The 123,006-nt window shown below is 40.0% G+C and overlaps 4 protein-coding genes and 1 long non-coding RNA gene across 11 annotated transcripts; 1 reads left to right on the top strand and 4 right to left on the bottom strand.

Moving 5' to 3' along the window:
• Nucleotides 1-16,376: 16,376 nt before the first annotated feature.
• On the bottom strand, nucleotides 16,377-60,736 carry LOC105354330 (uncharacterized). Of its 2 annotated transcripts, XR_013657242.1 has the most exons (5): nucleotides 59,915-60,736; nucleotides 59,698-59,768; nucleotides 47,554-47,662; nucleotides 18,167-18,457; nucleotides 16,377-18,089 (listed from the first exon to the last, which is right to left on the bottom strand). It is a non-coding gene; the product is annotated as an uncharacterized LOC105354330 (long non-coding RNA). The 2 variants fall into 2 exon arrangements; XR_002873509.2 differs by having other exon boundaries at nucleotides 16,377-18,457.
• Nucleotides 52,886-77,018, top strand: snphb (syntaphilin b). 4 transcript variants are annotated; one of them, XM_023956403.2, is made up of 7 exons: nucleotides 52,886-53,108; nucleotides 61,341-61,449; nucleotides 62,131-62,283; nucleotides 65,509-65,688; nucleotides 66,058-66,165; nucleotides 66,576-66,719; nucleotides 66,801-77,018. In XM_023956403.2, exons 2-7 carry the CDS (start codon nucleotides 61,400-61,402, stop codon nucleotides 68,743-68,745), a joined length of 2,580 nt encoding a protein of 859 aa, XP_023812171.1. In that variant the 5' UTR covers nucleotides 52,886-53,108; nucleotides 61,341-61,399; the 3' UTR covers nucleotides 68,746-77,018. The 4 variants fall into 4 exon arrangements, with proteins under 4 accessions (XP_023812171.1, XP_023812173.1, XP_078806060.1 ...); XM_023956404.2 differs by lacking the exon at nucleotides 62,131-62,283 and having other exon boundaries at nucleotides 52,887-53,108; XM_023956405.2 differs by lacking the exons at nucleotides 62,131-62,283; nucleotides 65,509-65,688.
• Nucleotides 77,019-79,778: 2,760 nt separating this feature from the next.
• sdcbp2 (syndecan binding protein (syntenin) 2) lies at nucleotides 79,779-96,096 on the bottom strand. Its single transcript, XM_004070310.5, has 9 exons — nucleotides 95,928-96,096; nucleotides 91,158-91,209; nucleotides 90,686-90,782; nucleotides 88,365-88,465; nucleotides 87,471-87,635; nucleotides 85,351-85,526; nucleotides 84,024-84,195; nucleotides 82,632-82,723; nucleotides 79,779-80,985 (listed from the first exon to the last, which is right to left on the bottom strand). Exons 2-9 carry the CDS (start codon nucleotides 91,206-91,208, stop codon nucleotides 80,931-80,933), a joined length of 909 nt encoding a protein of 302 aa, XP_004070358.1. The 5' UTR covers nucleotide 91,209; nucleotides 95,928-96,096; the 3' UTR covers nucleotides 79,779-80,930.
• A 2,002-nt stretch (nucleotides 96,097-98,098) lies between these two features.
• Nucleotides 98,099-111,968, bottom strand: fkbp1ab (FKBP prolyl isomerase 1Ab). Of its 2 annotated transcripts, none has more exons than XM_004070311.4 (5): nucleotides 111,763-111,968; nucleotides 111,634-111,681; nucleotides 104,850-104,962; nucleotides 102,841-102,994; nucleotides 98,099-99,231 (listed from the first exon to the last, which is right to left on the bottom strand). In XM_004070311.4, exons 1-4 carry the CDS (start codon nucleotides 111,797-111,799, stop codon nucleotides 102,866-102,868), a joined length of 327 nt encoding a protein of 108 aa, XP_004070359.1. In that variant the 5' UTR covers nucleotides 111,800-111,968; the 3' UTR covers nucleotides 98,099-99,231; nucleotides 102,841-102,865. The 2 variants fall into 2 exon arrangements, with proteins under 2 accessions (XP_004070359.1, XP_078806062.1); XM_078949936.1 differs by lacking the exon at nucleotides 98,099-99,231 and adding an exon at nucleotides 101,963-102,176 and having other exon boundaries at nucleotides 111,763-111,965.
• Nucleotides 111,969-113,022: 1,054 nt separating this feature from the next.
• Nucleotides 113,023-119,477, bottom strand: nsfl1c (NSFL1 (p97) cofactor (p47)). 2 transcript variants are annotated; one of them, XM_023956406.2, is made up of 9 exons: nucleotides 119,318-119,477; nucleotides 118,683-118,783; nucleotides 116,438-116,515; nucleotides 115,157-115,319; nucleotides 114,926-115,021; nucleotides 114,728-114,837; nucleotides 114,511-114,648; nucleotides 114,207-114,377; nucleotides 113,023-113,952 (listed from the first exon to the last, which is right to left on the bottom strand). In XM_023956406.2, exons 1-9 carry the CDS (start codon nucleotides 119,417-119,419, stop codon nucleotides 113,790-113,792), a joined length of 1,122 nt encoding a protein of 373 aa, XP_023812174.1. In that variant the 5' UTR covers nucleotides 119,420-119,477; the 3' UTR covers nucleotides 113,023-113,789. The 2 variants fall into 2 exon arrangements, with proteins under 2 accessions (XP_023812174.1, XP_023812175.1); XM_023956407.2 differs by having other exon boundaries at nucleotides 116,438-116,512.
• Nucleotides 119,478-123,006: the final 3,529 nt, after the last annotated feature.

The following is a 123,006-nucleotide window of genomic DNA, read 5'->3' as shown; positions in this document are numbered from 1 at the left end:
GCTAACTTTTGTTCTCCTGCCTCAGGACTTCAAACCACGAGTGTCACCTGAGTCAGATGTCTCCACGAGCAACTTCTACTTCCCTGAGAATCCTGGGAACTCAAAACCGCACCAAGACCTCCAGTCACGCCACAAATTCTGATCACGCCAAGACCTCCAGTCACGCCACGAATACTGATCACGCCAAGACCTCCAGTCATGCCACGAATACTGATCACGCCAAGACCTCCAGTCATGCCACGAATCCTGACCACGCCAAGACCTCCAGTTACGCCTCGAATCCTAGTCACACCAGGACCTTCAGCCACGCCACGACCCCAAACCACGGCAACAATAAAATCCAATTACTTACTATCTTACTTACCTGTGTTTTCCTTCCGGGTTCCAGCGTCTGGGTCTGTCTTGACATGTGCTTCTCTTAAGATGAAACCCGCTGTGCGTGTCAACCCCCTTACAGTTTCAAGTGACTATACCTTTATAGATTTTCCCTTTTGTATCTCTACCGTCTCCAGAAGTGAAGACCGTTTATGCTAATTTCTCTACTTTGTCACTCTATCTTACATATTCTACTTAAGAAACTTGGGCTATAATATAAATGAATTCTACAAAGTGTTTATCCTTATAAAAGTTACTGACAGCCTTTATGAGTGGCAGTGAACACTGCAAAACCAGCTAATTTGACTTTTGTAAAATGATTCAGAGCCACATGTGAGGGGGTTTTGCACCAGGAGAACAGTGTTTTAAAACCTTAAAACTAACCAGGTATCACCTGTTATCCACACTCGCCGTGAATTAAAGCACTGTGGCAGATTTTGTAAAGTGAAACATTTTCTCTGCTCACACTTTTACTCTCTCCACATGGTTCTTGTGAATCCTGGCCTAATGGCGTCCATTACCAACAAAAGGGCTTTTTGAGCTGGACGCTCAATCTGTTTCTTGCTCAAAAGTAATTTCTGGGAAGAGAATCAGCGCTGCTTTGCTGTTCTGCAGTTAACCTTAAAAAAAACAATATTTGCCACATATATGTAATATCTCTTTTGATATTGTTCTGCATTTTTTGCTACTAATTGTTAACTTTGATAAGTAGATCAAAAATTACAAACATAAAATCATATCCAATTTCATGATTCATTTAATATTTGATATTGTATGATGACTCTACAGCATGATTCATTTGAGCATTGCGGGAACATTTGAAAGTCAGAAGAGCCGACAATTGAAAAGCATTGGCCATTTTTGGTTTGCCAACCATTAACCTGTTAACCCAGGTGCTGGTCAGGAAATGCTTTAAATTCAGCAGATCATAGTAGCAAGTATTTAATTGCAGGTTTCAGACTTTGATAAATGATCTCAATGTTTTAGCAGTATTATTGGCGATAATAATTAAGGCTGTGTTAAGAACAAATCTGAATTGCTTCCCTACCCATATCTCTCCTCCCTATTGCATGAGTTGTAGAGGCATTTGGTTGTAACTAATGGCTTTTTGCTTTTGCATGACTTTTTAGAGTTACACAATCAATGTTAGTATGAATTTTTCGAGTGCTGGCACCTATGTCCTAATAGTTGACCAGCGACAATTTATGATGTCATCAAGTGCTAGTAACGTCCGGATTTGACGACACTATTTTTCCATAACTCTCCGCTTGGAGGGCTAAATGTAGGGGAAGATCACAAATCATTGAAGAAAAAAGGTTCAGAGCACTGTCTAGTGCAGGGGTCGGGAACCTTTTTGGCCAAGAGAGCCATAAATGCCACATATTTTGAAATGTAATTTCCAAAGAGCCATACAATAATGTAGTGTCCCTTCCCCACACTGAGGCACGGAGACTTAACCTCTTTTAAAGTTCTTTATTCCGATTACTGCAGACCGCAACAAACGCCGTTCAATTAATTCAGCAACTCCTGAATCTCTCCCGCCGAGACGAGAGCGCTTCTCCCAACTTTATATCCCCCCCCCTCCTGCTCCAGCCCTCCCATTTCCCTTATTCGGCCCATAGCTGAACCCCATTGGTCCAAACTACCTAACAACAGGCTGAGCGACAGAACTGAGAGCCAATCAGATCTCTGCTTGACGCGTTCAATGAACTCCAGAACTTTTAACGCGGCTCAACAGCCATCCAACTCAGTCCGCGACAATTTGTTTAAAACTAAATATACAAGTGAATGTGTGCATTTGATTTAATTTCAACATTTTTAAAGTACAATAAGTCTGTGGATTCTTTTTTTAATAACATTGTTATTCTGTTGCTAATAAATGATGAGTATTTCTCTTGGTAGTTTTGCTGATGGTCTAGTCTGGTTGATACGTGGTGAGTTTCTGCTTCATGCAGGCGTTGAGACTTTAAACGTGGTCGTAGGTCTGAATGTTCTGTAGATGTGAGAAAGACTGCTCACATGCAGACGGGGAGCCAAACACACACTCACACGCTGCAGTGAGTGACGGGCAGCGGGTTTTACGTTTTTACAATCCCTGCGCGGTTCACCTGCCTGTCCCCACAACACCTCAGCCCCACCCCTCTGCTTTCTCCCTCACACGTCCCGTCTCCGCGCTCTTTCTCAGAGACGGGAGCGCGCAGTTTTAGGCACGGCAATTCACAGGTTTCCAGCTGGTACAAACTCTGTGAAATAATAGATAATAGTAACTGATAGCGCTGGCGCAGATTTCTCTCTCTAAGCACCGCTACTACTGCGCGCCTCTGGCATCGCATCGCGCCCGAGAAGGACTGGTCTAATGAAAAAGAAAAAAAACTATAATTAAAGATTTGTCTGCGAGCCACATGTGACCATCAAAAGAGCCATATATGGCTCGCGAGCCATAGGTTCCCGACCCCTGGTCTAGTGGGTCTAGATGACCCAACTCCCAATGTTAAAGTGCCTAGGATAGCACAAGGGTTACACAAGTTCTTTAAACAAATTTCCTCCCCCCACTTTATATTTGATTTCTCTTTTTTTGTTCAAGGTGACGCTTTTTCTGTCTACACAGAAATGAAATGTTATGCAAGCAAGAAAGCAAAAGTCACCATGACAATGAAAGCAAAGCAGATAATTCAGCAGTTCATTTAGCTCTGTGCTGTGCAGTGTTGTTCAGGCTGTTCCTACTGTGCACAAACTGAGTGCACGTGTGCAGGTGTGTGCACGCTTTTTTTTTATGTCTTTGATAACACATTACATGGATGTGATTTTTAATATTAAAATGTAAAAGTAAGGATTTATAAAATGTGTGCTTCAGACAGAACTTTTTAAATCATCTGTGATGAAATCATGTTACATAATTTTTATCTTACGTTAAAAAATGTTGGAAATGATTTATCAAAGTCATACCAGGAAATGCAGGAACTGCAAATTTAAAGTTATAAAACAGAAAGACACTACTGTTAAAATCATGAAATGAACAAAACCAAACCCCAAAAATGCAGGATCCGGACTGGTGGCATTCCTTAAAGGTTTATTTCAATAAGCCTACATATGGAAGAAAAAAACAGATTAACTTAAATAATAAACAATTGTGAGTTATTAACAAATGAAACCAGGTAAGATTGTTACAGAAGGAACGCACAAAACAAAAAAACATCAGTAAAAAACCCACACAAACTAAACCTGATGTGTTTTTCAGAGCTTTCAATTCAGAAAACAGTCACTGCAATTTCACTGTTCGCATCCAGTTCTTCCACAAATGAGGGCATCCACCTTTAAGTTGAAGTATGCATCAGGTCAGCAATTGTAAAATACTTTGCCTTTAATCAAAGATTCATTGTTGTTTGACCAAAAAACAGGCTGTAGCAAAGGACCTTAAAAGAATAAAAGAAAAAGTTCACCGCCGTCATCAATCGGTGCATCTGCAGCAGAAATGCACTGCATAGGTTTTTCTAAAATGAGATTTGATCACCTGCTTCCAAATGCAGACTCGTGCCAAACCGTCACTTAGCAGTGTGGTGTCTGACCTTTTCACGAGTACAGTCATGACCAGTAATTGCTCCAAGCTTGACAAAAGAAATGTCACTCAAAAAGCAAACGTACGTCCTGCGTCTTTACTGGAGTCATGAAATGGTGAACTACACTTTACATAAGACTTCAGATCCAGTCAGTTTGGGTTCCTGTTTTTTTAACATTTTAGTAAATGTTACTGTTCTTTAGCGAGTTTCACGTCATTAGTGTTTTTTTTAGTGTTTACAGTAATAAAAACACATAAAAAGCTGTGCACATTGTGGAAAATGAGCTACAGCTGCATAGCTGCAAATTTGAAGAACACGTTTGTTTCCCGCCTTAACCCTGCAGGTAAATCCTTTGAGTTAAGTTGGGACGCTGTCCAAGTCTCCTTAAGCCTGGGATACGCAACTCTGGGGCCTTGAGGACCGCTGTGTCTGAAGGATTTCAAGATATCAAAGCCCTACTCAGGACTTATTACCTGGTTCAGGTGTGTCCAGCCAATTAGAAGATGCCACAGCAGGGTATGTTGGCAAGCATACAGGAATGTGGCCCCCGAGGTCTGGAGTTGCCTATCCCTGCCTTAAAATGTAAGGGAAGGGATGAGTAGCCCTTAAAATAGAGTTTAGGAAGGGTTTCTGGCTAAATTTGAATCCCAAAAATGTTCACAAGGGAGGGGACAAAATTAACGTTTAAATGAAAACATGTAACTTAACTTGCACTTAACTGTTTGTGTTAATTAAAAACTATCAAGGTATAAAATGCCTAATGCATGCATTTGATGTTCTTTCTAAACAGAACTTGAATTGTATTTAAAAAAAATTATTATTCTACATTGGCAAATAATTGACATCACACCTTTCTGTCATCTATGGCAACTCAGTGTAGAAGTCTGCAGAGGTCAGTTCAGGTCTGTAGGGTTGGTAGTATGTCCAACATCGCCAAAAATAAACAAGAAAATTGAGCAAAGAAGCAAAATATTTGCTTGAGAAGCTGATTATAAACTCTGATCTGAAGTTTCATAACTGCCTGATTTACTTCTCCCTATTTTCCGCACACCTGACTCGGCTCATCAGGTTTGCAGAGGCTCATTTTCAATCTGATCTGCTAAAACAGGAGAGAAAGTAGAAAGCAGTAAAAGTATTAACCCTTGTGCTATCCTAGTCACCTTAACATTGGGAATTGGGTCATCTAGACCCACTAGACACTGCGCTGAACCTTTTTTCTTTAATGATTTGTGATCTTCACTGGTGTCCATGATCACATGAAATCTTTCCACCTTTATCCACCTTTGTCATGGTAGGGAGAACACGTCAATGTAAGGGTGGTGTCATCTAAGATAGCACAAAGGTTAAAAAGATTTATCAAAAAAAAACTTTTGTGAGCAGACAAAAGTTAAACTCAGAACACGACTTTCTATGACGTTTTCCTGAGTTGCACTCGTGGAGCCAACAACAAAATTCTGCAGTTTGCAAGTTCTCCTGCATTTTAATAGTTGATAGAGAACAAGCAAGAAAGAAATGACCATTACAAAACCACGGAACAACGTCTGTCATTAATATTAATCTACAGTTGTTCTTGTCCATGCACACATGTCTAAGTCTCATTGTTGTTTTTTTACTTCATGATTCTGCTCAAGCAGAAAAAAATATATGTATTTTCTAAATAAGTGACCAAGGGAAGACATGACTGGATTACAAAAAAACAGAACCCAGTTTGGAACCTTGTAGAACACCATAAGTAATTCATGTAAATGAAAATGTTTATGATAAATTTGATTTAAAGTCCCACTCCAATATTTTGATCTATTGCGTTCCCAGTGGTCTTTTAAACTTAAACAAATTTTTAAAACAATTGTGTCACTTTTTAGGACATAGTTTCTGCAGAGCTTTAGAAAATTGCCTCTGATTTGTGGGCGGGACAGTTGGCCCGGAGCAATCCCGCCCCGTCTTACCCTACCATTGCTGAAACCTAACACTAGTGGTGCAACAATAATGGCTACATTGAAGCTATCCAGTCACACACACACAGCTAGTTTTCTCCGCTTCCAAATTTGTTGGAATTTTAAAAATTGCACAAAGGGTCAAAAATCAAAAGATTCCAGCTCAGACGAGGAAAGTGAAGATGTACATCTATTTGTCTGCAAGTGGATGCATCAGAACGGAGCAGAGCAGGAAGCTCGTGGCCCACCCACATTTTCTACGCCACAAATAAGATCTTTTTCAAGCAGCATTTTTTTCATCTGCTCCGGATTCACAAAAATGTGATTTAAAAAAAAATCAGAAATGTTGTTTTAAGCTTAGTTTTCTTTTTTATGTCTTTCATCCTCACAAGGCCACAAGAACATGTTAAAAACACCAAAAACAGAATTTTCACATTGTCTCTTTAACACGTTTTTATAATCGTCTTCCTTGTTTTCACAAAAACCTTATACCTTCTCTATAAAAGATTTCGTGAATGGTTATGAAGTTGTTTTTCTATTAAAGATGTCATGTGAGGAGGCCCTGCTGATGAGATTGAACTGTTTTCAGGAAAGTGTTTTCGTAAAGAAGTCTGACACCAAAAAATGATGACACGCGGCACCACAGTGCAACATATTTAAGTAAGACTGACAAGCCACGCCGTATTTTTCAATTTCCTTTTTGTTTGCTTCACCATATGAGAGAAAGAGTTGCTGCTTGTCCATCCTACAAAAGTTTTCTTACAGAAAACAGTAATATTGATGCATTATGTATGGATGGTCATGTTTTGCTAACAGATAAGATGACAGGAAGTGAACCACGCGAGCGCACTGAGTGGGGGGTGGGGGCTGTCATGGCGGTAGGTAAATCAACACAGGAGGTACCCGGATTCAGCCTGTGGGAATTTGAATGGCAAACTGTTTTTACAGTCTCCACTTTCCCACAGGTCTTCATGAGAGCGCCGTCACTCTCATTACTGCAGTCCAGCGGAGGGGGGGGGGGGGCAGTCACACAGAAAGGCTGGGGTCACTGAAGTGACAGTCCTCTCTAATCTTCTTCTCCATGATGATTTGTGCTCCAATATTTTTTTTCAAGAGGACACTGAATTTATCCACCCAAATTCCATTTTGTCAGTTTGTGTTATTTTGTCTTGTATGTAAAGTGAGTCAACATTAAACTGGTTGGTTACCTGATTCATGTGCTCCGTAAAAGGACCTTTGTTTGGCCCTCCCAATGAGAGAAAGAGTCATCTTGTAATTAAAAAGTTTTTCTTTTCTAATTAAATTGAGAGTAAATTAAAATCATTACTTTTCTGTTGAGCATTGTGTGTACTATTGCAATAACAAATACAGCATTTTTTCATTAAGCAATTAAAAGTGAAAGAAAAATAAAACTGCACCAAAGTTTTGTTTGCCCAACTCGCTTAATAAAGTTAAATGTTTTCGAGACCTGCCTGTTGTTTTACTATTTGTTTAAAGTTGGACTTTTTAGAGAACCACCCCAATAAAAATCCTGTTGTTAGTGTTTTTAACAAGAACTTGTGGCATTTTTTGCAATGATGGAGGACATAAAGAAAGAAAAATAAGATTAAACTTGTGTTTCGGGGTATTTTTTTTTTGTTCAAATCGGTAGTCAAATCGTAAATCAATGTACATTTTTGTTTTCCTCGTCTGAGCTGGTGCCTGGCTCTAAACTGTATGGCTGTATAGCTCCAACATTGCTTGCTGTTTTTGTTGAACCCATAATGTTTGGTTGGGGGTATGAGGGGCTGTAGGCTAGCGACAGAGTGTAAAAAGAAGGACATAGGGAAGGGGGCAGGCTTATTCCATCACAACTCAGAGGGGAATTTCTGATAAACTCCAGCCACTCTGCAGAAACTATGTCCTAGAAAACAACACAATTTTTATTTTTTTTTGCCTAATAACGGCATAATCATAGTTAAAAGACCACTTTGAAAATAGATCAAGAGTTGATTGGACTGGAACTTTAACATGGGAGTCAGCGGAGAGTGTCTCTCTTCTAGTGCCTGCCTCTAGTGGCCGTTTTAGGAACTGCAACTTTTGGTACTGGTTTGTGTCACATTTGGGACGAGCAGCGGAGGCTCGAGTTAAAATCCTGCAAGACAGCTGTTGCAACTGAATTTGTTTCATTTGTTTCACAGGCAGCCGTGGTGCAGCGGTAGGGCGGCATGGATTACATGAAATCTTTCCACCTTTATCCACCTTTGTCATGGTAGGGAGAACACGTCAAAGTAAGGGTGGGGTCATCTAGGATAGTAAAAGGGTTAAGTCGCAAATATTTTTTGTGAATCTCATCATCGTGTCGTGAGATTTGCAAAAAGGGATACATAAGAAAAAAATGCACCAAGGCTTTAAAGGAGAAATAATAAAATCAGTTTTATTTTTTATTTTTTCCTTTCAAAATCTTGTGTGTTGTATCATTTTTTTATGATTGTTTTAAGGGAATGAAACTAAAAAAAAAAAAAAATCGGTTCATGAGAATAGCTATTTTTCTCCACTTCCAAATTTGTTGGAATTTGAAAAATTGTATGAAGGGTAAAAGGGTTTTATGTAAATCAAAAGAACATCAATACCTGTGCTAAAACTCCAGTTTAAAGGGTTAAATATTGGGGTTCAAAAAGACCAACAAAAATTAGATTGGCAGCCTTAAAGACAAACAATCAGCGCGTTGTGATGCTCACACCTGCATCTTAATTTGAAAAATAAATACATAATAGATGTTTGACATTATCGGGAAAATCAATGATGTTATTGGGAAAGTTTAATTCTTAGTTAAGTTAAAGATGGTCCAACAAAAGTGTAATAATTCAGAGAAAATTAAATTCTAGTAATCGTCCATTGTTGTTTGGTGGCTGTTTTTCTCTTTCAAGCAGTAATTGATTGAAAAAGTTGACCTTTCACTCAAACAATATTTGTCTTACAACAATGGTTTTATTGGCTTTGATTCTATCCATGTCAAAGTAAAATGTTTTTCCATAACATTTGTGGCTTGTGTGAAATTTCCACTCGGTCTCCACCTTGATGGGCTTCCCCCCAGCCCTCAGAGAGGCAGGAATGTCACGGCTCACCATCCACAGCCTGCAGCTGCTGTAATGGAAAGTGACAGCTGGATGAATGCGCCTTTTAGACTCAGCTGCTGGCAATGAAAAATGTTTCTATTGTTGTTGGAGGAAAATAACAGGGGAGCAGACACTTTAAAATAATGTGTATGAATCAAAACATTGGTAAAGAAAAAAACAGCCTTTTTACAATGACTTTTCACCTTTTTTCGTTTGATGATTGGCAGAAACATTTCATAGCAGAAACCAAAACAGTTCAGTTTTTGTTTTGGGGATCGGAAACTATTGATCTGAATCATTGTTGGAGAGGTGCCATAAATGAGAGAGAACTATTTGGTGAAGGTCTGCATGTCGGACAAAAACCTGATGCAACAAGTTGTAAAGGCAATCTTTTTTTATTTTCTGTTAAATTCTACACTTTGGACATTAATGCAGATAGATTTGCAGTAGGAGTGCCTGCACTAATAGAACGTCTATTACTGTTTGTCCCTTTACACATATGGGGGTTGGCCCGAATGGGTGCTGCAGGTTTTTGGGTTGACTTGGCCCGTGGAGGATCGTAGAGCGGAGCGGCTGCATCTTGGAATGAGTGCAGGTGTTGCTTGCAGTTCCCTTGAGGCTCATGCGGCCTCAATCAAGAAACCAAGAAATTAGAGCATACCACTGTTGTACGTATGGGAACTGTATCATAAGTTATTTGAAAGGACCATGTAAATTGCACTGTGATGCTGTCGCACAGTGTCCTTATGCCGCACTTTTGTTGTTAGTGAGTTGCAAGTTTTGGCCTCTTGGTGACCATGTGCAAATGCCGCATGCCCGGGGTGCGCACGTGAAACACAAGTGCCCATAGAACACCCACGAAAAAGACACTCTTGTCTGTTTTCAGGCTGGCGGTCATTGTCAGGCTGCACGCACTTATCACATGAACAGCGCTAACAGGCTCCTTGAGCAGTCTGCATCATTTGATTGCATGCAGAATAAAAACATTCATAGTCCAAAACTTCCAGACCTGTCCACACTGACACTACATGATACACCAATCTGGTTAAAATAGACAAATTGTGTAAATGATCATGCAGACTAAATGGAAAAATCTCTGGCACTGTCAGTAACCGAAGAAGCCTCTCTGGACTATTTACCAACAACGGGCCACAGAATACAGCAAAACCCCTGTTCTGTTTCTATTTACCTCATCCTTGCATCCCACCTCTTCTCTCCAATAGCCAATCAAATAATCATTGCGTAGATAAAGCCCACTTTATCTTCAATAGGTTAAACAATCAAACAATTCCTGAAAAAAAAGAACAATGGGTGGTGTGAAGACATAAGACGACGATGTCTTCAAAAAAAAAAAAACTTCATGTCCCTTCTTTAAATGGACCTGTTTGCATTATCTGGCTATTTTTACGTTTTACTCCAAAAAGACACAGAAAAATAAATTATTTTGTTAAGCATATTGGATCATATATGAAAATTCTAAAAAATATCCAAAACAACTATTCGCACAGCAAAATAATTACTTTTTTTTAATTACTAACTCACTTTTTTTAAATCAATAATTAAACATTGAGTGTGTTGTTTTTTTCTCAGGACACACTGACACATTTCTTTCATGCAAGCTGAACTTAAGCAAAATTAAGTGTAATGAGCAAATCAAAAGATGAAGACTAACAATCAGGCTTTGTGATTACCATATTACTTATCAAGGCGGCCCGCCTGATCCAGTCCTCAGAGTTATTAGACGTAATTGTTGGATGTGTGACTAATCAGTGAAACTCTGCAGAAGAAATGGATCAATGAAAGTGGTTGTGGTCGAAACAAACACAAAGTCAGAACAGCATCCCAAACTTACTTTAGGGCAGGGGTCGGGAACCTATGGCTCGCAAGCCATATATGGCTCTTTTGATGGTCACATGTGGCTCGCAGACAAATCTTTAATTATAGTTTTTTTTTTCATTAGACCAGTCCTTCTCGGGCGCGATGCGATGCCAGAGGCGCGCAGTAGTAGCGGTGCTTAGAGAGAGAAATCTGCGCCAGCGCTATCAGTTACTATTATCTATTATTTCACAGAGTTTGTACCAGCTGGAAACCTGTGAATTGACGTACCTAAAACTGCGCGCTCCCGTCTCTGAGAAAGAGCGCGCAGATGCGGGGACGGGATGTGTGAGGGAGAAAGCAGAGGGTGGGGGTGGGGGGTTGTGGGGACAGCAGGTGAATCGCGCAGGGATTATAAAAACGTAAAACCCGCTGCCTGTCACTCACTGTGGCGTGTGAGTGTGTGTTTGGCTCCAGGTCTGCATGTGATCAGTCTGTCTCACATCTACAGAACATTCAGACCTACGATCACGTTTAAAGTCTCAACGCCTGAACGAAGCAGAAACTCACCACGTATCAACCAGACTAGACCATCAGCAAAACCACCACGAGAAATACTCATCATTTATTAGCAACAGAATAACAATGTTATTAAAAAAGAATCCACAGACTTATTGTACTTTAAAAATGTTGAAATTAAATCAAATGCACACATTCATTTGTATATTTAGTTTTAAACAAATTGTCGCGGACTGAGTTGGATGGCTGTTGGGCCGCGTTAAAAGTTCTGGAGTTCATTGAACGCGTCAAGCAGAGATCTGATTGGCTCTCAGTTCTGTCGCTCAGCCTGTTGTTAGGTAGTTTGGACCAATGGGGTTCAGCTATGGGCCGAATAAGGGAAATGGGAGGGCTGCAGCGGGAGCAGGGGAATATAAAGTTGGGAGAAGCGCTCTCGTCTCGGCGGGAGAGATTCAGGAGTTGCTGAATTAATTGAACGGCGTTTGTTGCGGTCTGCAGTAATCGGAATAAAGAACTTTAAAAGAGGTTAAGTCTCCGTGCCTCAGTGTGGGAAAGGGACACTACATTATTGTATGGCTCTTTCAAAATTACATTTCAAAATATGTGGCGTTTATGGCTCTCTTGGCCAAAAAGGTTCCCGACCCCTGCTTTAGGGGAACGGAGTAAATGGAAAGAAACAATACATTTGCAAGCTGACAATTGATCTGTTAGGAGAAATCAATGAGCAGTGAAACACAAGTAACTGAGCAGTTAATAGTGGTTAAGGGTTTGTATTACCTATCCACCTGAAAATGGCCGCTTTCTCTCTTTTGCTCATTCTTGCATCATTTTGTCAGGTTTCAACCTAAATCTCTTTCTTGCTGCAAAAATCCCTCTGACGCCCTTTTCTATTCGCAGGTATTATCCAGCTTGACTTTGCTGGTTTTCATCCCCAGCGCATCTCAGGCGTCACAGAGCTGCTCTTCCGTGTGGGCGGCTGGGATTACCCAAGCAGACGGGATACGAAAATGATTTCTGTTCACTTTTCGATCAAGTAAGCTTTGGTAAATGCCTGTGGGCAACAAAAAACAAGACATTTGTTGACAGTCAAATCCATCTGGCTTGTATTTTTAACTGGAGGGATTTTGTTAGATGAAGGACAGGTTTAAAGTGTTTATTCAGTGATGGATCACAGGCTAAACATCTTGATTATATTAAAATACTATTTTTTTTCAAGCTAACAGGGGTGAAAAAAAACAATCATTCCTGATCCAAATTTAAAAAAAAAACTACATGAATGTACAAATTTTAATAGGGAAGCACCAAAAAAACATCTGAACCGAAACCCAGCCACTTAAATTCACTGAGGGTAATTATTCCAAATGAAGACATTTGTAGATAATTACCGAATGAAACCAGATGAGGCTGTGACTGGTGAGAAAAACGAGCTACATGAACCAAGAAAACAACACAATCCTCACACAGAGACTCGCACAACAATGAACGCCACAAAGGCAGAGAGAAGCAAAGGCACACTTTCTCACAATCACTAAATGAACCCTACTCGGTTTGAGCAAATCAACCGGAAAAAAACATCTCTCACGCCATTTTGACAGGTGGCTCTCAGCCGTAGATGGCCCCACTGCAGACGTCAGTCTCTGCACTGCCTGTTGCTTTGGCACAACTGAAGTACGGACTTTGAATACTTTTAGAAAGAACTCATTTTCCTTAGCTCACACAGCCTATTCGTTATCTGTGTAAGCACTTCATTTATTCAGTATGGCTTTACAGAGTAACTTGGGTAATAAGTTGTCTCTCAGCTGATTCCAATGCTGCACAAATATGTACAGTGGAGGAAAACAAGTATTGGATCCCAAACTCATTTTATAGGATTGCCCACCAAAAAACAAACTGACAGTCTGTCAACTTACTGGTAGGTGCATTTGAACAGTGAGAGATAGAAAATCAAGGAACCGTCTTTAAATAATTGATATAAATGTATTTCATCGTGGGAAAGTATTTGATCCGCTGGTAAATATTAAGAGTTCTGGTTTACACAGACCAATGCCAACTCACCACGTGTGACTCATTTAATAATGTGCTACGGACAAGCAGGAAGCAGCAGGGAGCGGCTTCCTCTTCTTTTGTTTTTCTACTGTTTACTGTTACTGTTTTCTACTGTTGTCCACCACCTACAGTTGGAAAAGGCTTGATGTGTCTTTCTCCAGGCTTTTTCTTTCACAAATCTGTTCCTGAGAATGTACGTCACTGTGCTTTTTTTATTCCAGCTGGGCAGAAAAAGTGCAACCATTAATTTCTCCTTTGTTATCATATTTATAACGGTTCTCATTCTTTGTTTTGAAAAAGACGCGACCTACACATAACTACCAAATCTGAGTCCCTAATTGGTTACAGTTGAATTAAATAATGAGTTTAAGTTTAACTGATTGAACTTCCAGCACGCGATCAATGAACGGCCGTACTGTATGTAGAGCCCACGACCGGCCCTAAAAACTCGTGTAGCGGCGCGTGAAAGCGGAAGCCCAAAATTCAGGTTGACATGTATATTTTTCCGGGAAACTGGCCGTCTAAACGCGAGTAGATGCAGCAGGCGTGAATTTAGCTTCTGAGTCTCCTAATCCACATGTCACCTGAACTGAAGATGGCAACAAATTGGCTGTCACCTCGCCCTGGTTGCTCACAATATGGGCAAACTGTAAAACTACAAGTGAGTCTCTCTGTCTGACTTACTGTGACAGTGCATGGCAATAATTGGCCCCTGTTGAGTTCCGGAGTCATCCTCAAGCATTAGTTTATGCTCAGATATCGGCAACATGGCAGACTCAAAGAATGATGACATCACCTGGAAACACCCTATAGGGAATCCTGGGAAATTTTGTGAATTTATTTGTGTAGGATTTTCCCCAGAAATTATGTTAGAACTGGACTAACAGCTGAAGAATTCTAAATCGTTCTAGAATCTTTTTTTTAGCCATGTTTTAAGGTTTTTTTCTTCCTTTTGCTTTCCAGATCATATTCTTGCTCTTTGGAACCCCCATCTCAAGACAATCGTAGTTTTACCTTTGACTGCAAAATTCAAAAAAGGGTTTCTTTTTTTGAGTCCTTCTTTAGTCCATTCTCTTTTAATTATCTATAAACTTATCTAGAAACTTACTTTAGGTGAATGGAAAAAAATATATATCTTTAAAGGGCATATATCATGCTTTTCGCCTTTCAGAGTAATCTACCAGCATATCTATCTATATGAAAATATAAATGGAAACCTTTGGCACACTGAAGAACCATTTTTCCTATCCGAAAAAAGTGGGTGTGTGTTAGCCTGGGGGCGGGGCTGGCAGCGCAGACTCTTCCTGGAAGGGGCTGTTCCTCACTTTGTAGTGAGCTTTGATAATTATTCCCCCAAATTTCTATACAGTAGGGGAAATATGGTAGTATTAAGGAGCAGTAGATATCTACTGTTGTATTCTAATATATGTTTAGATTTATTTACGATTGAAATACTTTTTGAGACTTTAGTTTGTATGTGTCTGATGTGTGGCTTCCAACTTAGTTTGTCATCGAAAAAAAACCCTAAGAATTTGATTTCTGTAACACTTTCAATGAAGACATTATTTATTTCAATTGAGAGCTCTTTTTTGCGTTGTATTTTCTAAAAAAAAAAATACTTTGGTTTTATCTAGGTTCAAAGATAATTTGTTGTAATCCATCCATAATTTTATTTTGTTTAACTCTGTGTTTACCACATTGATAAGTTCCCTATGACATGATTGTGTCATCAGCAAATAATATGAGTTTCATAAGCTTTGAAACATTGAATATATCATTTATGTAAATATTGAATAGCAGCGGGCCCAGGATTGATCCTTGTGGGACACCACAACTTATCTCTTTGGTTTCTGATGTATATCAATCAATCTTGACAAATTGTTTTCTTCCCATTAAATAGCTTTTGACCCAAGTTAACGCTTGTCCTCTTATCCCATACACTTCCTGTTTTTCAAGCAGGATGTCATGATTGAGAGTGTCAAAGGCTTTTTTTTAAGTCAATGAAAATTCCAGCTGCATATTTCTTTTTGTCCAGAGCATTTGTGATTTCTTCCACAGCATCAATGATAGCCAATGAGGTTGATCTGTTTTCTCTAAAACCATATTGGTTTTAATTTATAATGTTATGTTTGTCAATAAAGAAAACTAATTTATCATTCAACATTTTTTCTAAAATTTTTGAGAATTGTGGAAGAAGACAGACAGGTCTATAGTTTGTAAATTGGTGTTTGTCTCCATTCTTATAGATAGGAATCACTTTTGCAATTTTCATTTGATTTGGGAATCTCCCAGTTTGTAATGATAAGTTACATAATGTATGTTAGAGGCTTAGATACACTATAAATGACCTTTTTCACCACCTTCATAATCGATATCCTCACAATATTTTGAGTTTTTACTTTTGAATTTATTCACAACTGATATCAGCTCATTTTCGTTCACATCAGAGAGAAATATTGAGTTTGTGATCTTTTCAATGGGTGTATTATTGTCTTTGCTGGTTTTGCATTATGGAATTTCCGCTGCCAACTCTGGACCCACGTTTACAATATAGATATTGAGACTGTTTGCTGCTGCATTGATGTTATAGCTTTGACCCTTCTCATCTGTGAAGTACTCTAAATATGCCTCTTTTTTTGTCCCATTTTTAATGGAGAGCTATTCAGACGTACAGTTTAGATCCAGATTCCAGCTCAGACGAGGAGAACAAAGACGAACATGGATCTATTATTCTGCGAGTGGATGCATCAGAACGGAGCAGAGCAGGGAGCTTGTGGCCCACTCACCGTATTTTCTACATTACAAATAAGCTCTTCTTTAAAATAATTTTTTTGCTTTTCTTCTGCTCCTGATTCACAACAATTTTAATAAAGAAATACTCAGAATTGCAATTTTGATGTCCTCCATCACCAGTAAAATACCACAAGAGCAAGTAAAATCACCATTTTCAGACTGGGTCTTCAGCATAACTGTCATTGATTAGTTTTTTGACCGTGAAATAGTTTAACTGCACAAAGCAGACGGCGCTTAGGGAAAAAAAATCTCAGTGATGTGAATGTTAAAAACATTCCTACACACACTGCAGCTCAAGTCAGCTTTGATTTGCCAGTTTCATTTCACTTCATTTGAAAGAGATTGGGAACTGATTACCCGGCACGTTTACCTGCAAAGCAACACTCTTCGGATTTTCACTCCCCCCAGTGAACTGAAGCAAACCCTGATCTCCATCTGCCTTCATTAACCTACTGAGTCAGACCTGCTTTACGAGATGTCTCTGCACTGCTGGAAGGATTGCGGTGTGGCGGCACAGTGCTGTGAACCCATTTTTAAGTCGCTCTACATTCAGAAACACGAGGCAGACCTGATTCTGACGAGCCCTTCAGTCAGATGAACACGTACTTTCAGCTGCTGATTTCCTTGGTATTGTTTCATTGATGCTTGTGTGGCTTTCATGCAAGAACTTGGATTCTCTTGGAGAGTCTGATTCTTATTTTTGTCAAACACAGCTAAATTTCAAAGCATTTAAAGAAAAAAAATGGCTGACAAGATTTTCAGAGCCCTTCAAAACAGCCTGACTGATTATTTTTAAAGAGAAATAGATCCAAATGCAAGTAACTGGTCAACAAAGGAAATTGTAAAGCCCTGCAAAAACATTAGACAAACTCCTACACAAGCACCATTTGCAATTTCCCCACAAGTCACAGTGCAACGAGATACAAATCTCTAGCTTCCTGAGTCAGCCTTTAGATGTTTTGTTTAAATTTAAAGCTTTTATTTTGCTTTGTATGTTGTAACTGACAATAAAAGAGAAAAAATGTATGTAAATCCCTACAATCAGAGCTCGGAATTTTCAGGTTTTCACCAGCTCACCCGAGTAGAAACCTACCTCTGAAAAAAGAATTTACCTTTAGAAACAGCAGCCAAACAATATTTTGAGTCACTTTTCTTCAAACAATAGGGTGTCTAAATATCAAGTGAAAAACAAAAGCTTTTAGTCCACTTCCCATTTCAATGCCGGTCAGGAGATGAGAGATAAAATTCATTTGTTCTTTCAGCTTCAGAGAGATCGGTGAGACGCAGCACTTTTTCTTCATGGTCATGAAGTTTCAATTAAAAAAATAAGTATGAAGCAATAAAATCAACACAAAATGGTATTGATTAGTTAGAGGCACAAAGAAAGAGTCTGAAATTATTCAAGGATGATGGGAGACGGAGAGGCAACAGGAATACTAACTGGGAGATGTGTGGAAAAGTGCATACAACTGGAAGACTGATGAGGAAGCAGCTCATCATCAATCACTCATTAGAAGCCATTTATGCCAAGTCCAGGCGAAGTCTTTGTTTGAAATGCTTGTTTGACCTTCACTGAAGAGCTTTCTCTCAAGTTCATGAGACACAGAGGCTGCTTCGACTTTTTCTTCTTAGTTTTAAATGACTTTTTTTTAAACAAAACTGTTTTGATAAACATTTCTAAGCATAGCAGAAAGATTGTAAACTGTGACAGGAAGCATGAAATGAGCTCAAATTATCCGCCACGACCTGCAGTGACTGTCATTTTGCAAGAGAATTGCAGCACAATCATCTCTTTTAACAAAGGAAACACAGGACTATTCTCGGTGAGAGAAAGTTCCATCTCACAAATCTTTCCAAAGGGACGCATCCACCGATTGTTACCTGTTGCTGCTGAGCGTGATGGAAGAAACTGACATGCCATTTTCAGTTGTGTGGTCGATAAATGATGCATTCTGGAACAGAATTCATGAAAAACAAGGGTTAGGGTGGTGGGTGTGAGTCTTCTCAGGCGTATGTTGGACAAACAGACCTCTGTTGGGTTTCAGGACCCCAGCTCCTCTGGAACTCACTGTTCTGTCATCTAATTACACAGAATGGTGTCACTTTGGCATCCGGCCTACTCAGAGAAACCTTTTAAGACTGGAACATTTCTTTCATTACACACCATGCATGCATTCGTATCTGCAATATTTTCAAAAAAAAAAAAAATCAGGAACATACTGTCCCAATAACCTGTACATGTGATTTTTTCTTTTACTTTTTTTTTAATATCAGACTGTTTCAAAACTTATGGTAATCCTGTTGATGCTGCATCCAAAATCTGAAAAGAAAAATTAGAAAAGAATTAGAAAAACATTGATTTTAGCTCTTATTTTAGCATTTTTCTGTTGGCTGTCTGGAAATTAGTTTTTATTTAATTTTTTTGTAATTGTGGAGACGAGGCTCCATCTGTTCAGAATTTTTCAGAAAACTTTATAGTTGTTCATTTCCTTAAACAGGCTGTATAACCCACAGGACAAGAGAAAGATGTGACAAAAAAAATGTCTTTTCAAAATTCAAAGTGTTTCCACACATCGGACTGTAATGATGGCTTGATCATTTTTGCTGTCATCATGTGTGTAGTCCACTGTGATCTTCTTTGTCATTTTTTTAACAAGAATAGGCGGACGGCTGGTTCCAAATGCAGCAGGTTTGTCATCTCAGCTAAAAGTCCAAAAGCTAAATCAGGGTCAAGCAGGCAGGAGTCAATAACAGGCCTGAGATCATCAGAGGAGAGACAGGATAGTCAGCAGTAGCGGTTCTAGGCACGGGCCGTCCGGGCGGTGGCCTGGGGCGGAAAACTGAAGGGGGGCGGCACCGGCGGCCCTTGTAAAATATTATATGCACCACTATTGGTTTACTTATTTCACAGTTTGTGAGTTTGTAACAGCCTGAACCTGGCCGCGCCGCCGGCCTCGCCCCGCAGCTGCGCTCTCCTGTCTTTGAGAAGTAGACACAAATGTGTGTGAAGAAGGAGAAGGGAGGGGGCGAGGGGGGAGCACGGAGCGCCGCCGCGTTTGCGCATGCGTAAAACCTGGCTGGCTCATCTTTCAGGGGAGGCGACGGTCGCGGGCTTGATGAAAAAAATAAAAGTTAAAACTGCGACTGCGCCGTCATGTAGCGAATCAGCGCCCCTGGCTGTAGCTGCACGCGCTCCTGCTGGAAATGTGTGAGGGGGGGGGGGGCTGCGGGGAATCAGTTCAATTGTGGGACGCTTCCAAATTAAGTGTCTAGGTGGGGACAAGGGCGGGGGTTTGAATCTACTTTATACAACCTTTTTATAAGTCAGTCATAAGGTGACATTCTATAACCTACATTTTAATAAAGGTATAGAAATATATTCTGCTTTTTTGGGTTAATTTTGTGTGAAATGCCCAAATGAAAAAATGGCAACACAAAACAATGTTGTCACTAAGGTGACAGTTGGTTCAGTCGACGGACTTGATGCCTTCTTCGTGACGTGAGGACATTTATGCCAAACAAACGCCAAAAACATCTAAAATATGGAGAAAAAAAGGTCAAAGCCATCTGGTGCCCAATTTAGAAAGAAAAGAAAAGAAGAGGAGAAAAGAGATAAAGAAAAGGGTAAATCCTCACAGCTTGATGCATGTTTTTTCTAAATTCTAATGCTACCTGCCCTACAACAACGTTGCCGATGAAAACTTTATTTTGGTCGATGACCAACACTGAAGTAGGCCCAAATGTTGCAAATAGCGTCATTTTTTATTTATTTTTTTAGATTTTATTCTTAAAAATTTGCTCTGCCTTAACTTGTAACATTAGTTATGATTCATGTGTCTGTCTGCTCTGCTGTAACACAAAGGTTTTGTTGTGTTTTGTTGTTGTATACTAGTTCATAATGTTAAAAAAGCTGTGATGGTTACACAGCATGCTGCTGCTGCCATAAGATGCTAATGGGGCAAATAATTTGAGATTGGTCATTAATTTAATAATCATTTGTGGCAGCCTAAACGTTTTCACAATGTTTTTTTGACCTTTAACTGGGGATTTAGGGGTTAATTTTGAGCCTGCATATGAAGTTTATTTTTTATTTGTTTTACAAATGTTGGGTTATATTTTTAGCCAATATAATTTCCATAAATCTGTAGGTAGTTTTAAAAATGAATATTTACCATTTACTGCAACTCTATGGGGACAAAACATAATTCAACAGGTCATAACTAAAAATGTGCCAATCAAAGGATTGAGGACGGAAAACATGAGCTAATTTTTCTTCTCTGAAGTAGAGATCATTATAGAACATGACAATTTAAATTTCCAATTCATAAATGTTTTTAAAATATTTATTTTATATTATTTATTTAATATTGATTTAATATTTCTTAGCTAACTGTATTTTTGCCATGCTTATGGTTTTTAATTTTTTGTGTTCTGATAACTATTATAATGCTGTTCAGAATTCTGACATCTTTTGTATCCACTTCTTAATTTCAATGACAATAAAACATGTCAGTTGACAAAGACAAACAAAGTTCTGTTGTGACTATGGGGGGGGGGGGGGGGGGGGGGGCGCCTGGGGAGGGTCTCGCCCGGGGATTAATTCAGGGTAGAACCGCCACTGATAGTCAGGATCCAGGCAAGAGTCCCGGCAGGTAAAAAGAGTCAGAAACAGAAGACCAGGTCCAAATACAACACTCAGTAAAGAGGACAAAGTGGCACAAACAATACTTCACACTGAGTGAGGCTCAGTGCAGTGTTTATATAGACTATGATTGATTTGGCAAATGAGAGTCAGGTGTGCAGCACTCACAAACTGCAGGCTGGGGTTGCTGGGAGATGTAGTGCAGTCAGTACTCTGAAGACTGCTCCCGCCAGTGACCAGAAGGGGAGACAGAGGCCTGACCTCTGACAGTTTTTACATTATAGTGTCAATCCAAATGGTATTTTCTAGGGATGTCCCAATCAGATTGTTTTGGGCCCAATCCGATTCCGAGTCATTTGACTTTGAGTATCTGCCGATACCAATACTTTTGGAACACATTTAAAAAATGAACAGATTTAATAAACAGATCCAGGTTATTAGTCCTATTTCTATTTTATTAATCTTCTTTTATCATTTAACATTTAAACAGAGCACTTCTGTGAAGTAACCTCAACAATCAAGTTAGAATAGTGCAACTATCGACTGTGAGTAGCTAGCTATAAACTACTAAAAATAGGTGATAATTAGTGGTGTGGAGAAAGCTTGGTGACTGAAGCTTTAGTATCTTCTATCGAAGATTTTTGATGAAATGTGATTTCCGATGACGTGGTTCTGCTGACGTCTCTCCATTGTGGCAGTTGCATTTGTGACTGTAGCACTAGATTGAACTTTGATGTCATTTTAGTTTTCCTTATTTTTAATTTAAAAGTTCTACTCGACATTCTACTCTTTGAGATTTGTTGTCTGTACTGAACTCCTAAAGTGGGTTTTTAGAACCTTTTACTGTGTATTAGATGACTTAACCTGCACTAGAACAACTTCTACCTAAAATATTTTATTTGTTTGTTTTCTCCTTCAGATGAAAGTTATTTTGTGTTGCAGCTGAAAAATTGAAAACTTGTCATCTTGAATATCTGTGAACAGCTTTTTTCAGAATTCATGTTCAGTTTTTCCCATCTGCTTCCTAATTACAGTCATGATCCGTTCTTGGTCTGACTAAAAGGAGGAGCTGCAAAACTAAAGAACACACAGAACAGCTTCCTAATCCTCAAAGTAAATGGACGTCTGGACTAGGATATTTTAGGGTGGAAAATTGAAAAGCCAGTGTTTTTATTAAACCAGAGAAGCAAAGAATCTCATTTCTGGCTTCCAGCCCAGACGAGCGTACAGCTCACCTCTCCTCTCGATAAGCCCCATTCTTTCTTTGTTTTTTGCTTCAGTCTGGTGTGATTCTTCTGATCCCCTGCTCTGTCTAATTAACAGGAACATATTTCAGCAGGAACTTTGGTCATCTGTGATGTTTAACCAACACAGCTGTTCAGCCAAAGCACAGGACAAAATGTCAGCTTTTTAATTAATACCTTCTTCTTTCACTCTTTACATCTGATATAAGCTTATCAGAAATCCCTCCTGACGCGACTTTAATATTTTTGTTTAGTAATTACGACACATAGTAACTGTTGGCTGGATTTTCCCAGACTGCTTTGCGTTTAAAAAGTCACATAAAAGTTGAACGCCACTCATAAACTTAAGGTTTCATCGAATTAAGGCAGAACAGCAAATTGACTAAAACAGTAGAAGGAAAATGGTCTCTGCTCTACATACAAGGAAAACAAAAACAAAAATTTATGTCTGAGGCTAATAAATATATGAAACAATTTTTGAGTTGCTTCAGGAAAGTAAAGTTTTTCTCATTTTTTAGGAACATTTTTTAAGCCTCTCACATTGTAAACATGGTCACAAAAATAGCAAAAGCATGTGTTTATCCAATTGTTCACATATTTAGAGAAAAACATATTTACTTGTAGCTTGTTTACAATTGTTTGTCATCTTGTCTGTCAACATTTTTGTTCTTACCTCTCCTGCTGAGAAGCCCCATTCTTGCCTTGTTTTTTTTCCAGTCAGGTGTGAATATATTATTTCAAAACTCAGATTTCAGATGACTTCAAAAAGTACTTTTTGTTTTTAAATTGTATATTAAAAGGAATTTTGCGCAACAATACCAACAACAATAGAAATCCTCCCAAAAACGTATATATGCAATCATAAAACAAATCATTTGTCGTTCGTACTATATAACAAAAAGTCCTGTTGTTTTCCTGCCTTCATTATTCTGTCTTTTCATGTCAGATCTAAAGATATGTACATTACCTATCATAGAGAAAGTGAGGATATGGAATAAAAATAGCTAGATACAACATACACTGAATAAACTAAAGGCACAATCAACCCGACTTCACTCAGGATTGCATAATGTCTCGTGCACAGAGCTCGCAGCCTGCGCTGAAATTGAACAGAAAGTACACAAAATAGTGATGTTAGGGGTAAAAAGGATTGGAATCAAACTTGTAATTTGCATTTGTGGAACATGTTAGTGGACACATCTTTATTTAATGACGGCAGGTGAGGAAGTTGACAGGTGAAGCACTGCCTGTCATCTGCTTCTCCCCTGCTTGTAACGTGTTTCAACCAGGAACTAAAAGCTCCCGGACCGATCCCAAACCCGCCCAAATTATGTCCATCCACCTAAAGTCATTTTTGCTATAAAGTCAGAAAAAAACACTCTATTGAGCTAAAAACCGCCCAATCTAACAATGCTGCGTCCGATCGCTAACTTGCAAGTCTCTGGACTTGCTGTTGACTGGAATATACCATTGCTGCAGAAGGACGGGGGAGGATCAAACACTTTTCATGCATTTCTTTTATGTTAAATTTATTTTTATGTCTTTTAATTGTTTTGTGTGCATTGTGACAAATGGACATTGATTCTGTAACACCGCTGGTTACAAAAATACTATGAAAAACCTGATCTAGCCAAACAGCAAGTCATAAAGAAATAAATGTCTGTAAAACAAGCAGAGCTGTAGCTGTGGAGGACATTTGAAGGAGCAAAGCTGTCTAAACGTGTGACATTACCAAAAACCAGATTCATAAAAAAAAAAAAAGCTTTAAAGGATGAAAGACAAAACGATTGAATGTTAGGACAGGAAGTGTTCCATTTCCACAATAAAGAGTAGGAAGTGTTTCATTTACATGATTCTAGGCAGGGCGAGAGACAGCGGCCCTGCCTTCAACATGTGTCAGAATTCATCAGTCCATAATCCTTTTTTTTTACGCTGTTTTGCAAAGCTGTAAATATGTGGTGGAAATAAAAATCCAAGTTCAGAAAGGCCCAATGGAAGCATCTTTCAAAAGCAGACGCAGCCCTCAGGATCATTACCAGGCAATGCAGATAAAAGAAGACAGAACCACTGATGGGGCGTTTGCTCCAACAGTAGACCCTTTTTTTTTATAGCCTCAAAGACGTGCATTGTTGAAATATTTTTTTTAAGAAAAAGAACAAAGTTCCAAGGGTTAATTGGTTTGACTTGCATCTGAAAGACCTTTCCGACATTCTTTCACATTCACATCTACAGTTGTACTCATTTACACACCCAGGAAGAAATTGTGATTTCTTGGCCATTTTTAATAGACCATGAATGATAACAGAAAAAAATGTCCCACTCATAGTTAGTTGGGTAGTTGGGTGAAGCCGTTTTTTGGTCAAAAATTCTGTTTATCCTTTTTAAATAATAATGGCAACAAATACTTCCCAAATGACCCTGTACATACCCCAGTTCTTAATACATTGTATTGGCTCCTTTTGCATCAGTAACAATTTGAAGTTTCCTGTGGTCATTGTGGAGGAGGTTCTTTATCATCTCTAATAGCAAAGCAGCCAATTCAGATTCCATGTTGGTTTAAGACTCCCCCGTCTGATTTCATCATCAACATGCCACAGGCCAAAGCTGAGTTCCAGATTGGTTGACGAACCACAAATTCGTTGCCCAAATTCAGATATTTGATCTCTGTAAACATTGCGTTATATCGTGATGCACCGAGATGCCCGAAACCTGCTGCTTCAAGACCGCCACTCCATGGCCAACGCTCAAAATGAGCTGCAGGGCCTCTGATCATGTCTGTACATTGACTTAACATTGAAACTTGATCCCCGGTGTGAATGTGGCTTGAGACAGACACATAAATAGGTTTATGCTGTTTATTGGGGAACTAATATGCTATTTAAACAATGCACAAACACAGGTAAATTTGAAAAAAAATGTTTAAGAAACCTGTGCATTAGATGAATAAACTACGATGGAAAGCAATTAGGCTAAATCAAACTGTAAACCGGCAACTTGGATCAGTTCGGGAAGGGGTTCTGATTTAGGAAAGAAATTCTGTTTACTTACTTTTTAATAATATTGTTTGTTGTTGACATGTTGTGTTGATGTGCTGATGTTGAAGAAGCAGAAACAATAAGAAATGAATTCTGTTGAAAGGAAGCAGGCTGAAGGTATCGCGAGGATGCTGTAGTATCGCGAGACCCAGCGAGACGAGTGTGGTGAGTCGACTTGGCGGCGCGTAAGCATTTGAACAAACATTTTCGATCTTGTTTCATTTTTCCGCCATATTAAAATATTTCCTGCTAACTAACATAACCTGTTAAGAGTATTAAGCTTCTGTCAGCCTGGAGGACCTGGAGAATTTCATTGACGAGTGTTTTAATACCTGCAACATGGTGAAGCCCAGAACCGCCACCACCACCCCCTCCGCCAAGCGTGAACGGCCTGAGGACTCTCCCGGGGCTGTGTCCTCTCCGGGCAGCGGAATGAGCGATATCCTGGATTCGATTGACAAAAAGCTCTCCAGCTTTGATGGCCGCCTCAATCTGCTGGAGATCCTCCATAGAGAATTTCAAGGTCTGCGGGAGTCTCTGGAATTCAGCCAGCAGCAGGTGCGGGAGCTCGCAGCGGAGAACCAGGCCCTCAGAGAGACCGTGAAGACCCTGAGCAATGACACCGCCCGTCTCTCCGAGGAGAACCGATCCATCAAGGAAACCCTCCTGGATCTTCAGTCGAGGAGCATGAGGGACAATCTAGTGGTCGCGGGGGTTCCAGAGGAAGCAGGAGAAGACCCCGAAGCCACCGTGAGATCCTTTTTACAGGTCCACCTGAAGCTCCCCCAGGAGGAGGTGCAGAAGATCTCTTTCCACAGGGTTCACCGCCTCGGAGGAAGAAGGTCCGACCACCAGCGCCCGCGTCCTATTGTGGCTAAATTCGAACATTTCAAACAGAAGGAGTTGGTGAAGGGCCGCGGACGGGAACTGAGAGGCACGCATTACAGCGTGAATGACCAGTTCCCGGCAGAAATCCTCCGTAGAAGGAAGATCCTGTTCCCGCTGAGGAGGAAGCATCTTGCTGCTGGTTCGAGAGCGATTGTGGCCGTTGACAAACTTTACGTGGACGGCCGGCTGTTCCGGGACCCGGAGATCACCCCCTGGCTGTGCTGAAGGCTTTCAGACCCGCGCTGAGAACATCTGCGCTGCCCAGAAGAAACCCGCTAAATTTACCTCAATGAATGGAAAACCGGATCATCAATAATCCACACCTCGATCGCAGGAAAACAGTCTTTTTTTTCTTCTTCGTCACCTCAGTCCCACTGATGTTTCTATTGTTGTTTTGTTGTTGTTTTCGTTTTCCCTTCTATCTCTTTTTTTCTTTCCTTTACTCTCCCCCCCCCCCTCTCCCCCCTCATTATATGTAAATCACCTGGAAGCAACTCATCCTCGGTAAGTATTTATTTATGCACGGAACGGGCGCGCGCACACACAAGCGCACACAGGGGCGTGCACATGCGATCCCGCACACACACGCCGACATACTGCAATCACCTCACACAGGCTCTCATAGGACGCACGCGACACGCAGCTCACATAGCCAGAAAACGTTCACGCGCACAGTGCTTCTCAATGCGGGCACGCGCACACGGAACGGTACACAAGCACTACTTAGCTTTACACCTTTTCAGTCAGAGCAGTTATGAACAGTCTTAACATCGTTAGCTGGAATGTGCGTGGACTTGGCTCTGAGCCAAAGAGACTGAAAGTGTTAAATCACCTGGATGGTCTAAAAGCAGATATAGCTCTACTGCAGGAGACCCATTTATCAAATTCTTTGAATCACCTTATGTGCTGCTTACAATTTCCAGTTATATACTCTGCCAGTTACAACTCCAAACAACGAGGAGTTGCTGTTTTAATTAATAAAAATCTTAATTTTACTCATAAGGATACAGTTACTGACCCAGAAGGCAGATTTGTAATCATTAATATATCCATTCAGAATAAGGACTATTGTATAGTGAGTATTTATGGTCCTAATGTTGACGACTCTTCCTTCTTTCACAGATTCTTCACCTCACTCTCAGTTCACTCTGACTCCACAATCATTATAGGAGGAGACTTCAACCTTGTTTTGGACCCTGAACTTGACAGACTCAGCACAGCAGCAAACCAGCGTACATGGCGATCTGCAAGTATTCTAAAGCAGTACATGAATGATCTGGGTCTCTGCGACGCGTGGCGCTCATGTCACCCAAGCACTAAAGGGTTCACCTTTTTTTTCTCCAGTTCACTATTCACACTCCCGTTTAGACTATTTATTAATCAGTAACTCTCTTTTAAAAAATATTCAAAGCTCCAATATCCATCCAATCATTATCAGTGATCATGCACCAGTCTCTGTAAACATTTCTAGGGAAAAATCCACACCCTCTGGTACAACCTGGAGGTTTAATACGTCTCTGTTAAAGGACCAGGAATTTCTTGAATTCTTTAAAAAAGAGTGGGCAACCTTCTTAGACTTCAACAATACTCCAGACATCCCACCGTGCGTTCTTTGGGAAACAGCAAAGGCAGTCATGAGAGGGAAAATCATTTCTTATTCAACGCACAAAAAACGCAAAGAGAAAGCAGATTTATTAGAATTAGAAAATAAAATCAAAACCCTGGAGACTGCTTATGCTGCTTCTGCACAGGAACACATTCTGGGAGATCTGAAAAATTTAAAGCTGCGGTTAAATGACATCATTAATAAACAAACACAATTTCAAATACAAAGGCTACGACTTGAAAGATTTGAAAACTCTAATAAATCTGGCAAATTTCTGGCTAATCAGCTTAAAATTAACAGAGAAAAATCATCAATCACCTCTATTATGGACCAAACAGGAAATGTCACCCATGACCCGGTCGAAATTAATAACGCATTTGAAAACTTTTATAAAAACCTGTACACACCGCAGATCAATCCGTCAGAGCAAAGTATTGACTCATTTCTTAATAATGTAAACCTACCCAGGCTAAATGAGGATCAAATCACAAACTTAGATTCTCCGCTCTCGCCGTCTGAACTTCATGAAGCTCTGTTACTTATGCCTAATGGTAAAGCACCAGGGCCTGACGGCTTTCCTGCTGAGTTTTATAAAGAATTCTGGGAACAACTGGCACCAACATTTTATAAAACTGTCACATCTATTAATGAGAGCCAATCAATGCCACCTAACATGAACTCAGCCAACATAATTCTTCTTCTAAAACCAGACAAAGATCCCACTAGTCCTTCAAGCTATCGCCCTATTTCTCTAATCAATGCAGATGTAAAAATTATCTGCAAAGCACTAGCACAGAGAATAGAAAAAATCACTCCTCACATAATTCACTTCGACCAGACTGGATTCATCAAAGGCAGACACTCGGATGATAATGTCCGTAGACTAGTTAATATAATAGACTTTGCCACCATTAAAAACCAGGAAATGACGGTACTATCGCTGGATGCTGAAAAAGCCTTTGACAGAGTTAATTGGAAGTTCCTTATTGCTGCCCTCCATAAGTTTGGTTTTGGAGAAGCATTCATCAATTGGATCAAAATATTATATCACAACCCCAATGCATCAGTTAGAACTAATAAACAGACTTCAAACAGTTTTTTTCTTGGAAGAGGAACCAGACAGGGCTGCCCACTCTCTCCTTCTCTTTTTGCTATATTCATTGAGCCTTTAGCTGCAGCAATAAGACAGAATGAGAGCATTATAGGAATAAAAACCAAACACAGCCATCATAAAATTAGTCTTTATGCGGATGACATATTACTGTTTTTAAGGAATTTACATTCTGTAAATGAAACAGCAATGATCATAAATGAATTCTCCTCCATATCAGACTATTCCATTAATTGGAATAAGTCTGTTTTATTACCACTCAACAGGAATATGGAACAAAGACTCACAATTCCAGTTAAAACAGGAAATATCAAATATCTGGGTATCTACTTTTCCCCCAAACTATCAGAACTGGTGCAGCTAAACCACACCCCATTACTGAAAAGCATACAGGACGATCTAACACGCTGGACCAACCTGCCTTTGTCACTTATGGGCAAGGTAGCCACGGTTAAAATGAAAATCTTACCCAAAGTTAATTATCTCTTCTCAATGATTCCCACACAACCGCCATTAAAATGGTTCAAAACATTAGACTCATCCATATCAAGCTTTTTATGGAACAACAAACCTGCAAGAATTAGTCTAAAAACTTTAAAATCTGCAAAAAGCTGTGGAGGATTAGAACTACCTAATTTCCACAAATACTTTCTTGCAAATAGATTACAATATATCTTAAAATGGTTAAAAAATAATCCAGAAACCAACTCATGGTTAGACTTGGAACAGGTGTTATGTGGAAAGATCAACCTGTCACAGCTACCATTTATTAGCCAAACAGTTAAAAAACAGGATTGTTTCAAAAGCATTAATATAAATGCCACCTTAACAGCCTGGTGGGAATTTCTCAAAATATCAAAATCATCAATTCAACCGTGCAAAATGACACCCATCTGGAACAACACGGACATCCTTATTAACAAAAAAATGATTCACTTCCCAGCTTGGCAAGCAGGGGGCATAAAACAACTAGAGCACGTAATTATTGATAGAAGATTCATAACCCCCCAGGAACTTCAAGACAAACATGGAATAAATAACTTCTTGGAATATCAGCAACTTAAATCAAGTATTACTAAAAAGTATAAAATTAAAGACGACGATTTAAAGCTACCAGATGTAGTTACCACTCTGATTAATTTTTCAATGAATAGAACTCTCTCCAAAATTTACAAACTTTTATGTAATTTAGATAACAATATTGCCCTTCCAACAAAAAAATGGGATGCAGACTTGAGCATCAGCACAGATGAAAGCTTCTGGTCAGAACTTTGTCTAAACACCTTTAAACTGACAAAAAGTCCAAATCTGCAGCTAATCCATCTCAAAACTCTTCACAGAATTTACTACACTGGACAGAGGATGTTCAAGATGGGTCTCAGTAACTCAGACATTTGCGAGCACTGTGATAATAATCTACCCGACAGCTACATGCACGCACTGTGGTTCTGCACGCCTGTCCAGGCTCTCTGGCAGCAGGTATGTGCCGATTTATCAGTCTGGCTTAAGGTTTCAATCACTGCCTCACCGTCACTTTGTGTGCTTGGTGACATGAGTGCCATCGATATAGAAGAAGGATTAGCATCTATCATTTTCATAACTCTTTGTATTGCCAAAAAAACTATTTTAATAAATTGGAAAAACAAGAAAAATATAAACATAAGTCAACACAGAAATCTGCTGTTTGATCATATCAGCTTGGAAAAAATGTCAGCCCAAAGCTCAAGTAACTTTGAAAGAATTCAGTCTCTCTGGTCTCCTGTGGTTGACTCCATGACTTAGGGGGTGGAGGGTTTGGTCGTCGCTGCTCCTTGCCCTTCTGCCGTGGTTTGGGGTGGGGGTCGGGGCTTCCGGTGCCTGGCGGGGGCGGTGGGGGGCTCCGTTGGTCGGGGGGTCGGGTCCGGTGCCTGGGTGGGGCGGGCTGGGGCGCTGCGTGGTCCTCTGGGCTTGGGTGTGGGGGTGCGTGGTGGGGGGGTGGGGTGGTGGTCTGGCTTGGCTTGGGGGGGTGGTCCCTTTGCCTGTGCTGGGGGGGGTTGGCGGGGGGCCCTGCTCGGGTGGGGGGGGCCCAGCGGCGCCGGATGGGCTGCCCATCTGCACCTGGGGCTGGGATCAGCCCTTCCGTGGCTCTGGGACGGGACGGGACAACCCTCTCGGGGCCCCCGGTCGCTCTGGGTGTCACCCGCTTCGGCTGCGGGGTCTGGGGTGGGGTGGGGTGGGGGGCTTGTCGGCCCTGTCCTGTGGGGGGGCGTTCTGGGGGGGAGGGGGGGCCCATTATTAGTACGGGTCGGGGGGGGCTAGCGGGTCAGGGTCTCCGCTGAGGCAATCAGTGGTTGCCTCGGCCGGTTGGCCTCCTCGGTCCCGTCGAGGCCTGACCAGAGCTCTTCTAGGGCCGGCGTCTGGGGGTGGGGGCCTGGGCTTGCTCCGGGGGGGGGCGACGCTTTCTGGCTCCTCTCTCTCTGTGTGGGGTGGGTGGTGCCGGGCCTGGGGTGTCGGCGCCTCCGGGGGTGGGCCCCTGGGCTGGGTGGCCCTGGCCCCTTTGCTGGGGGTGGGCTGGGGGACGGCTGTTTGACCACCGGGGGACAGTCTACCAGCTGTCCCCAACTTACCCCCTTCCTTATATAACCTCATATTAGGGTGAGGGGGTGGGGGGTCTAGCCTGCGATGCGCCTTGGGGGGGGGGCTACTTGGGAGTGGCCCCCCTCCTATGGTTGCCGTATGGAGTGGGCCCCCCCTCTTTCGGTTTTATTTGCACCTTAGACATGTAGGGTCCTTGGTAGGGGGGGTGCTTGGACATCACTGCAAGCAAGCAGCAGATGTCCTCCTGGCACCCTACCCGCCAATTTTAACCGCACCTTAGACATTTAGGGCCCCTTGGTGTGGAGGGTGAGGGGACATCACTGTGAGTAATCAGGAGATGTCCCCTTAGTGCCCTACTCGCCAATTTTAACTGCACCCCCCTTAGTACACACACCCCTCCCCCTTCAATATATACATTCAAACATAAACACACACACATGCACACAAACACCCTCTCAAACACCCATACACGCACACACATTTTACAAGGAAGGTGGGACCTGGGTCCATCTGTCCCCTACCCCTTCCCTGGTGGGGGGTGCGGGCCTCTTGGCGATGGCGGCCGTGTCCCTTGGGTGCCGGCTCCCTGGGCCCGGCGGTGCTCTCTCCGCACGGTGGGGGGGTTCATATTACACCTGAGCCGGGGGTGTTCGTGTCCCTGGGGGGTGGGTCCTGGTCCTTGCCCCTGGACGCTGGGCCCCGCTAAACTTCCAACATGGCCGAGCCTGGTCGGGCCATATTTATAACATCCCTTGTGGGCCGCCCTTTTTTCCCCGGGGTTCCCCCCTCCTGGGCGGGGGCGGCGGGCCCCTGCCTTGCTCCTACCTGGACCAACCGTGGGCCGGGTGGGTGGCTGCCTGGAGTGCGGAGCGGGTCTCCCTTGGGGGGTCCTGGCTCGTACCTGGGGTCGGGGCGGGGGGATGCCCGGAACTCCTGGGTGGTGGTGGGGTGCTCGTCTGGGGCTGTGGGCGTCCCTCTCCGGTGGGGCCCTGCGTTGGGCCCCACCGGAGAGGGACGTTGGGCTGCTTTCCTGGCTGGGCTGGGGCGGCGCTCTCTTTCCCTCTGCGCCTCCCTGCTCTCTGGCTCTGGGGGCCTCGCGGCGGTCCTGCTGGCCCTGGCCTGGGTGGCGGTCTTGGTCGCCCGGGGGGCGGTTGTTCCCTGCCTGTTCCCGTGTGGCGTTGGGGGGGCTCCGGCTGCCGCTGCTGCTGCGGCGGGGGTATGGGTGTGGGGGTGGCTGGGCGCTCTTCCTCCTTCTTTTCACATTCCACCATCCATTTTAGAAGAACATAAACACTCACCTGAGCACAGGTGTTAGCTCACCTTTGCACTAATAGTTTGCATGATTGAATGAAAGATTTCACACTAGTTGGTTTAAAGGCATAGGTATGCGTTCGTGAACACTATCTGTTTTGTGTGCATGTTGACATGTGGACATTTTTGCGGCTAGCAGGTGTGTTGATAATATTTGAGTGTGTGTGAACAGGCCCCGCCCTTTTTGTACTACATTTGAACCGTACCGTAACGATAAACAACCAGTAAACCTGCCTGCTCTATGCTGCTTCATGGTCTTACCCCCCTTCCCCTCCTATTATCACCCTCCTACCCCCCCCTCTCTCTAACGTCCCTCTCTCTTCTTCCCCTCTTTCCTTTTCCGTCCGGTCCAACACCAAAGATTTTCAAACATGATTGAAATTAATAAAGTTTGGCCTCAATTACAAAAGGGGTTTATTCAGACATACCTTTGGTTTGTCTGAAGATGAATAACCCCTCTTGTTAAAATAAAATATGTCCAACACAAGAGGCCCTCAGCTCTCATCTGTTTGCCTAGCTGTTGGACAGGACAAGTTAAAGAAAAAAAAAAAAAAAAAAAAAAAAAAAAAAAAAAAAAAAGAAATGAATTCTGTCTGACTCCTACTGTTTATACTGTTGCTTGTTTTATTTTCAAATATCTCGTATGCATAAATCACAAAATAAAACGCATGGGAGCCCACTGTTATCGTATGGGAAATGTTTAGAAACAACAAGTGCAACACTGTTTTCACTTCACTGCAACTATAAAAGAATTACCCAAATTCTTGAGAGAGAGAGAGAAAAAAGAGAAAATGACCCCTGAGTCATGAAATACATGTTTCCTCTGTTTCTATTTCATGCCTTTTAATTACGGTCGTGTTAGCCTGAATAACTTGGCAGCTCAGTTGGAGAACAAAGTCCAGCGGCTCCGACTGATGCTGTTACTGAAGGTTGTTTTGAACATCCACAGCAGCTGACGTGCAAAAAAGAGAAGAGACACATTTGGAAAAACAATAAGTAAATAAGTGAAACTGAAAATGTTTTTTGTGGCCACGTGAAGTACTAAATCTAAAATCTCCAGCGGGAATTCAGCCCATCACACCACACTCCATCTCGGCTTCTCTAATCTCATTACTCTGTCAGGGACGGGGATTAAGATTTTATCCTCTTGGCACATTGGGGATGACTGCTTGATGTTAAGATTCGCCTTCTAGTTTACTCCCTGCAGCTGAAGTTCATTCTTTGGATATCGGCTCTTATCTGAAAATCTAATCACTTCTCTCCAGCGAGCCATTTGCCTGTTTTTCTATGGATTGGAGAAAACACAAAGGTTACAGACTTTATTCAGGCTTTATTGAGGGGGAAATTTGGGGATATTTTCTAAACTCAGAGTTGATACCCTTAAGCTTTTTGTCCCTTAAAAAACACCACTATGTGCCTTCTTGCTTTACTGTTTTCAGCCACAGATGAGGACTGGGATGATTATATGTTATGATTCTAGGACTGTTTATTACTGAATAAAGAATAAAGAAGTCAACCCCTAAAAGGCCAAGTGATGCAAATATGCGTCAAACAGCTTTGGTTCCTAAATTACCTTAAAAGTAGCATTAAAAGCAGAAACACAAGGTATATTTTTTTCAAAGCTACAAATAAGGGGTTAAGCATTTACATTACTATTCAATTCAATTCAATTCAATTTTATTTGTATAGCCCAAAATCACAACAACAGTCGTCTCACTACTCAACGTCATTAAAGTTGGGAGAGTAAAACCATAAAGACATTTTTTGGATTAGCTAAAAATTGGGTCAAACCTTCATTTGAGCGATGCCTAAACGAGGACACGTAAATAATAGAGGTCAAGAACTTTGTTAAGCTATAGGCCTGTATTCTTACTAAACAAATACTGTAATTTCTGTATAATCTGATATAAGAGAAATGTATTACATATTGGAATCAAGTGATGGACAGGTGTTGCTGATTTATTGACAATTTTAAGATTAAAATATTTGAATTGCAATTGCAGAAGTATGTCTTTCTTCTGTTTTCGTGTAGCTTAAATCTTGTGAGGGCAAATCAATAAAGCACCAAAGTGGACATTTAGTGCTGATGAATATTGTGTGTGCATATATATATATATATATATATATATATATATATATATATATATATATATATATATATACACATATGTGTGCCCTGTGACAGACTGACGACCTACCCGGTATGTCCCCTGCCTTCGCCCACAATTGGCCGGGATGGGCTCCGGCTGCCCCGTGACCCCTAAAGGGACAAAACGGAAGAAGATGAATGAATGAAAATATACATGTGCCAATCATCACTTAGTGTCTTGGCATCCCTATAAATCCAGTTAGAGTGAAAATTATGATCTAATGTGATGTAGAGGTCAGAGGGTATTCAAGTAAAAGTATTACTGAAAAAATACTACTCAAGTGAATGTCACTGGTAAGTGTAAAAAGCAACTGGTAAACAAAAAGTACTGATTAACACTTTTTTTTTTTTACTAAAACTAACAAAAAAATCCTTTACAAATAGTTTATTACCAAATATTGCAATAAAAATTTAAACTAATTAAATAAACGTTTTCTTGTTTACAGTCTTTTTCCACAACACACAAGCAGCATCAGTGATGTGGTCAGCTTGTCACATTGTCAGATGGATGCAGCTTGAACTGTGCAACTGTTGCAGCCTCTGTATTGTTAAATGTGGCAATTTGTGTGTTTTTGAAGTCCTGCAGCAAAAATTTGCCTTTCCCAGCTTGTGTGCATTGTTTGCATTTGCAGGGCCTTTAGCTCTGTCGGTCGTTGCAGTAAAGAAAACCAATCTTTAGAAAAGAATGTGCTTTTGTTCAGGGCAAAGAGTGCAATTCCAGCTGTGACATTCAGCCATGAAGCAAAGACCACAGGACAAAGGGAACAAAGGAAAAACACACACAACACCCTGAACAAAACAGAAATTTTTAGCTTTCATATTCCGTTCTTTGAAAGTTGTCTTGAGATTGCTGTGAGTTTCTGTTTTGATTATTTGATAACCAACAAAGTGTTTCACCAAACTGCAGAGGGATGAGGAGAAACTTACTGACAATTAAAGACGAGTTGATGTTAAACTCCAGGTCTTTCCCACAAATCCAGTTTGCTCTTTACTCTCAGCAGTTGTCTGTTGCACGAAAAGCAGTAGTGTTGTGGTTATTGGGACTAAAACAAGGCTGAAGCAGATACCAGCAGTAGCAGGAAGTTCAACTTATTCTCGCAGGTTGAAGAAGACATAAACCAAATAAGGAATAGTGTCATCCATAATCACCTTTTCTTCAACTTTAAGCCTTGGTGATGTGCACCATACAGAGGGTTGACCCCTACATGTGCTGTAGGTTCTTGAGTTGTCTGGGCCTGTGGAGAGTCGTAGAGAGGAACTCATCTTTAGGGGAACCCAGGTGTGAATTTAAGTTCCCTCGCATGGCCACCTCAAGGGACTGGTTGTACGTAGTATTTATAAGGAAAATTAGGTAAAGGCACGTATGACATACAGGGAATGCTGTACGGAGCAGCCAGACTCTAGTACAGGGGTGGGCAATTCCAGGCCTCGAGGGCCGGTGTGTCTGCATGATTTCCAGATACTCTTGCCCTACTGATGGCTGATTACCTGGTTCAGGTGTGTCCAGCCAATAATCTTGCCCTACTCATGGCTGATTACCTGGTTCAGGTGTGTCCAGCCAATCAGAACATGCCAGAGCAGGGTATGCTGGAAAACATGCAGGACTGCGGCCCTCAGTGCCCACCTCTGCTCTAGTACAATGCGAGTACTGGCCCCTTACTGACTGCATTCAAATGTTGCAAGCACGGGGTGTACGTGCAATATTTAGTGATATTTAAGCGCCTATATGGAAGCCCACACAACCAATCCTCTTGTTGTAACATTTCCTCATGTCTGACGGCCAGGGTACAGGCAAGGAGCACTAATGGGCTCCCTACACAGTAAGTAGGTTAATTTTTTCATTTTTATTTTTTGGGGGGCTGTAAAGAAAAGAAAGTTCTGTACAATGTGCTCACGTCTCACCTACTTCAACTTTATTTGCCCTTGTGTATTGTATGTTTGCTATGACCTTTCACCCGCAGCATACCCATAGAAGAAATGTATGTTTTTTTGCTTTTTTGCTTTACAGGCTCACAGACTGGTCTACGAACTTGACATTACCTGCGGCAAAGGCTTAAGACTCATAGAAACCAAACCAATACATAACCAACGAAACTAACTTTACAAAAAAAAACTTTATTTTAAAATGACATTCAACTTCTTTTGAGCGGCATTTTATTCTGGAAAAGAAAAATTCAAGATTTAGATTCAACTCCTCAGAATGTTACTGATACCTGCATTTTTCTGAGATTTCATTAAATGTATTTATATTCCCGTCTCAACAAAGATTTTTTTATTTTTTTTTACCCCTTAACTTTTTGTTTTATCCTAATAAATCAAAAACATTTTCCCAGGCCTTGCCGATGTTTAATAAAGGGATTTTATTTAGAATTCAAAGTCTCTAAGACGTGACACATCAATAATTATAATGTCATGCTCCCCCTCTCCATCCTGCAGTGAAACATGTTTAATGAATATGGATCTTTGCAAAGTGTCAGCAAAGGGCGAGGCGGACAAAACTTCAAGCAGAAGAGCTGTTTAAAAAAGGAAAAAGTGACAGGAGAAATTATAAGAAAAAGTATTTTTGAGGTTTCGTGCAGATGGAGTGTCAGGTTTTTGTGAATAAGGGGAAAACATTTAAAAAACTTGAAGGTTTAGATTTCAGTGTTCTGCAAAGTAAACCCATGTACCACTGCTGAGCCTTGAGCTGGCTTCCCTGCAGGATTCAAAGTGGAATTAAAGCCCCTATGTCTGATCTTTTGGCCCCGGGCTGTTGAAGAAAAAGAAAACCAGAGAGCAACGGTGTTTCTGTTAGCTGTCTGCGCCTCCGCCCACAGCTTTTCGTGTGAATATAATTCACAACTCAAGATCACATGCCACGGCACAAACCTCGCACATTTATGGGCATTATTTGTGTTCAACTACAGCCGACGTTAGAGATAAAAACAAAGATGGAATGTGACAAAACAGAAAGTGAGAGGGAGAAAAGTAACCAGAAGTAACCAGATCATATTGATGCTCTCATCCAAAACCATAATTTCACAGTAATTCTAGGTAATGCGCAATTCTCAAAGATTAGTTTTTGTTTTTTATGTTGCTGTTCAATCTATCAAGATATAAGAACATTTAAACATAACTAAATAAAAAATGCATCAGAAGTTCTGGTGTGACGGTTTCTGTGGTTTTGTTCAGTGTTTCTGAGTGGCCTGACTTCAGACCACTCAGCGGAAGAAGCTGTCCTTGTGGTGAGTGGTTTTGGTGCGCATAGTCCAAAAGCGCCGCCCTGACAGGAGAAGACTGAAAAGGCAATGTCCGGGATGAGAGGTGTCCTTTTCAATTATGCAAGCCCGCTTCCTGACCCTGGACCGGTACAGGTCCTGAATGGAGGGAAGAGTGGAACCAATAATCCTCTCAGCAGATCTGATGATTCTCTGTGGTCTGTTCCTGTCGTGTGTATAGTTGCTGATGCAAACCAGACCGTGATGGATGTGGTCAGGACAGCTTGGATTAATGCCGTGTAGAAGATGGTCAGCAGCTCCTGAGGCAGGTTTAACTTCTTGAGTTGTCGCAGGAAGTACAACCTCTGCTGAGCCTTTTTCCGTAGTGAGTCAATGTGAGCGGTCCACTTAAGATCCCGTGAGATTTTGTATCATCATTCAAATAAAAATGCATTTTGCAATCTACAATTCAGTGCTGAATTTTTTCATGCATTTTTGAAATGCAGTTTAGTTCAATGATATTTTAACAAATTGTTTTGCAAAATCAACTTTTTGAGCGTTTAAGTGTATTATAATATTAATTCCTAGCAAAAAATACCCCACACCGAAAATTTTATCCATGCAAGCATTTATACGCATTCCTCTAAAAACCTGCGCTCTGAGCACCAGCCCCTCCCAATCCATGAAAACGAGCGGGTTCTCACACTCATGCGTATGAAAGTAAGGAACAGCCCCTTCCAGGAAGAGTCTGCGCTGCCAGCACCACTGTGGTTGTGATTTGATCTTTTATTGTGACAAATTGTCAAAAATTTAAAGGAAAATATCTCAAAACGAGGCTTTTCACAGAAATTATTAGGGAAAAAATAATTGTGTTTAAAATTAGATTAATTTATTACAGGTCATGATAAATTAATCGCACAAATTTTAACTGCATGACAGCACAGAAGCCCGATCATGTCCTTAGCCCAACCACCCTCACATCACTAAAAATGATAATTTTCATGATTTCCAAATTGTGATTTTTCATACTGCTATTTCATATTTATATATAGATTCGCATATACACAGTTTACTACAATATACATGTTTTGCATACTTCTTTATTTTGCTGCCAGTTTTATTCAAAGGCTTTCTCAAAAATGCCACAAGTCTCAAATGCAACTGATATTGTTGGATCCAGTAGATGTCCTACCAAAGCAAACAAAGCCTAAGCCAATTGGATGAAAGGCTTCACTGCTTCAAGAAGCTTCGTCTACCCATCCCTATGTACAATGTTAATTAGAAGAAAATTTTGGCTGTAGTTTTCCGTGTCATTTTAAGGACACACCATGAACAACAAAAAGGTGACAAAGCAGATGACTTGACACTGAAGAACTGAAAACCAGACACTTAAATACGGATCATTTCCACAAATCAAGAAAGGCGGTGGATAATTGACAGCCTGAACCTGGTGTGACCGACAGAACATGACAAGAATCAAGGAAATCAAACTCACAATCTACAACCCTCACACTTTCAACAGAAAATATACTAGTTTTTTCTCAAGAAGACCTTCTGGAGAGTCTCTTCACTTCGACCCTGATATCTGTTCTTTTTTTTCTTTGTTTTTTTTTTTGAGAGAATGTAACCCTTACAGCTTTTCAATGAGGACTTTTCTGAGCAATAACTCACAGACAGAAGACTCTTCAGTCCCCAACTGCAGGCACACTGTGAAACTGGATTAAAAAAGTATTTTCAGGTTGTAAGTTTCCATTTTCAGTCCCTTTTCACCTTTTTTTGGTCTCACTGGAGCTACGGTGCCTGAACTCCATACAACACCAAAAAACGGAATATGGACTCTTCCAGGTTCAGATTACATTATCTCAGAAGTAATCTATTTTTATCCAAAAGATTCACACTTCGAAACTTTTTACTTTGCTGTGGAGACATTTTTCATTTCTGCTTATAGAGCCAGACAGAGAGTCTGAAACTCTTTAAAATGATCCTTATAAACGTGAAGTTTATGAGTATAAAATATCTGTAGAGAAGTGACAACGCTATTAACTGCTTTAAACAAATTATATCAGCATAATTATATTTTTTGACACTTCATACAGAAGATCAAATTTTTGGCAATAAAAATATTAGGAAAAAAGTCATTTTACACTGAACAAAAATATGAACGCAACACTTTTGTTATTGCTCCCATTTTTTATGGTATGAACTCAAATATGTGAAACATTTTCCAGATACACAGAATAACCAGTTCTCTGAAATATTATTCACAAATCTGTCTAAGTCTGTGATAGTGAGCACTTCTCCTTTGCCAAGACAATCAATCCCACCTCGCAGGTGTGCCATATCAAGATGCTGATTAGACAGCATGATTATTGCACAGGTGTGCCTTAGACTGGCCACAAGAAAAGGCCACTCCGAAATCTTCAGTTTTGTTTTATTGAGTGGGTCAGGGGACCCAGACAACCAGTCAGTATCTGGTGTGAGCACCATTTGCCTCATGAAGTGCGACACATCTCCTTCGCATAGAGTTGATCAGGTTGTCTATTAGTGAAAACTAATGAAATAGGGCTGGACAAAAATGATGGTACCCATAACTTCATATTTTGTTGCACAACCTATTGAGGCAATCACTACAATTAAACGGTTTTTGTATTTGTCAATTAGCCCTCTGCACCTGTCGACAGGTATGACAGGTATTTTGGTATCTTGGGGGTTTTTGGCTGTGTGTTTTGGATCGTTGTCCTGTTGGAAGACCCATGACCTGCAACTGAGACCAAGCTTTCTGGCAGCACATTTCTATCCAGAATGCCTTGATAATCTGGAGATTTCATTTGATCTTGCACAACTTCAAGACACCCTGTGCCAGATGCAGCAAAGCAGCCCCAAAACAGAACTGAGCCTCCTCCATGTTTCACAGTAGGGAAAGTGTTCTTTTCGTTGTATGCTTCATTTTTGAGTCTACTAACATAGAGCTGATGTGCTTTACCTCCAGTTTTGTCTCATCTGTCCAAAGGACATTTTCCCAGAAGCTTTGTGGCTTGTCAACATGCATTTTTGCAAATTCCAGTCTGGCTTTTTTATGATTTCCTTTAAACAGTGGTGTCCTCCTTGGTCGTCTCCCATGAACTCTTCTCTGGCTCAAACAACGACGAATGGTGTGATCTGACACTGATGTACCTTGATCTAGGAGTTCACCTTTAATGTCTTTGGAGGTTGTTCTGGACTCTTTGGATACAGTTCCAACTATCCGTCTCCTTATCAGAGAGGCAAGATGGCGCCTGTGTTTGGCTTAGCCGCTGCCGGCAGGACACTCTCACAGAAATTTACAGTTCTGTTTCTTTCTGTGCTTATTATTTTGTTTTTTGCAAACGACGTTTTAGCTGCTTTTGTTTACGACCGCCTTACGCTGCTGTCTATTGGACTTTCGCTGATCGGGAAAGATACCTCTTCTTCCTGCGCCGGCGTTCTTCGTTCCCTGCATCTGGCGCCTCCAGCCGGTGTCCTGACTGAGGGCCTACCGGTGCCACGCGGATCTCGGTGGAGGAGGAGAGGGAAAAGAGCTGGCGTCCAGGTAAAGATCAGGCTGCGATGGAAGCGAGGAGTGTCTTGTAGACGGCGACGAGCGTTCCTGGTCAGCTGTCATCTGTCGACTTCCACCGACCCAGATGCTTTTCCCGAGTCCCTGCTTGGACACGCAGGGTCTGGATTTCTGAGGCCGTGCTACCTGAGGACCGTTCATCCAAGCTCTTCTTCGACATGGTCGCCTCTCCCTGTGGTTTCCGGATTCTCGGACTGCCTGGGTTCTAACCCTCAGCTCCTGCGGCCCCTGACGCGGGTCGCTGACAACTTGCGCAGGGCTCCCTCCCCTCTGAGCATGGCGCTCCTCAACGCCCGATCCGTGGCTAACAAATCGTTTCTGCTAAACGATCTTATCGACTCCAGGAACGTGGATCTTATGTTTCTGACTGAAACTTGGCAGCGGAATTCCGACCATTCGTCCCTCATTGAACTCTGCCCGGCCGGTTACTCCTTCATCGGACGGCCTCGGCCATCGGGTCGTGGAGGGGGAGTCGCCGCGGTCTTTCGGAATCGCCTCCTATGCCGCTCGGTGAGCGCTGTTCAATTTTCTTCATTCGAGCTCCAGGTGATCAAAGTCGGGAATAAGTACCCTCTTCACTGTGCCGTTGTCTACCGTCCACCTGGATCAAATGGTGTGTTTCTACAGGAGTTCAGCGACTTTCTTTCTTCCACTATGAAGCTGTCTAACCTGATCATAGTTGGTGATTTTAACATGCATATTAATGATGACTCTGATCTATTTGCCAGTGGTTTTATCAGCCTAATGGACTCCTTTAACTTTATTCAGCATGTGTCTGGGCCCACACATGTTAAAGGTGGCACACTCGATCTTGTTTTTAGCTTGGGTGTGCATATTGATTTTATTTTTTCTGAGGACATTTTTATTTCTGACCATCATTGCATTTTTTTTAACTTATCTTTTTCTGTATCACTTTCGCCTGTACGCAGAGAAGTCAGCTCTCGCATCCTTAACTCCTCCACAGCTGAGGTCTTTTCTAATGCTTTTAACCTGGTCCTTTCTCCGTGTACTGATGTTAATACTTTATTATGTAACTTTAACCGTTATTGTCTTTCCATCTTGGATGAAGTCTGTCCTGTTAAAACTAGACTGGCTCCTGTCACTAAGGTTTCCCCTTGGATTAACAATAGTATTCGCCGTCTGAAACAATTATGCAGAAAAGTTGAACGTTTATGGAAAAGAACTCACCTAAATGTTCATCTCCTTCATCTTAAGGATCTTTTAGTTTCTTTTAACAATGCTGTTAGAGATGCGAGGGCTGCATATTTCACTAATCTCATTTCCAAAAGCAGAGGTAATCCTAAAGTGCTGTTCAACACTATTAGTGATATTGTTATGCCCAGTCCACCTGCCGTTCCCATCCATTCAAATGATGATTGTGAAAAGTTTTTATCATTTTTTATTGAAAAGGTCAGATCTGTGAGAAGCTCTCTGTGTCACACAGCTGGTCCTGGCCCTGGTTCTTTTCCTGGTCCGCCTCGTCCTGTGATTTTAGACACTTTCTCGCCTGTTTCCCTCCCTGAGCTAGTCAGATTAGTTGGCACAATGAAGTCATCCTCTTGCTCCCTCGACACGTTGCCAACTTCTCTGCTCAAAGATGTCTTCCAGTCCATTGGTCCCTGTGTCCTGTCAATAATGAACTCGTCTCTGCTGTCTGGTCAAGTCCCTGAGCACTTTAAGGAAGCTGTTGTACTTCCTCTCCTTAAAAAACCTGGGCTTGACCCCTCCCTCTTGAGCAGTTTTAGACCCATTTCTAACCTTCCTTTCATGTCTAAAATTTTAGAAAAGGTTGTTGCCAAACAACTTACAGCTGCTCTCGACAGTCATGGGATATTTGATCATTTTCAGTCAGGTTTTCGCAGAGCTCACTCCACTGAAACAGCCCTTCTCAGAGTCACTAATGACATCCTGATGCAGGGTGATGCAGGAAAATGCTCTGTGTTACTGTTATTAGACCTGACCGCAGCCTTTGACACTGTGGACCATAACATCCTCTTGGACAGGCTGAAAAACTGGGTTGGGGTCTCCGGATCAGCCTTAAACTGGTTTTCATCATATTTGACTGGCAGATCTTTCTCTGTTGTCTTCTCCAAGTTTAAGTCTTCTTCTGCTCCTCTCACTTCTGGTGTGCCCCAAGGCTCAGTTTTGGGACCTTTATTGTTTATTTTATATCTGCTGCCTTTACAGCATATTTTAAGTTCTTTTAATTACATTTCTTATCACTTTTATGCTGACAATATTCAGCTTTATGTGTCTTTTAAACCCCAGGATGTTTTTAAAATACAGACTTTACAAAAGTGTCTGGACTCAGTTAAGAGCTGGATGAATCACAACTTTCTCCAACTCAATGAAGCCAAAACTGAGGTCCTAGTTTGTGCTCCTGACAGTTGTCTCCCCAAGATAATCCATGAGCTCGGCTCACTTGCTTCTTTTATCAAGCCCTCTGTCAGGAACCTAGGTGTAACTTTAGACCCGGCTTTATCCCTGGACTCCCATGTCGGGTCACTCGTTCGCTCTTGTTTTTATCATCTAAAAAACATTGCAAAATTGAGTCCAGTTGTGTCCCGTTCTGAGATGGAGATGCTCATTCACAGTTTTATATCCTCCCGTCTCGACTATTGCAACTCCATCTTCACATGTTTAAGTAAAAAATCTCTAGAACGGCTCCAGATTGTCCAGAACGCTGCTGCTAGGCTTTTAACCAATTCATCCAAGTTCTCACACATCACCCCGTTGTTAATGCAGCTGCACTGGCTCCCCATTCACTACAGAGTGCATTTTAAAATCCTGGTCTTAACATACAGAGCTCTTAATGACCAAGCACCAGTCTACATAAAAGACCTGGTGCAGCCATACACTCCCAGCAGGTCACTGAGGTCATGTGACCAGGGTCTGCTGGCTGTTAAGAGAACCCGTTTAAAGACTAAAGGAGACAGAGCCTTTGCCACGGTGGCCCCATCCCTCTGGAACTCTCTTCCACTCAGCCTCAGATCTGTGGACTCAGTGTTTTCTTTTAAAAAGCAGCTAAAAACATATCTTTTTAAAATAGCCTTTTCTTAATTTCTTTTTAACATGTGTTTTTACTGTGTTTTACTGTTGTTTTATCGTGTTGTACTGTGAAGCACTTTGTGATTTTTATCTGGAAAGGTGCTATACAAATAAAGTTTATTATTATTATTATTATTATTAATTTGTCATCAGTTTTCCTCTTCCGGCCACATCCAGGAAGGTTGGCTACTGTCCCATGGGTCTTAAACTTCTGAATAATATGTGCCACCGTCGTCACAGGAACTTCAAGCTGCTTAGAGATGGTTTTATAGCCTTTACCTTTACAATGTTTGTCTATCATTTTGTTTCTAATATCCTGTGACAATTCTCTCCTTTTCTATCCGTTGACCATGTTCAGTGTGGCACACACCTTTTCACCAAACAGCAACGTGACTATTTGTCTCCCTTTGAATATGCAGACTGACTGATTATGGGTTTGAAAACAGCTGTGATGTCAATTAAAGGACATACCTGCGTTCATCATGACCCCCTGGGCAATAAGTTAATCAACAACTCTAAAGTTATGGCTAATTTTCATTTTCATGCATTTCATTTTTCATTTATTTATTTGTTCCTTTCATGAAAAAGGTGAAGATGCACCATCTAAAGAGCAGCACACCCTGGAGCAACAAGTGATCCAATATATGAGAAGTAAAGACATTCATCTGGATAGTCAATACATCTCAGCATGCCACACTGCCAAGTAAGGATAAAAAAAAGAAGCCTGCGATTATTATAAGATTTGTCAACAGAAAGCACAAGGCAGAAATCCTAAAGGAGGCAAAGAAACTTTAAGGCACTGGAATTTATTTAAATGAGCACTTGACCAAGAAAAACTCAGAAATTGCTTGGACATTTCATGTCCTGAAAAAGCAACATAAAATACAAGCCACCTGGACCAGGAATGGAAAAGTGTTCATAAAACTGAATGGATCACCAGAGCAAGCTAAAGTGGTAGCAGTGAGACAAGTGAAAGACCTGGATCAGTACAAATGAAAAACTCAAAAGTTCTATTTTTGTTATTCTCTGTTGACAGAATCAGACTGTGGACTATTCTGTAGACAGTAGGACTTTATTTTCAGCACAAATGACTGACTCAGAGGTGAGTGAAAACACTTCTAAATTTCATTATACAGAACATGGACTTTATGATTTTGATAATGATGTGGATCCAGAGACATGTGTTTAATAAGTTCAAGGATACCTGCAGATATTACTGGGAGGAACAACTCAGTGAAGTTAAACTCAGGGAACATTTTCTGTTATTCATTTCAATTGTAGAAGTCTACCGAGAAATATCAATAAAATTAAATCTTTTTTGGACACATTTAAAGGAAAGTTTAAATTAATTGCTCTTTTAGAGACATGGATAATTAAAGGGAAGGAAAATAATTTGAAAGTTGAAGGTTATGATTTGTATTTCAATAGCAGAACAGATAGGATTGGAGGGGGAGTTGCCCTTTATATTGACGTTTAAAATTAAAATTAGTTTTCAATAAATTTTGATTTATTGTTACTTTTGAATGTTTCAAGTCATTTCAGTGAGCATTGTAGACTTTCTTTCTTTAACTGAGGGGTACCAACAATTTTGTCCACTACTGTATCTGTCACTCAGTCAACAACAGCTTACTTCAGCATTGCACTGAGCTGAGCTCAATCTGAAGTATTGTCTATGCCACTCTGCCTTCCTTACCGAGCGTTATATCTGGACCTGATCTTCTGTCTCCTGACTCTGACTCTGTTTGCTTCCTGCTTGCCTCGACCCTCGCCTGGATTTTGACCATCCTGTCTCTTCTCTGTTGACCTCATGCCTGTTATCAACTCCTGTCTGCTGAATCTTATTTAGCTTTGTGGACTTTTAGCTGAGCTAATAAACCTGCTGCAATTGGAATCCAGCTGTCTACCTGTTCTTGTGACACTCATAATTGATTAAAAATGTGTTCTTTAGTGTGCCAAAGGTAATATATTATCACATATATGGATATAGTTTACACGGAAAGCCTTAAGAAAAGCAGGAGACATATGATTTTTAATGGTTTGCTTCAAACGTTCTGTAGAAGTGGCTTCCTTCTTCTCTCCTTGCTAGGAGCAAAACCATGAAAAACCTTTAAGTTTTAAGCCTCAAAAGATTCAAAAGTGTACATGCAGATACATGTCCAACCACATTTTAAAAGAAACTTAAATCAATTATCCATTAGCCTTTGCTTGGCTATTAGCTTTTGATCACAGCTGTGAAGAGTGTTCTCATGGGAGAAATGTTACCATGGAAACTGATAAAGTTCACTTAAACATAAATAAACATAAATTTCTGTTGTAAAACAAAAAAAAGTAACAGAGGAAAACAGGAAGTCAAGGTTAACGCACTGATAAAACTTTTTCTGTATTATTTTTATGCTTGTGCTAAAACGTTGTATTGAATTTTCACAATAATCTTTTCTGTTTCATACCAGAAAGTTTTTTTACTGAAATTGTTTTCACTTTAATTTACTCAATAGTCTAAGTAAAAAAGGAATTGCATAAACTGGAAAAAAGGAAAGAAAGGCCTGTCAAGGTTGCATTAGACGAGGTTTTCGGTAGGAGGCAGACAGAAAGAATTCCTTCATGCATTCCTTCCTCTATGTCAGGGGTCAGCAACCTTTATGGCATGAGGCAGTTTGAAATATTCCCCGTAACAAACACCAACTAAAATGTAAACTCTAATACAAAGAAATATAAAAACATTTCCACTATACTGTATCTAAAATTGTATTGAATTCACCAAGAGCACCCAGGTCAGTTGCTTTTTCAAAACATTTTGGCATTAACCCAGAAATAGTGCTTTCATGACAGTATTGCACAAGGAATATAGGACAAAGCTGAAATAGTATTGCAACTATCTTTGTTTGACAAAGTACTGCATTTGTGGGATGTCATACCTACAGCAATAGAATTTGAAACGTCAGTACAAAATTCCATCAATTTTTACTGACTTCTTGGTTCTTTTGTTATCAGACACGGTTGTGCTTAGACATACCTGACATGCTTCGACGGACCTTTTCCGTTTTTTTCTGAGTCGTCATCAGATGGTTGTGTGTGACGAATCGACTCAGCTGATTGTGACTGAGGCGGAGTCACCTGTCAAACTTCAGAGACAAAATGAGAACAGAAATCTCTCGTAGTTGAGATACCTGTGAGGAAAATTACAGGCCTCTCTCATCTTTTCAAGTAGGAGAACTTGCAAAATTGATGGCTGACTGAAAACATTTTTGCCCCACTGTAAGTGCTTGCTACAACCTGTCACCCACAGAAAAAAGATGTGCATGAACATTTTTCTTCTATGTGCTCACAAAGAGGTCTACAACCTTGATATTTTATGTGTGTCACCTGCCTGCCCCTTATAGGTTTGCCCATTTTCCCCCCAGACACCCCTAATATCCCCCTGTGAGTGTAGTTGTAAATACAGCTTAACTTGTGTTTGTGTTTTGAATGTTCTGCTGAATTATCCTCAACCTGGTGCTGTCTTTTAAAGTGTTGTTTTTTTATAGAAGTACCTGAAGTTTCAGTGTTTGGGCCACTTCTTTCTGGTGCATAAACAGCCTTTCTGCTGTATGGATAATATTCGGCTTCATCTGTCTTCTTATTTCGCAATGAGACCACATGTTCAATCCAAGTCAAGTACAGGGACAAGAATATGCATGTTTCCCTCTTTATAAGAATATCCTACACTGCTGCCTTTTCTAATTTTGTACAAATAGGTAATTTTTTATGCAGTTTATAGCCAATACTGAAAATCCACAAGGTATACATTTCCTATCTTGAACTGCACTGAATTCATCCAAAAAGTTTATTCTAATCCTCAAACGGGCTAACTTTTTCCCCTTATTAAAAAGCACAGTTTCATAACACCTGATGATGGAATATTGACAGAATTCTTCAACCATCATTTTTCTTCTGGTAAAATAATTTCCTTTCAACATCTAATAAGATTCAAAGAAAGATCAGATTTGTGTGAAGGCCAGACTTTCTGCTGCAGAGCTCTTCAAGGTTTTCTCACTGAACTAATTTGATGCCTACATGATAGATTTTAGAGGATGAATACAAAGTGTTGACAAAACAAATTAAAATTAAGAGTTACAAAATTAAATTGAAAAGTTTTACTTTTTTCACAGCTATTGACAGCGCTAAAGACAATTTAATGGATTACAAGGGATACTCATTTCTCAGATGCTAGATCCCAATGTCAAGTGTGCTGCACTGAGTGAACAACCACAAAATGCAGCAACGTCAGAGGGTGTAAACCCCTGTAATCACAGTCGCTTTGGTAACAAAACTGTTCCTGTTTGACAGCCTTCTCTGCAGGCGGCGCAGCAGGGCAGCAGCAGCAGACAGATGTTGATTCACTTTAGACGATAATTGAACTCAATGATGCTTCAAAACTGCACAGCACATGCGTTTAACTGTCTCACATGAAAACGTCAGAGGACTAAAAACACACCCACAATGAAAAAGAGCTCAAAAGAGCCCTGTAACTAAGCTTTTATTACAAAAGCTCTCAAAGACGTTCATGTGGATCCATGGCTTTAAGAAAAATGAAGCCGCTTGAGTGATCTGTGGCCTCTTTCACACTGAACTCTGGTTCATTCTAGAATATTCATGGGATTGTCTGCTAATCTGATTCCTGATACAAACTGTTAAAGGTAATTCCCTGGTGAGTTCAATGACAGTGTCACTGCAAATAAACCTTTCTGCAAACAGAGCAGGAAAATGATTAGAATTCACATGCAGCCCCCCCCCCCCCCCCCCCCTCCATCACCCATCAGAGACATTAGCAAACACAAATGACATGTTTCCGTTTTATTTACCAATACTGATACCGGTAAATCATGCAAATAATGACCTGAGTCTTGAAATAAATCAGCCAAGTTTCAATATTACCACAGCAGCAGGAAACATTGTAAAAGTATGATTTGAAAGACAGCAGGTAATGCAGGTGCCACTACAGTTTCCACATCTCCACCTCTACCATCCATCAAAGTGACTTTGGCAAAATTCAAATTTTAGCATTTTGACATTCAGGCCTGGTGGGAAAAAAATGAAGAAAACTGGCTCTGCCTAGTGCCAAAGTTTTCACTCGGACAAAGACGCGCAAACATCTTCCTGACAAAATATTTGACCGGGCATGAAAACAAATGTAACCACACAGCCTTAATCACAATCGTTCTTATGGGTGGATACCAGCTGTCTAAAGGGCGCGTCGTTGGCCTGCACAAAATAAAAAAGTGGCAGACCAATTGGTGACCCTGTAGAGTGAAAATGTCCATGCACATTTTCTACTATGGGCACACTGTAGGCGACAGGTCATATGGAACACTCATACAACAACAAAGAGCGAGTAAGGGTGAAAAAGGTGAGACGTGGGCATGTCGTCTTGATTTTTCCTTTTTTCAACCCTCCAAATCCTGCGTACTGGCCAAAGGGGCCCGTTAGTGCTGTTCGTCTGATAAGTCTGCTTTCCTTTCACGCAGAATGACTGTTAGAAATGAGGATATTAGACATTGTGCAGTTTGCTCTGGCAATCCTACGGGTGTCCCAAGGGCACTTGCGCATACACACCCCTAAGCCTAGAGTCTCTGATGACGTCCACCCATTGACTGTACATGAGACCTGGAGTGAGTAAACCCTCCTCTCTCACATTCCAAACAGGAAGCACCTGTTGGCTCCAAGAAGTTAAAATCCTATACAACCCCATAGACAACTGTTACTCAGTCGTTCTATCTTTTTAATGTGTTTTAAATTATCTTACTTTTTTTATTATATTTTTTCTGCAGTGAAAGGTGGTAATTATAAATTGACCCGTCAGGAGCCTCCTAATAAGTATGTAGTCTCATGCTGAATGTTTAAAACGTTTGATTGACAGATTTCAGACCATTCACTGTTAATGACGACCCGTCCATATCCTAAAGAAATGACGACTTCATTGATTTGATTGGAGCTGGAAGTAAACCATTTTCTATTGGTGATGTCACACTAGTTCACTCAAGTCCTCAAACATTCAATGTATCTACTATGCTGCCCTCTGCTGACTAACTTTATGGAGATATAGACTTTACTTTCCTGCAGCTTCAATGGTGTTACTCTTTCAACCCTTGTGCTATCTTAGATGACCCCACCCTTACATTGACATGTTCTCCCTACCATGACAAAGGTGGATAAAGGTGGAAAGATTTCATGTAATCCATGGACACCAGTAAAGATCACAAATCATTGAAGAAAAAAAGATTCAGAGCACTGTCTAGTGGGTCTACATGACCCAACTCCCAATGTTAAAGTGCCTAGGATAGCACAAGGGCTAGATTGACTATAAAACTTGCCTGACCTGAACATGTTAGAACGTCTATTGTCAAGAGGAAGATGAAAGAAACCAGAGCCAACAACAATAAAAAAAAGTCTCAAAAGCAAGCCACTTGGGCTCCCCCACACCTACACAATGCCAAAGGGCTGACACTGGAATTCATGCAAAATGAGGCTCAACCATTGACGGTACCAGAGAACATGGACAGAAAAAAACAAAGTGAACTAAAATGCCACTCCAACGAAATGACTGGAAACTCAGTCACCTTTTCTTTTTTTTTTTGCAATATGGACACCGCCATGTTAGATCTAGACAAAGTCAGTAAGCAGTGATTGGTCCAAGTCAGTCTGAATCAACGTTTCTTTGGCAACTACTGTGGCCAATCAGGAGTGAGCTTGTTGGAAGTTCACACTGAAAATGGACTCAGGAGAATCTATCAATCGAGCATTCAAACTTTAAAGTAGATGGCCAGCAGACAACGCATGCTTCATGGAGCCAATCCGATTGGTCAGTTGAATAACTCACTATGTAAAGAAAAAATTTCATGAAAAAAATTAGGATTAGTAATAGCTGTTTTTTTGGAATTTTGGCTTCTTGGGTTAGGGTTAGGGTTAGGGTTAACCCTAACCCTAACCCAAACCCCAAGTTTCTTTTTGAATTGACAGACTGAATTAATTGAACTTATTCCACAATATTTTGCTTTTTTGAGAGATAATTGTAGAAAAACTATTTGAGCTGCTCCACGTGATGCTGCTTTGCTGACCTCTGCTGTTAGATTCAGGACTGTGCAGCTCCTGCCCACTCTGACTTCTGCAAAACACTTAATGGTGGGAAAAGTGAGGAAACATTAAAAATAAAGACCTTAAACTAGGCATGTCCAAAGTCCGGCTCGTAGGACAAATGCAGCCTGCATTCAATTTTCTACCAGCCTGCGGGATCCTCATTAAATCATTGATGTACGTCCTCCAGCACTTTCTAAAAACTGTGCCTATGATTTCTTGATTGTTCATTCATTCATCTTCTAATCCGTTTTGTCCCTTTCGGGGTCACGGGGCTGCCGGATTCTATCCCGGCCTCTTGTGGTCGAAGGCAGGGGACACCCTGGACAGGTCGCCAGTCTTTTGCAGGGATTTCTTGATTGCGATTGGCTAAATTCCATTATTAAGCATTGCAAACTTAGCACCGTCACACGACCCTTGGCCTCTCAGAGCCAGTGGGCTCCTTTCTAGCTCATTTTCAAAATGTCAACTGTAAACAAAATAGACGGATTTGTTTCTCTGATAAAAGGTACTTTGTACTTCTGAACAAGATTTGTGTCATTTTCCTGTTCATATGATTTACAAAGTTAACAGAGAGCATTGATTGATATTTCATGGGAACTTAGATTTACCATTGACAACGTTTTTTTTCCCCTCAGAGACAGACATTTTATTTCAGGTTTTCAAAAACGGTATTTATAATATTTTCATTTTCTAAAAAATGTATTAAGAAGCATTTCTTTACTATTTAGATAAATAAAAATATCATATTCCAAAAATATATATATTTTTACAGTTTATGTTATTAAAGGGGTTCAAACATGCAGGCCTAATGGTTTCCACTCACAGATTTTCACCTCACCAAATGTGGCAAATGTTGCAGAAAGTTTGGACAAAGACTTTGTTCATGCTGGAAAATCCTCGGATGTGTCAGAATAAAAGAAGAAATCTGCAAAAACAAGTGAAAAAATAAGTCAGATTTACTACCAAATAACTGGAGCCTGACTGCAGCTGCAGGCTGGAGTGTTAAAAGATTTAGGAAAAAAATTCCTAGTTATCTTTCTCTTTTTGCATGGATTTGATTTCAGGTATTTTCATGGTTTTGCCTCCGGATTGTTCAGAATTTTTTGTAATGGGACAGTCTAATCTGTTTAGAAACAAATCCCCTTTTCTGATTTGTAGATGTATTAATGTTTACTCATCTGTCGCCATCTAAATAAAAGGCATAGTTTCCCTTTAAATGCCAATCTGTTGCGTCATGACGCAGCTGCGTCGGTCAAAGTACCCTTGTGCGTCTCCTCACTCGGAGTCCATCACCTCCCGCAAACCTGTGGCCCAGCCCCTCCCTCCTGCCCTCCTCCTCCTCCCCGGGCATCGGATCAAAGATCCCCGCTCTAGTCAAACTGGGACGGGCGCAATGAGAGCCGAGGAGATGGGCGCGTGAGCACACCTGCAGTTGCACGAACAGGAGGCGCGCAGGTGAGCAGCGGGGTCTTTGTCAACTATATTAGGATGCGATGGAGACAGACGGGCGTGCACGCGCAGTGCCTGCAGGACATGTTGGTTCACTGAATGTTTCCAAAAGGCCCGTGCATTTTCTGTGCATCCTGCTCGGTGCGGCTGGTGTTGCGGGTGCTGATGCTGCGGGTGCTGATGCTTTTATTTATTTATTTATTTATTTATTTATTGTGAAACTGCGCACGGTGCATCCCGTCAGTCGCGCTCGAGCCTTCGGCCGGTTGTTGCGTCACAGTACCGTTAGTGTTTTACTCTCGGCGGAGGTTGAAGAAACGTCCTGTGCAGACACACACACGCAGATCACCCGCGTCTCTGTGCGCAGCTGCGTCGTGACAGGTTTCCTCGCGCTGCAGTTTGACCTTGCAGCATTTCTGCTTCTACGGAAGCCGCGTGCTCCTGACTCGAGGCAGGTGTGTGCTTCTGCCAGCCCTCATGAAACAAACACATTGAATGTTTGTTTGTTTTTTTTACATTGAGTTGCAGATCCATATAGAAGGAAGTTTAGCCCTGCGACCCTGCAGTCCCTCTTACTGACATCTTTAGGTCATGTTGAATCCTGAAGGCAAAGCTATGAAAAAGTTAACTTGATTAAGATTAACTTATAAAGTTAACTTATAAAGTTAATCTTAACTTATAAAGTTAATCTTAAAAAACTCAGATTTCAAAACGTAAACTTGGGGTTTTGTGTTGTGCTACATATTTGTTAGAGGGTTAATAGTAACTAGAAGGAGCTGCATTTCCAGAAGAAAATGCAGGGTTGAATGCTGTACTGCTGAATGAAAGCTAAATTTGCTGAAGAAATGTCTGAACTGTACTGGAAAAACCTTGAAAAGTTAAATGATCAAAAGTCCTAGTAGGAATAAGCTGAAAAAGGTGAACATTGTAATAGTAGAATGTCTAAAATAGGTCAAAATTTGTATAAGGAGTTAATCATTAAAGCTGAAATTGTTGAAAAAATGGCTGAACTGTTGAAAATTTGAAGATGTTGCTAAAATGGCTAAAAGTGCTAGCATTGGAATCAGCATCATCAACCGACTCAAAAAGACACATTGTTTGAGAGTATCATATTGGTAAAAGCTACATGTCTAAGTTGATAGAAAATCCACTTTTTTCAAAATGGCGGCTTTTCTATTAATTCTATCTCCATAGCAACCATTTTATGTTTGGGTCGCCTGGGGATGACGAACCAATCGACGTCAGTTTCAGACAAATCAGAAAAAGTAAACCTTTGGACGTCCATAGCAACGAAGTTTGTTTGCTAACCACGCCCACATTCCTTATATGTCCAGATCCAGTGAATTTCAATATGTTCAGTTCCAGCCATGGATGAAGTTAAATGCAATATTTGCTTCAGATTTGGTCAAAAAATGGCCACCAAACAGTAGGTTGTGTCGACATCCCATAATGATTTCTAAACCTATTTTATAGTCCAAAGCCTTGTGATCAATTTAACGTTTGAACGGTATCTCTAGCTAAAGGCATGTTGAAGTTACAATGGTTGAAAGAACCAAAGGTTTTCAAGGATTCTCAATGTATTTAAATGGAGCGAAAATCTTGGAAAATCCTGGAATATCTTGAAAAGTTCAAAGATTTGAAGGACCAAAAGTAATAGCTGAAAGGAATAAGCTGAAGGAGTTGAACATTGAAATAGTAGAATGATTGAAATAGGTGAAAGTTTGAAGAAGTTTAAAATTGCCTCACATTTTGGCAAAAAATGGCCGCCAAACTGTAGGTGGTGTTGCCATCCCATAATAATTTTGAGCCTTATATTGAAGTCCAAAACCTTGTGAACATTTCAATGTTTGAATAGTGTCTGTAGCCAAAAGAATGTTAAAGTTACAATTGTTTAAAGAAGCAAAGGTGTGGCCAATGGAGCAAAAATATTGGAAAATCTGGGAATAACCGGGACTATCTGGAAAAGTTCAAGGATTTGAAGGACAAAATGTCATAGCTGGAATAAGATGAAAGAGCTGAACATTTTAATAGTTGAATGGTTAAAATAGGTGAAAAATTGTAGAAGAAGTTTAACTGTGAACTTCTGCACGAAAAATTCTCCATGTATTTCAATGGAGAAAAAATCATGGAAAATCCTGGAATATCTTAAAAAGTTCAAGGATTTGAAAAACCAAAAGTCATAGCAGTAATAAGCTGAAAGAGCTGAACAGTTTAATAGTTGAATGGTTAAAATAGGTTGAAAATTGTTGAAGGAGTTAAGTGCCGAAAAACGGCGGAAGATAGCGTAAGAGGAAAACAAAGGGTTGAATGCTATACAGCATTCAACCAATAAAAGGTGAATAGTATCGAGACATTTTGAAATGGTATTACATTTGTGTACACTTACTAGAGTAAATGTGTAGTCAAGGGCTTAGAACTTACTTGGACTTCCAAAACAGGGCTTTTCTTATTTATAATCTAAATGTATTTCTATGTCATTGAATTCCTTTTATTGTAAAAACCCAAACACCCTGGAGTCTGCGAGTGGTCTAGGAGGCAGGCAACCGGCAGATTTCATAATAGAATCCTCTCAAGTCCCACTCTGATCCTTTCTTGATCTGCTTTTAAAGCATTGGCCTTTAAATTATAATTATGCTGTTTTTAGGCAAAAAAAAGAACTTGTCTCATTTTCTAGGATATCGTTTCAGCAGAGTGGCAGGAATTCATTCAGTATTTTTCTCAGAGTTGTGGGCAGGATTGTTGGCACAGAGTAAGCCCACCTCTATTTCCCAACATCAATTAGTTTACATCCTCTCCCATACTGGTGCGACAAAATGGCGAGCAATATCGGAGATGTACGAATTTATAGTTTTGAGCCAGATGCCAGCTCGGACGAGGAAAACAAAGACATCCGTGGATCTAGTCGTCTCCAAGTGGATGCATCAGAATGGAGTGGAGCAGGGAGCTTGAGCCCGTCATAGTAGCTTCTACGTCTCACTTTTCCAACAGCATTTTTTCGTCTGCCACCGATTTACAGCAATTTGAAGAAAAAAGTACGGTACTAAGAAATGCAATCTCAAGCTTCTTATGTCCGTCATGAGAAAAATGCCACAAAGACACACAGAGTGGGTATTCACATCAGATCAAACACTTCTCATAACTTTTGTCTAAAGTGTCACTGAAACTGTAGTTTGTATTTTTATCTTTATTTTCTAAATACAAAATTCAGCCAAGTCTGACTGAAAACATCACATTTCCTCATCTAAAACAGATATATTTTTGACATGCAACATACTTAGCTTTTGTAAAGCTCTTGTTATATAAAAATACCTTAAAAATGTAGAGCGTTGAGTCACAGCTGTCTCTTGAAACAAGACACAACATTCAGACAAGACCATCTTTCCCTTTGCTCACGTTCAACACAAGCATCGGACAGACCGTCGCCATGGTGACTTGGCAGTACTTTTTAAGGCATGGTGGGAAAAGCGTTTGCATTCTTTTATTGCATTTAATATTCAACCCTCTCCAGGAATAAGATGCAAATCTGCAACACCTAATTTGTGGCTTCAGACTCTATGACAGGAGAATGAATTGTTTTAACAGAAAAATAAATTGTTTTAACCTTTTATTTGTCCACATTTACGTTACTGAAGTCTCCCCATTAAACACGCCATAATACTCTGCTAAAAAAAGCTGTAAATAACACCATGTTATTTAGTCAATCGCTTTAAGCCCATTTCCCCCAGCATTATAATCTTCTTCCTAAATACGTGAAAAAACTTTCAAAACCAATCTGAATCACTGCTTTGGTATTATCTTCCTTTCTTTCAAAGTTCTGACCCATCCGGCTCTATAGCCTCTGACGATAATATGTTATTTTTTATATGTGAGTTTTTATAGTAGAGGCAATGCAAAGAAAAAAAAAAAGGTAAAAACAAATGTTCAAATCAGGATTTAGTTTTTTTTTAATAACTTGGAAGTTTCTTATGGAGCCCGTGTCCTCACATAGATACAATAAAATATATCTTGTTCACACAAAATAATATTCCGTTCCCACAAAATAATATTCCATTCCCTCGAAATAGTTAATTTGTGCAAACAAAATAATTATTCATGTGATTAGTCATTCATAAACACGGAGTTAGCAATATTTGGATTTACAGCAGATACCTTCGCATTTCTGTCTGTGTGTGTCTCATTACATTGCATGGAAGACACGGAGGATGTTTAATTATCAGATTTATTTATTTTAAAAAAGTACAAAAGCAACGGTAATCATGTCTCCATGTCTGCGTTCGTTCACATCCCGTCCTGCCGCAAAAGCCGCTTTCTGCGGCTACCTCCGTGTCTCTGTGACCCGCATTCGTTTAAGAGGGGAAAAATAAAAACAAGAATGATCTATTTATTCTTGTCTTGATGAAAATAAGAAAAATATAATATTTAGGATGCCAAAGCTTTCTGCTTCCTCGCGATTCTCCAGACATATCTCGCTCGAGCTATGAGCTACGAGCTCCGGCCCAGCGCGGAGCTCTTTTGCTTGTCATACCAGGCAGGTGGCTGGCCGGTAGACGGTCAGCCGTCTCCGGGATATTGTAGTTTAGGGTCGAATTCCTATTCAACCCTATTTAGGAATTGTCTTTTATCAACAGTCACTTAACATCCGAAGGCTACATGCTACTTATCCCATCATGCATCACACATATCCCATATTGCATCTCGACCAATCACCGTGGCCCTGTAACTGTGACCCATTCAAATACAACAGGACAAATGATAGCATGTAGCCTACTAGCCTTCGGATGTCACCCGAATGACGGCATGACAAGCAAAAGAGCTCTGCGGCGGAACTTGGAGCTATGTTCGGAGAATCGATTCGCTGCGGTATGGCAAAGCAGCAAGCTTCCTAATTCTTATATTTTTCTTATTTTAATAGAGACAATAATAAATGGACATTCTTGTTTTTATTTTCCCTTTCTTGAACAAATGTGAGTCACAGAGACACGGAAGTTACCGTTGAAAGCGGCTTATGGGGCAGGAGGGAGAGCATATCCGTGTTTATGAATGACTTATGACGTGAACAATTATTTCGTTCGCAGGAATTAATTATTGCGTGGGAATGAGATATTAATTTCTATGGGAACGATATTATTTCGTTCGCACAGCTTCATTATTTTGTGGGAACAAGATATTTTTTATTTTATCCATGTCAGGACACGGGCTCCGTAGCTTCTTGTTAAACAATCGACATAACATGGGGACTTTATGATCTAAAAACTGTAATTTACTAAGCTTTGTCTTGTCAATAGATTTGTGGAGGTGATTTAAAAATGTATCTAAATGTTCAGTTTGTTATGGACATAACAGACTTTGTAAGGTGGAGATTTTGCATCAAAATGTGATGGCAATGACTTAGTTTGAGTTTTCTTCTTTTGGTGTGGCACCTTGAGAGGATGTTTGTGTAAAAAAATGTCTATTTATAAAAGTATTAAATTAAAATAAACCCTAAAGAATAAAGTGTAGTTGGAGAAAATACTGCAGACGCTTTTCTGTTTTGTTAAACTAAAATATAATTTTCTTCTTTTGATTCAGGGATCAAATCTGACTGGAGCTTAAGCTTAAACCTTAAAAAACACAAATTTTTTTTAATCATGGAATCTAAGTTATTTGTTATGTAAATTAATAAAGGACTGCAGCTTGTTGGGAAAAGGCCTCGTTAAATAAAAAACTGTAAAGTCGGCACATAAACATAGATTTTCTGGCTCTTCTTTTTTTAAAGAGTAATATTATAAATTTGTCATTTTATGCTCAATAAAAATCTGACTGCAGTCTATCCACATGAGAGATTGAGTCACCATTTCTTTAAATGGAGATGCAGAGTGCTGCAGATGTTGTGAAAACAACAGAAGTATGTTGATATTTCATAATGACATCCATAATAATACAGACTTTTGAACCCCAAATGTAATTTATTTAAGGTGAATTAACATTTACTACAGCAATAGGAGTTTTATTTTGTCATCATTGATTAGAAACTGTTTAAACGCTCATTTCAACAGTCATGGACTTATTTTAAACAATCTTTTTTAGCCTCATCGTGCCTAAATTTATTTTTATTCTATAAAAAATATTTTTTTTAATATATTTTTGCCTTTCAAGCTGATGCTAAATTATGTGGAGTCCCTGATTAAATGGTACTATGTAAAGTGAGGACATACAGAGTCAAAAGTTTCAAATAAACTTTTTGTAGAGTTAGCATAAATACAAAAATCATCTATAAAGAGACTGTTTTAAAAAAAAAAACGGTTCTAACTTACTTTGACAAATAAACGTAAAGATGAACAACATTTGCCTGCAACTTGTGACACTTAACAGCTGCAGGCTGGAGGTTGATTCTTACTATAAACACCTTAGAATTCATGGAGGTTAGGTGATGCTTAGACTGCAGTAGGTGTAAATGACTTAAAAAGTGATTGCAGTCAAGTCACTCTTTTCTCCTCAGACTGTAGTCTTAAACAAATTTGGTTTTTTCAATACCGGCTTCTTTTCAGCTATCAAAGCAGCTGCTGCATGTGTGATACCCTCACTCAAGCAGATGGGGTTACATAACCAACCTAACCTTGGAAGTCCTGCATGATTAGACCTGACGAGCTTTGATCTGGTGACTCAGCAGCTGGAGCGCCTGACAGCCTGACAGTCAGGAAAAGAAAACGGAGAGTCAAATCAAACCAAAATCTTCAAAAGGTGCAAAGATACAACATTCAAGTGTTTTTTTGAAAAGATTTGCTTCTTTTAGACTCACTGAAGCATCTACCTGGGTCATGTTTTTGTGTTACCTTCTCTGTTGTTTTGATCTGCCCTCCGTGGCTCTGTGATGCTTGGTCCCTCTGTTTTAGGATTTCAGTTTTGTCTTTTTTCCTGTGTGCACACCTGTTTGGAGTTTGGTTAATTAGCTGCTTGATCTCCATCAAAGACCTGATATTCATCATAGAGCTTTCACCCGCCTCTTCCTTCATCCATTCTCTATTTATTTTTTTAAATTATGTCCTGATTTCCATATTGTTTTTAGTTTTTTTGTTATTTTTATTTTCTGTACCTTTACAACTGTCTGACTTGTTTTTTGCTCAAAAATGTTTAAAAGTGAAAATATTATCTGATGTGGAAGTTTTTCTGGAGCATAATTAAAAATAAAAGTCAAAACCAGAAATGCTTTTTCATTTTCAAAATGAAGCTGCATTTGACTCCCCCCTGGAAATGCTCACTGGAATTTTTGCGGGGTGAATTTGAAAACGAAAATGCAATCCCCTCTTTGCATTTTCACTTGAAATATGTCACAGAATGAGCGATGTTAAAGACGAAAATGAAAAAGAATTTTAAAAGACTGACATTTAATTTTATTTGTGAGTCATTTGATGCAGTTACATTGTGAAAATGAAAAAGCATTTCTGTTAATCCATTTTAATTGTCAAATTAGACATTTCTAAATGAATTTTGCTACACATTTACTAGAGAACTTTTTGAAAATGAAATGTCAAATTCCATTTTCTTTATCATTTTAATTAAGTGACAGAATAAGCGATGTTGAAGAAGAAAGACAAAAAGCGGTTTGCTTTTTCTTTCTAATTTTGAGTCAACAAATGCAGTTTCATTTTGAAAATGAAAAAAAATTTCTGGTATTGACTTTTATTTTTAGTTATGCTCCAGAAAAACTTCCATAATCTGAGGTATAGAGCATTAATAATCGGAAGAACAAAGAGTTTATCATAAACTGTAAATGAGAGCTAGAGATTCCACAGGATTGAGTCATAATCCGCTAACACCAAGCTGGCACTCAAGCCCCACCAAGTGTGTGTGATACATTATTGATAGTACTAATCTTCCTCCCCCCCTCACTTCTTCTTCACAAAAATAGATGCTGGCAGGATGTGTTTGCAGAGTATTTCTGAATAACCCCAGCCGGCAGCAGCATCTGGGTCTTTAAAAAGAAATGACGGACCGCTTAGCGCTGACGGATGACATGTCTGGACTACACCCGCCCACTGATCCAAACGTCCATCTCTGTGGTGCCCCCCCCTGCTACCGCAGATTAGAGCGATTGGTAACGATTGATCGCTTCTTCTCAGGCAGGGAGGTGGCTGAGTGCTGGACTGCGAGGTCCCTCCTGTGCCAGCTTGAGTCAGCATGCAGCAGCAGCAGCAGCAGTCTGCATGCTGCACACGCAGGAGCTGTGCAGCATCACTCAGCTGTTCTGTTTTCCTGCAGGCTCACAGGGAAAAGGCAAGAAGAAATCTGAGCTGACGCAGGAGAGGATTCCTGCCTCCATGTCGGCTCCTGCTCCAGCCAATCGTAGGTCTGCTGCGGGCTCTCGCCGGTAGGTTTGCTGATCGCCTTTTAGTTGAAAGATTCATAATGCAAACGTTCGATAAAGAGGCTGAACAGAAGGCACTTTTCATTTAGGAAATGTTTCCGTCTCTGCATGGTGGAAGTGAATCAGAGGGTGGAGAAACCGGGCTGACCTTGTTTGTGTTGTTTCTGGCAGCAGAAGCGATGACGAGTACAGTCATCCATCTGCAAACTCCAGACTCAGTTTTTTTGAATGATTAAGGGGTTTCCTATACGTTGTTTTTGCCGCAATGCCGGGTTGGATCCCTTTATGCTGAGCCCACCTGTCTTTGGATTGTGGTGAAACCTGGAAGCAGGAACCGAAAATGCAGGTTCTGAGCGGAAATGCAGCAAAGATCTTTTGCTCACAGATCAAGCAGCTTCCAAAGCTAACTTCTGACAACAAATAAAGGCGTGGGTTTGAACAATGTTTATTTATTTACATCTGGATTCAAAATATACATTTTTTAAAATGGTCGATTTTTCCTCGAGTTCATAAATATCTGCACTGATAATCCTCACGGACAGAAATGAAATTCATTTTTTTTTATTTTTGTCTAATAATCAGGGTTTACCATTTGACATGAGGTTAGCTGTAAAGGTTAGCATCTTGAGGCGTGCTGAGTCTGCAGCTCTTCTGCTCTCTTTCCTCATCTCTCCTCTTCTTCAGATTCAATCCCCTGAAAGTTCTGCAGCCCAAACCCCGCCTAGAGCAAACGGCGGTGTCCCCCCCCGTGCCGGTGCCCAAGCCGGCGCCGGGAGCGGGTTCAGCTGCACACGCTGCCGCTGCACCGGTGGCTATCCCTGTGCCAGCGCCTCCTACGTGAGACACTACTCAGTTACAGGAGCATGCTCAGTTGCTGTAGCTCCACCGCTGTAGCCACTAAAACCAAAACTGGACTCTCAATGAGCGCCTTCTCTTAAGTCTGTCAAGCTTTAGATTAACCACTAGTTTGCTGAGTGTTGGTCGGTATCATGCTTACTCACAAGAAAGCAATATTTCTGATTTGTTTGTGTTTTTATGAAAAAAATGTGCCTTTCTTTAACACATCCATATCAATATTTTAAATCTGAAATGCTACAAGGGAAGATCTTTTTAAAACAAAACAAAAATTAATGTTTTATGATTTAGATTTATATAATTTATCCATCCTCATCTGAAATGATTTTTAGAGTATGGGATGTATGTTGTCAACAAACAGCCAAGCCATTTTACAGAAACAACTGTTGTGTCCTTTAAACAGCCAGAACATGTGTTCTTTAAAAACTGTCGACCTTATTTATCACCGGATATTGAGCGATTTGTGAAAACCTTAACAATAGGGTTAGTTCCATCCTTTGCTTTTGTTATGTTTACAGTGTTTGTATGCTTTACGAAAAAAGATTATATAACATTTAGCCTAAATAGTCATAATGTTAATAATAATCAAATCAAAGGCTTGACAGACTTGCTTCACTTTAGTCTGTGAGAGCTTAAGCACAAGCTCCCCTTTAGTGGCTACAGTGTAAATGGTCTTCCTGTGGGAAAAACCCTCCTATCACCAACCAGCTCATGGCTCAGTCACTGACATCACCTCAAATCAGAAAGTGCTTTTTCTTGGTTTTTCTGAAGGTGATTTCATTTAGATGACCTGTACAGAAATATCTTTCGGACCTGTCACATTAAAATGATTCAGAGAATTAAACAAATAAATACAAATAATTTCATTCTTTGAGGGAAACGAACTGTTCAGACCTCAACAAGGCGACAGAATATGGATCTGCATGAACACACAGACTTAGCTCGTACTTGACAAAAACATCTGGATTATCTACGGAGCTTTTGGTCCAATATTCTGTGGACTGAGGGGACAAGAGAGGATCTTTCTGGAAAGCCTGCGTCCTGTTAGATTTGGAATCAGACTAAAACAACATTTAAAACAAAGAGCATCAAAGTAACTGTCAACATGGTGGTGGTATTGTCATGGTTTGGCGCTTCTTTCTAGATACAGGACCAGGGCAAACTTTTTATGATTTATAGATCTATAAATATATGTTATTTATGAAGAAAGTAAACTCAAGATAGTGAAGGATGCAAGCAAAATGTTTAAATGGAATAAAAACAGCTCGCAATTTGAAGAAGCTAAATTACAAATTTAAGTGTAAAGATAGGTAAGGAAGTGAATAGTGCAGACAATTTGGTCCGCTTCAGTTTTGTTTGCTTTAACCCTCCTAAGCGATATTCAAGTGATTCAGAATGTCTGTTTTCACGAAGACAAGACATGTCAGATGTCAAATGTTGTCTTGAATTGTCTTCATGCATTTATTCAATTTAGTTTGATCTGAATCCTTTAAGTGTGACAGACATGCAACAATCAAAACATTTTCTGCTAAGCACTATGAATTCCTGTTAGAAAGAACACCACCAAAATATCTCTGCACTCCACCTGCTCATGCTAACAACCCCCGACTGGCCCCACATAGGCCCGATGGGGCTCCGTCCATCCCCGCTGATGGATGAAAACAGAACAAGCGGTTTGTCTGCTGCAGCTGCTCCCTCCTGCCTGTTTCTGCTCCGCTCGTGTCTTGGCTTTGTCACATATTGATCCTAAGTCGTCAATATTTGACCATTTCCCTCACTATCATGTAGTCTCGATCTGTGTATTGAGAGACTGTATATTGGCCAAATAGCTGGGAATTGTTACCAAGCCTCCATGAAAAGCCCAAAACTTTGACTTTGTGGAACTATTTTAAAAAGTCTCATCAGGAAGCTCTTTTGAGAAAAATGCTTAAACCGCTAAATTGAGTCAACTGTTTTTGGTAGCAAGCACATGTTGGGGCTTGGCAGCTCTGCATATCCAAATGTAGTGGCACATTATGGAAGACGTGGAGTCATTTATTTTGTACGCTTTTTTTTTTTTTTTTTTAAGTTCTGAGGTGTCCTGATTTTTTTGTAACTGTACAGGGGTCAGGTTTTTTAATGTCTGGAATTTTATTGTGAAATTTAAGCCTTAGTGGTCTGAAATAATAATGCATCATAAAAAAGAGTTTACAATCAACTTTAAAGAGTGTGAAACAACTGAAAGCAGGTAAAATGCTTATGAAAGTGCATGCCCAAAAAAAACAAAGAAATAGTGAAATAAAGATATTAATACTTCTAACCTGCTTAATACCACCTAAGTGGCAAAAGAGGGAAGGAACTAAAATAAATAAAAAAAACTTGTGAGTAAGAGCATACACACCAGACAATCACTGTCATACCTAAAGATGTTTGACATTGGTTTCTTTTAGTCAGAGGGATCGCTCTCTTCCATTCTTGGACACAGTTGAGGAGATCATACCCCTCCTGGCTGTCACAGGTGGGCTAGAGCACACTTTAAGTGAAGTCTGTGTGACTCTGGTGTGATAAAGCCTTAGTCACATGACATACACCCGTACAGGGGGGTGACTTGTATGGGTGCTGCGGGTTTTGGGGTTGTCCGGGCCCATGGAGGGAGGTAGACAGGAACAATCACACCTTGAGACTAGTATAAAAAAGTCTTCCATTGAGTCTCATGCAGCCACCTCCAGGGGTGTCATTGAAATTGGAGGGTACGCCTTTCGTGTGTGTGTATGGTAAGTATATCATGAAATATCCGTGAGACTAATGTAAGTTACACGCACTTATGACGTACGGGTGATGCTGTCATAGTAAGGTGTGAGTACTGGCTCCTTACTGACCGCATGCGAATGCCGCACGCACAGACTATGTTCCCACCGTGCTGCACTCTAGTTGCACTACTGCTGTGAATCCCTGGCAGATGCAAACTCTGTGTCCTGAATGTTCCACAGCCAAAGCGAGGATCCTCAGCTACCAGCAGAGGGCTTTTTAGGGAGTTGCGTCTCCTAGGCCCCCTTAGCTGTTTAGTGCCTGATCACATCTGACATCTGCACTGCCTGCCAAAACATGCTGTTTTGCCTGACAGTTTTATTTCACATTAATGATGCAATGTGCATACTTGTGCACATGCAATGACTAAAATTGCAGCCAACGATGTCTGTTTTTACCCTCCTCTCTCTCCCTGGTCAGGTTCGACTACTGCAGGTTTATAGAGCTAGACTACGTTCCCATGGAAACGGGCTATATGGTCTCAATGCGTCCAACTAAAGGCTATGCATCAACTAAGTCGCCGACTAAAGGATACACATCGACAAAGTCTCCGGACAGACACAGTCGGCCAACAAACTCTCCCTCCACCCCTCGTTCTCGGTCTGTCCTGACTTCTTCTGATCAGTGTTGATCGTCTGAAGCATGAGAAGACCTTTGAGCTGCTCCTAACGTCTTCACTTTGTGATGTCACATTGTAGAAACATCAATGGTTTCCTTCATGTATGGCGTCTGCTGCTTGCTTTTTCTTTTTGTTCTTGTTCTGCATGTTTCCTGGAGTTGTTTGTTGGTTTTCACTTCAATTGTGTGAAACTCATTTCCACATTCCTCAGACACACATTTGTCTGCTGCTGTTTTCGTGATCTCTTTGACTTCGGTTTCTCATGGAACTTGCTCTGCTCAGTCACTCTCTGAGTATCTGGACTGTGCTGCCGTGGTGTTACCATGGCGTCTCCTTTGACTTTGCTCCAGGCGGACTCCAGCAGCTTCTAGCAATAGAGATCCCCATGGAAACCCAACCCTCAGCAGCAGCAGCAACTCAGGCTCCTGTAAAGGCAGCGACTGCAGCCCCACTAAAGGGTGAGGCGACCTCAAATGTGAAATCTGAGATGTTTCTTTCCAACCACAAATTCAAACTGTCAACTGTTGGACATGGGAGCTGAAGTCAGACCAGCACAGTAATTGTGCAAACATGAAGCTGAGGTGTTTAGCATGAAGGTATTTTAAATTACCCGGTAAAAGAGACAGGTTTGTTGGATTCAGTCCACCACCTGCCAACTCATCTGTGGAGAATTGTCTCCTATACTAAAATTGGCTGTAACCATCTCAAAAACCCCTAATTTCAGTCAACCAAAGACTTTCTGAACATAGAACTATGGGAAAAGTGTTTTACAATCTAACACAACCCAGCCTTCTGCAACTCAAGACCTACAAGTTCTTGCCTTTTCTCTGGTGTGTTTAATTGCTACCACATACTTTGTGTGTCGTAGACGACAGAAGTACACATGTTCGGACAACCACGGGATTCGTCCCCCTCCACCAGAGCAGTATCTCACGCCGCTGCAGCAGAAGGAGGTGTGCATCCGTCACCTACGAGCCAAACTCAAGGAAACCGTCAACACTTTGCAAGATAGGTAATTATCCAGACAACATTAGCTATCCAAAAAAAAGACTCTCATTCTAACCACTTCTCACTTTGAGTTTTTGCATTTCAGAGACACGGAGATCGATGAGCTGCGGGGTCAGCTGTACAGGATGCAGGAGGACTGGGTTGAGGAGGAGTGTCATCGCGTAGAAGCTCAGATGGCTCTGAAGGAGGCACGTCAGGAAATCCAACAGCTCAAACAGGCTGTGGATACGGTCCGGGCACGGCTCAGCGATGCCGGCGGCTTCAGCGGGGATGCAGGGGTCCAAAAGTACTTCCAAGATATCAACGCTCAAAACCACAAGCTGGAGAACCTTTTGATCAGCATGGAATTGGCTCAGGCTGGATTAGCCAAGGAGGGAAGCTCCATGCCAGGTTGTAGGACCCGTGTTGGGGGGTCAGCGCCAGCGTCTGTTTCTGGGGAAAGCCCAGGGGGTGCTCCCAAATTAACAGTTGGGGGTAGGGGGTCTTGCTCTTGCGATGCCTCTCCAGCCCGTTCTCTGACTCGAAGCTCCACCTACACAAAACTGAGTGATCAAGCCCTGGCGGACCGCAACAGCAACGGGGTTGACTTTCCTTGTCTGTCGGGAGATGGCACTCAGGACAGCGGCTTCGGGTGTTGCGGGGAAAACAGCATCCCTAGCCGGACTGATCTGCTGCTAGAAGCTGCCTACCTGTCGGAGGAAACAGCATCTTTACTCAACTCCTACACACAGGCCTTTTCACACACTCTACCACATTCTTCTCCCAAGTCTTTACCCAACACCATTCCCCACTCCTACTCCCATACCCTGCCTCATTCTTTTCCTCACAGTATGTCCCACTCCGTCCCCCACACCATGCCACACTCCTCCACCTATGAAAAGCTGTGCACGGGCGAGCATCTTCCACCATTTCATTGTGGCTTGGGTGGAATGAGTTGCATGAGCCACCCCTGCTTGTCCCACCACCTGTACCTGCACCCCCTGAGAGAGATGGGCATTCAGACAGAGAGCTGTCCTCTGCCCACCACAGCGGGGTGTCCGTCTGACCTGGACACGATAGCGGAGCAGCGCACTTTCCGCTCTCAGGCTTGCAGCCCCACGTCCACCTGGATGTCTGACGAAGGGGAGGAGGATCTGGACTCTATTACGACCACAGCTTCAGTCACCACAGCAACAGTTATGAGTACAGCCACAGAGCCCATTCCAGTGTCCAAAACACCTCTGATGCCTCCTTTGCCGCGGTCTGCCACTGTGGCATTTTCCGTGGAGAATCTTCATTGCATGGGAAACCACGGAGCTGAGGAAGTTGAAAAACAGGAGAAGGAAAAAAGGGAAAAGGAGGAAACTATGGCAGAAAGTCCAGTCAAAGAGTGGCAGCAAGGAGGCTCTGAAAGCATGGAGGTGGAGAGTAGGGGGAATGAAAGGAGAAAATCTCAGCCAAAACTGTGTGATTTGGAAAAGATTTTAGGCGGTGAGCTTCAGCTTGGAGTCTGCAGTGGAGAAACCAGGCAAGGTGAGACCAGCTTTGAAACCCCAAAAAAGGAGAACAGTCAACAGGAGGATGATGTCTCGCCTGAATCTACCTACGATGAGGCAGCTAAACCGATCTTAACCCACGCTGATTTATCTCCAGGCGTCAAAGAGCCTCACACGTCCCAACCAAGGAGATCGGCCTCAAAAGAGGAGGTAACTGGTGACGTGGTGGTGGAAGTGCATGATGAGGATGGTGAAGATAAGACTAAAGAACAAAGCGGGGATACAGATGAGGACGGGGATGGGTCAGGGTCGGGGAAAATACAAAAAAGCTACTGGAGTCGCCACTTCCTGGTGGATCTGCTGGCGGTGGCCATCCCTGTGGTGCCGACCGTGGCGTGGTTTTGCCGCGGCCCAGTTCGTGACGGACAGCCCATGTATCACATAGGTTCCCTGCTGAGAGGCTGCTGCACTGTGGCGCTGCACTCTCTGCGCAGAGGAGGGGGGCTAAGGCATTACCCTGCAGGCGGGGGAGACTTGGGGGCATCAAATATATAACTAGGCCTTCTTCTGTTTGGGGGGAACATGTATGGAAAAAAAAGGGGAGAAGAGCAACATCTCCCAGCCTTTTTGTCCTTCAGAAAAGAGTACTGGGACAGGAGAACATTGCTCTTTTTGGTCCTGCTTCTCATCGCCTCTCACAGTTTGTGCTGTAGCTACCAAAACGGTTTGTCAGCTGGCTCTAGCAAATGCAAGTAGCTGCTTGAAATGAATGATCGATGCCTGGATGTCTGAGGGGGACTGTTACTCCAAAGTGCAGGGAAAATGTTCGTTAAACTGTCAGCCATCGTTTTATCACATGTTGGTGAATGTGTACACAATTATAATAATATGTCTTTATTAGAGCATACGTCCAACCAAGTCACAACAAGATTCAGAGGAAAAACTCAAACCTGATTGCCAACATCCTCAACTTTAGATGTCAGAAGATCATTACAGACGCAGAACTCAGGGATGTTTTGAGGGTAGAAACACAGCCAGAGATGAAGAACCGCCCCAACGCCATAACCTTTCCTCTTAGTGTCTCAAAAATCAATCTTAATTTAATTAGGAGAATGTACAGTAAATGACTGTGGGAAACAGCTAGCTATGGCAGCTGGCTGTGCAAAAGAGGCAAATCAGATTTTTACAAATGTGCATTTGTAAACCTTTTTAGTCTGTGTAGACAATCTCAAAGCTATGAGAGGTTAAAAAGGAAATTGATTTTTAAAAGTTTACCCACAAAAACCTTTTAAAAACCTAAATTTGAGTTTCATTTTGCCTGTTTTTTTTAGCAAATCAAGAGTAGAAATTAGTTTTTCTAATAGTTTTTCAAATCTTTTCCTTAACATGTTTTATTTATGATCTGTGCTGACTGTGGCGTAGGGTCTCATTGATAAAAACATCTATAAACTAAAGTGTTTGCAAAACCTTTCACTATTCAAAGAAAAAACGTTTTGGTCTCTTTGGCTCATTTCACCCTGTCATAGAAACATGCAAGGTTTTCCAAAGCAAAATCAATTGATTTCATGACAAGAAAAAAAATATCACATTATAATGTGGTAAATGACTCACACGAATGTGTTCCTTTTTGTGGCCACCTTGATAAAATAAGAATATTTATCAATTAGGAGGCATAATCCTGCACTGCTGTACTGCAATCAGTTTTCCTGAAAAAAGCCGTGAGATCTAAAAGTCAGGTGAATGAGTGAAGAAGTTCCAGAAGATGCAGAATAAAAAAAGCTTTCAAAGAGTAAAAACACACAGATACATTCTTAAAATGTCAGGAAAACATATTGGACATGCAGTATTTCTACATGTAAATTGTTAACAGCATTTATGCTTTGTCTCGTGGCCGTCTTCAAAGTCAGTCACCCCCATGTTGTTAGCTACCATGGCTAAAGTGCTGAAAGGCACAGAATAAAGAAAAATCAGATCAATTTAGTCTTGAAAATGATAAATTAAGGAGATCAAACGCTGAGTGATTCTGTCCTTCAGCTTCTGTTTTACCATCAGTTTTTGAAAAATTTCCATTCAAGTGTTTTCCTCGATAAGACAGCCATCCTCTCATCCCCCCATCACACCTGCAGCTTCATCTGTGAGGCCTAGAATTTGCTCGACTTTTTACATTCGAGTCACATTTACTTTTTCATTCCTCATAGAGTGGAATCTGAATTGTTTCTCTAATAGAACATGTCTGAATGGTGGAGGATTGGAACGCAGAACATGCAGTTCAACTATTGACTGTTTATTAGAACTGGACTGAGTGACCCCCGGTGTTTCAATCCAGAATGGTAAAAATGGTGAGAGTGGTTGCCCCAGAAACCGACTCTGACCAATCACAACTTGCTGACAATGTCTGTTTCCAACATGGCGGCATCCATTTGGAGAAAAAAAGGTGCCTGAACACTTGAATGAATACATTTGGTTTAGGCCAGGAGTAAGCCATTTACTATGATTGCCGTCACACTCAGTAGGTCCAGTTCTCTTATATAGTCAATAGTACAACTGAAAACTGCTGTGTATTTACAATGAAAGCCAACATAGAAAAATGTGAAAGTCACAAGAGCACAGCTCATTTTGTTTCTCTCAACACATGAATCTCTGCTGTGCTATTTGGTGCTATCGCTATGTGCAACTGGCCAGGCGTTTGCTAATTTACTCTTAAGATGAAGGGGTAGCACAGGGCCACACCACCCTTTGAAAGAAATTACATTTCATCAGAAATGAAAGAAAGTAGAAATTTCTTTTCTATAAACTGTCAACTATAAACTAGTCTCACAACATTATATGAATGTTGTTCTAATATAAACATAGCGTTGAAGCGACTTTCCTGTTGAAGCTTCCTGAGGAGTCGATGGATTCAGTTTTGTGTCTGATGTGTTTCTATCTTATCAATATGCAAAAAACCAGTGGGAGAAAACATTAAGTTTGCTTTGTATAAGTTAATAAACCTCGTTAACAAAGGGCAGAAGAAGTGAATGCAAACAAAACTGTGGTGGCAATGTGGCATCAAAATAGAAGAAAAAGAAAGAAAATAAAGAGTGGTCAACTTAAATGAAAAGTCTAAGCTCCCCCCTCCTCCTCAATTGCAAGTGCAGGTGAGCAGGCGCTTATCAAACCTTTCTTCCAAGTGTTGCTAATTAACTAATGTACTAATCCAGTTACATTTGGTTTCCTTTCCTTCAACTCCAACTGTTCTACCCCTCTTGTTTGGTTCACTGTTGGCTGTGTTTCTACCCCGGGAATGTTCTCATTTGGTCTTAAACCATTTAAATATATAAGTTTATTGTTAGTCAGTAGAAAAACACATTTATTTTCATCTTTTTTTTTCATGAGCTTTAGGAGTGATATCATCGTGCTCATTTAACTTTAGCCTGTAAAGTGTCACGTATCTCAGAGCTTTTCTGCAAAGAAAGCTGGAACTGCAACTATAAATCTCGTAGAGAAGTCGAGTCATAACCACCTCGGGCACTTTAATGTGAATGAAGCCAGTCTTGCTCAGTCTGTGACCTGTGCTGTATATTTCTGCTGTTGTTGTATAGGCTTTTCCCGTCAGTCTGGTATAGAGTGTGTGTTCCACTGTGCAAGAGTCCGTCACCGAGAACAAACCGCTTTATTTAAAGAGAATCTCAGATCCTCCTGTGATCCTCATGGACTCTTCAAACAGATGTGGATCTGGTTGACAGAAAAAGAACAACTTTACCGTCCGTTGATCTTCTGCAGATGTTCAACTGTTTTTTGCTTTTCGGCGGAGATACACCACCCTCCCATCGATGTGGATCGAATCATCTCTAAGTCCTCTGTTCTGCCCTGAACATTGTTTTTGTTGTTACATTTATCGAGAAAAAAAACTGCTTCAGAATTTTGATCATCTCACTTTGAGATGTGTTCAAAGAAGCTCGAGTACAATGTTCAGAAAGGTTGTTTGGGTTTTGTCTTTCTTTAAAAAATTCCTATCTAGTTGTTCAAAAGGTAAAGTTCTAAAACAGATTTTCTCATCACATCCACATGAGTTTTCTTTTTCAAAAGAACAGACATCAACAGTGCTGTAGCCTTTGAGATGATTGCCTTTAACTGCTTTAGTGGACCTTTTTGCAGTTTTCAACAAAAGAAAATGCATTTTTTGTCCTTAAAATAGATTTTTGTTTGACTTTACTTGAATATTAGCTTCAGTTCCCACAGGTGTCCCCCAAGGCTCACCTCTAAGACTCCTTCTTTATTCTATCCCAGAATAGTGAACTTGTTTTTTTCTGCTGGGTTTGAGCAGCTGAAATGACTGTTTGCCCCAAACAGTCTGAAACAACAGCAAATAGTAAAAACTAAAAGGCCACACAAAACAAAGGAACATAATAAATAGCGTTAATGATTAGAGAAAGATCACAAATAAGATCTTTAATATCCAAAAATAACTTTTGCAGCAATTAATGGGATGGTTTAATTTCTGTAAAAAGGGAAAAAAAAGACAAGCAAAAAACAAATCCCGTCAAAACGTCCTCCAAAAATGGAGGTTTGAACTAACGTTCTCAACATTCTCCTCTCATATCCTGTTGGGACATGGATGTAGCTTTGGATCCCCTCTTTCAGAAAAGCATGTTTCCCACAAGAAAAACCTAAAATGGCGGCTATTTTTAAAGATACATTCAGGGTTTATTAAAAGATTCAATTCCTAGTTGGCCCAGTCACAACAATGTAGGCTGTTAATGCTCATAATACCATTATATTATATATATATCATATGTAATTGAAAATCTTGGATCGTCTTATGGTGAATGAGTTTTTCTGAAAGAGGGGATCCTAAAGTACCTTTATGACAGCTTTAGTGTTTGTGCCACAAAACGCACAATTATTTAGTTGAAGATTCTGCTTCAACTAATATGCTTATTAACAATGTGTGTACAAATGATCCGGCTGTTATCTCTGAGGCATTCTGTCAGCATTTCTCAAAATCACCTCCTATTGAATCTACTTCTCATTCCATTTCTCACTGTGTTAACTTGTCCAGTGACAGTATCTTTTCCTTCAGAATGGTCAATCCGACTGATGTAGAACAGGTCATAAATGAGCTCTCATCTACCAGTAGTGCTGGTCCAGATGGCATCGAAGCAAAATTTGTTAAACTTGCTTCCCATGTGCTTTGTTTTCCCTTGGCTGCTCTTTTAAATCTCTCTTTTACCACGGCTGAAGTCCCCTTGGCTTGGAAACGTGCAAAAGTTATACCTCTTCATAAAGGAGGGAAATCTAATGACATGAGCAATTATAGACCAATTTCAATCATCAACAGTATTGTCAAAGTATATGAAAAAAATATCTTTAATCAACTTTCAGAATACCTAACACTTAATAATATACTATCTCCTTTCCAATCCGGTTTTCGAAAACATTTCTCCACAACTTCAGCTTTGTTAAAATTCACCAATGATATTTTCTCTGGTTTTGATAATAACATGTTAACTGGCGCCTTATTTATTGATCTTACCAAAGCTTTTGACATGGTAGATCACTATCTGTTACTGGACAAACTTCATTCAATTGGCCTTGATAGATCCTCGCTCCTTTGGTTCAACTCATACCTTCATCATCGTCAGCAGTGCGTGCTTTTTAATGGCAGCTATTCCAACTTTCTAAGCGTAGACAAAGGCGTTCCACAAGGTTCTGCACTCGGTCCCCTCTTATTTTCTATTTTCATTAATGACCTTCCAACTAAATGCATTTACAGCAATATTCAACTTTATGCCGATGATACTGTCATTTACTCCTCTAAATCCAACATTGTTGACATTCAGCATTCAATTCAACATGATTTTAATTCTGTTCAATTGTGGTTACAATCCAATAAACTTCTACTCAACAAATCTAAATCCTATTTTATGTTGTTTCAAAAAAGACTACGTCCTGTAGCTGCAAGTGAAATACATTTAACTTACCTGGACATGTCACTTATTTCAGTAGCAGAAAAATTTAAATATCTTGGTTTGTGGCTTGACTCCTCTCTCTCTTTTAGTGCTCATATACAGTCCATTGTCCACAAATTTCGTATCGTTTAAAATTACTTTATCTATCAATCAATTGTTTTAGTCTCTCAGTCAGGAAGAAAATCATCTCACAACTGATTATCCCGACTTTAGATTATGGTGACATCATTTATCAAAACACTACTCTCACTAACCTCCGACCACTGAACGTTATATATAACAGCTTGTGTCGGTTTATTCTTCGTTGTCCATTTAGAACTCACCACTGTCTTATGTTTCAGCAACTGTCCTGGCTTCCCCTATCCTCTCGACGTCAATTTCACTGGCTATTGTTCATTTTCAAATGCATTAACCTTAGCTATCCAGACTATCTCAAACAATATTTAACTCCTTTTCAGTCTTCTTATAATTTACGTCATGCAGATCAAATTTTTTTTGCTGTTCCAAGAGTTAAAAAACAAATTGGAAAATATTCATTTAATTATAAGGCTCCCTCCGACTGGAACAATCTTCCTCTATCCATTCGCTCTTTAACCTCATTCTTTGCATTTAAAAATGCCTGTTTAGTTCATCTTCAACACTCATGTAACTGTTTTTGATTTAATTTGATTTCTTTTCTGCCTTTTATTTATTATTTTATTTCCTTACCTTAAATTAATTATTAATTACTAGTAGGTGCATTAAATGCCTATGTTTGTGTGTGTGTGTGTGGGTGTGTGCCTGTTTGTTGTCTTGTAAATTTTAAGTTCTTTTTGTCTTGTTTTGATATATGTAAAACTCAGCTGTATCTGTCGGTTATTTATTTGCTTGTTTTGTTGTATTTTGAGGACCCCCTTGAAAACGAGATGATACATCTCAAGGGGCTTATCCTCTAAACAAATAAATTGAAATTGAAATTGAAATTTTAATAACCAGTTCTACTATGTGGGTGAGAGTAGTTAGGGGTTTGTTGATTTATTTTCTACACAAACCCAGACCAACTCTGTAATCAGGAGTTAGTATCCAGAAAAATGACAATAAAAAGAAGGTTCTACTCAGAGAATCATGTTCTGACAGCAGCCGCATTCAAATACAAGTGTCTCTTCATAAACTGCATTACTTTGCACAATTACTTAAAGTAGAGATTGTATTTTTATGTACCGTGTAGTTATTTTTGTGTTGCCCTAAAGTCCAGCTTTTTTGGTTGAAAGAAAAGAAATGAATTTGATAAATGTTTGTCTCCACCCCTGAAGAACCATCCCAGTGAATCTCTCAGAATTAAATTTGTGGCACAGAAAGATTTTTTTTTTGAGAGTCCTGCTTTTTTTTGGTTATTCTATTCCCGCCCCCCATCAATGTTTTGTGTACTCCCACCACTAATAACTGTATGAAATGGAAAGTGAAATACAAAAAGAATAAGCCATAAACTGTAAGTAGAGTTCATGTTTGAGTGTGTATTAATCTGGAACGATCATCTGAAAGCCCCCGTTTATCTCCTATCCACAGCAACCACACGTTTGATCAAAACACGTGGTTACTGGGAGTGGGAGGGGCCTTTGTTCTTCTGAATGCCTGCTATATTTATATTATTTTGTTGTTTGTGCATCTGCTTTTATTTTCTCAGCTTTTGCATTCATTTGGCCAAAATTCTTTAAAAATTTCACATGAAATCAAGATGAATGTAAAAGAAAACACATATTTTGACAGATGGGTGGGATTGAGGACAGGGTAATTCTGCATTTATTCTACTAAATTTTAAAAACTGTATATATATTTTCTTTATTTATATAGTTTTAAAAATATTTTACTTTAAGCAAAGTAAGTAAATAAATAAAAAAAATTATCAATAAGGGATTTTAGTTTCCCAGTTCAGTGAAGTTGTAAAATGCCAAGAACTCTTTGAAAGGAAAAAAAATGAGGAACTAAAGCTGCAACAGTGTAATAAGAAACTTTACACTTGGTCGTCTGTAAGTAAAATGACCAAACAATCAACGTCAGAGTTGCAAAACTTTAATTTAATTCCAAACTTTAATCTTGTTTTTAAATAATGCAAGGTTGTGAGCTGGTTAAGATTTTCCTGTGATGTTTCATGCCACAAACGAAACAAAGACACTTTTTTTTAATTAATCCATTAAAAACTAAATATGTTACATTTGAACAAAATAACCTAATCTGGCCTTTAAAGCACAGTGGTGACACTGTGGTGGTTTGGCCTACATATTTTTCCGTATATTAAGATATACTCAGATTCTTGGTGTGTCACCACTGATTTACTATTTTTGCCTCTTTATTTTCTTAATATGAGGATGTAAAGCTTTTAATTGTTTCTATGCAAACCTAAAGAGTTACTTAAAGTATAACACGGTAGTAATTCCTCATCATTTGACCATTTTGTTCTTACCGGTCATAGAAAAAGTTTATTTTCACAGCTTTATAGTTTGTACTTTAACTTATGTTTGTAAAAATGGGAAGTTTCACTTTTTTTCACTTCAAATTCCATAAAAACAAGTTAAATGTTTCCAGGAAACCTTTAATTTTTAAGTGAAATCTTGCAGTTTTTGTTTCTGCATTATTGGATTATATAAAGTTGGACCTTTCGCTGAGTCTGAATGTTATAGAAATGCATTAAAGTATGGATATATGGCAGTCATTTCATGCTGTTCTTGACTATTGTATCCACAGATCCTCTTCTTGAACATTTTAACGCTGCAGACATTCAGTAACTGTAAAACAACAGTTTTAATGGCAATAGTAGAGTGTAAGATAAGATATCACTACGTTACTTCTGCCAAACACTGTATGAAGAAAGACAAACATTAAACATGAGCATGAAGGAAATCTTTGTCTTCATCTGTTTTTTCTCATCTTTGTTCATTTCAAACCCTAAAGACTTCAATTTTATTAATAATAAGTGTGAAGGGGTATTCCCATTAAAAAGTGGTCGATCATAATCAGTTTATTTAATGTCAAACTGGTGGATTAGTGCAGCGAGTTTTGGGATACTTTATTAAAATTATTTCATGGTTGTCTATTGATGTCAACATTGAGGATTTTAGCCTAACATCTGCTGTAAACTTGCTTGTTTTTTGTATTCACTTGATGTAGGAACATTCTATATATGCAGTATTCAGTCAGCCACCAATTGTGCAAGTTCTCCCACTAAAAAGATGAGAGGCCTGTAACTTTCATCATAGGTGTCATATGTTCTAATAAAACTGAAAAGAAATTCATCCATCTTCAGAACCCGCTTAATCCCTTTCAGGGTCACAAGCTAGCTGTTGTTGGGTAAAGATGGAGTACACCCTGAACAGGTCACCAGTCTGTTGCACTCACATACACACCAAGGGGCAAATTGGACACCAATTACCCTACAAAGCATGTTTTTGGACTGTGGAAGGAAACCGGTGTCCCGGTGGAGAAAACTTGGGGAGAACATGCAAACTCCACACAAAAAAGACGTAGATGGTTTTTCACACTATTATGCAAATAAACCCGCGAGTCATACAATGTGATTTCCAGGGTTCTTTTTTTTAACAGACATTTTATCTCAAAGTTAAAGTGTATCTATGACCTAACCGACCTCCCCCATTTTAACCCTTGTGCTGTCCTAGGCACTTTAACATTGGGAGTTGGGTCATCTAGACCCACTAGACAGTGCGTTAAACCTTTTTTTTTTTCAATGATTTGTGATCTTCACTGGTGTCCATGGATTACATGAACTCTTTCCACCTTTATCCACCTTTGTCATGGTAGGGAGAACACGTCAATGCAAGGGTGGGGTCATCTAAGATAGCACAAGGGTTAAGAAAGGCAACTTGCAGAATCCATGATACTTTTTTTCTCCAGTTTGTTTCCAAATACAGTACATGGTTAAGCACACAGAAAAAACTCTATAACAAGTTTTTAGCTCTTTTAACAGCCATACAATTGTTTGCATTTATTAATCTGCATATATCTAAAAAAAATACATTTAGTTTCATTTTTATTTTACCATTCCAGTGTTCCGCGGCACAGGTGTTCTGTGTGAAATTGTTCATTTTCACTGATCTAAAAACATTTATCATCGCCAAGATATCATCTCTGTGTTCTTCCAAAAAGGTCCTGATAAAACATCGAGTAGTAAGGATACAAAAGATCATAAAATACTTCTTTGTGTTTATTTGATTCTACGAAAGATATTTTGACAAGAATGAGAATAGCTGTTTTTTGGGGAAAAGGTCCCACCCCTTAAACTCCCTCCACCAATCATTCTTGTAGGTTTGAGCAATACGTCATCAATCCGACCAATCGGACGTGATCAATGTCCTCACTTCCTGGTGCCGACATGGCTCAACATTTCTCAGTTCCAACAAAAATAGCCGCTCAAGATCGTGTTTAGTTGTGTTTCTTCCCACAGGATCTGTTTCCAGACAGCATAAAAAGCATGTAAAAAAAAAAGTCAAACTTAAAGATGTTTGCACTACATCTTCCATGATGCATCGGGTTAAAGCGACAGCGTTACTTACTATTTACTACTGTTACCTGTCACGAGGCACCACAAATGGGCGGCCGTGGTGCAGCGGTAGGGCAGTCGACCCATAACCATGAGGTTGCAGGTTCGATTCCCGCCTTGCACATCCATGAGTCGAAGTGTCCTTGGGCTCTGGTGGTAGGGGGGCGGCTGTGTTTGGCAGCAAAGCGGGCACCAGTGTGTGAATGAGTGTGTGTGTGACTGTAAAAGCGCTTTGTCCTTGTAGGTAGAAAAGTGCTATGCGCCATTTACAAACGCAAACAGGGAATAAATTTAGTGACACATTTTAAGCACTTTTGAAAAATTTAAATTCAGGTTTTAATAAAAGTAATAAGAAACACTTATGTTTAAGTAAGAATCCATTTAGTTAGTTTTTTATTTAGGCATAAGAAAACCTTAAATGAACATGAATTTAATGTTGGTCTTTTTGTGTAAAATTGATCAAATATGTTGTCATATAATGTTCAAAAATTGCAGTTGCTTTGGCATAAACAAAACAACACATTTCAATAAATTAATCACTATAAAGAAAAAAAGATATTTTTGTTTATTATTTTTGTGAGGTTACATGTAATTGCATTGTACTATAAACTTAAAGGAAAAGTACCTGTGTAAACTTACTTAGTGATTGTAAACTATTACAACTTTTAGAAAAGACAGCTAGAACCTCAAGCTTCATGTGCTTCAGTTATTACAATAAGATGCATGTCAGATTGTGGAGAGTGTTCATCAATACAGACTACAGAGTTTCTATTTTATTAGAATCTTTTTTTTTTACATTTTTGTTTGTGTGCCTTAGAATTTTTGTCAAGGAAAGTGTTTAATTCAGCTCATAAAGGATAAAAAAATCACTGGCCTGGAAAACAGTTGCAACCAAGTAATAAAAACTTAAGCCACATGTTTCTAGAATACACACATTAAATGAAAATCTTCAACAGGAAACAGTTATTTTGGCCTCAAGATGAAACATTTTGCACATTTAACATTTTTTTCTTCTATAAAATATTTGTTTTTTGTTAGTTATGCTAGTCCAACTGGTCATTTTTATCAGCTTCATTCGGAGGACACGCTAAAAGAAGACAAACAAATGATGTGAACAGAAAGATTTTACTTGTTTTATAATATTATCTTGATTACATTCTTATAAACTTTTAGAATTTCCTAGCCTTTTTTGTACAGAATGACAGCGATGTTTATCTGATTGCATACCGAGAAAAGGATTACATGCATCCAAACATGAACAGCATTAAAAGGAGAAACTCTATTTAACAAGTAGAAATCTGCGCCGTGAGTTCTGCTCATGCTCACTGTGCTTGGGGGGTGGGGGGGTTGAAGAACAGCTAAAGAACAGCAGGTTCCCCGTTCTGACCCTGCAACGTTGGGTTAAAATGTGTTTTCTTCTGAGCAGATCATTTCCAGCATCAAAATGAAACCGTTTTTTTTTTTTTGTTTTTTTACATGAAGTTCATGATTTTTTTTTTCAGTCAACATGAGGCACCAAAAACACCACAAATAAACAAATACCATGGCTGTTGAAATGGGTACTCAAACCTCTCAGAAGGTAATGGAAAGTGCACTTAGCGGGTCAGAACAGACCCCTCACGACTGATTTCCTCGAGCGTTTGAAACCAGAGACCAAACGACACAAAGCGGCGCCCTGCTCACACTTCAACCCTGCCCCTCCCTCCCTTTAGTTCCAGCTGTGGGCCCTTCCCAACATTTATCCCTGGAATGTACACAAAGCGACCCTCGGGACAGAAGAACGCCAAAGGACAAGAGATGTTCATCACGGAAAAGCCAGAGCAAACAGCCGTTTGTACCGATTTATGGTACAAACTGAAAGGATATCAGACTGGCAGGTAAAAGACACGGGATGGGCCCCGGCCCCACCCGGACTCTGATTGGGGGCAGTGTGGAAAATCCCAGCTGAATGATGAACCGTCTCTTACTCACGAGGAAGCTCTGGACTCATGAGTTTAACACGTTTAAAGATAAAAGTCCTTGATCTTGGATAAAAAACTGACTACATGTCACGTTACAGAGTAAACGTATAAAAAGCACTAATGCCAAATGACGACATAGAAAAAAACATGAGAAAAAGCTTCTTAAAGAATATGTTAGACATGAGAAAAGGTGCAGAAGGTGATATGATATTGGATGGGTTTTGGTATAAACACAAAGAAATGAGGAAGGAAATGCAGACGTTTTTCTCAGCATCCGGACAGTTTGGGATCTGATCTTCACACCTCTGGGATGGAGTGATCCATGGATGAGCGCAGGAGACCTGACGACATCCTGGGAAGCCCAAACATTTGTGTCAGTTTCACAGAAAACACTTTATTCAGATTCACAAACACGTTATGAAATGATCTGTCTATACATCACTGATCTGATGACAAAAGTATGTTTCTAAGATGACTTCCAGGTTGTGTACTTATTGCAGCACAAACTATCACCGGAACCGGTCAGGAATCGCTCTTCTTTAGCAGAAATATTTTGTCTTTTGTCCTAAAGTTTGGGGAATAAATCGGATGTTTTTTGTCACATTTGAGAATGACTTTCACAGAGACCGCTGAGGCTCTCTGCCCAAGTTCTGCTTCTTCTAAGACCTCCCCAGGATGAGTTCTTGTTGTGCTTTTGGTTGGTCAGTAAACCCTGGGAGGGTCCTTCACTTTATGTTTTCCTTCATGAGAAGATAAAGGCTCTGAATGTGGTTCACCGAGTCAAAAAGCTGCAGAAATGTCCAGTTAACCCTTCCAAACTTCAAAATGCAGAGTTTATTCAGCTGCAGCATAAATAGTTTCTCAAAGATTCTTCAGATGGGTTAATGTCAGCCAGCTTCTGAAGAAAAACAGGCTCATCATTGAAAATTACATTTGGCATCAGTTCAGGTAGCTTGGCCAGTTACTTTTCTCCTAAGCATTTTAAATGTTCTCCAGTGATCTTTGTGTTCCCTCACAAATTCACGGTTCACCTTCCGCGGTCCATTTAGTTAGTTGTGTGCAATTTTGCAGGACTTTTACAAGTATTGAATTTAGATTTTTTTGCTGAGTCCTGATTGTCTGTTGACCTTATCAATCAATCAATCTCCTCCATGCTGTGTTACCTGTACAGATGTGTTCAGCTTGCCAGATTTACATAAATCATGTCCAAAGTTGGGCTCTTGGGTCAAATGCGGCCTTTATGACAAGCTCATGCCACAAAATCAATCATCTGCAGCCCCCAGCACTTTGTAAGAACAGTGTGTTTGATTGCTTGATTGTGATTGGCTGAAAACGAAGGCCGCTGCTTCCAGGACCAGTGGTAATTGCCTCGCTTTTTTCTTTTTATTGAAGCACATAACCGTTTTTTATTCTATAACATTTGACTTATTTTTCTACGAAGGTTTGAACTAAAGAAAAAGGGGTGATTTTAATATCCGTTAAAGAAAAGTGTATAAAGTGTGTTGTTCGGAAGCTTTAAAACATCTAGAAAAATTGTAAAATTTTAATTTTACGGGTTTGGTCTATCGCAGGTCATTTCTAAAACGCAACTCCTGCGACAAATGAGAGAACCTTATTTCAGTTTAGTTCTTCTAAACAAAGCATTTTAGCTCAAGAGATGGAAAAAAATAAAGAAATCCAGATGTTGACTTCTCCCAAAAACTCTTAAAAGCGTCCTGTTTTCTAAATCTGAAGCTTTAGGAAGGATAGATTTTGATAAATGCAGCGTTGACTCAACCTTTAGGCCTTTAATAGTTTATAGTTGCCCCAACTCCTGTAGAAAATTACATATCAGTAACATTTATTTTCCTGTTGTATTTTGACAAAAGACGCCTTAAAGCTGAACATCGATATTGTGGGATTTTTAATTCAAGGGCATAAAACTTCATGTTCAAACACTTGCATTAATCTAACAACCACTAAAAACAATTAAATAAAAAAGATAAAAGAAAAACTCACCTCTTAATCATGTGTTCATAGATGAACTTGGGCATTATGGTGATGGTCATGGCGGTGGGGGAGGAGTTCAGGATGTCTTTGATCTGAGAATCCTAAAATGATCAATACATGAAATCGATTTAATCACCATCCTTTTAACAGTAAAAGAGCAAAGTACAGTAATCTCCATAGCATCCTTCCCCCATTTTCAAATCCTTTCACCCATAAAAACTTCCCAGTCCTCCCAGTTTAAGTATCAGTTTAAGAAGGATTTTTCTGACCAAATAAAATGACTAAGTAACATGTTTATTTCTCAATACAAGTCTATGGGATTTTTGCTTCTTGGTGCCAGCGGGTACTTGTTTATAACGCCGGGGGGGGGGGGGGGGCGGCACTCAGTCAATGGTGTGTGGTTAAATGAAAAATGGCGAGTAAATCTACGTAAAGTAAATCAGGTAAAGTGTTTCCTGGAAATGGTCTTGGGTTGGTTAGGCTCTAAAATTTTTGGGGAAAGTGAGGGTAAACCAGTCTATCATGGCGCCAAAAACAGAACTGAACACATATGCGTGCACACATATTCAGTTCAATTCAGTTTTATTTATATACCTTCATATTACAACACACTTGTATCAAAGGGTTTCACTAATAGTACAGAATATAAATTCAGCCTGCGATGCACCGGGGGGGGGGGGGGGGGGGGGGCTACTTGGCAGTTTTTTCTGAAGATTCATAACCCCTGTTGTAAAATAAAATATGTCCAACACAAGAGGCATTCAGCTCTCATCTGTTTGCTGTTTGTTGGACAGGACAAGTTAAAAAAGAAAACAGAAGATCACATTTATTTTTTTGAGTGGGTAGTACTCCCGCCTGGGGGTGTGAATCTTTAGGCACCTCATGATTTTATTCAGATTCATGAGGAAAGGATTGAATATCAAACCATTATCTATGCATTCTGAGTCTATGACATCTTTCACCCATTCTAATATCAGATACTCTTTGCACTTTTGATTATGTCATGTTTTTTACTTTGTGATTTAGATGTGGCTGTAAAAATTGATTTGTGTATTTCATAAAAGAATTGACTTGAATTTGTGGGGACATATTAAAACAGATTCAACTGACGCTGAAACACAAACCTCACAAACCCCACAAACCTCACAGGGATCAGGAGCGATGGTCCTACGCGTTTGGAGCTGCAGTAACTAACACACCACATACTACAGACTTTAGCTGCTTTTACTCACTGAACCATGAACTGTGCTTCCTTAAAACTGCCCTTTTTTACTATTTTCTGGAGTCGTCTTCCTCGTGCAGGCTTTGGAAATAAAGTCAGCCACCACACATCAAAATGACAAATAGGGTTTTTGCTAATATTTTCCGCTATTGAAAACACAAACAGGACTTGTGTCTCACCTTGAGGCCGATGATGTTCTGTCCATTGATTTCACAGATGTAATGCTCGGTCAGCAGGCCGTTCCGGGCAGCAGAACCGTCTTTGACCAGTGAGGTGATCTTTCCAGACTTGTAGATGAAGCCCACATGTCCAGAGCTGTCCTTGTGCATGGTGACAGTTCGCTGAAAAGGCCTGGAGGAAAAAAACAGAGAACTGTGAATCAGCAGGAGAATTTGAGGGATTAAATGAATCTTTAGTGACATTATTAAGATGTCTAATCAAAAATGGCTGAAACTTTTTTGCTGAGAAGTTGTTAAAAAGTGAAGCAGTGTTCAGAGTTGTGTCTGTGCACCAAAATCAAAATTATGAAAGCAGCAACCATGTTTAAACAGTCTTACCCTGCATCATCGAGGTAAATGTCGTTTCATGCACATTAGGATTCAAATATAGCTTAGAGTTGGAGGTTCATAGCAATTACTACATCGTTTGCTTATGTGATTGATATTTGGACATTAAGCGAAGCTTGAAAGTGACTTTGCTTCAGATAAAAAGCCCTCTGCAGCATCTTTACATGCTTAGTTTGTTACTTTTCAAAGGATCGGAGTATCAGAGGTGATGATCAAACCCCATTGCAGGAATCATTGTCTAAATGTCTAAAGAAAAGTTCAAACAAATAAATTTTTCAACTCTAGATGATGCCCGAAACACTTGATAACATTCAAAAAAACATTCAAACTCTTGCCAACAAACAAGCGTGTTACTTGTAAAGTAATAACATCAATTCATTGTTCTGTAAAAAGGTTGTTCTGGCCAAGTTATGTATTTTTTGTGCCCAAATGGACCCAAAAGTCTCTTTTGGCCTTGAGAAGATAAGCAGAATTGAGCTGATGGCGTTTTATTGAAGCTCTCAAGACGACTGTGATGCACTTCCCTTCCTTTTCATGCTGCATTTTTAGTTTTTAAGAAAACTCTTCTGCTGACTGAACGCAGCAATATTAAAAAAGCTACTGTAGTGGGCATGGAAAATAAAAACTGAGGTTGCTAAGCAACACATCATTTGGTACACATTTTCCTCAGCACCTAATTTGAAAAAACATATATATTTGTTATCAACTAAATGTCTTTCAGGAGACTTTTCTGTCATTTTGGAGATTGCTTTCTAAGGAGATGGCAGAACATGTTTCCATAACTCTGACCAAAGGAGCCAAACACAATCCTTGCTGGCTGCTGTCAATCATCCCTCTAAACAATCCTTCAGCTGAGCAGTCAGCAAATTCTCAGCCAATCTCAGGACGAAGATGTCGAAGGTCTTTCCCGTTTATAACCTTCAGCACATTTACCACACACCTGTCCCTGACCACCATCTCAATGCGGGTCTCGGCCGCGGCCTTCAGAGCCTTGTGGGCTTTGTCCACGCTCCACCCGGCGCAGTTCTGCCCATTGATCTGCAGGACCTGATCGCCGAAGCGCAGCCCGGCCAGGGCGGCGGGGGAGTTGGCCTGCACCAGCTGGATGAACACCCCCTGAGGGAGAGGCAGGAGAAACGTTCAGGCTTTCTCAAGGAAATGAATCCGAGTAATCAGACATAAAAGTCATGAGATAAGTAAAGAAAATGACTAATCGGACTCTTCTTTTAGCAAAACTGTGAATACAGAGTTCCCTTGTTTATCGAGGACGTTGCATCTAAAAATAACCTGAAATGAGGGAAATCTGTGAAGCAGGACTACAGATGTTTTAAGGCTGTAAACCCCTGACTACACATTTTATACGCTTTTCTCAGACAGACATGAACATTTTAACACTTTTCTCTATTGTATAAACCCTGATAGTTCAAACTTTCATGGTAAAAAAGTCCAGAAATAAAGATGGGAAACAAAGATCGATTTAGATTTAGCAAACGGCACACAATCCGTAAAGAACACACGGCACAGAGGAGATTGATTAGGACGGTCAACAGCCAATCGGGATGCAGAACACAGTGTTCAGAATTGTTTTTTTTAAAAGCATGCAATATTGCACCGACATGTCAAATCAAATCAAACTTTATAAAGCACATTCCATATAAAAGCATAACTCAAAGTGCTTATATATTGTCTGCAAAACTTTGAAACCATAAAAAGTGAACTGAGATATAACGAAGGAACACTGTACATTTGAGATGAAAGCTTTTTAGTGTGATAAAAAAGCTTTTAAATCGGAGCTACAGCCATAACCATAAACACATTCAAATTTGACCTTTATTTGTAAAATTGTGTTTAATATGCTTTAAGACTGTTTTAAAACCAGAGAATGTTTGTTAAATCAGTGAGGAAAAAAGAAAAAAGGAAGAAGAAAAAAAAGAAAAGCTGCTCTAAAGAAAAAGAAAAAACTATTTTTTAGGTCATACTAAACTGGAGCTTGTTTTGCTTCAGCTGTAAGACGATCATCCTCCTTCACTGAACCGCATTCCCTGGTTCAAGGTGGAAGACGACACTCCCTCCATGTGACAAAGATGCTCTTTTGTTTACTTGAATCAAAACGAAAATGTTTTCACTCTTTCCGTTGATCCATAGATTGCCATCGAAGCCTCAACTTTACCTCTGCTTTACAACCAAATGCATTTGTTGCATCAAACATCAGTTTTTATAGCAGCTCAAATTGAGAAGATCTCAGAAGTTCCTTTTGGACCTTTTTAAATGTTCCTTCACGTCTTTTATGAGATGATGACAGTAGTCACCAAACTGAATGAAATCATTGCAAGTCCTGACTTTGAACTGACCCCATTTCCCTTTAGGAAGACAAACAGTGTTTCAGTAAATCAAAGGGAGGATCTCTATGGGGCAGAAAAATGTACAAAAGAGTAGAAAAAACAAGAATGCACAGAAGCAGAACAATACACCAGTCCAGTATTTTAACCCTTCGGTTAATTTTCACTTCAGGGAGGAAAGAGGATACATTCACCTCTGTTAAGAGGACAGAGGCATTTCTAGGCCAAACTAAAGAAAGGATTTCTCGTGGGTAATCCTTCAGCGTCTCCTGGTTTCCTCATCGTTTAAGCACCATTACCAAAATTAAGAACATCTCATAAAGATCTTCTCAGCTTTTTTTTAAGCAAAAGAAGGAAGGATGAGAGGACTTTTAGGCATTTTACATCCTACTGTAAACTCTAAATGAGATTTATTAAAGCTCAGTGATTCATAGAGAAGAGGAATCGCTGATGGGCAGAGCTTTAAAACATAAAAATGACCACCAAAATCTTCTGGGAACTTATAGGTAATGAAAGGTGAGCAAGTCAGAAGCGATTATCTACCGGAAATCATCTTTATCAGAGAATAATGGCGTGCCGTCAGGAGGGCAGAGTGAAGCAGGAATGGATCTACGTCAGAGAGGTGGAGGAGCTCCAGTTGGAAGCGAGAGCAGAGGAGCTGCAGTTATCTTTACTTGCTATCAGAGCAGAAGTGCGAGCCACGTCACACGAGCGGACTCACGTTGTCGATGGCCCGGAGCCGCAGCCCCACCTTCCTGTCCTGGTCCTTACAGAGGATCACCTCTCGGATCCCCGGGCGGATCTCAGCCCGCAGGATGCCGATGTCTGACCCGGTCACGGGCCGCACCATACCCCCGACCCCTGAGCTGGCGGGCACCGCCACTTGCTGGGAGGGGGGATAGAAGGAAGAAAAGGCTTTTTAGAAGGGGGCAGAAAAACTCAACAATCAATGAGATGTTTTTCTCTCCCTTCATCCATGAATGAAACACAAAATGCGTCAAGCTAATTGGAGACATGATAATTTCAGCACAGTGAGATCAGTAAATAAATGAATTAAAAAGTAATGACTGACATGAACATTTCTGCTGAATAAGTGACCGTTTTAGTTCCGCTTTAGAAATGTGGCCAGAATGACTCGGCACATTGACACGTAACCAAAGAGACAGACTTTGTGGTTGTACAGCTTGAAAGGCAGCAGTGATAATCTGTTTGATACTACAAGTTTAAAAATCCTAAAAAATAAATAAAAAAAAGGGGGATTTATGTTTCATCAAGAAAAATGCACTGATGTTGAAAATATTGATATTTTTATGTCAGCTACCAATTGAGCACATATGACATGCATATTTGTGCATCTTTGAAAAAAAAAATCATCTTTGAATTTAAGATGAAAAACAACAACAGAGCAGATCATCATACAATATATACAGAATATATAAAAATATACAGTTTCGGAACAGGCACTCCATATTCTAATTTTTCCATGTATTAAAAAAAAAGAAAAACATGAAAAATTAGAAAAAAGGTCACCCCATTTGTTCTTTCATTGAATGCAATACACTTCCAGACAAATATGCTTTCAAAGTGTAAAAAAACTACAAACTGCATTCCATACATTGTCCCCGACGGGCAGCAGAGCCAAGTTCTTCTGGACTTCGTCACTGTTGAGGGCCAGACCCATGTAGTCTCCCAGCTCCCCCAGATTTGGGTACAAACCTGAGAGGATAAAGAACAGAAGGAAACGGAAAGAATGTTGGTGAAAAAATACGAAGGATGGACTTTAAAGACAGGAAAAGACTGGAGATGAGAAAAATTTAAAACAATCCTAGATACTACTGATGAATAAATGTTGGGATTTTAATGAGGGCTATATCGGCCATGTTCACTCTGACAATGGAAAAACTCCACCCAGAAAAGGACATTAATTTAGTTCTACCACACGGGCGTGTTTATTGTAAAATCGTATTTTTGGTGATTGTAACAGGTTGTTGTAGCTTTTTTTTTTTTTAATTATGGAGGACATATAAGAAGAATATTTAAACTGTTTTTCTGAGTATTTCTTTATTCTAGTAGTTGTGATAAACAGAAGCAGATGGAAAATATTTTGTGAGAAAAAAGTTTGTTATTACGTAGAAACTACAATTGGTGGGCCACAAACTCCCTGCTCCGCTCTATTCAGATGCATCCACTTGTTTTTCTCGTCTGAGCTGGAATCTGGATCAAAACTCTACGGATGGATAGCTCCAATATTGCTCGCCATTTTTGCTACACTGGTAATGTGAGGTTGGGGTTGTGAAGGACTGTAAGCTAGCATAGAGAGCACGTAAACATGGGGATGATGGGAAATCAGTGCAGGCTTACTTCTGCGCCAAGAAGACAAATTTCTGATAAACTCTTGCTGCTCTGCAGAAACTATGTTCTAGAAAACAACACAGGTTTTTTGATTTTTACTAAAAACAACATAATCATAACTAAAAGGCCACGGGGAACGCTTTTAAAATGGATCAACATATGATTGGAGCGGGACTTTAACCAATGACAGAATATACTGTAGTCCAGTGTTTTTCAACCTTTTTTGAGCCACGGCACACTTTAACCTTGACGAAAATCCCGCGGCACACCAGCATCCAAAAATTTAAAAAAAAAGGAGAAAATCATACTAGTCTGTATTGATCTACAGTCCCTCCGTAATCTCACATGGATTTTTGTGATGATTGTGGCAAAAAAAGCTGGACGCTGCAGCTGTTTTTTCTAAAAGATGTAATAAAAGTTAAGTTAAAAGATTTAAAAACAGTTTGATGTGTGTTCATTGTGTTTTCAAGACGTTTAACAACAAAAAATCATTGTGCGCTGAGACGCTGTCACTTTAACCCAATGCATCATGGGAGATCTAGTGCAAACAGCTGCCGAATGCAGACAGACTAGCGTCTCTGAGCTTCATTGTTTTGTTCACTTGTTCCACGGTCTGATACCGGATCCTGCGGAAAGATACACCGCTAAAGACGAGCTTTAGCTGATATTTTTGTTAGAACTGAGCGATTTTATGAGCTGAATCAGAACAAGGAAGTGAAGACTTTAGGCCTCCAAGAATGATTGGTGGAGACAGTTAAAGGGGTGGGAATTTTCCGAAAACGTCTGAAACTACGGCTAGATTCTTATCAAAATGTCTTTAATAGAATCAAATAAACACAAAGAAAAAAGTGTTTTACAATCTTTCATATTCCTAACTACTCATTGTTTTATCAGGACCTGTTTGGATGAACAAAGAGCTGATATCCTGGAGACGGAAAATGTTTTTAGATCAGTTATTGAGGGCAATTTCCCACGGCACACTGGTTGAAAAACACTGCTGTAGATAAACAAACAAGAGGTTTCCAAACATTTGTCCCTTAAGCTTTAGATTTAAACCAAATCTCCAATCCCGTCCATATTTATGTTAACATCCTCTTTTCCCTTTCAGGTCACGTTTAAAACCTAGTCCCTTCCTTATGCCAACCCCCCCAACACCATATCCCCACTGCATTACTGCCTGAGCCAGTCACCATGGTGAGGAAACACAAAGAACCAAAAGCACTCAGGACTTTGCATCCAAATAGGGAAGAGAAAGTAAATGAAAGGAACAATAAGAGGGAAGATAATCAAAATGTTGTCCTTTGCAAAGCCTGGAGGTTGTCTGTTCGTATTTTCCATTTTATAGAATCATTAAGAGGCTTCCTGCAGACATCACTCCACATGTAAGACAACTCTACTCTGGAAGTGAAGCCTCTTGTTTTTCTAAACAACTTTAGCTCCGATCTTCAACACCAATCAGCTCCTTTAACAGACTTCATCCTCTGCAAAACTTTGTCCATACATTACCAGTTTACACTGCAGCTCAACAGAAGGGAAAGGGTCAATCTGGAAAGTGGTTCTGGAGTTCGAACCGGTCCCACTCACCGGATGCTGGCATGGCAACAGCAGCAAGCTCAGGCTGGGAGCTTCCCTCAGTGATGGCAGGCATGGGGGCAGCAGTCTGAGCGAACTGGACCTGAGCCTGAAAACAGCAAACACTTCAGTCAGCTCTGTTTAAATGCAATTTCAGATAAACATATATGGTCAGGACTTTCTGCGTTACTGAACCGTTTGCGCTTAGAGACATATATTCCATCGCCGACTGAAAAAATGTTGGTTAATCTGACCACATCCGAGGCCCATCAACCAGGTTACCACAGTGTGAAAACAGAATTTAGACCTCATGAAAAACCACGACAGTGGTCACTTTCCTTATTGTGTTTGGGATCATTGTTGAAAATCAATGCATTATAAGAGTTTTAGAGTTGATTCAAAATTTTGTCTGCATCACATAAACTATAAAAACTTCCTATAACCCAAAGTTAAAGTCACGTCACTGACACAAAGTTCCTCTTACCTTGATGACCTTGTCGACCTTGAGGTCCTCGAGGGATGGATACAGAGACATGCTGAGGAGAAAACACAAACATCTGGGAGTGAAGGTCAGGATCATGAAAAGCCTTTTTGTTTGATTTTTTTAACTTAGGTTGAAACATTTTTCATTTCGTGTATTAATGTTCAGTTCTATTTCCTGCATTTAGTTTTTATTAAATTTAACCTTTTTTGTTTTTTACATGCATGGTCTAATTTTTATGACTATGAGGGATTCAGTGGGTTCAGAAAAAGGAATATATAGTTAAAATTTGGATTACCATTTTTCTATTTTCATTGAATATTTAAAAGGAAATGTAATCTATATTCTTAGTTTTTTTGTTTTCTAGCAATATTTATACTTTCATCTCTATTTCTTTTTTTAAACGCTTCCTCATTCTGTTGTGATTTGATTGATTGATTGATTGATTGATTGATTGATTGGACAAATAGATGGATGTGTTTTAATTCTATAGATTTTTATTCTTTTTATATTGTGTGTGTTTTATATTTTATTGTACTTGGGTTATTTCCAAGGGTTTATTGTCATATGCACAGTGTGAAGCACTTTATGTTTACATGAAAAGTGTAACGTAAACATAAAAACAGTAGAATTACTTCCAGCTGACCTCAAATTCACGCCTGTGTTCACAATTCCTTTGGGTCACTGAACTGATGCTCTGGTACCAAAGTGCTTTGACCACAGCGGCAGAATCCATCACATAAACATCTTCAGTGGAGGAAAACTAACGATATTTTCAAGGTTTTGCATCACATCCGAGAAGGCCTCATATGCAGAGTCATGCTAAAATGGATTTATACAACGGCTTTGTTGTTTGTTAACTTTCTGTATGGTTTATTTTTACATGTATTCATTTAACAAAAGACTTTATTTCAAAGCAACTTGCATGTGAGATGCAAAACAAGCAAACACTGGGTCAATCGCACACTACTAGACACACTTCTAGTTCAGCTCAGAGAAAAATGTCCCGTTCTGTTTTTTTAGGCACAGGAAGCTGCGGAAGAGGTCACTCCAGACCATTTTTTTTTAAAAATAGGGAGTGAAGCAGCTGTGGGTGTAGAGTTGGAAAACTCACTGCACCTTTGTGGGTCGCAGAGCTGAAGAGTTTGAAACAGTTTCCTCGAAGCAGAGATATTTATTTGGATTTATAAATACCACATGAAGACATATATGTCCTAAACAAAGGAGTCTTTTTGGAGCTTAGCACCACAAACTTTAAGATCCGGACTGATCAGCTGCCATCAGAAGGAAGCTTTAAAAACGATCACATCCACGTCTACAGCTCATGTTTTCATCGTCCACACTCCATGAATAAATGGGTTTAATCTGCACTTATTCTCATAACATGGGAATGTGTTAAGGTCAAATGACAACAGGACGCAAACAGGCTTTGAGATTACGAAAACACAGAAATACCAAATTTGAAACAGTTTTTTTTTTAAACATTTCCACCCCCCAAAATGTGGAATCAGGAAATGAGTCAGCTGACTGAGGTTTCAAAACAACGCAGCAGCTCAGAAACCATCTGTAGTATGATGGCAGGCAGCTAATGAGCAAAGTATGTCTGAGAGTGGAATTTGACTATGCATGTTTAATTGATACCATTACTTTTATACACTAAACAACTCACATTCCACAAAGAGCCTTTGTGTTGAAAAGACTCGGACGCAAATCCTAAGCCTGCAAAGAAACAGCTGATCTCACCCTTGCCAGTTCTTCTTTTCACTTTTTTTTATGTTTGATAGAAAAAACTAAACTTACAAAGTAGGAATTACCTAAAATCATTTAGATTCCATTAGATCAAATTTCCTACATCACAATTAAGCCTTTTCTCAAATGGCGTTTTATCGTCCAGCTCCTGATTCACAGTCATTTGAATAAAGAAATACTCAGAAATTAATTTATTTTATATATGTCCTCCATCATGAGAAAACGCCACAATAACATGTTAAAAACACTGAAAACACAATTGTCGTCAGAGTGGGTCTTCAGGCAGGTTAGATTATTAACCCTTAAACCAGACAGGAACTGTTTCATTATCTAAGCGAACTACTGGCTCATCATGAAATGCTGTTATGAAAGACTTAATTACGTTTTTCTTATTAAAAAAAAGACAGAAGATGCAAAAATACTAAGTAAAAGGCAAGAAAAATTTAGCTTAGACAGAACACGTTGTACCCAAAGTATTCATCATGTATACAGTCTATTTACTGATATAGTCATCTCACATGGCATGTGTTTACGATCCAAGTGCCCGACTCTTAGTTCTCTTCTTCTGCATAGCTTCCCGTTTCAGACAGGAGCTCAATGGTAGGAAATGATAGGGACGTTTGTGTCTCCAAACAGGTGCTGTTAAAGTAAAGGCGGATGTGTTTTACACAATGTGAGATCACGAGAAATGCCAGGTGAAGTTTGCATTCTCTTTTTATTACCATTTGCGTCAGCAGATCTTATTAGATAGAAACGTGCAGCTGTTAGATCAAGTTAATGCTGCTTTTTAGGAACCTTTTTATTTTATGTGAAAACGTTTCAAATCCTCCAAAATCCGCAAAGGAATCTCAACTGATCAGAATCTATCCACCAGTTCACACACAGAATGACACTGAAACAGCGCGGTCTAATCAGGAAAAATCATGTGACACATAGACAGGAAAAGACGCTGGAGCAGGACTTTTAACATGTCGGTTAAGACCAAAGAGGCCACCGTGCAGCACTAAGTCAATCATTATATCGATGTGCATTAGGAGGCTGATGTAAAGTATGGTTCTGAGATCAGAGTAGCTCTTCTGTGAGGCAGACTGTCAGCTTTGAAGAGCTGCTGCTTCAAGTGTGAAGATTAGAAACATCAGAGCTACAAAAACAGGTCCTACAATCCAGTTTATGTAGAGAGCATAAATCAAGCAACAGTTGGTTTTTTAACATCACTGAGGGCTCACTCCATTCTGCTCATCTCAGTCCTCCAGGACAAGTGCATCATTGTGTGTGTGTGGACACAGAGAGGCCTTTTTGTTAACCTTCCACTGTTTACTCTTCAGCTATGTGTTTGCTTGCTTTGTATGCCTCTCTCATACAGACTCTCTGGCTGAACATGAATACGCCTGGAAACAAAACAGCAGCATTTGAGCAACCCTTCAGATGACATAACAGGATCATTGAGACGTCTGCCACTGCGACGGAAAACAAGGCGCAGATCATTTTACTGAAATATACAAGAAGGAACCCTTTCTGAAGGAGGTTAAAAAAGTTTTTTTTATGGATTGTTAAGGTAAAGATTTCTGATGACGGAAAATATATATGAAGGTCACATTAACAAGTGAAGGTTAACATGACAAAAGAATTTTCTTTTGTTTCAGACTGTTAAATATGTGTGTACTGGTTTCCTGTTAGTTTTTTTAAAACAAATGTTTCATCTAACTTGCTTGCAAAAAAAAGTCAAGAAACTCAAAGTAGTGTTATATTAGGAGGAATGCCAAAGAAAGCTTGTGCAAAGGCTCAGACACACCAGGCCTGGCATGTGTTTGCTCCCATTCAACATATTTTGGTGTGAGCAGCCCATTCAGCAGAACTCGATCTAAAGCTTCTGCTTTATTCTGAAAATCTAGCAGATTATTCATTTACTGTTTTTTTTTTTTTTTTTATAAACTTTACTTCTACTTGAGTCTATAAATATAATGTCAAACTAACAAATTCCTTTAAAAACATGAACGGAAAACAAACAAATGAAAACATGTTAAAGCAGCCCTTAACTTCTAAGAATTATATTTGGTTTGGTTTAAGATGGACTCACCACACACTTAAAATAACCAAAAATGACAGGCTTAAATAATTAAAAAGGTTTAATTTATAAGTGATAGTTCATCCCTGTTCTTACCAGTGTTGTGCCTCAGTTCTTATAACAATTAGCTTATTTTTTTTCTTATTAACCATTAGCCAAACTTTTTGAGTGATCCACTTTGATTGGAAACTTGAGATATACATTTTTTTTATAGTTAGCCACTCTGATATAATTATTTTTCCTATTTTAAATGATATAAGCTTTAAATTTAAACTCTTATCCTATCAAAATAATACATTTTCACTGATCACCATTTATTTTGATAAAGGTACAGCCGGAAGAAACGAGAAACATGACTTATTAAGACTGGAAAGGGGGAAAAAATGCTGACGTCTTCGGGAATCAAGGAAAGAAAAAGGGGAAACTAAAGCAAAAGCATTCAAATTAATTGGCCCGCGTGCTCAAAACTGAGAACAGTTGTGTTGATCAGACACTAATCTCCACAAAGGCCGCTTTGGGTGGGTTTTTAAATAAGTTAACAACCCACAACACTATAAATAAATCAGCAGAATAATCAAATTCTTTATACTCTTGTGATGATGATATTTTAAAACAGACTCTCGTTTCGAGGCGAAGCTAACTTGAGACGCGCGAGATGTTCCTGAACGTTACCCGAAACTGTACACACATATAAGAAGCAGCATTGTTGATATAGAAAACATATATTTTTCACGTTCATAAATACAATAGCATGAGACTGAAGCGAGCGCGTGGATTAAAATAGAATAAAATTTGAAGAAGAAGGAGCTCAAAGAAGCGTCTTTGTTCCGGCATAAACAGCTAGAGGGAGGTTAGCTAACGGCGTTAGCATGTAGGTAAAAACAGAAATTCACCTCAGTTACAGCTACGTACGACAGATGGCCTCGCGGCGATACTTAAAAAAATTAAACATAGCTCACCTGTAGATGTGAATTTGTTTCAAAGTCCAAAAAAAGATGAGCACTCCGTTATTTTCTGCCTCTTCGGTCTTCTCGTCGCAGACACCTTAAGGGGACTTCTAGAAAGTGACGTCACTGTTGGCTTCCTGCTCCTGTGCACCATGTCAATCACAGCTGACGTTATAAGACACGCCCAGTTTCAGTCACATGACCCCTGACTCAGGCTGGTTTTATGAAGGTCTTGTGACTGAACTTCTGTGTGATATAAGGTCATAATAAGTGATACTTATATAAATTAATGTTAGAAGAGAATTGTGTTAATTTAGCTGATAAATTAAATTCCCAAATGATCTTTGACGTGTGTGTAACTGTTCAGTGTTAGGCTTTTCAAGAATGTCTCTGGAAAAAGTTTGTAGATGTTCCAAAATCCTCCATAACCTAGGGCATTAGAAGCATTTTTTATTCTCTTTCCATTTTCTTACATTTTTATACTGTTATAAACCAACATTAGTAATATTTTTTACATCAAATTTCTCCTGGTTTTATCTCAGATGTTGATGTTTGTTTATTACAGTTGTATGACATAGTCTGATTTTGCTGGAGGTTATTTATGAGTCATTCCTTCCGACTGTCACCTCATGCAGGCTTAGTAAAAAAAAAAAAAAAAACACCTTTTATGAGTTGATAGGAGCTCAGATTTGCACACGGTCTCATGGATAAATATTCTTTTTTTTTTTTTTAGGCGGATAAATCCATTTGTCAACCAGTTGATAATTGTTCTTTCTTATTAATGAAACTACACAGTTAAAGTTGGTATGCTCCAGTCAGCTACACTTTAAGCTCCTTAACTCTCCCCTCTGCACCCTTTGGGTGACTGTAGAGATTATTTATGTCTGAAACGTAGGAATAAAATGTCTTTATTGCATTTATGTATAATCAGTAAACATAACTGTTTAAAAAAAATATGTTTACTCTGTTTTTGTGAGCAACATTAACATCATTTTGATGTTCCAAAGGTTGTGGTCGTATTAATGTCTTCAAAGACCTGTGCTCTGCTTTTTCACATATACAGTGGGGCAAAAAAGTATTTGTTACTTATCAATCCTGCAAGTTGTCCCCCTTAAAACGATGAGAGGTCTGTAATGTTCATCATAGGTAAACTTACAACAATATTGCCTCTGGTGTCCTGAGACAGCTCTTAGGTATTGGTCGCGGAGACGTGTCTTTTACACAGGTAACCAATTTAAACTCGTGCCATCAATACAGACCACTGAAGGATGGAGGAGCTTCTTACCTTATATAACCATTCATATTATGTTAGATACCTGCATTTCTGAGAACCCTACCGCATTATCAAACTTTATTTAAAACCCATTGTATAGAACCTGGTCCATGTTTTTTGTTGTGGATCATCATTTCACCTTTTTCTGTTCATTTCCAATTGGCTGCTTCCATGAAATCTCAAAAACACTTGACAGGGATAATGTTGCTAATTGAAAAAGAAAAAAAAAACATGACTCATTGTTATTCATTGAAAAATTACTACTTCTTGTATTGAAAGAATGCAACATTTGTTGACAAATTCTTCTCAATACAGTTACACCATGTTAGAAATGTGTGAATTTAAATTCAAACAGTGGGTAAAGTTGCTTTTTTCCCCAAACATGTATTTTTGCATCTTAAACTAACATCGTTGTAGGCAAAAACATATTGATACCATCTAAAAAAAACATGTTGCAATTTTGCTTTTCTAGATTTCATCAGAAGGTTTAAAAACGTCTTAATTCCAAATAATTTGAATTTAAACTAAATTCTTAGATGCAGTGGGCTTCACAGGGTTAAAGTAGTCGTAACAGGTCTGTGAAGAACAGAAACCTTGCTTGTTTATTGGAGCTAAACACCAATTTTAAGCTCCAAACCTCTCCCATCTTTTTAAGTGGGAGAACTCGGAGAATCTGCTACTGCTTTGCCGCACTGCACTCGTCTGTGCAATCCTGCTGCTGCGTACTTGAATCAGTGTTCTTCTAATATGGTGCAGCACGCCTGGGATGTCTGGAGAATAGAACAGCGGCTCACAAGTCAGACCCTCCAATGTAAAAAATAAAATAAAAAAATATCCAAATACAGCAAACACACAATAAATAAAGGGAGCAATTTTTTTTTTTTTACTACATAATGAAAAATACCAGAGATTGCATAAACAGGTGTAGAGCACCTCTTTTATTTTTTAAATACTTCATCATTGGTTTAGCCTGAATACGGTAACATATCAGCACAGAACTACACAGCACAGAGGCGCTCTGCTGCCATACCGGTCACAGCTCGGCCGATATGCGACACGGACAGTCACTATGATACAGCCAGGCCAGCAAATTCCTGCATTTAAACTCCATTTAAAACTATTTCAGATATAAAAACCATGTGGATGCCTGGATTTTAGCCTTTTATTTCTACAAAAACATTTAACTACCCAACTAAAGCTATTTAAAAGAGGAAAAAAAAATTTGCTTACTTTATTCTTGGTAGATAGATACCTGGCCTTTAAAAACTAATGATTCCAAATGTTACACAGAAAGAAAAGGACCAGGGAAGGTATGATCTCATTCCATAGCCCTCTTTTGTCAGTTTCAAGCATTTCAGAGCTTTTTAAAAAACGAAATCAGACTTCAATTAGTGTGTCAATGCAGTCCCAGCTGCGTATGGCTTTAAATGGGGTTTTAAAAAAAAAGGTGAAAAGGCAGCCGCAAAGGAAAAGTGGATGCAAGGCGATTACATGTAGATTTCCCATCAGGCGCCATTAAACCATGCAGACAGGGCAAGGGGGTAACATGTTTAGGCACAAATTATTAACAACAATGTCCTGGTCACTCTTCAGCGAGCGTTATCACGAGGAAAAACAGTTCAGAGCAGAAACGTTTAAACTGGGGAGGGACACAAATGTGTGCTTTTCATTTTCATACGTGTTTGTTTCTGATACGACGAGGTTCCTGCTATTCTAACACCAGTACAGTTCTCTGAAGAGGTGAATGTCGCTGCAAGTGGTTCATTGGTATTTTTGCTCATCTGAGCGTCATTTTGCACAAACGGCAACAACCCCCCCCTTCCACCCCCACCACCAAAAAACCACAACAACAAAAAAAAAGGTTATGCGTTTGCGTAAAAGGTTTGAGGTTATGCTTCAGCAAGAAAGATTATCATGAAGAAACATGGAAACAAAAACACAAAACAGTCTTAATTTGATTAAATGAATGGTGGAACAGTAAAGTCAAGCCTCTTAAGCAAAGACTCCAAGCTTTTTCTCCAGATTGCTGTAGTGTGACATCACCTGTGAAGAAAACAAAGACAGAGTCATGGAATTACCTTGGTTCAGACCTTTGACTGTATCTGAGAACTGGACTGAGTGATACCCTCTCCCTGGCGTTCCAAACAGGAAGTTCCTGTTGGTTCCAAAAAAAACCAACATAGTCCCATAGACTTCTATTGAGAAATAAACAGCTATAACTCAGTCTATTTATCAGAGTACCGTAATTTCCGGACTACAAGCCGCTACTTTTTTTCTGCGCTTACAGCCCTGCGGCTTATTCAGTGACGCGGCTAATTTATGGATTTAATTAGCGGCCGCCATGTACGTACTTTCGAACTCAGTGAATAGTTTGAATTCTTTACCTAACACCAAGCACAAGACATTTATATTCTACACACCTCTAAGCAGCCAAACAGCATGGACTTGACTTCAGGTCTTAGACACTTCAGTCATGGTTCAACAAAATGAAACACGCATGCCCAGCCGCATCCCAGAATCCTTTGGGGCCATTAGACCCAACGCGCACGTGATCGCCGCTACAATATGATGAAGCATCAAGTTAAAAGCAATCGTTAAAAGCAGCGTAAAAAAGTCCACCGTCACCAACGGGTTTGGAAAAGCCGGTTTGCTGCGTGACGGAGAGAACAGCGCATGGAGTGAATTTACACTCCATTTACGGTTTCTAAGGAAACCGTAAAAGCGGAATTTTGCTTTGAAAAACTCACAGCCTCCGTGTGAGCTGGAGACATCTTCTCCTGCTGATTTAGCTGCGGGGCCGATGGCAGTCTGAAGGCTCCCACACGTAACAACGCATCCGCCCCTCATACACAAAACGTACAGTATTAAGTCCGATTGCTTTGCACAGAAACGATTTGCTCCGTTCACCGGCGCAATGGGGACGAAGCGCTCCTCCTTGAAGCAGCCCTGGCCAGAAGTGTCGGAGTAGATAGGAAGGGGAGACAAGGAGCGCGCGGGGCGGGAGCGGAGCGCAGAGGCTTCTGAATTCTGACGCACGCGCCGCACTGAGGCGCGCGTATCACGCTGAGGCGCACGCTTTTCAGTCGCCGCTGCTGTATTTTACCGGTGTGTTTTTTAACCAGCCCTGTTACTCCCATAACGCTGCTGCGACACAAGCGGAAGGAGAGCTGTACCCGTTCACCCCTCCATGCACTGCTGATACTTGCTCATTCTTAAACACGTACAACAGAATGGCGAGCCGGGCGTTGGCCCCGCCTTTAGCCCCTAAGACTCATGGGAAATGTGGAATCGCGGATGTAAATTTCCTCATCATAACTGAGGGATGTAATGTTGATTATATGGTTACTGTTTGTAATTTTATGTATGATACCTAGATTGTCAATAAGTAAAAAAAAAATGAAATAAAAACACCATAACTGAGGAACTTGTGAACAGAATAGAGGTCCATGCTGTTTGACAGATGTCGATACACTCAAATACATGAGCCAGAGGCAAAGCTGGAACCACCCACAATGTGCTAATGAATTGCACTCACACTGGGATTCTGGCCGTGATCTGTCAGGACGACAATATCGCCTAACACATGCGCGGCTTGTACTCTGCCGCGGCTTGTGTATGTATAAAACTAATTTAGCCATTCTGGCTCTGCTACCTTTTTTTAAAGTCCCACTCCGATAATCTTTTGATCTAATGGCGTTCTTCAAATTATCATTCTGTTTTTAGTCAAAAGACAAAACCAGGGTCGTTTCCTAAGCCATATTTTCTGTAGAGCAGCAGTAGCTCATTTGAAAGTCATCTCTGAGTTGTTGGCTAGACCGTAGCCACGGAGAAAACCCGTAACCGAGTTCTTTGTTTTGTGTTCTTCCACTAGCTTACAGCTCCTCACAACCCCAACCCAACATTACTGCTGCAGCAAAAATGGCGAGCACTGCTGGAGCTATCCAGCCATACAGTTTTGAGACAGATGCCAGCGTGGATGAGGAAAACAAAGACATACATGCATCTATTTGTCTGCAAGTGGATGTATCAGAACAGAGCGGAGCAGGGAGCGTGTGACCTACCATTGTAGCTTCTACATCACAGCTACAAGCTTTTTTAAACTGTCATTTTCTTCATTCATAATGATTTGAATATAGAAACACTCAGAAATGCAGAGCCCACATGGTCATAGTCCATGCTATGAAAAAATGGTGACCAGATTTACTTTAATTTGTCGGAGCCAGAAGAAAGCCATTTTCTATGGGTGACATCACACCTAGTCCAGTTCTTCTATGCAGTCAATGGTTCCGACATACCATAACATAATGCAAATCCCCCCCCAATATTAGACATATGAAGATGCAAAATGGGAATGAATTTCTAATTCTTGTGTTGGTTTTAAGCAGTCAGACTCTTTTATAATGTGATAGAAAAGCTTTTACCTCTCCAGACTTCCTGAAGGACTCTCAAAGCTGTGATTGCAGGTTCTTTAAAAAGTTTTGGTCTTAAACTTTGTGCCAGGCTATTTTCAGAGAAATGTCTTTAGTTTTATTTGCCAAGACTCTTCACAATAACCTACAGATGACTTCAGTATGACTATATCTGATCAAGACAGTGCTTGTAAAAGTGCTTTTCTGTTTTATTAAAAAAAAATGTTTGGATGTTTAAATTTCTGCTAAAGCAGGAATCTATGGCTTTTTCCCATCCTATGATGTTGACATTAAACAGAGGTGGAGTTTGACATTGCGTGTTTCAGTCATACACAATTCAATAATGAGTGTGACGTCTCAACCCATTGGTTTCAGATTGGGACAGACTTTAATCCTATGCAAGTGTTTCCTAACCCTGGTGATCGGGTAAAACTGTCCTGCATGTTTTCCATGTTTCACTGCGTGAGCAAACCGGACTCTGATCATCATCAAGCTCCACAGAGGATACAGGAAAATACAACTGAGAAAACAGGAACGTGTTCCCCGAGGACCAAAGTTTGGAAACAGCTCTACTCGGATCTGAAACAGGGAAAAACAAGATGTATTTTTGCCCAATATGACTGACATTTTTGCCTTTCATAAAATATTTTTTAACGCTTTAAGTTTTTAAAACAAAGAAACCTAATTTTAGAAATAGTGAGAAATCAATAAAAAGTAGAAAAGCCTTTCAAAGGAAGATCAGAAGAGCATCTGCCGTCTATTGAAATTAGATCAATATTAAATCAATAAAAGTCAATCCTGCAAGGTGCAGTGTAGATTCTGGAGAAGTTAAGAACTAAAAAATCTATTGAAACCGTTTTTTCGTGAACAAAACACAATATCGATTTGTGAAGATTGGTTTGCTATTGATGCCATTTCTTGTAGTTTTATAAAAGAAATTAGCATTTTTCTTAGTTTCAATGTAAACATCGTATTAATGCAAGCTCCACCCTTGTTCACGTCAAATCATTAGTACTGTGAAAACTATATTTACATTAAATCAATATTAGAATGAACTAAATCCCTATTGAACAATATCTGATCAGAAATGTAACTGAACTGTAACTTCATCCATTTGAATGGACTCAGAAATCTGTCAGTAACATTCAGCCAACCCCTGCTCTTATTTATTGGAACTTTGGTTTTTGGTTTTTATCAATCTAAAAATGCAAGGAAACTGTAAAGTACAAAGCAGACGACTTACGCAGCAGCCGGCCTGCAGGACGGCTTCATTCCAAACCGAGAAGCTCAACGTCAAAGACGAGCGTGGCGTTAGGAGGGATGATGCCTGGGTGGCCTTTGTTTCCATACGCAAAGTCTGATGAGCAGGTCAGCTTGGCTCTCTGACCAACGCTCATCTGGAAAAAAGACAGAAAAGGGCTAAGCACACGAGGTGCGACCAGAGTCTGCTTAAAGCTTTAAAACGTCTGCATGAATCTGCAGGACCTGCGTTCACCCGATTGGTTGGTTGGTAATGGAACCAATAAATGATACCCGTCCAGCACGCCGCCAACCACATCAGCAACAACTCAATTATGTCTGCATCTGAAACTATAGAGCTGCTAAGAGCAGACGGCTCCCCTATAAACACATCAGTAAATATACTATAATGGTTTTATGGTTCAAAGAGGATGAGCCTGAAAGAATGGCTATTTGGTGCAAATTATCCGTCTAAAAATATGGCAGATTTAAGACCAAACGTCTCATAAAAATTCCTTTTATCTTGTTTTCCTCAACAAAACGGATTTTTTTTAACGACAATCATGTGAAAGCTCACAGCTTTAGTGAAAAGCTGGAATTTCTGACAGCTAAATTGACAAGTTTGGCTTTTTACTGTTGGACTGAGTCCATTTTCCATCTGCAAATACTCTGCTGTGTTTTACTGACAAATGAAACTTCAAGATACCTACAACCCTCCACTTTGCTCTGGAACTGACTCCAACCCCCCCCTAAAAAAAAGTGATGCACACAAACCAAAACCTAAAACGTTGGGGGAGCCAAATTTCATCAAACCAATTTCATCAAAACTCCTCAGTTCTAGAAACCACCATGGTTCACCAACGCAGTTTCTGCATTGGTGAATCCCGGGGGTTTCTAGAACTGAGGAGTAGTAGTAGTAGTAGTACATCGGTTGGTTGTAGTAAAGACTACTGTTATACCATGGTCTGGTTGAATACTCGATTCTGATTGGCTGCTGGGTGTGCATTAAAACCTGATAACCGCACGGTGAAAAAAGAAGTTCCGGTCACCTAGCTTAAATGTTTTGTATCGCTGCGCCGGCTTCTTTAAAACAACCTTTTGCTTCATCATTTGGACAAAAGCAAGCGGTAAGAGGTGAACTTTCTCTCTGAACTGATGCTTTATTCAACCCATCGGGACGATCAGCATATATATATATCGCTGAATCTTGACTGCAGCGGTGGTGCTGCGCGACGCGGCCTATATGTTACGTAACATATAGTCCGCTTTTTGTGAGAAAAGCGATCCAAATTGAAAAAAAAAAACAAGAATTAACAACTAAAACCTGGTTAATATGTATTGCTTTTGTAAGTGACCATAGTATTAGCGGGTTAATGGCCTTTGAAGTGTGCGTTATTACTTTTTAACGCACTTCGCAGAAGCAACCGCCCGACTTTTTAACGGCGTGCGTAAGAAAGTAATAACGCACACTTCGTCGGCCATTAACCCTTACTTATGTAGGACCTTTCCTGAAAATATCATTTGTATCAGCAGAACAAGTAAAAGGCTGATATTTCATGAGAAGAGGGCCATTTGGACTTGTGCGACGGCGTGATAGCTCCAAACGTGGAGCTCCGGAGTTCGTTCTTAAGACATCCACCTGTCCAAATGGTTCATGTCTGCCCCGTAAAATAACCCACTGCATGGGTGGTGGACGTTTGGGAATGAGTGTGGTTGAGGAGTGAGGGCTCAATAGTGTTATCTATCAGAAACCAGCAGTCCTGCTCCTTCATTTTCTCTCCTCTACAGATGTGGTTTGAAACCCTGGACTTCAAGAGCAACAAACCTGCCCATCTGCAGATTATTGCTGCAGACTCACCTGGAACAGGTGTGTTCAGTCAATCGGAGCCTGATATCACCTGACCCAGCTGATCACCTTGCAAACATGCGTCCACCTCTTTAACAAAACATTTCAAAGCTGAACTTCTGTTTCTGCCGCCGAACTGTTGTGTTCAACAACATCCCGCAGCCCACCTGCACGACACCTTCCTCCCAGCCTCGGATCACTTCCTGTTTGCCAATCTTGAAGCGGAAAGGTTTGTCCCGGTCCCGAGAGGAGTCAAACTTCCGTCCATCTGTAAGGCAGCCTGAAGGAGAATGAGTCATTGTCAGGTGCAAAACGTCACGTCTGAGGGAGACACTTCAATAGTAATCACAGATTTGTCATCTTATTTTCTCATTAGGAATAGACGAACATTGTGAAATGCGGTTTACAAATCCCAGAGTAGAAAAAACTGCTGGAAGGCTTTCATTAAAAAAAAAAAACACACATAAGAGGAATGGTTGTTCTGCAAGTCAGTGGAACTGTTGCTTAAAGGCACTTGAAAAGTTTTCTAAGAAAGTCTGGCCTCTCTGAATTCTGCTTCAAATTAGAAATCCAAGAATTGTAGATAGAATCGGATGCCGTCTCAGTCCGCTGAGGAATTTGTGACAACGACCAACGGTAGCCGGGACAGGCAAGGGACCCCGAAATGGAGATGGCGAGTTAGGAAGATGGATAGATGCACGGACAAATAGCCACAAAGAATAATGGAAAAATACCCTTTTTGCAGCATTTAAGTAAACTGATGGAGGCAGTGGCTAGAAAAGCATTTTGATATGCATTTGTTTCACTTTTCTTTTGACACATTTAGATGAAGTAAAGGTCAGTGTCACACAGACAACATGAACACTCATTAGGCAAAACAACTTTTCCCTTTTATGCTATGTTTATGCAGTGTCTTACTAATGTTTAAATACTTTTTAAAGGATTGTTGTTGTTTTTAAGGATTTTATTATTCATTTTTAATTTATAATGTGTGTTTTTTAACAATGCTTTTTTATGGGGCGTGCCACTCTTTGCGTGATGAGTAAACAGACTGCTATTCAATTTCCCCTCGAGATCAATAAAGTCTTATTCAATCAATTATTCTTCTGAACCCAACTGAAAACAGCAAGTGCTATTCGACGTTCCCGAAACCCATCATGTCTTATTCCCTCACACTCCTCTAAGCAGAATTGTTTTTGAACTCAGACAGATGTTTACGCTTTCCAGCAGGAACAAACATTTAATAATTACAGTGAATTTCGGTCAGATTTAGTTTTGAATTATGACTGGAACCGCCCAGAACCATTCGGATCCGTGCAGCCGAGCTTGGATCATTACATTATGTAATGTAGTTTTAGGGAAACATGGGTACAGGAGAAGTTTGACAGTGATATTCTTGCTGCTTATTATGATCGCATGTCATAGTGAGCAGGTTTACCACAAACTGGGGTTTCTCCAGCTGCCTGTTTGTGAGGAATGTCAGGCTCTTCCCTCTGCATTTTATGTAGAAAGCTCCTCTGGGTGAAGCTTTTCGAGTCCACAGCGCCTCGGTGGCCTCTCATAAAGTGATTTTAGCACAGTCTGCCCACACAGCAAAGCGCCTGTGGAGGCCTGCACCACTCCTACAGAGCTAACAGCTTTACATAGAAGGTTTGCTGATGTTTTATGAAGACGTTTGATCCTCAGAAACCCCTTTTTTTTCCTTTTCATTGTTTCCTGCTTAAAGCTGTGCTTCAGGGCCGTTGTTTGGGACCGACAGGAAAGGAGTCTGCACAGGAAATCCTGCCGATGGCGTGATATTCTTTTTTAAAAAAAAGGATAAAAACATTGTGATATAATCTTGAAATAAACAGACTTGTCATTGTTTTTACCATCCAGGCCCACATTTCTGCTTTTTTTATTATTACTTTTTAGAGAAAAGTTTTTTTCCCCGAGCACAATAAGAAGACTGAATCCACCGACTGCACCCAACTTCCTGCACAACACACTTTTCTGCAGCTGCGTGACTCTTCAACATTTTGCAGATGATTGTCACCTTCAGTGATGTGCAAAATGTTGATTTTATCAAAGAAAAAAATAAACATTTAAAATTATGAAAACACATCCTGATGAACAAAGCTACATATTAAAGAGGTTTTTAACTTGACATAAATAAATGGCTCCTACTGCTCCCGACAAAACTCACAGGCTGCAGAGCAACAAGGGTTCCTGCAGGGGGAGCTGAAGAGCTTTACACCACTTCCTCTCCTTTTTTGAGGAGCACTTTTCACAGGAGGGACCGTTCTTGGGCTTTTTTAAATCAAAGGCGGTGCCAGCAACAACACTGACTCCCTGCCAGAGAGATTGAGTCAGTCTGTGTCGCGACAGCTCTCTTAATGTGGCCCTCTGGAGACCCCCGCACTGTTGAGTCATTCACTTCAGGGAACTGATATGTTCACACTCATTCAGCCGTGGCTTTTCCTCCACATGGCCCTCTGCCCCTGAACGGATGCCTGGTCTCTCAACAGTGACGAACATTTTTAACACAGAGCTGTGTCCTATTGTTTTACGTGTGCAGCACCTGCAGAGCAGGTAAAAGCATTTGGGTTCCAGTATGTTCAGGTTCAGCCGTTTGAACTCCGACCTACTTTCTAGTTTAAGCATGAAAGCCTGGGAGAGATTTGAGTTGGAATAACAGTTTTTGTTATGTACTTCAGGATTTTTGCTCTGAGTCACGGCAGCATTGTTGTTTGCATTGTTGACATAGAGGGCGTCTCACCTGTAGCCAACAGAAGCTGGAGCTTCAAGTCTGCAGAATAATGGAGGAATTCTTTGAGATTAGCGAGGAATGCCTTGTGGTAAAACAGCAATAAAGAGTAGACATAATGCAAAAATAATACGTTTTATAACTTTTTCAATTTTTTTATTTAAAATAAAAAACAGCAAAGGGAAAAAACTACTTTGACTTAATAAATTGCCTTGGAATATTTCACAGTTAGCATTGATTTGGCTTTTGTAGTATTGCTCTTTTATTTAGACACAGGGGTTCAATATTTGTTAGTGAGCCATTTAGACTTAATTTAGCAGTTTATTGAGTTAAAAACCGACTCAGATCATCTTTTGATCCATCTTAAAGGCGCTCCCGGTGGCCTTTTAATTATGTTTATGCTGTTTTTAGCCAAAATTATTAAACCTGTGTGGTTTTCTGCAGAGCAGCAGTAGTTCACTAGAAACTGCCCTCTGAGTTGTGAGGGCTGCTGAGAGCTTTCCGTTTACATGCTGTCCCGCTAGCTTACCGGCCCTCACACACCGGTGAGCCAGATGCCAGCTCAGATGAGGAAGAAAAAGACGTCTGTGGAGGCATCAGAATGAAGCAGAGCACGGAGCTTGTGGACCGCCCAGTGTTTACGTCACAAACACGCTTTTAACAACAGAATTATTTTCGTCATTCACAACAATTTGAACAAAGAAATACAATTTTCAGCAAAACTTTCTTCAAACATGACCTCCATCACCAGAAAAATGTCACAAGAACAGGTTAAAAACACTAAAAATACCATTTGAGTGGGAACACTGTTAACTATAGGCCATAATGACTCATTTAACTAATTTGACCTTTAAAAATAATTTGATCTTGCCAAGATTTTCTTTTTACTGCAATGATAGGCTGGAATTTTGTTCTTTTTAGGTTGTGTTAACGTCTTATTTGTTAGGGATCATCTCTGCCCTTTACTAAATGAAGAGCATGACCTCAGCTTGACCTCCTATTAGGGACTTGGATTCTGCTTTGCAGCCAACCGGCTCATTAGACAGGAATGTACCACAGGGACCATCAGGGCCACACATAGATAATGAACTAATACGAGTTCATCCTTATCCATGGGGAGGAACACAAAATAGATGGACAGTGAGGAACTGAGCTGAATCCTATAGTTTATAGACCAACTCTGATGAAAATCCTTTTTTTTTTGTTTTTAACATGTTCTTGTGGCGTTTTTCTGATGAGGGAGGACAAATATTAAGAGACTGAAGCTCAAAATTGCATTTCTAAGCATTCCTTTATTTAAATTGTTGTGAAGCAGGAGCAGCTGAAAAAATGCCATTTGAAGTGGGTGTTTGTGCCACAGACGACATGCTGGGCGGATCATAAGCTGCCTGCTCCACTCCATTCTGATGCATCCACTTTCAGACAAATAGATAAACGTGTGTCTTTGTTTTCCTCGTCTGAGCTGGCGTCTGGCTCCAAACTGTACGGCTGGATAGCCGCAATATTGCTCGCCATTTTTGTTGAACCAGTAGTGTGAGGTTGGGGGTGTGAGGGGCTGTAAGCTAGTGGGAGAACATGTAAACAAATAGGTGATGGGGAAGAGAGGGCGGAGTTACTCCACGCCGGAGGTCGCGCCCACAACTCAGAGGCGAATTTCTAATGAAACCTTGACGCTCTGCAGAAACTTTGTCCTAAAGAATGACAATGTTTTAAATGTTGGCATATTGATAATTAAAAGACCCCTGGAAACGCATTTAAAATAAATCAAAAGATGATCAGAGAGGGTCTTTTACTGAAGACGCCTTTAAAAAATGAATAAAGACGGGCTGAGCATCGAATAAGTAATAATTTCATCATCATTTAGCATTTGTAGCAGTTATGTTATAAACCCTAAGCAACCATAAGATAAATGCATTTTAGTTCATGCAATATTTGGAGGCCAACTAAGCAAATGTTGAGAAACAATGACAATTTTCAACGCCACTTTGCTAGCCAAGTTAGTAACTTTAGGTTTATCAAGCATTTGTTAGTTTAGAAACCAATCTTTCTATTAAGATATTTAGCTTGTCATGTTTTCTGTAACTAATTTAGCAGTTAGAACACGTAGAAACTAAAATAGCATAAAATAACTTTTAAGAAACTTTTTTTTTAATACAGATATAAAATCATTAGTTGCCTGGGCTACTGTTAATAACAATTAGCAGAAGTAAAGTAAAATAGTCCATCTGAATAAAAATATAACACAGGTGTTTCTTCTTTTGGTAATGTTCAGCAGTAAAGATCATTTTATCAGAGTTGTGTTCCAGCTGTGAGTTTTTTCTCAGTTTCTGGTGTTTTCCTTGATGAGGTCACTAAAGGCTACAGGTCAACGCTTTGAAAGCTGAGGAATCAAAGCTCAGGCTGTTACTCTATAAAGATCCTGAAGAGACCCCCCAAATCCTCCTCAGTCTGTGTGAGTGAGCGTCAGAGTGCTCCTTTTGAGGGCGGGGGTTGATGGACAGGTAGGACGGGCTACTCTGCATATTCTACATATGTCATATAGAACAGGTAAGCTAGTTGTTGTCACCTATTGTAGGTTTTAGTAAACAGCTTAAAAATCCAGGCAAACTTTTGTTTTTCTCTGTATTTAAGTGACATGATAGTTAGATCTGGTTTTGTTTCGCTTTCTCTCATTTCTTCAGCTTAATCCTAGTCCCTTCGTCTTCTCTTTTTGATTTATTCTTAAGGGGTGTAACGATTCGATTCGTATCATAATTTGTGGTTGACAATAAAACTCGTTATTGGTTCTTTAAGAGCGATCTGATTCATTGACCTAAATTGGATCCAGGACGTCTTTAACCAAAACTTTAACCAGAGTGACTCAGAGAGAAATACTGATCAGTGCAGGTGAAGTTTTCCACATTCCTCGGATTTCTTGAAAGATAATCAAGTGTAAATTCGATATGTGTCCAAACAAACAAGTATAAAATTATCAATGTCAAATCCATTCACAATTTATTTTTCTCAAGTTCAGCCCACTGTTGTTTTTTCCACAGGGAACATTATTAGTATATTATCATTTTTTTTCTGCCATCACTTGTGTGTCGTCTGCTGTGATAACATTTGGTCGTTTTTATAGTAAAACAAACTTAAAAGTTCTCAATCCAAGTGGTATTTTCCAATCAGTTTATTTCATCTTAGAATGGTATATAGATAGATTCCATTAACAATTTCAAATCTATTTATCAATTAAGTCAATTAAACGTTGCACCCCTATATATATATATTAGTAATAAAAGTCCTTTGAGACATTTGTATTTTGACTTATGCTCTTATTAATGTATAATTTTATGTTAAATGTCAATTAAGACATTATTATTATTTAATTATTATTATAAAATGTTGGATTCAAGGCACTTTAAAAAACATTTTTTCATCAGGGTTTTTAGCAGTCGGGTCATTTAGTCAGGAAGTCCATCAGCAGCAGAGGAAGATCAAATTCTCAGGCATTTCCGCAGGAAATCCATTCGTTCTTCTTGCCCGTTCGCCGGAGCTCGCGCTCCCGGTGTCAGAGCAGAGATGTCAAACGTGGAGGGATGTTTTTTTATGGCCGAGACGGACCTCGTGCTGTGAGGTGGGAACCCTCCTAAATATCAACTGTCCCTGGGGGAAATATTACAGGAATAACAAGGCGAGGGTGCCATTATTCCCGCAGACCAGACGGTTATAATCCGCTCAACTAAATGCCGCCGTGCCCCCTCCCCTCCCAGCTCACGCCCACCCCCACGAACCCAAAGAAACTAACAAAGACAGAAAATCAGACGGGATTTAAACCCCCGGCGGTCTGCTGTCTGTCTGTCTACGGAGCAGGAGCTCTTTTTTTTTTCTTCCGCCGTCTTCTGTCGTCCACTGATGTTCACGAGGCTTTAAAAGGAGAAGTCGGGGCTGACCGGAGCCGCGCGGCTGCTAAAAGGAGCGCGCGCGTCCCTAAATGTGCTCTAGGGGGGCGAAAAAGATGTGTTTCAAAATCACAGCCGAGAACATAAGGGGTAAAAATGTCTTCCGTGCATTAAATGGCTCCGACAACCCTATTTGCGGTTATATTGTGACCATTTTGGGCCATGTTTCGGGTCTTCCCCCTTCCCTAAACCGTTTTTGCTCTGAACGGTCTTCGGGGGACCCCCGCAGGAGAAACCCCATATCCAGGATAAGTTTAAAAAACTCACCAACATAATGCACCACACACGTCTGCCCTTTTTTGGGGAAAGTCCTTCCTGTGAAGAAACCATATAAAGAAGGATATTCAAATAAACAGGCGCGCCGCCGTTCGATTTGAGCGCACGCGCGGGTTTTACCGTCACCCGGAGTGATCGTCTCGATCTCCACTCCCATTTCTGCGGTTCTCCTTCTGGTGTCCCTACGCCCGGTGCTCTCCTCCCGCAGTTCGCCTGTCTGCCACCTCCCCCGATGGATGTTCTCAGCTGGATCTCTCCACTCGACAAGTCAATATCCGGAAAGGTACGGCACTTCCGGCTGATATCTTCAAAATAAAACGAGTGGCAAGCTGGGGAGTCACATCGCCCCCTGTTGGTGAGATAATTTCAGAATCAGAATTTCCTTTACTATTGTCTTCACAATGAAATTATGATACTCCCAGTGTGCGTAAAAGAACATATATGTTAGTATTAGACATGAAAAAATCCAATTTAAAAACAAAAAAGAATGTAAAGTCTACAAAAAGTAGCATATTCTTAGAGATTAATTTTTCAAAATATAAACTCAGGTGATTTTTTTAAACACCTGTTTTTAAACACTTATAAGATAGAACATCTTTTTAACACACTGAATTTATTGGTGTGGTTTTTGTTTGATAAAGAGTTGGGTCTTTTGGTTAACTTACACGTTCAAAGAGGATGTGTTCAAGATCATCTTTTATTATTGTATTTTTTTATTGATTATTGATAAGATTTCCCCAAGGGTTTAAAGTGCCACTTAAAAAGCAAAAGAATATTTTAAGGCACTTAAGGTCAAAATCAAAACAGTGTACCCCAGGGAATCAATTGGAGGTCAGTAAAGGCAACCAGAATTAAGAGGCATGGCATTATAAGGCAGAGTTTTGATTTTGGAACAAATTCAAGGATTTTAAGTGTGCCTTATCGTTTAAAAAATACTTTAAGGGGAGCTCTGAATTAATTTTTGTTTGTTAGATTTATGAATTAATGACTGAGGCGCACTATAAAAAATAAAATAAACCTAATTTTTACTGGCATTTCCTGCACTGAGATGATCTATGTGGCGCTGGGTGTCTTATTTCGAAAGAAAGTAGTGGTAACCTGTCAAAAGTTAGTCTTAATTTGAAAAAAATAAAATGAATTTTCTCAATTTTTTTTGTTGCCAAAAACTTTTCATTTATATTTATCCTAATAGCAACCATAACATAAATGCAAAGGCTTATTTTTTCTAAAGGTTGAATTAAGACCGTGCTTCCTACGGGGGGTTGTCGTCAGTGAGAAATCGACCCGAAAGGCTCTTTAACCGTTGAAAGTTGCAGTCCCCTGCACCAAATGGTTTAGTCTTCACACAAAGGAAAAAACAAAAAACACACAAGACCATAGTTTGTTATACATCAACCATAAAATGGATTTATTTAATCAGAGGTCCCAACATATTTCTGTGTTGCCCCGAGATGCATAGAAGATGTCAGTGTTTTCAAATTCTACGATAATAACCAGCGGTCACGTCCGTTCTGCCGTCCATCTGATAAGACTGGCTTTCCCCCTTACATCAGGCTGTATGAAAACGCTGCAATCTAACTGGGACAAATCTGTAAAAGAGAAAACTAGGAGAAAAAGGCAGTTTAAAAAAATAATTCCTTCTGCTTTTCCACAAAGGGAAGGGGGGTGATTCTGGAGGAGGAAAAGGAAAATAAGGCTACTGGTATCAGTTAGAGTGAGGAAAAGATTTTCATCTGTTTTGAACTGTCGTGTATGAGGAGAATTTAAAAAACCTAGGACCAAACTTTGAGCATCACTACAGGGTCAGATTGGGATTAACAGGAGAAGAACTTGGTCCAGGTTCAGTGAAGATCTCAACAGCTAGAGAGACTCTCAGAGAGCTGGACTGTGAAGGAGAAACCCTAAGCACAGATTTCCTCCTAAAACCACAGTTTAGCAGCATTTGCAGGCTCCTCTGGGATTCTGCCGCTGTGGTTGCACTGAACGCCTCAACGCTGGGCGCAGACAGGGATGAGGCGGGGACGCTCAACGTTACGTTTCATTTAAGAAAAACGAAAATCAGAAATGAAGCAGTCTGTGTGTAAGTTCATGTTTGGGTCCTAAGCAGGTCCACGCGGCCGCAGAGCAGGGTTGCTTGATTGACCGCCTCACTTTAGCCGCTGGACGATGACGGCATTGAGGAGGTTGGCCTGCTGCAGCGTTTGGCTCTCATCCGACAGCTCCTTGTTAGGAAAGGTGGTCATGAGGACAAACTCTCTGGCAGCCATGGTGGGCCGGGCCGCCGCCACAAACTGCCGGAGGTCTGACACCCTGAGGAAAAGAGAGAAGCACTTACAAGATGAACTCCTTTTTGTTCATTAAAATGAAAACATTCTACCAACATTCACGTCACCAACAACCACATTTCTTGTTCAAACAAAGAAAAACTGAACCAAAACAAACAGATTATGAATCTTCTTTTACATTGACATTTTGACTCTTCCTACTTCAACCAAAAACTATAAAAAAAGTCTTAGAATACGAAGCAGTTGGACCATCAGCAGGACTTTAGGTGAAGGGCACACCTGTGGGTGTGGTTGAACTTCTGGACCAGCTTCCCGCCGTCAGCCAGACGGATCTGGATGTTGGTTGTGGGCTGGGAGGGGTCGAGGTTTACAGAGGCGCTGGCTTGAGCCTCGATGGCAGCCTGGTCCTGCTGGGACAAGGTCGGAACTGTGACCAGTTCTGGAGTGGCGCTGGAAGGAGGAGCAAAAAAAAAAAAAAAAAAACCAGGGTCACCGAAAAGATACCAGTTTTCTACTTCCTGACTAGAAGAAGAAAAAACACACACACACACACACAATTGTAGTATAAAAGGTCAAACTGCACCTTCCCAGCTTTTGCCCTTCACCCTCAAAGGCTTTAAAGGCCACTTTGGGCTTGAAGTAATCTTCGTCTCGGTGGTCTTCCATATCCAGGTTGACCTGGCCCCCCCGAGCACGCTGCCTGAGCTCCAGAGGGATCTCCCTGAAGAGCGTGAGCGGCAGGTTAACAGCTGGACCAATCACCATCATCAGAGCAACATCCACATTTCCACCGTTCTCACCCTCTTCTGATGGCTTCCAGGAAGCTTGCGTTTCCAGGGTCACTGTAGTTCCTGAGCTCGCCGTCGTCCAGACTAAAGCCGCTCTTCCACAGCTTCAGAACCACGTGGACCTGAGTCGTACACATATACCATGCATGTCTACAGGAGTTTGCTCCTCTGCAGAAAAGCCGTGTTCCCTAGAAACAGCTCTGCACTCACGTCGTGTTGACTGCTGGAGGCGCGACGCTCTCCGGCCACATAGGCGGACTCCTCCTCAGGAGCTGCTCCCAGCCTATAACCTCCACCAATAAAGGCCTGTGAGGAGACGCAGTCAAACACCATTAGAGAAAAAAAAAAGACCCCAAATGAACTCATTTACAAAATTCGCAGACTTTTTTTTTTCTTTTTCGGATACTTTATTTATCCCTCAATGGGGAAATTCTTCTCCACCTTTGCCCTGCTCGTTTCTGGTCCTTTCCCGCTGCGGTCCAAAGGCACGGCTCCATGTTCTTTGGCTCCTTTGAACAGATCCTCCACCACCTCATTGGAGCTCTTCTTCTTAGGAGGTCCCACGATCTGCTGTCCGCTGCGCTCTGATCCGCCCGCAAAAAACCTGGAATAAAATACAAGGCAGGTTCCTCCGTCATTTAAAAACCATAAAGCTGAAATTACAGAGAGGAAGGGCGAAGGGAACCTAAAGATCCAAACAGACCGAGGAAACAAAACCCATGTATGGTTGAAGCTCAGCTTTAACAGGACTTGTATTAAGACACCAGAACCTGTTTACATGCACACAGAAAATCTGATCATTTGTTGTCTGAACTTTAAAGTAGACAACATCATGTTTCTATGGAATACCAGCAGGTATCTGACCTCGTTTTCTTTTCAATAACCTGTTTTAGCAGTTTTCCTGCATGTTCACTGGCTTATTTTGTTCTTGTACACATCAGCATCAGCCTAGAAAATCAGATAAGAGGCATTTACATCAGAACAAAAGAGCAAAGGCAGGTGTAATGTGGTTTTTGTTTTTATGGAGCATAAGTAAAGAACAATAGCTCCATGTTTTTCCAGCTCTCACACGATAAGAAGAGACTAGAAATTTTACAATCTCACTCAATAAAAATTGTGTTATTTTAATGGAGCGAGGCAGTGAAGCTTGGGCCGACTGCTACAGGTTTTACCCAACGGCCTTTTCACCTATTCTTGATTCACAACCATTTGAATAAGAAGGAATAAACAGAAATGCAATATTAAGCTTAATGTCTTTCTATATGTCCTCCATCATGGGAAAATGACACAAGAACATGTTAAAAACTCCACGGTTTCATTGAAGTGGGTCTTTAAAGCAACAGAATCAGCAGAAACACTGAATTATCAAACATCTTAAAATGTAAGTTCCCTTCAAGTCAAGTTTGACAAGGAAATGCAAAAATAAAATGCATGTAAACTAATTAAAAAGCACCAAAAAGAAAAAAAACTGCATAAAAAGCTGATCATTCTGTGCGTTCAGCTCCGCCACGCTGCAGTGAACTGCCAGCAGAATCTGTTGATGCAGCACAAAAGCCAGCAGCTCCCTCGCAATGACTAGAGAGCAAAAATAGTTTGGTGCATTCAGGAGTCAGAAGGTGTGCAGCTCTGTCAGCAGCTGAGCCACAGCAGCACAACCACGTCACACACGGACACAACTCTAGCGGAACCAGCAACTACCACCTGTCCTTTCAGGAAACTCACCGCTGGCCTTCCTCCTCGTCACTCTCATCCTCTGCCTCGTGCATCAGGTCTCTGAAGGAAGTCACTCTGGGCTGACTGCTGTGGACCAAAGTTTCAGTTATCATCATATCAATTTAAAGTTTTGTGTCATTTCTGATTTGATTGTTTGAAATAAACAATTTCCAATCCAATGAAATCATAAAAACAACAACTAAGGGAAAAAAAAGTCTTATTTTGAAATATTCAAAATTATTAGGTGGCTTTTCGTCCTGAATTCACTGTAAACATATCAACTCGTAAACTTTCAGTTCCTGATTTCAAAAAACAAGATGTTGCATTGTATATCACTTCATTCACAGAAAACAGAATTTTTACTCATTCATCTACGGTACATGTTTTGTCTGTGTAAATGCAGCTCTAGTCAAACAGTATTTACAAAAACCACACCCACATCATAACCTTGATAACAGGAATTTTGGGTACAGGTACAGCCATTGACTGTATGTCAGAACTGGACTGAGTAACCTTGCCACCCTCGCATTCCAAACAGGAAGTACCCGCTGGGTCCAAGAAGCCAAAGAATTCCCATATGCTTCTACTTAGAAATAAACAAGTATTACTCAGTCCTTCTATTTGTCTCTACTACATTTCTCTTAGCATCTTCTTGCTTATCATAACTTTTTCTTTCCCTTTTCTTCTGTAGTGAAAGTTATTTGAACTGACCAATCAGATTTCTCCATGAAAGTTTGTGGTTTCATGCCCAACTTTAGATTGGCAGACTCTCCCAAGTCCGCTTTCAAGAAGTAGGGGTGTGGTCTTCCAACAAGCTCACTTCTGATTGGCACGAGTGGTTGCCATAAAAATATCTACTCAGACCAACTGCTTACTGACCATCTCTGGGTCAAACATGGCGGTGTCCGCATTCTGAAAATATGACGGCTGAATTTACTTCTGCTCATGGCGACCAGAAATAAGCAATTTTCTAAGGGTGACGTCACACTCACTCACTCAGTCCCGTTCTCTGATTCAGCCAATGGTTACAGATGAAGAGCAGAACACTAAAATCCCTTTGAGGCACGTTCACACTGTTTGGTCCACAGTGGAATCAGTCTAAGATTAGTCTTGTTTGTCTGGCTAGTATGAAGGAACACATGATGGTGTAGTTCACTTCAGTGTGAATGGAGATGAACTTTCTTCAGACTAAGAGTTGAAGTGAATCAGACAACATAAATGAAGAAGGATCAGTATTCTAGGAGATGAAAAATATATAGTAGCGTGAAACATGAAAAGGTTTCAGTTTTCTAATTGATGCCTAATGTGATTGTCTGGGGATCAGCAGGGTTTTCTTTTTCAAACCCCCCATACATCTTCGTCAGAAACTACATAGGGTGATACCACTTTCAAATAGGTGACTGTTGGAATTGTTTGATGTATGAATGTCGAATCAAAATGAATCAAGTGAAAGTGAAATTGATCCCCATTTAAACTGTTTAAGGGAATGCCCTAATGTGGCAAAAACAATCTTTTAGTTCCACCTAAGGATTTGGTTTTTCTGTGCAGCAGCATCTGGACTCTTAAGTTTAACCTTTCTTCCAATTTCAAAATCTTAAAGCATGTTTATTTTTGCTCTATCAACAACTAATCCTAGTTTAAAGCCACTGCTTTTCCAAGCCACCGCTTCCTTCTGAAGCAGTTTAATATGCCACAAAAAATAAAATAGCTTTGCATACATATAACACAATAACTTATTTTTAATATTAAAGTCAGCCACAATCCATCCTAACACTAAATATAAAGCCATTTTCCATCATCTTTGCCACAACAAGCGTTGTACCACGGTAGCCAGAATTTGTTTCCCCTCGGTCGTGGTGCTCATTTTCCTTCTTGAAAAGCAGAAAGAGGAGGTGGATGTTCACCATGTGTTTTATGCTAAGGCTGTTGTAATGTTTGCTATGGTGTTTCCAGTTTTTTTCAAGTTTTCAGCGTTCAACAACAGTCAGTGACGAAAAGAGTAACAATTAATTTCTAACGGAAAATTAATAACTATATGTTTAGTAGCTACATGATGGTTTACAGAGCAGAATACTGGAGATCTGAGAGAGTCCCCTCTTGTACACGGGGATGCAAATTCTGCCAGGGATGGCTACTTTGACTGACACCTGACAGTGGATTTGAAATCATTCCGTCTTGAGGCGGCATCCATAATCTAAATTTACCTCTTTGGTATTGATAAATTATTCACTATCCCCCCGGTTGGAGAGCCTACCTGGGCCCTGCGGACCTGGAAACCGAGGATCCTCCCTCTGGTTGGGGAAGAGTTACTATGTCGTCGTCGGCGCCATCTTCAAAGAAGCTGGCAAGAGCAAGCTGGAGAACGATAAAGATCCATCAATACAGCAGACGACACGAGTTTATTATTTACTGGTTCTTTGACAGCTGAGCAGAAGAATCCAACCAGCTCTATCAACCAGTTACAGTTTTAAGCTCTATGTTACCTAAAAATTCTAAATAAATGTGTTTTTCCCTAAATCATTTTTCAAAACTAACGCACAAGAGGCAACCGAAATAATACGCCACCTAATCTCTGCACGAGCACTGAAGCTAAACTCGACATAACGGTTCGCCGGGTTTGACGCAGAACCGGCCGAACTTCACCGACAAGCCATTTATGATAAGGAGAAAAAAAAGGTTTTTCCAAATTCAGCCAGAGGATCTGAACTCCGACCGCGGCGGCTCCACTGGTGCCGTCAGAAATCGCCGTTCATTGTCAAAGAGTGACTTGCATTAATTACCGGTACCACAGGCTAACGCTAGCCGGTACGGCACATGAGCGCCGTTTTCTCCGGACAGACGGTTGGTCAGCCCGCCGCCGCTGTGTTACAAAACACGGACAAGATGTACCTGTAGGTTCCAGCCCGCGGACTCCAGGAAGAAGCGGGCTCTCTCCTCGTCCACATCTGTAACAGCCACGAACTCTCTGATAGACTCCTCTTGACTCGCCATTTTGATTTGGCTCCTTCGGTGACCTGTCCGTGTCTTCCCAAGGAAACAAGTAACAGGTATTGGTTCCTACCCAGGATTAAAAAAAGGAACGCACACGTTTCCCTTTCTTTAAAAAAAGAATCAGGCAAACTATTAAATTATGACTCATGAAAAATTAGTTGATCCCGACATACGTTAATAATATTCATACCATTTGCGTTTTCTTTTCAATTTTTGATTTGGCAGCTGTTTATTTTAAACACACGGGGGCGGTGCAAGCACGTTTTATGAAATGATTTAAAAAAATAAAGAAATCAATAGGGGAAAAAGGGGGATGTTTTCGTGACGTTTACCCATCCAAGGAATTTTTGAGGCTTCGTTTTGGGTTTGAAGAGAATGACTGCAGTTTTTGTTTAAATGACATTGAGACTGTGGGTCATTTATTCTTTAACTGTGGAGTAATAAAAACATTATGGGAAGAGTTCTGCTGTGGTAGACTTCCAAAATTGCAAAGCCTGTTCATTTAGACGCAAAACATATTTTATTCGGGGTGGCATCATCTAATTGACCAGAAAATATTGTTCTTAATTCCCTGATATTGCAAGAAAAGTTTTATATTCATAAAAATAAATATTTGAAGACCAAACCACTTTTTATTACATTTCTTGAAGAGCTCTGTTTTTATTTCCAATCACTTCGTTATATGAAAAAGAAGAATGGCTTGAAATTACTTAGTTTTGTTCAGACATACAAACTTAATTAGTACCCCTAACCAGTATTAAACTATTTAGATGGATCTATGTTCTATTTAATTTAATTTAATTTAATTTTTTTTGTGTGTGTTATGTTCATTCGTTTTTTCTATTTTTTTTATGTTTATATGTTATGTTCGGCAATGGTGATTGTTATTCGAGGTAATGTTGATTATTTAGTTACTGTTCGTTATTTTATGTATGATAACTCAATTGTCAATAAAGTTTTGAAAAAAAAGGGGGGATGTTTTTCTGCGCATTTTCACAAAGCAGTTTTCTATTACCATCTTAGTAATAACATTATTTATTTTGTTTATACTCAAAACACACCTTGGTGCTTTTATTCTTATGATTATGTTTGATTTCATTTTTGTCTCATTATGAAAAAAATGGCAAGAGATACTAAGCTCAAACAAATAAATAAAATAAAACCAAAAATCCAACAACAGTGAAAATAAAAACTTAAAGCTCAAACACTAGAATTTTGAAATTGTACTCTTTTTGTATTATACTTGGGCCTACATTTTTGTCTAATTAATCTATTAATTTTTGTAATTATTTTATATTATTATTATACAGTAAGGAACATTTTGAAATAAACTGTACATCATTTATTCTGAAAAAATAAAGCAAAAAAAACTAAACATATACAAAAATAAAAGTAACATGTTAATCCATATAAAGCTGAAAGGTTTTTCCTGCCTTTTTGTTTGTGCTGGAAAAATAGTATGTAAATGATGTCTTATTCAGGCAATTCATTCATATAAATTTGTAGTTGTATTGCTAAATTTAGTTTTATGAATATAATATTTTGTTACTAAAATCAGAAGATTTATCATCTAGAATTGTGAATATAGCTTCTTATATTATTTACTTTTCCTGTATCTGTGTGAGAAAGCAACAGCCCCCAAAACAAGACGAAAGTCATTAAAACAGGTGAACACAACAGCAAGATGCTACACACTTTTTCTGAACACACTCTTCACAGCTGCATGTGCGTCAGCCACAACTTTGAAGTCAGTTTCAACATGAATACGTTTTCCATTTGGAATCCCGAATGGAAAATGTATGAGACTCGATGAAACATGAAACTGTTTATGTTTCCTGTGAAACATTCCCACACATTTTTACAGTTACAAAATTGTTGTGAGGTGACTGAGAGACAGTTTCAGGTGTCAAATCAATCAGTCAAATGAAAAGAAAAGAAAGTGAAACAAATTCATTTAATAAACGCTGTTTACTAAGTTTGACAGACAAGATTTTTCTGTAACCGTTTTCTGAGATACAGAAAAGAAAATTCTTTCTTTGTTATTGAAGTTTGTAGCTTTCGTTTGTTTAAAGAGTTTGCAAAAAAATAGACATCAGACTAAACCTCTGAGGTGCTAAAGCAGAAATAGTTTAATTCATCCATATGCATTACAACTTCAGAAATAGGGAGTCAAAAGAAATGTTATTATTTTAAAGTTACTGGAGAATATAAAAAACACTTGGGTTGTTTCTTCAACACCCTTCTTGGGTTATTCCTGTTGGAATGTTTTTTAGGTTACTTTTTGGAGCAATACTAATTTTCTGGGCGTGGTTTACCTGTGCAACCCCTGGCGACCCCTGAAGGCATGTGCCAAATGGGGAACAAAAATAGTGATTTCATTTTAACCCATTTTTTTCCTGACTTAATATAACCCAGAAAAAAATTCCCTTATCCTCAGAGTTGGGTTAAAAGCGACTCAACTTGGGTTATTTTTAACTATGGCAATCTGAGTACATGACAATAACATCCTTCATCTTTTGTTTTTTCTGGACCTGGTGGAAGCACAAGGCTAACACTAGCTTCTCCTGCAGCCTCCACACTTTTCACATTCCCATATTCCCTGCTATAAGCCTTTCAGTGGAGTTCAGCTGAGGCCATTCCTGACAGTGCCAGGATTTCTTCTGCAGCACTTTTCCACTGATGCCCAAACCTTGTGTTCCAAACAGGAACAATTTCTTCCTGGCTCTCCCAAAACTTGATGAATCATCTCATCAGAGTGAATGGGAGCAAAGCAGCTTGAAAAAAGCCAGTCCTAAAAGGTTGCAGTTTGTGCCGTGGCTCCACAGAATCTAAAACTGCTGTTTTAAAACGTATTAGAAGTGAAGTTTCTTGTTCCTTAGCACTGGTTGAGATGTAAACTTTGGACTTTTGTTACTGTTTAAGTAAAATTGAATAATATATTTTGCTACTGGCACTATTACCCGATGTTTTTTTATTTTATTGTGTTTATTTATTTTCTGTCAGTCCGGTGCATTGATTGTAGATGTACAGATAATGGTCTGTTGGCAAACATTGGTGGCGCCTTCTGTCTGCTTCCTCCAGGGGGCGCAGCTAGTGTTTTTGGTTTTTCAGCCTTCAGTGAAGTCTTCCTCTATCTGCATCTCTAAAACTCTTGGTCCTTTAAGAGAAGTTATTACCAGTTGTCACAACATTTTATAAATATAAATTTTTGATGTAGAGTGAAAAGTAGTGCTTCAAGTTTCTACTATTATGGATTCAATTTTCTTGATTTTTACCAATCAAAATCAGGTCAAATTAGGCTGTGGTGCAGAGGTAGAGTGGCTGATCTCTAGTTGAAGGTTGCATGTTTGAAGGTTGATTCCTGCCAAGTGTCCTTGGGCAAGACACCAAATTCCACATAACTCCTGATGTTAGACCCTTGTACTTTGTCACCAAAAGTGAGTGAATGCGTGTCTATATGGGTGAATTGGACTTGTGACTTGAGTGTTAATGTAGGTAGAAAATCATTTTAGAAACACATGCTTTTTACTATTTTTGACATTTTAAAAACCCGCTGTGATGAAATTTTGGGTGTTTTTAACCTGTTC

The sequence above is a fragment of the Oryzias latipes genome, chromosome 7, assembly GCF_053564925.1.
Source record: "Oryzias latipes strain Hd-rR chromosome 7, Olatipes_Hd-rR_3.1".
NCBI lineage: Eukaryota > Metazoa > Chordata > Actinopteri > Beloniformes > Adrianichthyidae > Oryzias > Oryzias latipes.
This window is presented reverse-complemented; position numbering and strand designations above follow the sequence as displayed.

What these genes read in the sequence shown, in the direction of transcription:
- snphb (XM_023956403.2), top strand. Translation starts at nt 61,400, where the DNA reads ATGTCGGCTCCTGCTCCAGCCAATCGTAGGTCTGCTGCGGGCTCTCGC. An exon ending in GACTGCAGCCCCACTAAAGG is followed by an intron (nt 66,166 to 66,575) that starts GTGAGGCGACCT and finishes TGTGTGTCGTAG; the next exon opens with ACGACAGAAGTACACATGTT. An exon ending in GTCAACACTTTGCAAGATAG is followed by an intron (nt 66,720 to 66,800) that starts GTAATTATCCAG and finishes TTTGCATTTCAG; the next exon opens with AGACACGGAGATCGATGAGC.
- sdcbp2 (XM_004070310.5), bottom strand. Translation starts at nt 91,208, where the DNA reads ATGTCTCTGTATCCATCCCTCGAGGACCTCAAGGTCGACAAGGTCATC. An exon ending in AGGTCGACAAGGTCATCAAG is followed by an intron (nt 90,783 to 91,157) that starts GTAAGAGGAACT and finishes TGCTGTTTTCAG; the next exon opens with GCTCAGGTCCAGTTCGCTCA. An exon ending in AGAACATCATCGGCCTCAAG is followed by an intron (nt 82,724 to 84,023) that starts GTGAGACACAAG and finishes TGATCATTTTAG; the next exon opens with GATTCTCAGATCAAAGACAT.
- fkbp1ab (XM_004070311.4), bottom strand. Translation starts at nt 111,799, where the DNA reads ATGGGAGTGGAGATCGAGACGATCACTCCGGGTGACG. An exon ending in GACGATCACTCCGGGTGACG is followed by an intron (nt 111,682 to 111,762) that starts GTAAAACCCGCG and finishes GTTTCTTCACAG; the next exon opens with GAAGGACTTTCCCCAAAAAA. An exon ending in GTGTGTGGTGCATTATGTTG is followed by an intron (nt 104,963 to 111,633) that starts GTGAGTTTTTTA and finishes ATTCTCCTTCAG; the next exon opens with GCTGCCTTACAGATGGACGG.
- nsfl1c (XM_023956406.2), bottom strand. Translation starts at nt 119,419, where the DNA reads ATGGCGAGTCAAGAGGAGTCTATCAGAGAGTTCGTGGCTGTTACAGAT. An exon ending in TCCAGGTCCGCAGGGCCCAG is followed by an intron (nt 116,516 to 118,682) that starts GTAGGCTCTCCA and finishes TTTGGTCCACAG; the next exon opens with CAGTCAGCCCAGAGTGACTT. An exon ending in GAAGGGCAAAAGCTGGGAAG is followed by an intron (nt 114,378 to 114,510) that starts GTGCAGTTTGAC and finishes TCCTCCTTCCAG; the next exon opens with CGCCACTCCAGAACTGGTCA.